General features: G+C 42.9%; 1 pseudogene; it reads left to right on the top strand.

The window, feature by feature from the left end:
* Positions 1-39,872: 39,872 nt before the first annotated feature.
* On the top strand, positions 39,873-124,505 carry LOC130681129 (epithelial discoidin domain-containing receptor 1-like; annotated as a pseudogene).
* The last annotated feature ends 19,674 nt before the right edge of the window (positions 124,506-144,179 follow it).

Here is a 144,179-nt window from a genome sequence, read left to right as displayed (position 1 = left end):
ATCTGGATTCCTTGTATTTTTTTGTTTTGTCTGATTGCCGTGGCTAGGACCTCTAGTACAATGTTAAATAACAGTGGGGAGAGTGGACATCCCTGTCTAGTTCCCGATCTCAGCGGAAATGCTTTCAGCTTCTCGCTATTCAATATAATGTTGGCTGTGGGTTTTTCATAGATGGCCTTTATTATGTTGAGGTACTTGCCCTCTATTCCCATTTTGCTGAGAGTTTTTATCATGAATGGATGTTGAACTTTGTCAAATGCTTTTTCAGCATCTATGGAGATGATCATGTGGTTTTTGTCTTTCTTTTTGTTGATGTGGTGGATGATGTTGATGGACTTTCGAATGTTGTGCCATCCTTGCATCCCTGGGATGAATCCCACTTGGTCATGGTGTACGATGGTTTTGATGTATTTTTGAATTCGGTTTGCTAAAATTTTGTTGAGTATTTTTGCGTCTACGTTCATCAGGGATATTGGTCTGTAGTTTTCTTTTTTGGTGGGGTCTTTGCCTGGTTTTGGTATTAGGGTGATGTTAGCTTCATAGAATGAGTTTGGGAGTGTCCCCTCCTCTTCTATTTCTTGGAAAACTTTAAGGAGAATGGGTATTATGTCTTCCCTGTATGTCTGATAAAATTCCGAGGTAAATCCATCTGGCCCGGGGGTTTTGTTCTTTGGTAGTTTTTTGATTACCGCTTCAATTTCGTTGCTGGTAATTGGTCTGTTTAGATTTTCTGTTTCTTTTTGGGTCAGTCTTGGAAGGTTGTATTTTTCTAGGAAGTTGTCCATTTCTCCTAGGTTTCCCAGCTTGTTAGCATATAGGTTTTCATAGTAGTCTCTAATAATTCTTTGTATTTCTGCGGGATCTGTTGTGATTTTTCCTTTCTCATTTCTGATACTGTTGATTTGTGTTTACTCTCTTTTCCTCTTAATAAGTCTGGCTAGAGGCTTATCTATTTTGTTTATTTTCTCAAAGAACCAGCTCTTGGTTTCATTGATTTTTGCTATTGTTTTATTCTTCTCAATTTTATTTATTTCTTCTCTGATCTTTATTATGTCCCTCCTTCTGCTGACCTTAGGCCTCATTTGTTCTTCTTTTTACAATTTTGATAGTTGTGACATTAGACCGTTCATTTGGGATTGCTCTTCCTTTTTTAAATATGCTTGGAGTGCTATATACTTTCCTCTTAAGACTGCTTTTGCTGCGTCCCACAGAAGTTGGGACTTAGTGTTGTTGTTGTCATTTGTTTCCATATATTGCTGGATCTCCATTTTGATTTGGTCATTGATCCATTGATTATTTAGGAGCGTGTTGTTTAGCCTCCATGTGTTTGTGAGCCTTTTTGCTTTCTTTGAACAGTTTATTTCTAGTTTAATGCCTTTGTGGTCTGAAAAGTTGGTTGGTAGGATTTCAATCTTTTGGAATTTACTGAGGCTCTTTTTGTGTCCTAGTATGTGGTCTATTCTGGAGAATGTTCCATGTGCACTTGAGAAGAACATGTATCCTGTTGCTTTTGGATGTAGAGTTCTGTAGATGTCTATTAGGTCCATCTGTTCTAGTGTGTTGTTCAGTGCCTCTGTGTCCTTACTTATTTTCTGTCTGGTGGATCTGTCCTTTGGAGTGAGTGGTGTGTTGAAGTCTCCTAGAATGAATGCATTGCATTCTATTTCCTCCTTTAGTTCTGTTAATATTTGTTTCAGGTATGTTGGTGCTCCTGTATTGGGTGCATATATATTTATAATGGTTATATCCTCTTGATGGACTGAGCCGTTTATCATTATGTAATGTCCTTCTTTGTCTTTTGTTACTTTCTTTATTTTGAAGTCTGTTTTGTCTGATACCAGAATTGCAACACCTGCTTTCTTCTCTCTGTTGTTTGCTTGAAATATCTTTTTCCATCCCTTGACTTTAAGTCTGTGCGCGTCTTTGGGTTTGAGGTGAGTCTCTTGTAAGCAGCATATGGATGGATCTTGCTTTTTTATCCATTCTATTACTCTGTGTCTTTTGATTGGTGCATTCAGTCCATTTACATTTAGTGTGATTATTGAAAGGTATGAATTTATTGCCATTGCAGGCTTTAAGTTTGTGGTTACCAAAGGTTTAGGGTTAGCTTCTTTACTGTCTTACTGTCTAACTTAACTCGCTTGTTGAGCTATTATAAACACAATCTGATGATTCTTTATTTCTCTCCCTTCTTATTCCTCCTCCTCCCTTCTTCATATGTTGGGTGTTTTGTTGTGTGCTCTTTTTAGGAGTGCTCCCATCTAGAGCAGTCCCTGTAGGATGCCCTGTAGAGGTGGTTTGTGGGAGGCAAATTCCCTCAACTTTTGCTTGTCTGGGAATTGTTTAATCCCTCCTTCATATTTAAATGATATTCGTGCTGGATACAGTAGTCTTGGTTCGAGGCCCTTCTGTTTCATTGCATTAAGTATATCATGCCATTCTCTTCTGGCCTGTAGGGTTTCTGTTGAGAAGTCTGATGATAGCCTGATGGGTTTTCCTTTGTAGGTAACCTTTTTTTTCTCTCTGGCTGCTTGTAATACTTTGTCCTTGTCTTTGATCTTTGCCATTTTAATTATTATGTGTCTTGGTGTTGCCCTCCTTGGATCCCTTGTCATGGGAGTTCTGTGTACCTCTGTGGTCTGAGAGGCCATTTCTTCCCTTAGTTTGGGGAAATTTTCAGCAATTATTTCTTCAAAGACATTTTCTATCCCCTTTTCTCTCTCTACTTCTTCTGGAATGCCTATGATTCTTATATTATTCCTTTTAGATTGATCACTCAGCTCTCTTAAAATTCTTTCATTCCTGGAGATCCTTTTATCTCTCTCTGCATCAGCTTCTCTGCGTTCCTGTTCTCTGTTTTCTAGTCCATTAATGGTCTCTTGCATCTCGTCCATTCTGTTTTGAAGTCCTTCCAGAGCTTGTTTTATTTCTGAATTCTCCTTCCTTAGTTCTTGCATATTTCTCTGCAAGTCCATCAGCATGGTTATGACTTTTGTTTTGAATTCTTTTTCAGGTAGACTGGCTAAATCTATCTCCCCAGATTCCTTCTCAGGGGAAGATGTAGCAGATGCTGAAGCTGTCTGGGTTAGTCTTGTCTGGATCATATTTTTTTGCCTTTTCATGTTGACAGGTGCTATTGACTGTCAGCTGGGAGGGCCAAAATTTTCACTTGCTACTGGCCTTTCTTTACTGGGGCAACTGCGACCCCTAGTGGCTTGTGTTGGGTAATTGCGTGTAGAGTGGGTCTTTGTGTCTTGCCTGGCGGGGAGGAAGAAATTTCCCTTTCTGTGGGCGGAATCTGTCTCAGGCTGCTTCTCTGCTTTCGCAGCGCCCGGTGGGGTGATGGATGGGGGGGCTGCTTGACTGTTTGCCTCCGTGAGGGGTCTCAGAGCTGTTGCCCAGGGGGTTAGTGCACCCGGTTTTCCCTGTAATTTCCAGCTGCTGTACTGTGACCTGGGTTGTTTCCGTCAAGCTGTTAAGTCCCTGTCCCTTTAAGACTTTCAAAAAGCCCCCGCTTTTCTTTGTCACAGGGGCATCAGCTTCAGCACCCACTCAGAGGTCTTACTCCCTGTTCCCCCAGTATCCAGGGCCCCCTGGGCACGTACTGTGTCTGCGCTCTGGCCCGGATGGCTGGGGCTGGGTGTTCGGCAGTCCTGGGCTCCGTCTCCCTCCCGCTCTGCCTATTGTTCTCCCGCCGGGAGCTGGGGGGAGGGGCGCTCGGGTCCCGCCGGGCCGGGGCTTGTATCTTACCCCTTTCACCAGTCGCTGGGTTCTCGCTGGTGTAGTTGCAGTCTGGCCACTGTCCTGCGTCTTCTGGTCTCTCTTTTAGGGCTAGTTGTGTTTGTTGTATTTTCAAAAGTATATATGTTTTTGGGAGGAGATTCCCACTGTCCTACTCACGCCGCCATGTTGGCTCCGCCTCTCTTCTTCATTTTTTCATGCTTCGAGCACATCAGTATATAAAAAAAATGCAATAGTAGGAGATAAAATGCTGAAATGTTCATACAATTCTTTAGCTGAATAACAATATATTTTTAATTTGAGAAAGCTTTTTAATGAATCTTGTTAAAATTTGTTGATACTGCCTAAGTCAAGCATTTGTCCTCTGAGATGTGTTGTAAGAGTTCAGGAGGGCCATGTTGCATGATGACCTGTGAACAAACCACACGAGTAACAGAGACCATCCCCCTGTCACCTCCCTGCACTTGGACCTGCTGCCAGAACGTCTTGCTTTCTTCTGGTGCTCTTGGCTCCTGAACTCAGGATCTATCCTTGTTGAGAAAATTCAGGAGGCTCTAATGCTGCCATTCCCCCCTCTACCCATGGAAACTTGACCTCCCTCTGTCAGGGTCTGGTAGGCTGTTTTTCAGTTGTTTCTGCTAATAGCTAAAAGATGGCTTACAGTCAAAGTTGTAACCCAGTTTTTATGACCACAAGAGAACATTTAAGGAGAATGGAATACTATTTTTTATTTAGGAGATACAACAATCCTTACATTTCTTATTGCTTGATCGATGTGTCAGACCTTTCTGGCATTCCTGTTTAGGATTAGGATTACAACAATTTTTTGAATTACCAAATCATGGTTCAATTAGGTAGTCTATGTCACATTGTCTTCTAAGCTTTTATTAAATCTGATTTGATTTCACTGCTGCCAGCATAAAAGGAACAAAAAAGGGGCTATTTATTTATTGTGTCTCAGTGCTGAAAGTTCCCTTGTTTTTATTAATATAAACTTTAAATATAGACTTTAAATATACTTTAAATAAACTTTTAATATAGACTTTAAAGCTAAACCTAAATTGGAATCACTCTTTAAAATTGCAGGCTCCTTTTTCATCAGGAAAAGGTTGGTTTGTCGACATGGATTCACTCTTGAGCACATAATCCTTTTAGTAACCTGTGAGTAAGTGTCAAACATTATGTGCTGGAACAGGGTGTCAGCTATGACTAGTTTAACAGATGCTTCTCCCTGCTGCCGACATCCATCATCTCTATAGCTGCATCTGCGCCAGAAGACTAGGGTTTCTATTTCTTTCTCTTCCAGTCACTAGATACAGTAAGCATGTTTCTATGGAGATTTTATCAATGTCAGGTTATAAACACAAAATTCCTCAGGCAGAAGAGACTTATTTATTTATTTTGCACAAATGTAAACAGAAAGAAGAGAGAGACTTCTTGCCATTCCAGCCATTGTTTTTCTGTTGCTAATCCTCAAAGTTTTACAAATCAGTTTTAAAAATTAGAGATTTAGAAGTTGAATTTATTAGTTTTAAGCTACTAGAAGAAAATAATAGGCATCAGAAAATTAGCCAACCTCACCTTGCTGTGTATACCATCTGTGTAAAATCCCAAATGAATGAAAGTCATTGTGTCATATTTGGTTACACAGCAAACTCTCTGCCTTTAAAATTGTCTCTGTATCTTGTGGGACTTGTTAAGCTGTTGGGCTTCTACTCCTTTTTTGAGACATTTTACCGCTGAGACCATTTTATCTCAGTTGGATTTGGGAACATCTTTTTCTACGGAAGGAAAACATAAGCAGTTACAGAATGAGCTCTGAATGGAGGCTTGCTTTGGTCCTCTGACCTGCAGCCTGGATTCCTGCCTTATGCCTGAATCCCTGCAGTGATTGGAATTGCTTCTCCTGGACCCAGTTCTCTCTTCTGGGGCTCCTCCATGCCCATGGCCAGATCAAACAATCCCAGTCCACCCACTTGCCCTACTCCTAGCAAACACAGCCCCTTGCCCTAGAATGGTCATGTGCCCACGCAGGTTTAAGATGATTTGGTTCTTAGATTTGGTCCCATCTCTTCAGCTAACCGTACTCACAGCTTGCCTGTCTCTTGTACTTCTAGGCTTATCTTAACCTAACATTCCTATTTCCCCACACTACAAACACCAGCTCTTGGCCTTTCTCCCATGATTAGCCCCGTCGGCTCTGACCGTATGGATGTGACTGGATTTTTGTGGATAGACGCTGTTCTGACACAGCCTGCTGCTGCTCGTGCTTGAAGCGTGATGGGATGCAGGGCTTCTGAGCAACCTGGTTGTTGGTACACTGTAATCCTTGACAAAAATTATTAGTCTTCCAAGACTTCATCTCCCTGTGACAGCATGTATCAGCCCAGTAATTGTTCTGTAGATAAAATTGATAGGAAATCTGAATAATAATTTCTGTTTTGGTTGCTGGCTATGTACCAGGTATTTTGCTAAGCACTTTATAAATATTGTTTAATCTATGTAAAGTCTTCAGCCTCATTAGAATCCTATGAGGTAGGTGTTATTTCTCACACTCTGCAGATGAGACTCAGCGAGACTGAAACACATACTAAGCCTCAGTCAGGAAACAATATTTGATCATCAGTGTGTGAGTCCAAAGGGCATGTTCTTAAATGCTCACTAAGTTCTACATGTGCAGAAGATAGTCTATATTTCAGATTTTTATTAATGGTTTACCTTCAACTCCAGTAAGACTGCATTTATAAGGTTCTAGTGTAGATTATATGCTTTGAAAAAAACCCAAATATCTGATGGTAAAGTAATAGAGTGGGTTAAAGTGATTTTCTCTACTAACTTCTTGCCTCTATCATATCCAAGATACCGGAGATGGGGACTGTGTGGAAAAGGCAATATTGGAACTATTTTGTACACTTCAAACAAAAAAAATAACTGAACTGGGTGAACATGCTCTTTATTTCAAAAATTTTCTGTCTAGATATATAAAAGCATAGAGACAGCTTATGACATTAAAATAATAATAAAGGCAATTAGAAATAAAGCCACAATGAGAAGTAGAGGCTCATGGCAGAAATCCAGCACCACAGCTAGTACTAGAAGCCAAGAGAAGAGGGAAGGCTCTGGCATTTTATAATTTGTATTGCCTCAAAAAAAGAAAGCATATGCTCCTTAGACATCTAATTAGACCAAGTTTACCTTTCTGAGTTAGAAGTCATGAAAGTTCAAGTGGTTCTCTCTTATATTGATTAAAGGAGAAGGACATCATGCTAAATATTAAAGAAAGAAAAGATGACTAACATTTGGCAAGTACCTATCTGCACATAACTTCATGTGAGGAACTTCTACATTGCTTAGATACATCCTGTCAAGAAAATCTCTGTGCATGTCTACACTAGCACTTAACTGACATTGTATTTGTTCCTCTGTTCCCCGCATTGATTCAGAGATTTCTTGATGATCTTGTCTTACCTTTCCTACCTCTGTCAAATAAATGTTCATGTCCTGGATGGAATCTTTCCTGACTACTATTTCTAAAGCAACGGTATTCCCACAACCTCACTTGCTCATTCTGCTTTATTTTCTGCATATTTCCTACCACTTATTTGAATTTATATTGAATTAGTTCTTGGTTTCCTCATTTATTTTCTGAACACTTTGCTAAAATACAAGCTCCCAGGAGGGGGACGTTGTCAGCTTGTTCAAAGATTTGTCCTTATCCCTCAAGACAATGCCTAACATACAGTATATACTCAAAATAAATTAGATCAATAAATGAATGAGTTTGTCTTATACCTAACTCCAGCGCAAACCATGGTATGTAACAGCTATTCTAAGGATGTTTGCTGAACTAAATTGGATTTCTAAAATTCTCTTGCTGGTGGTAAAACTGGGTTCAAGGTGAGTTAGCACTTTTATGAAGGTCCCATATTTACATATATATAGTGGAGGATTAGAACATGAACCCAGTTCTCTGTATGCACAGAGTCCAAGAACATTGATTTCTGGTAATGCAGATTATCAGAGGATGAGGCTTGGAGAATCTAGAGAGATGGACACTTAATCTCAAATGAGTTTTATGCAAGCGTAGAATGGAAGTCAATTCATGAGCTATTTCTTTGTGTTATTAACTGAAAGGAGATCCATAGCTTTACTAATCAAACATGCCTGGTGCAGAATTAATATTCCTTTATAAAAGTTGAAGAACTCAAAATGTACTTTCTTGCAAAGAGCCAGCCCATCGGTACATAGGAGTGGGCCATGGGTACCTTTTGAAAGGACTATATTTTTCCTTAACAGGAGCCTTGAAACCACTCCAGCTTTTGAAAAAATGTACTTTGGTATTAAATGTTTCATTGCTTCATTATACAACCTGGAAAAGGCATTTAGTCCTGAAAAAAATGTAATGGTACATATTAATAGTGGAAGTGAGTTGGACAGGAATAAGTTTTATGTGCCCTGTGAAATGCTTAGTTCTTTTGCAAAGTACTTTATCATGGTAGCCAATCAAGGTGAGTGGGCAGCAAAATGCAGCCAAAGTAGCTGAATGAATTGACCTGTTGAGTGGGGTTTTTAGTATTTTTTACCTGAATAATAATGTTTACCAAATAGACATGGTAATAATTTTTATTAAGCTGCTGCTTCTGACAGTAATTAATAACTACTGTCAGCTGCTTCTGCAAGTCTGCTCCTAGTTAGATGTAATAAAAAACATACATCAGTAGAGAATGACTCATGATTTCCTGGTATAGTGGAAATAACACATGCTATCGAGTCGGTCCAGCCTGGTTTCAAATTCTGATTATGCCACTAGGCAAGAGGAGAGATTCAGAGAGAATCTCTTTGCTTCATAAAGTTGTTCTGAAAAGGAAAGGGAGTGACACATGTGAAGTATCTACCTAGCCCGGTGCTTGCCCACAGTAGATGGGACTCAGTAAGTCTTCTATAACCTAGATACAAACTCAAAAGTATATTTGGCCCAAGCCAAAGGGCTAGTAGAGAGTTTGATCTCCATTTGCTTCTCTTCAGGAACATGAAGTGCACCCTACTTCAGAGCCCACTGCAGTGTTTCCTAAATCCTGTCTTGTTTCCTTCACATGTTCTGTGTCCCCACAGCTTCTTGGTGCCTCTCACTTAGCTCTCTTAGTGTCTCAAATAACAATTGAAAAATATATTTTTCTATGCCCAGTTCATGTCATTATTATACTTATTTTGTTCAGAATTGGGTCTGCTAAGTGCTAGCGGCAAGTAGCAGTTGCTTATAGGAATTTATGAGATACTCTCCTGCATAAGAAAGGTCAATCTAGACTTTCAGCTTTCCATGCAAAACTGGTCTACCTCTCCAGCTGTAGGGAATTCCACATGAAGATTGGAGAATGAGCTTATCCTGAGCCACCGGATATTGGGCCACCCTTCCAGCCTGCCAGATTCTTCCCAGCATCGTGACCCTGAGCTCTAGCATTCAGACTTGGTTATGGTGTGTGGCCAACGTAGCCACAGAGAGAACTGGACAGATTGCTTTGCATTGCAAACAAGTTCAGGGTTGCTTAATGAATCCTGGCTATAACTGGTTTCTGCTTCTACTTTGAAAGAAATGATTTGTCCTTTTAGTTGTGCTTTACTGCTTGCTGACAAAAAGCTTGTCGTCAAAAAGCTTGTCATTAACACAGATACGGAACGTTTCTGCCCTCTTACTGATTTGCAGCTATAAAGCCCAGCCCCTATCCACTTCTCTATACACTTGTTGAAGGGAAAATCCTCCAAAGAAATCAAGTCACAATTACTTCAGGTCAGAGAATCCTCCCAATAGGTCCTCACTTAGTCTCTGTCATTTCTCAGCATTCAGGGCTAATGCTTCTGCAGCATTTGGATTCCATGATCTACTTATGGCTTTAAGTCTCTGCTCCTGTCCCGGGTACAGTGCTGCCGGAAATCCTTTGTCTCCTGGTAGGAAATAGCCCCTGCGTGGTCCCAAAGCCTGCTTGATTGCAAACCGCGGGATGGCAGCCACGTCCCGGGTCTTCCGTTTCTGCAGGAGGACGGGCAGCATCCCTGAACCGATCTGGGAGCTCTGACATTGATGTCTTCTTTCTATCCAAACTCTGTCCACCGAAATTGAAGTTAAAATTAAGTTTCATTTTACAATTTCATTAAGTGAATTTTGAAAATTACATATAATATCACATAAATCTGGCTTTCTTCTTAAAAGATCCAGTCTTAAACAGAGGTATACTTCCTCCAAAATAGAAATTCCAAAATCTATATTATATCTACCATATGTCTCTAATGTTGAGGTTGTATTCTTAGAACCATGCATCCAATATTTGGACAGTGGGCACATTTTTTTCCCACAAAATTCCAACAACAAGATGAAGTTTCTATGTTTTAATCTGAGATACAGTTACATATATTACCTGAAAGTAAAAATCGCTTTAGGAATCCCCAGAATGGAAAAGGGGCACCCAAGAAACCCCACCTATTTTTCCCAGCTTCATTGAGATATAATTGATATGTAATATAATGTAACTATAAGGTGTACAAAGTGATGATTTCATACACATATGTATTGTGAAATGATTTCCACAACAATGTTAGTTAACACATCCATCACTTCATATATTCACCATTTTATTTTTTGGCAGTGAGAACACTCAAGCTCTACTCTCTCAGCAACTTTTCAGGGATATAATATGGTATTGTTAACTATAATCAACATGCTGTACATTAGATTTCCAGAACATATTCCTCTTATAACTGGAAGCTTGTACCCTTAGCCAGTATCTCCCCATAAACCCTATCCCTCAGTCCCTAGAAACCACCGTTCTACTCTCTGTTTCTAAAAATAGCCTTTACATAATGTAAGCAAGATCATACAGTTTTCAAAATCCCACCTTTAACAGAGTTCTATTCAAAGAAGCACAGTAACATTCTCTGAAGTCCCGTCCTTTATATTTATCTTACACCCCATCATCTGCTTCCACTAGGAAATGGTAGTATCTGACTTAGAAAAAAGAAGTGTGTGTATATATTCTAAGTCTATCACGTCAGTATTTCATACGGTTCCTCACGAACAAGATGATCCCTAAACTCCTCTGCCGTCAGAACAAGTTTGAAGTCCGTCGTCTTAAACCATTCAGTTCGCAAGTTTGCAATCACTTCATTCCTCCTGCACAGTCTCCCTCCTCTTCCATTCATCCCAGTATCTTTAAGAGGCAGGAGGTGTTTGTTATTCTCTGATAAAGGTGAGAGCGCTGTTCCCCCTCAGCCCATGTTGGACCCAAAGCGCACCTCTTTTTCTGCTCCCTCCCCAGCTCCCCTGCGTTTCCTCGGTGGGGGTCTACTTCCCCTTTCTTATCTATCCTTTTTTGTAGCCTTTCTTTTTTAGAGTTGGTCCATAGTTTCTCTTGCCAGCTTTGTTTTCTTCATTGATAGTTGCAGAACAGCTTGGAACTGGAGTGGTTTAGGATGAAAGGCTCGGTTACGCCTCAGTGACTCCCAAATCCGGCTCATGATTGGAATCTCAGCGGCAGGTGAAGGACCACCTCTCAGCAGGGCCGCTCTCCCAGAAGAGGAGGTCTGCTGTGAAGTTGAGGCACCTGTAATTTAAAGGGAAGACTCCACAGGTGATCCCAGTGGGCAAACCCTGTGCCTTTGAGTTTTAAATTCCTAGGACTACCTAGAACAGGGCCTGGAACTAGCAGATGTTCATAATGTATGTCATACTATTGACACAATTATTAATTGATTGATATTGTAGCAAATAGGAGTGATAGTTGGCAAACTATGCTGTACAGCAGTAAGTTAAGTATTCCTTAGGGGACTGTTTCCTTATTACATAAAATTGGGGGGAAATCTGGGTTCATCAGTAGTAAACAAATTTACTGAAAGCAGGACTATTCAGACTTTTAGAAGGCTAGTGTGAGAGATGAATCTTCCGGAAATACATTCGTCATCACTCTGCATCCATCCCTTCTGAGTTACTTTTGATTGTGGGAGGGAGCCTTTGAGGGGCCAGTATTATGCAGAATACAGTTGGGGAGAGTTCCTCTAGGACTGGCCAGATACTCACCGAGCTCTCCAGTGCTACACATCTGTGTGGGTTACCTGCATCAGATCTCTCCAACTCTGGCTGAATGTTAGAATTACTTGAGGGAACATTTAAAACTCACAGATGTCCGGGTCTCACCCAACACTAATGTAATCAAAATCTCTAAGGGTAAAGTCAGTAGAATTAAAGAAAAAAATCCTCAGATGATTTTAATGTGCTGATGATATTGAAAACCATTATTTAGAAACTAAGTAAATGTAAAATACGTTCTTAATTATTGGCCACCATTAATAGGTCACATTTATTGTTGATTTTGTGCTAGGTATTTTCCTCATGTATTCTCTAACTAAAATCTTCATTGTTATTTTATGAGACAGATACCATTATTATCCCCTTTTAAAGATGAGAAAACTAAGGCTGAGATAGAAAAAGTAATTTGCCTGAGGACATGGAAGTAGTAAGTTAGGGGTTTCATGTCTAAGCGCTTTGATTTAGAGTGTAGATATTTAACCATTGAAACTACACTGCTTCTCCAACCTCTTCTTTTAGCAGACTCTCTACCTGCTTAAAACGAACACATTATCTGCATTTAATATACTAAAATGCTAACAAGAATCTGTTAACTTCAGTGCCAAGTTCTTCTACCCACAAAATCAAATACTCTAGTATTTTGGCCATTGTAAAATATTTTGGTATTTTTTTAATCTCCTCATCAGAAACTTCTGTAAAAGTTTGTACACATAGAACATAACCAACATTTTTCCTCCCTTTTACTCCCCCTTTTGACAGTGGAACAGGGGACTGACTTAGGCCAAATCTTCATTCCACTAAAAAGACATTAAAGCTGATTCAGACAGTCAAAATAATTCAACCCTGCTTTCTCTTGGGTTGTATTTACTTTGTTTACTGAATTCACATCAACTAAATACGAAAAAAATCTCTTCCTCTATCATTTATGTAATATAGCAAAACTTCAATTGAATGGACCCCAAATGATGGAACTTTTAAATAATGTGGGGATTTTTTTAACATTCTATTTCTCCCTCACTCAAAAGCAACGAAAGAGTAAGCAGCTTGCAACCAGGAGCGTTCAACAGCTGTATCACTGTTGTTCCTTCTTCGGAAATTCTGTTCCACTAATTATCTATATAATTAATAGAAATAATGTTGGTTTTCTCCTAGAATCCTTTAGAAATCAACACAGAGCTGGCTGCTGTGACCTCAGAATCAAGAAGACAGATCATCTTCCATTTGGAATTTAGGACATGCAAATTTGTATTGTTATTTATTTTTCTTTCTCTTTTAAACATCCACGCTGTTGCTGCAACTAGATATTAAGTCCCTAGGGTCTGTACATTCTTTCCCTTTAGATTCTTAGCTCCTAGCAATAAACACATAAGGATGGTGGGGTGATGTTGGGAGGAATACAGAACCAGTTTCCAGTATTCGGCTTTTACAACTATAACACAGAAGCAAATTGATACTCTTCAGGCACTTTAAGATCAGGAATCAATAAAAAATATTAAATTATTATGATGTATGTTCACTATCTGCTATTTACACTGCTATTCTTATTATTTATTGAAAAATATTTAGGCCATACATTGTTATTCTTTCTCTGTGCTTACACTATGTTAATGTTATGGGCTGTTTTTTGTGCCCCTTTCCCAAATTTGTATTTGAAGTCTCCAGCACCTCAGAATGTGGCTGTATTTAAAAACAGTGTTTTTCCAAAGGCCAGTAAGTTGAAATGAGGGTGAGCCCTAGCCCAACATGACTCATGACCTTATATGAAAAGGAATTAGGATACCAGTGGCACAGAGGGAAGACCATCTAAACACAGGGAGAAGATGGCCATCTGTCCCCAAAAGCAGAGTCTTCAGAAGAAACCAACCCCAACACAATCTTGAGGTAGACCTCCAGAACTGTGTGAAATTCGGTATCTGTTGTGTAAGGCTGTGGCACCTCGCTATGGAAGCCCTAGTGAGCTAACACAGGTACTCTGGCCTGCTAGAATCTTACATGCATACTTGCTGTTCTGAGTAACATAATGTCTTAGCACTTTCTTAATATTTTTAGTGCTTTTTATTATTCAATAATTCTATTTTGTTGTCCACTTGGATTTCATAACCCCTAGATGGAAAGCAAGGTAGGTCTTTATTTCTGCTTTTCTCCTTTCTTGTAATATGCAGTTTGACCAAAAATGAGCAAAGCGAATTGCATCTGTTCTAATAACTAGTTGTGAGTTTATCTAAACATTAGTCTTTATTTGGGATCATTTAAAAACTAACTTTCTAATTTGAAAGGAAATAAAGGATTCTTCCCAAAACATACTCAACAGCAAAATGACCATTTAGGAACTGACATGATGATTTGCACTGACACCCTAAAGCTCAGATCAGTGCCTGGAGGGTCTTGATGTGCACACATCCCAGAAGCACCTCTGCTCCCTGGGTGGACATCAGACCGGGAGGCATGCCTGGCTACCTGGGATTTGAACATTAAAGATTGGGATGCTCTACACAAAGCACCTGAAAACTTTTACCAGATCCCAAACATATCTTTTTCAAAAATTGGTCTTCAAATATGTTCTTGTAAAGGAATTACATACCTGATACCAATAAATACCAAAAACTTAAAAGATCTTATTTTATTGTGTAACTGACATCTTCTGTATTTAAATATTTCTTTTTTTTGCCTCCATCATAAAGTTCCTTTTAGTTTTGCCCTCTCCTCTTTTGAAAAATGTCAATTTCTAACCCCAGGTCAGAATCTTTCTTTCTTTAACTTCACAACTTAAAAACAGGTAGAGTAATAATATTTGCTTCTAAATGATCTTTTAAGGTTACATAACATAAAGCACATCAGGCATTGTCTAGATTGATTTTCACATTCTAGGAGCTCAAAGTGTGGGTACTATTAGTAATAATAACAAAATATCTTGCACTAGATCTTATGTGAATTCACATAAAAATAGATTATCATGTGGGACAGTTATAAAACAATTTACAATATACTTGAAATATATCTTCAAAATATAGTTAAAAGATCTTTCACATAATGTAAAGAATATTTCAGATGGTGTAATGAAATGCTTTTTATGTGCAATATTTTGCTGAATCTTCAGTAAACCTAATGAATTGGTATCATTCACACCATTTTACAGATGTGAAATATGGGCCCGCATAGGTCATCCATGACCTGCCCCGCAGAACCCCACTGCTGGGAGCTCGCAGTGCCAGAGGGCAGATGCAGGCTCCTCTCCAATCCAGTGCCCTTTCCACTCAGCCACAGTTGCATTTCTGGGATAATTAACTTTGGCTATTCCTGCTTGTTAATACATCTTGCACAACATGGTGTTTCTTTTATTACTATCTTTTTTCAATAAATAACAAGCTATAGTTATATACTTGGGGTTCTCAACCTTTCCTGGCTAGGATTCATATTGGTAATTTGACACCTAATTCTCTCCCGCTTCTGAGATTTCTCTTATAACACAGGCATTGCATCACCTGCCTCTATAAGGGACATCATTAGACACAGCTCCTTGCTATGTCTCTTATAATGATGGGACTTTATTGTTCATTCCTTTATAAAGTGTCCCCTCTCTTACACTCAGATTGCACATCAAAATGCTACAGACTTCTGCACTAACGCTTGATTTTTTTACCTCATAGATACCGTCATCCTTGCATTTAAATGTAATTTTCCCCTTGATGATACAAGCTTAGAGCACATTTTGAGTTCCTCTTCTGCAAGTGGATACCACCTCTTGTATCTGGGATCCTGCCTTCATTCCTGTTCCCTTCCTCCTTTCCTCCTTCATGTTCTTTATCTTTCATTCTTACTACAAGTTGGAAAGTTTTATTTTGCTACATTGTATGCATGTTTGTAAATACCTAAAACCCTTCTGGAACAAATTGATCAAGCAACTTTGGCTTTTGTGCCTACTTAATTAACCATTTGATTTCAGGTAACCTGGTCGTTCCAAAGGAAAACCCAGAGATTCAGCTGTCTTGTTTTGTTTTGGATCACACAGCCAACTTACAGTGTGACAACCCGGGGATCTGTAAGAGGCTCAGCCCTGCTTTGGAGCAGCAGATAAGCCCACAACGTGGTTAAGGATTCCTGCGGAATGTGGTCAGCAAGTTCCTCTCTCTGAGAATGATGAGACAACAGAAAGTTTTGTTGAGGGGAAAGTATGAAGAAAAAAATAAAGCCTTTCTTATTACTCATTTGGAAAATGAGGTTAAACCAGGCATTACAATTATACCATATGGAAAGGAATGCTCTGCTGGAAACTGGGTTGACCGGAAGACTCAAGAGTCTAAGTGAAATCTCATTTGTAAGTCAAATGATTGGATAAAGATTCCGCTTAGCAAAAAAAAAAAAAAAAAAAATTCATTCCTTAACATAATGCAGCAGTCTCTTCCAAAACATTTATTTAAAATATTTCAAATAGTGCCGTGTAACTGCCTTCCCTTTCCACTGACCTCCTACCCAGCACCTTTAAATTGGGCAGCAGGAGATGCCGTAGTGAATATATTATCCTTATAATTTCACAAGTCCCTCAGCTGGAGTTCAGGATCAATTCTCACACTTTAATCCTATCTGCCAAAGAAATTTTAAACTACATAACTGGCAAATAACCTGAGCTGCAATTTATGGATTTTTTCCTCCACGGGAAACAGGTAGTCACAGCAGCTTTTTAGTACAGATCGCCTTGCGGTGCTGTGAGAGCTGAGTGATCTTACCAAGACCAACAGACTCCGCAGACAGAAACAAACAGAAAAATGAAACACAAGAGCAACATCAGAGCAGTGGCTAGGTCTGTGTCTTTAATAAAAGACAAATTTTGAACCTAGCCCTCTGACATGTTTCATTTACAGTCTAATCCTCCTGTATTCCTTTTTTTAAAAAACAATTTTTCATAGGTTATCTTCCAATTCCTCTCCCAGTTGTTTACCCTCCTGATTAGACTCTTTTCACTTTAGTAAAATCTTTATATGTAATGCGTTTAGATTGTGGTCTTCTTTGAGTTGTGTATGTATATTTGGAAAGATGGCAATGTTTAAATCTTGTTTATATTTCAAAACTCCCTAATGACTGTCCAGATTTTCCCATGTATCCAGTTGCTTAATTGACATCCACATCCAAACTTTGCAAAGGAAAGGTGGCATGTCTAACGTGACCTTTTTCTTCTTCCTTGCCCCCACCTAGTCCTATTTCCGTGTACCTGTCTCAGCGAATGCAATGGCCTGTTTTCTTTCCTGTACTGAGCACAGTCAGCCCAATATGTTCTAAGTGTCTCCGAATCCACCTTCTCCCTCCTTCCTCGGTGCTGTTATAACCGCTCCCTGGGCTAATGCTATAGGCTCCTGTGGTGATTGACGCTGTGTAACTTGATTGGATGGAGAGCCCAGAAAGATGGTGAAACATTTCTGGGTGTGTCTGTGAGAATGTTTCTGGAAGAGACTAGCGTTTGATTCAGTAGACTAAGGGGCGAGACCTCCCCTCATCCACTCCATTCAGGGCCCAAACAGACCAAAAAAAGGTGAAGGAGGGGCGAATTCTCCCCCTCTCTCTCCCTCCCTCTCACTTTGTGTTGAGCTGGGACACCTTACCATGACCCCTGCACCTCTGGGGCGTCGGGCCTCTGATTGGATGTAACATCATTGGTTCCCTGGGGTCTCGGGTCCAGTCTCAGACTGAATCACACCACTGGCTCTTCTGGTTCCCCGGCCTGCAGGCGGCAGGCTAGGGGGCTTCTCGGCCCCCTCTAACTGCAGGAACCGACTCCTATAGTAAACGTCCTCTCATGTAAATCCAGATGCCCTAGTGGTTCTGTTTCTCTGGAAAACTGACTAACAGAGCTCCCGATGCTGATCCTCTCCTAGATTTTGGCTTGCATTCCTTCCATTCATCATCCAAATGCAACCAGAAGGGTCATCCTGAAGAGCTAACGCAGCCACATCAGTCAGCTGTTTAAAACGCTCTGGTGAGGTGGTTGGTTTTTCTTTTTGTTCCTTTAGAAGAAGTTGTAAGCTCCTTACATGGCCCCAGGGATGTCCACATCTGCTCCTTCTTCAGCCTCATCCTTCAGCTTCCGATGTCCCTTCCTCTAGCCACACCAAACGTCCTGTACATTTACAATGAGTTATACTCTCTTTGGCTAGCTGTTGCTCCTTAGAAGAGAGTTCTTCTGCAGTGACCCTTCCTCTGCCAAGACTCATTTAGGTGCCCCTGCAAGGTACTTGGATATGATTTTCCTTGTTAAACTACTGGGCCACCGTATCTCAATTGTTTATCTTCTGTCTGCATCTCATTCACAAGACGGTAAGCAGTCTGTGTCCTGCTCATCTGTGAATACACAGCACCTAACATGTTCTCCAATTCATACATTTTTAATGCAATTTTCTCTCCAACTTTCTTTTCGTATACAGCAATTCACATTATAGCTTCATTGTTTAAATGATTTTAAAAGTACTTACAGATATATTAAAGATTCTACTGCAGATGAAATAGAAAATATACTAGGTGATTCCATTCTGTCAAAAATTTAAAGGTACTCTGATTATGAGGACTTTAACAAATTATTCTTCTGCCCCTTGACAAGGCTGTACTTAAAACTTTACAAAGATAAATCTGTTTAAGAACAATGTCAAGGATGTATGCTTCAGGAACAATCATTGTAAACATTAATTATGAGCAATATTTACATGAAGAGAGAATGCAGTTCATTCAAAAATTTCATTTGGTCAACCAGTAATACTGCTTAACATCACAAAATTCTCCAGTGCATTTTGCAGTTGACTCCTAAATAACTTCTTTCAAATACTGAAATATTTATGCATACATCCAGATAGCAAAGATAAAATATCAGTCACATTTTTCCAATTGGAAAACTTCAGTGTTTCTTTGAGCAACATAATAAAAATCTCAGTTTAACAAATAGTGTGAGTTTGTAGTTCATTCCTAGCTCTGTGACTTTTCCTGTTCAGTTTTTAGCTTACTTGGTTACATAACCATTGCGTTTGCTTAAAGGTCAGCCAAGAGTAAAGTTATGTCTTGCTGGAGGTGTGTCTGATCTTGCCCTGCCATTTTTCTTAAATCTTCTGCAGAGCTGGGTGAAATTGTGCCAGTATTCATAAAAGAAGATTACGTTTTAGAATCTGTATTGTATTATTCAATAAATATTCCAAGGTGTCTGCAAACAAGGATTAATGGGTATTATATTTCAGGAAACCAGAAAGGTATCAACCCAACGAATTAAATAAAACACTCCTGCATGATGCTCATTTAAACTGTAACTTAAAACAAAATGTGTGTAAACTTCCTTTTCCTTTTGTTTCATGTTCCTGTCATAAGATAATGTAAAATAAAATGAAATGAGACCAAAAAGAAAGGAGATTTTAAAAAAATCTAAATTTGACCTTCACACTGAAAAGTAATGCCTTTCTTTAGTCATCAGTGATGGTACCGGTATGCAATTAAAACATATGGAAGAAAAATGCATGTTTCAAAGCCTCGGTGGTGTGTTTCACTGGCTCACCGCACCCTGGTGCCTCTGGAAGCATCCGGGCAGTAGGGACCAGCACTCTAAAGCCTTGCAGTGGAAATTTCCCATGTAGTAGGTATTGGAATGTTTCATCATATTTAAATGCTTGGATTCTTGTTTTTGAAAAATATTCAATTTGCGCCATCAAAGGGGCGTACGTATTAGGTTGGATCTTCTTTCAACACTTACACTCAGGGGACGCACTAGTGATCTCAGATGGGCTTCTCATCTGTTGCGCAGCTCACATAAGAGCCTCGCGTAACGCTGCACCCCCACCTTTCTGTCTCTGCTCTTGCCCCGGGAAATTCTGTAAACAGGGTGGCTACTGCTGCCTAAATATCCTGTAGTAATTTAAGAGGTCTTTTCTCATATTAGCCACGTTCATTTTTTTCTTTTATTATTTTATTTTTTTAAGGAATAGCTCCTCTCCTTGAAATGTAACATAGACCTTGAGGAGAGGAAATAAATAATAAGTTAGGATCTCTTCGAAGTGTTATTCTCCTTCATTTTTCCTGTCTAGAAAAGTCATATAGTTCAAATAATCCCGGTCACATTCTAGGCTGCCGTTGAGAGGTCCAGAGAGGACTTGATTCTAATTATAATCTGTGTATTTTTATTTTTTGATCTCCAAGTGATATTTTTATTGAGACATAATTGACGTATAACATTGTATTTGTTTCAGGTACACAACATAATGATTCGATATTTGCATATGTTTCAGAATAATCACAGTAAATCTAGTGAACATCCATCTGAATTATTTTTACGGCCATTAAGGCTTGAGAAGCAAGGCTTAGATGAGTAGCTTTCATCTCGGACTCCCAGTCAGGATCACACGTGGAGTTCTGAGAACTGCCATCGCCGTGCCCTCCTCCCAGAGACTCTCGGGCAGGGCGTGAGCACCAGCGTGGTGTTCATTAAGTGCCCCAGGTGATTCCAGGTGAGGCCAGGGCCAAGGATGGGGGCTCCCGAGATGACCGTGGGAGTCGAGCCCGGCCTTTGGCTGCGGGGGAGGTAACCGGGGCGGTTCAGGCAGCCGGGCGGGTCAGCCGCAGCAGCGCGTTAGGGCGTCTCTGGACGGAGAGAGCCCCTGAGACGGAGGAGAAACCCCAAGTTTGGTCGCTTCATTGCAGCTCATTGTTCTTGAATCTCTCCAGAGACAGAAGACAAAGGTGGACTTCTCTGGGTTTCAAGTCCCATCTGCCTGTGGGTGTGGTGGTGGCCGGTGGAGGGTCTGTGCCCAAGGCTTTGAAGTCATATTCTCAAGAAGCATAGGTGACTCCTCCTCATAGTCTTACCCGAGGAGGAAACTCAGCTAAAGAAGAGGAAGAAATGGCAGGTTCTCAGGTAAAGGACATGTCCTGTGCCAGGGCTCTGCCCTCTTTCCCTCCTGAGGTGCCGCGGTTTCAGAATGTGTCAACATTTACTTCGGTGTCTCTGGTGTGCCTGCCTAACAAGTGTGATTTCAGCTACTTTTCCCCCTGCTCCTCTTTTGTCAGACAAGGTTCGTTCTTTAGAACACTTCTCCCCTGCATCCCAGAGCCTTCTCTCCATTTTCACCATGTGCCTTGAGCAACGCCCGCCTTTGATTAATGACTTGCCACCACTGAAAATGTCCCCTTTGTGGCAAATCAAGTCGGGAAGGCGCTGATATCCGAGACCCCTATGTGGGATGAAGGGGGGTACAGGCTGCTGGGGTTTCAGGGGAGAAGGAGAATATGTAGTCTTTAGGTCCCATCCGGATGCTCCATCAGTTCCATGAAGAACAGGATAAAGAAAATGCACATCTAAATAGGATGGCATTAATGGCCCAGAATAACCAGAAATTTCTGAAAAAATAAGACGAATTAGAAGGGACAGGCTCTCTGGTATGCTAAAGACAGTTTACTTATATGAATTTTTAGAGATTATGGGATATAGGTGCTCTGTGTGTCTTGATGTTTGAATAAAACTGATGTTTTTCATGATTAGATTTAGATTATGATTTATGTGTTTTTCTGGTCAATATCATTGAAGAGATTATGTGTCCTTTGGAAAACATCAGGCACATGGTACCAATTTGTCTCATCACAGCTGATGCAACTTCATTCACTTGGCTCAACTACCCTCTGCCAGATCCCTCCATTACTCTTCTTTGTACTTTTTAAAAATTACTTAAAACAAATCTAAAACTGTTGAAGGAAATGGATTCATGTTGAATGTTTTTTAAAGATACCACTTGAAACAGAGTTATTTTTGTGGTCTGAACCAGACATGTACTTGGAGCTTATTAACTGATAACAGTATCAGCACACAAGTCCCTGTATGCTTCTATGCCTAGGTCTGTCTCACACATGGTGACTTATTTTTGTTCAAAATTGAGCTCTGGTGGCAGCCAGTCGTTCCCATTCTTGGGTGCCATTATCTCAGATGACGAATCACCTTAAGTATTGTCTTGCCAATGGGTTTCAGCCCCAGGCAAGTTCGCTATGGATTCAGTGTGACCAAAGAAAATGACAGCAAAACATTCTTGGGGTGAAAGGGAGATACCCAACTTTATTTCCAGGTGGCAGGTCAGTCACTAAAATCCCATTCACTTAGAGCAAGTCTGCATGCAGCAAGCTGGTCTCTCCCCTTGTGTCTGGGCCCATCTGTCCAGATGACCATCCTCTGGGCCTCTCTGCCTGCACAGCCATCCCACACGGCCATCCCACACAGCCGAACTCTGGGCCTCTCTGCACAGTTGTCCTGCACAGCTGTCCTCTGGGCCTCTGTCCTCGGTGCTGCCACCACTCCAGCCTCTGCTCTGCTCTCCTGCAGCCTTGCAGCCCTGCCACCATGTTGCGCCCAGAGCACTGGGCAGAGCTCTTTATATAGAGTCAACAGCCATGTATTGCCCACAGGTGTGCAGTGAGCTAGTCAACCAGGGCCAGGTGAGAATCCTGGCCACCGGAACTCTCATTTTATCCACAGTATTCTCATCTTGGTCTTTGGCTTCTGTTAACCACATTTAGGACTTTCCATAAGTAGTTCTACAGACCAGGATCTCCCAAGCATGCCTCCGGAGAGTCGAAGAGATGCTTTTCACAGAATCTATTAGAGTTAACACTGAACTTGGCACTGAAGAGACAGTCTAAGAAAAGTACCTCACGTATTTAACATTTTAGCCTGTAGGTAAGAGGCAAGAAAACAAGTAACTTGAAGTTTGAGAAGGAATTCTTTTTGCCTAGACTCTGATACTTCCCCTTTCATTTCCTATCCCTTGAAAGTAAGGTTACTATTTAGGTGGCTAACAGTTTCCATTTATAGTTAACACAGGAATATTTGGAAATATCCACTTAAAATAGTAGTAGTGAGAAAATCAGAAAAATGAACTTTCTCCATGTGTATCCAGAAACTTTACTGGCAATTTCATCTGATAATTTCCCCACCAATTACTCACAGCCTAACCTATTGCAACAGAATATTAACCTTCTGAGGAAGAAACTATGTGTTATTTCTTGATGTCCTTTCTTCCCTTTTCCTATGGTGATACAATTTGTGATTTTAAATTTTGTTGAGTAGATGCCATCCAAACTCAAAAGCCATTTTCCTGTCTCTGTGATCTAAGAGTAAGTGTGGTTAGGTTCTGAATGAAAGGGTAAGCGGTATATGCAATTTCGGAGATACTTTCTTACAGGGAGGGCGTGCTCTTCCTCTGCTGCCTTCTGGCCGGCTGGGTGTGAACAACGTGGAACACCAGCTCCCTGTGTGTCTCTGGAAAAATATTGAGAATCTCTGCCCATTTCAGATCGCTTTTGAGTTCTGAGTTGCTATTGAGTCACAGGAGTTCTCTCTGTATTTTGGGTCTTAGCCCCTTATCAGATACAGGATTTGCAAATAATTCCTCCCACTTGGCAGGTTTGCCTTTTCATTTTGTTGACAAATTCATGTTTAGATACTACCCCTCCTAGTCCTGGCGCCTAACTACAATACATGCAGTGGAACAAACAACATTGTTTTTCCAGTTGTTAAATCAATGTAACAAATTGTACTTACATAAACAGATTGTAATAAAATGGAAAAGGTTATTCCGATGTAACAATTTGGACTAGAGGATTGTCTTTCTTTTCTTTCTTATTGTTATATAATTACTTCTTCATGGTCTCTTCAGTAATTAAAATTATACTCAACATAGAATTTCTTAAACATCCCACTTGGTTTAATCAACCACTTTCTCATATTTGTGAATTCTAAAAGTTCTTTCCATCAGTCTAAAACTTCTTTCACCTGCAATTGTAATTCTCTTTCTTCCATTTAATTTGTTCAACTTCTAAGAGATTGTAGTTGTGGCTAACATGATGAGACCTTCAAATAAGCATAACTTTCAGAGTTGTCATTAATCTAAAAAATCCAACCTCTGTGTCTTTGTTAATATTGTTCCCCACCTCCCCCAGGGCAGCCATCAGTCTGCTGCACGTGTTTATGAGTCTGTTTCTGTTTTTTTTTTTTTGAGAGGGCATCTCTCATATTTATTGATCAAATGGTTTTTAACAACAATATCATTCTACACACTCATTAATCCACCCCAATCCTAATTCTCATCAGTCTGCAATCTTCTGAAGCATAATGAACAAGTTCTAACATGGTGAACAAATTCTTACATAGTGAATAAGTTCTTACATGGTGAACAGTACAAGGGCAGTCATCACAGGAACTTTCGGTTTTGATCACGCATTATGAACTATAAACAATCAGGTCAAATATGAATATTCGTTTGATTTTTATACTTGATTTATATGTGAATCCCACATTTCTCCCTTATTATTATTATTATTATTTTTAATAAAATGCTGAAGTGATAGGTAGATGCAAGATAAAGGTAGAAAACATAGTTTAGTGCTGTAAGAGGGCAAATGTAGATGATCACGTGTGTGCCTGTAGATGAGGTATTAATCCAAGTTAGACAAGGGCAACAAAACATCCATGGATGCAGAAGATTTCTCTCAAAACAGGGGGGGGTGAGGTTCTAAGCCTCACCTCTGTTGATCCCCAATATCTCACCTGATGGCCCCCCTGCGACTGTGCCTGTCTTAGGTTGTTCCTTCCTTGAGGAATCTTACCCGTATCTGGCTAACCAGTCATCTTCCGGGGCCATACAGGGAAATGTAAAGTTGGCAAGTGAGAGAGAAGCAATATTGTGTGAAAAGGTTGTATTTTTACTTTTTTGCAAATTTATGCCCTGTGGCTTCTATGCCCCGCATTTATCTTGAGGTATCTTTACCACTTGGAGGAATTGTGATACTCGGTAATTTCGATATGAGGCACGAATTCTACTTAGGGGTTGTAATTATGAAGGAAGAAGAGAAGCTATAGAAGTAGCAGGCGGAAGAAAACATGGGAAGATTGATTATTTCTTTGACATATCTTCTTGTAGTGTAACAGAAGCATGTATAGGTTTTAAATTACTAATTAAATTGTGTGCACACATTAACATAATAGGAATACAGCTACATAACCAAAGCAGACCTACAATTAGCAGCCATATCCAGTGAAACCAAGAAAACCAGTTAGGCACCCTAGGCATTTGTGACAACTTATCAATGATATGATGGATATTGTATAACAGAATTTGAATATTTTGAGACAAATCAGACAAATTGAACCAACACATTCCTGGGAACTGTTCACATCCCATATGTTCTTTTAACAGTAGATAGTATATAGTCGCAAGATTTTGGAGCGCTGCAACTTGCACTTCTCCTAATTCTTGGTTGAGTTCTGACCGTATAGATCCAGTCAAATTTGATGCTTTACTGCATGCACAGGCCAGCTTAGATATCTCCTTCTTCATTCCAATGGCAAGTCCAGGAACCGGTGGGATGAATGCAGCTACAACTGCAACAGCACCAGGATCTTTGTTGAAGTTTTTTGATGATCATCTTCTGGAATGACTCTTGCAGAGAATATTGATGTTGGAAGTTCTTCATATCGTACCTTAATTCGTTTTCTGGGTAGCCAAATTAGACTTTGATCCTCTGTATAAACACAAACAAACCCTTTCCCCACACTTTGATATGCCCTTTATACCATTGCGAAGAACTTACTGGACATCACCACACAGGAACTGCTTTTTTTTTTTTAAAGAGAAAGGAATATTATCAGAAAAATGTACTTCCATAGCTGATCATCTGACACCCTTTAAATGATCAAAATTAAGGGTATTTAAAGCATGCATTAATCGGTGATTTGCAGTTAGTTTTATCCTAACAGGGAGTAATCCCCATTTTCTTTCTTTTTTTGTTATCATTAATCTACAACTACATGAAGAACATTATGTTTACTAGGCTCTCCCCTATGTCAGGTCAACCCTATAAACCATTTTACAGTCACTGTCCATCAGCATAGCAAAATGTTGTAGAATCACTACTTGTCTTCTGTGTGTTGTACAGCCCACCCCTTTCTCCCTCCACTCCCCATGCATGCTAATCTTAATACCGCCCTTCTTCTTCCCCCCCCTTATCCCTCCCTACCCACCCATCCTCCCCAGTCCCTTTCCCTTTGGTACCTGTTAGTCCATTCTTGGATTCTGTGATTCCGCTGCTGTTTTGTTCCTTCAGTTTTTCCTTTGTTCTCATACTTCACAGATGAGTGAAATCATTTGGTATTTCTCTTTCTCCGCTTGGCTTATTTCACTGAGCATAATACCCTCCAGTTCCATCCATGTTGCTGCAAATGGTAGGATTTGTTTTCTTCTTATGGCTGAGTAATATTCCATTGTGTATATGTACCACTTCTTGTTTAACCATTCATCTACTGATGGACACTTAGGTTGCTTCCAATTCTTGGCTATTGTAAATAGTGCTGCGATAAACATAGGGGTGTATCTGTCTTTTTCAAACTTGAGTGCTGCATTTTAGGGTAAATTCCTAGGAGTGGAATTCCTGGGTCAAATGGTAAGTCTATTTTGAGCATTTTGAGGAACCGCCATACTGCTTTCCACATTGGTGAACTAATTTACATTCCCACCAGCAGTGTAGGTGGGTTCCCCTTTCTCCACAACCTCGCCAACATTTGTTGTTGTTTGTCTTTTGGATGGTAGCCATCCTTACTGGTGTGAGGTGATACCTCATTGTGGTTTTAATTTCCATTTCTCTGATGACAAGCGATGTGGAGCGTCTTTTCATGTGTCTGTTGGTCATCTGTGTTTGTTTTTTGGGAGAACGGTCTGTTCAGTTCCTCTGCCCATTTTTTAATTGGATTATTTGTTTTTTTGTTTGTTGAGGTGGGTGAGCTCTTTATATATTTTGGACGTCAATCCTTTATCGGATCTGTCATTTACAAATATATTCTCCCATATTGTAGGATACCTTTTTGTTCTATTGATGGTGTCTTTTGCTGTCCAGAAGCTTTTCAGCTTAATATAGTCCCACTTGTTCATGTTTGCTGTTGTTTTCCTTGCCCGGGGAGATATGTTCAAGAAGAGGTCACTCATGTTTATGTCTAAGAGGTTTTTGCCTATGTTTTTTTCTAAGAGTTTTATGTTTTCATGACTTACATTCAGGTCTTTGATCCATTTTGAATTTACTTTTATGTATGGGGTTAGACAGTGATCCAGTTTCATTCTCTTACATGTAGCTGTCCAGTTTTGCCAGCACCATCTGTTGAAGAGACTGTCATTTCACCATTGTATATCCATGGCTCCTTTATCAAATATTAATTGACCATATATGCTTGGGTTAATGTCTGGAGTCTCTCATCTGTTCCACTGGTCTGTGGCTCTGTTCTTGTGCCAGTACCAAATTGTCTTGATTACTATGACTTTGTAGTAGAGCTTGAAGTTGAGGGGTGAGATTCCCCCCTACTTTATTCTTCTTTCTCAGGATTGCTTTGGCTAGTCGGGGTCTTTGGTGTTTCCATGTGAATTTTTGAACTATTTGTTCTAGTTCGTTGAAGAATGTTGCTGGTAATTTGATAGGGATTGCATCAAATCTGTATCTTGCTTTGGGCAGCATGGCCATTTTGATGATATTAATTCTTCCTAGCCACGAGCATGGGATGAGTTTCCATTCGTTCGTGTCCCCTTTAATTTATCTGAAGAGTTTCTTGTAGTTTTCAGGGTATAGGTCTTTCACTTCTTTGTTAGGTTTTTTCCTAGGTATTTTATTCTTTTTGGTGCAATTGTGAATGGAATTGTTTTCCTGATTTCTCTTTCTATTGGTTCATTGTTAGTGTATAGTAAAGCCACAGATTTCTGTGTGTTAATTTTGTATCCTGCAAATTTGCTATATTCCGATATCAGTTCTAGTAGTTTTGCAGTGGAGTCTTAGGGATTTTTATATACAATACCATGTCATCTGCAAATAGTGACAGTTTGAATTCTTCTTTACCAATCTGGATTCCTTGTATTTCTTTGTTTTGTCTGATTGCCGTGGCTAGGAACTCCAGTCCTATGTTAAATAACAGTCGGGAGAGTGGGCATCCCTGTCTTGTTCCCCATCTGAGAGGAAAAGCTTTCAGCTTCTCACTGTTCATTATGATGTTGGCTGTGGGTTTATCATACATGGTCTTTATTATGTTGAGGTACTTGCCCTCTATTCCCATTTTGCTGAGAGTTGTTTTTTTTTTTTAAAAATAATTATTTTTTATTGAAGGGTAGTTGACGCACAGTATTACATTACATTAGTTTCAAGTGTACAACACAGTGGTAGAACATTTATATACATAATTCTAGGTTCCAGCTATCACCCTACCAAGCTGTTACAATATCTTGACTAATTCCTTATGCTACACATTACATCCCGGTTACTTATTTATTTTACCATTGGAAGTCTGTCTTTTTTTTTTTTTTTTTTGTGAGGGCATCTCTCATATTTATTGATCAAATGGTTGTTAACGACAATAAAATTCTGTATAGGGGAGTCAGTGCTCAATGCACAATCATTAATCCACCCCAAGCCTAATTTTGGTCAGTCTCCAATCTTCTGAGGCATAACAAACAAGTTCTTACATGGAGAACAAATTCTTACATAATGAATAAGTTACATAGTGAACAGTACAAGGGCAGTCATCACAGAAACTTTCGGTTTTGCTCATGCATTATGAACTCTAAACAGTCAGTTCAAATATGAATACTCATTTGGTTTTTATACTTGATTTATATGTGGCTACCACATTTCTCTGCTGAGAGTTTTTATCATGAATGGATGTTGAATTTTGTCAAATGCTTTTTCAGCATCTATGGAGATGATCATGTGGTTTTTCTCTTTCTTTTTGTTGATGTGGTGGATAATGATGGATTTTCGAATGTTGTACCATCCTTCCATCCCTGTGATGCATCCCACTTGGTCATGGTGTATGATGCTTTTGATATATTTTTGAATTCGGATTGCTAATATTTTATTGAGTATTTTTGCATCTACATTCATCAGGGATATTGGTCTGTAATTTTCTTTTTTGGTGGGGTCTTTGCCTGGTTTTGGTATTAGGGTGATGTTGGCTTCATAGAATGAGTTTGGGAGTATTCCCTCCTCTTCTATTTTTTGGAAAACTTTAAGGAGAATGGCTATTATGTCTTCTCTGTGTGTCTGATAAAATTCCAAGGTAAATCCGTCCGGCCCGGGTGTTTTGTTCTTGGGTAGTTTTTTGATTACCGTTTCAATTTCTTTGCTCGTAATTGGTTTAACTTTTGTGTTTCTTCCTTGGTCAGTCTTGGAAGGTTGTATATTTCTAGGAAGTTGTCCATTTCTTCTAAGTTTTCCAGCTTGTTGCCATATAGGTTTTCATAGTAGTCTTTAATAATTCTTTGTATTTCTGTGGAGTCTGTCGTGATTTTTCCGTTCTCATTTCTGATTCTGTTGATTTGTGTTGATTCTCTTTCTCTTAATAAGTTTGGCTAGAGGCTTATCTATTTTGTTTATTTTCTCAAAGAACCAGCTCTTGGTTTCATTGATTTTTGCTATTGTTTTATTCTTCTCAGTTTTGTTTATTTCTTCTCTGATCTTTATTATGACCCTCCTTCTGCTGACTTTAGGCCTCATTTGTTCTTTTTTTTTTCCACACTCATTATCATTAGTTTATTACCTTTTCTTTATACGTTTCCATATTTATTCCTTCATTACACAGGTATTTATTAAGCATTTACTATGTTCCAGGCCTTGTGCTAGGAGTTCACAATCCAGCAATGTATAAGACAGGTTAAGTAACGCCTAGAGGTGATCTTAAATAATTACACAAATAATTGGAATTGTCTTAAGGGCCTAAGTTTTTACAAAGCAGAACTTAAACACACAAACACAAAAGCCAAGCAATTTCCGATAAATAAATTTTAAGGTTACGCATGAAGACTCATACAAACAATGAGATCAATTAGTATTAATTTTGGAAAGGACTCCAATACCGGAACTAGGTAGGCAGTAGACGGGAATGGAAGGTGGGGTGGCAGAGGAAGGAGTTAGCAGCCCCTTCTCGAATTACCCACTGGGGGGGGCGCCCCGTTGGCGGGTAGGCGCTAGCTAGGCCTGCCACGCGTTGGATCCCACGCCAGTGTTGGCTGGCTGGGACGCCGCGGACTCAGCTCCAGCGCCTGCGCTGGAGTCCAGACCTGCGTGGCAGCTGCAGGAGCCGGGACGGCCACAGGGGAGCGTCCCCGTGAGCGCCCGCCCTGCCGCAGCCCCGCCCCCGCCGCCGGCTCCAGCCCAGCCCAGCTCCGCTCCGTTGCGTCCCGGACCCAACGCCTGCACGCCCTGCGCTGCCGCCGCTCCAGCTCGCTGAAGGGCTCCAGCTCCCGCGCCCCTGGCACGCGCCCCAACGCCCCGAGATCGTTCCAGCGGCCCCGTGCGCCCCCCGCGCTGTGCTTGCCGCTCACCCTGTGGGTGCCCGCCCGCTCTGCACCCTGGAGCACCGGGCCGCGAGTCTCTACCAACTTCTCTGGATCCTCGCGGCCGTGGGCGTTGTCTGCAACACTTGTCCGCCCGAGGGAGGTAGGTGCGGGCCTCGGTTGGCCAGCTGGCGTCGCCGGGATCGGGCGCTGCAGGCCTGCGCGCCTCCCGTGCGCTGGGTCTGGGGCTTGGAAGTGGGGCCGGAGGCAGCGCGGAAATAGTGTGGGAGACGCTGCTTCTCTGGTTTAAACTCTTCGGTGCTCAATGGTGGTTTCTGTGAAATGGGGGAAGTCGTGTTGATTAACGGCAGTGTCGGTCAGGAAAACACTTGGTACGCAGTGGACTGGGGGAGTCAGTTTGGGGGCCTCGGCCTGGGGCGCCTCGGGGGCCCGCAGAGCGTGGGGGCGGCATTGCCTGATTGTCCCCTGCAGGGCCTGGAGCCGCACCCCCACTCCGGGCCCCTAAAAAAGAGGTCCGAATTCTCGGAAACTCGAGGACGGTGTAGACACGGCCTTGCTTCATTGTCGGCTGCGGGAGTCGGGGTGTTGGCAGGCTCGGTTGACAAGTGCGCCAAGCGGCCGGCATTAATGTGCGGTGCGGTGGCGGGGGCGTCTGTTCCTGTTTTGTTTGTTTGTTTGTTCATGTGTTTTGTTTTTTAGATTCCACATGTAAGTGAAATCATATGGTATTTGTCTTAGTCCGGCTGTCTTCATTTAGCATAATACCCTCTAGGTCCATCATGTCACAGATGGCATGTTTTCTTTCTTTTTTATGCCTGAGTAATATTGCTTTTTGCAAATTGGTACCACTGTTGTGTTTCTGAGTTTTAAAAGTAACATGTTAAGTAAATTATTTATATGCATTATTATTTTGTGGAATCATACGGCTTCGAATTTTTTTAACTTGAATATTTCAACTTTAAAAAATGTAAAAAAAAAAAAAAGAAAAGGAAATTGAATTAATTTTTGTGACTATGTAACAAAAGATCGGTGCTTGGGAAAACAAGACCAGAAGGTTAATAGCACAAAAAGCCCAGACTATGTAATGCTACTGAAAAGTTTTAGTTGAACGCTGTGGTAACCAACCTGTTCTTTGATTACAACTAATAAAGAGTTTTTAAAAGACAGAATTGCCTGGACTTCATCTTAACCTTTTGAATTAGTATCCCTGTGGACAATGTCTGGTAATCTGTATTTTTAGAAAGTTTCCAAGGGTCTGGTAGTTCGTGGTTTTGCATTGGAGACCTGTCCTCTAAAGAATACAGTACAGCATCTGTTCATTTCTTGAGAATGCTCGGACTTGTAGAGTTTCCTTAGTACACCTGAAAGTTCACATGTCCTTCCCTTTTATTAAGGATGGCTGTAAGAAATAGCAATATATAGAGCATTTCTGAATATTTTGCAAAATTATTGTTAAGGAGAGTATCGAGTGATATGCATAAGCCTGATACATGGAATGAAGATTCATGTGCTTCAGATATTTTTTTGAACCTAACTTGAAAGGTGAAGGTCTGAAAGGTGAAGGTCAGTGTGAATGAAGGCCATCACACTTAAGAGTTCTGACATTTTTATTTCAAAATTCCCATGAGATTTATGTGTGTGATAACATTGTTAATTTTTTATATATGACTATTTTAAATACATCAAAATCTTTGTACTCCTGCTTTTCCCTTCATTTACAAAAATATATTAGAGACCAGAAAAACCAATGTGGTCTGAACCCTCTCAACCTTGAATGATCCTAGCTAATAAATATCTTTAAAATTTTAAGAGAAAGTTTAAAAGAGAGCATAATGCTGATCCAAGTTTAAAAACTGGCAACAACAGGGTCTCAGCTTATGTTTTCTTTCTCCCTGATTTATACCACTGACCCAGCAAACGGTCTACAGGGCAGAGATTCCGTGAGATCAGGGAACCATGGGGTGGATATGCATCTGCTTGTGGCCTGCTTTGCTCTCCCTGAAGTTCAGTGGTCACCTGTGTTGAGTGAGCAGTTCAGTCAGAGGCCAGGGATGTGTGCCTTCTACATACTGAGCGTAATGGGGAGGCTACTGGCATGCAGGGCTCCAATTTTGAGTGGCCGCTGTGCCATAGTTGCGTACTTCTGAGCTCTTTGTTGCTTCATAGCTGGGCCCAGAATGATTCTGATGAGGCCTACCCAAGGAGGTGACTCATCATGCCATCATGTTGCCTTGTCTCTTGGCTTCTCGATCTTCACTGTTTGGGTGTTTGATCTCTGTGTGTATGTGTCCACGACAGCAGACACTTAGACTTGTTCATCAGTGACTCTCCAGTGCCTTCAACCAGGCTTGGCTCAGAATAAGTGCTCAAAAATTATTGTTTTCATAAAGGAATGAATGCAGGAGCTTCTCTGAATTGTAAAACTAAATAAACTGAAAATTTCTAACAGTTTTTTTGTTGTTTCATTTAAAAAGCCTCTTCGAGAAGACAGTTTTTTGGAACACATCAAGCTATTTATTTTCTGAAAAGTAAGCTGTAACAAGACACGTTCCTTAGTTACTTTTTTGCATTTAATTCTTGCTAGTCAATCAGTGATCGTCACTATGTATAGAACGTTATACTGGGCACTTGGAGTAATAAAATATTTAGCAGACATAGCTTATAATGAAATTTTTTTTTTGAGAGGGCATCTCATATTTATTGATCAAATGTTTTTTAACAACAATATCATTCTACACACTCATTAATCCACCCCAAGCCTAATTCTCGTCAGTCTCCAATCTTCTGAAGCATAATGAACAAGTTCTTACATGGTGAACGAGTTCTTACATAGTGAATAAATTCTTACATGGTGAACAGTACAAGGGCAGTCATCACAGAAGCTTTCAGTTTTGATCACATATTATTAACTATAAACAATCAGGTCAAATATGAATATTCGTTTGATTTTTATACTTGATTTATATGTGAATCCCACATTTCTCCCTTATTATTATTATTATTATTATTTTTTATTTTAAATAAAATGCTGAAGTGGTAGGTAGATGCAAGATAAAAGTAGAAAACATAGTTTAGTGCTGTAAGAGGGCAAATGTAGATGATCACGTGTGTGCCTGTAGACTAAGAGTTAATCCTAGCTAGACAAGGGCAGTAAAACATCCACGGATGCAGAAGATTTCTCTCAAAACAGGAGGTGTGAGGTTCTAAGCCTCACCTCTGTTGATCCCCAATTTCTCACCTGATGGCCCCCCTGCGACTGTGTCTGTCTCAGGTTGTTCCTCCCTTGAGGAATCTTACCCGTCTCTGGCTAACCAGTCATTTCCGGGGCCATACAGGGAAATGTAAAGTTGGTAAGTGAGAGAGAGGCAATATTGTTTGAAAAGGTTGGCTTTTTACTTCTTTGCAGATTTATGCCCTGTGGCTTCTATGCCCAGCATTTGTCTTGAGGTATCTTTACCACTTGGAAGAATTATGATACTCGGTAAATTCGATATGAGGCACGAATTCTATTTAAGGGTTGTAATTAGGAAGGAAGAAGAAAAGCTATAGTAGTAGCAGACGGAAGATAACATGGGAAGATTGATTATTTCTTTGACATATCTTCTTGTAGAGTAACTTAAGCATGTATAGGTTTTAAACTACTAATTAAATTGCATACACACATTAGCATAATAGGAATACAGTTACATAACCAAAGCAGACCTATAATTACCAGCCATCTCCAGTGAAACCAAGAAAACCAGTTAGGCACCTTAGGCATTTGTGAAAACTTGTCTATGATATGGTGGATATTGTCCAACTGAACTTGAACAGTGTGAGAGAAATCAGACAAATTAAAACAACCCATTCCTAGGGACTGTTCACATCCCGAATGTTCTTTTAACACTAGGTAGTCTGTAGTTCCAAGATTTTGGAGCGCTGCAACTTGCACTTCTCCTAATTCTTGGTTGAGTTCTGACCATATAGATCCAGTCAATTTTGATGTTTTACTGTATGCACAGGCCAGCTTAGATATCTGCATCTTCATTCCAATGGCAAGTCCAGGATCCGGTGGGATGAGTGTAGCTACAACTGCAACAGCACCAGGATCTTTGTTGAAGTTTTTTGATGATCATCTTCTGGAATGACTCTTGCAGAGAATATTGATGTTGGAAGTTCTTCATATAGTACCTTAATTCATTTTCTGGGTAGCCAATTAGGCTTTGATCCTCTGTATAACACAAAAAAACCCTTTCCCCACACTTTGATATGCCCTTTATACCATTGGGAAGAACTTACTGGACATCACCACACAGGAACTGCTTTTTTTTTTTTAAGAGAATGGAATATTATCAGAAAAATGTACTTCCATAGCTGATCATCTGACACCCTTTAAATGATCAAAATTAAGGATATTTAAAGCATGCATTAATCAGTGATTTGTAGTTAGTTTTACCCTAACAGGGAGTAATCCCCCTTTTCTTTCTTTTTTTCTTATCATTAATCTACACGTACATGAAGAGTATTATGTTTACTTGGCTCTCCCCTATACTAGGTCCCCCCTTTAAACCACTTTACAGTCACTGTCCATCAGCATAGCAAAATGTTGTAGAATCACTACTTGTCTTCTCTGTGTTGTACAGCCCTCCCCTTTCTCCCTCCCCTCCCCATGCATGCTAATCTTAATACCGCCCTTCTTCTTCCCCCCGCCTTATCCCTCCCTACCCACCCATCCTCCCCAGTCCCTTTCCCTTTGGTACCTGTTAGTCCATTCTTGGATTCTGTGATTCCGCTGCTGTTTTGTTTCTTCCATTTTTCCTTTGTTCTTATACTCCACAGATGAGTGAAATCATTTGGTATTTCTCTTTCTCCGCTTGGCTTATTTCACTGAGCATAATACTCTCCAGCTCCATCCATGTTGCTGCAAATGGTAGGATTTGTTTTCTTCTTATGGCTGAGTAATATTCCATTGTGTATATATACCACTTTTTCTTTATACATTCATCTACTGATGGACACTTAGGTTGCTTCCAAATCTTGGCTATTGTAAATAGTGCTGCGATAAACATAGGGGTGCATCTGTCTTTTTCAAACTTGAGTGCTGCATTCTTAGGGTAAATTCCTAGGAGTGCAATTCCTGGGTCAAATGGTAAGTCTATTCTGAGCGTTTTGAGGAACCTCCATACTGCTTTCCACATTGGTTGAACTAATTTACATTCCCACCAGCAGTGTAGGAAGGTTCCCCTTTCTCCACAACCTCGCCAACATTTGTTGTTGTTTGTCTTTTGGATGGTAGCCATCCTTACTGGTGTGAGGTGATACCTCATTGTGGTTTTTATTTGCATTTCTCTGATGACAAGCGATGTGGAGCATCTTTTCATGTGTCTGTTGGCCATCTGTATTTCTTTTTTGGGAGAACTCTCTGTTCAGTTCCTCTGCCCATTTTTTAATTGGATTATTTGTTTTTTTGTTTGTTGAAGTGGGTGAGCTCTTTATATGTTTTGGATGTCAATCCTTTATCGGATCTGTCATTTACAAATATATTCTCCCATACTGTAGGGTACCTTTTTGTTCTGTTGATGTGGTCTTTTGCTGTACAGAAGCTTTTCAGCTTAATATAGTCCCACTTGTTCATGTTTGCTGTTGTTTTCCTTGCCCGGGAAGATATGTTCAAGAAGAGGTCACTCATGTTTATGTCGAAGAGGTTTTTGCCTATGTTTTTTTCTAAGAGTTTTATGGTTTCATGACTTACATTCAGGTCTTTGATCCATTTTGAATATACTTTTGTGTATGGGGTTAGACAGTGATCCAGTTTCATTCTCTTACATGTAGCTGTCCAGTTTGACAGCACCATCTGTTGAAGAGACTCATTTCGCCATTGTATGTCCATGGCTCCTTTATCAAATATTAATTGACCATATATGTTTAGGTTAATGTCTGGAGTCTCTAATCTGTTCCACTGGTCTGTGGCTCTGTTCTTGTGCCAGTACCAAATTGTCTTGAGTACTATGGCTTTGTAGGAGAGCTTGAAGTTGAGGAGTGAGATCCCCCCTACTTTATTCTTCTTTCTCAGGATTGCTTTGGCTATTCGGGGTCTTTGGTGTTTCCATACAAATTTTTGAACTATTTGTTCTAGTTCTTTGAAGAATGTTGCTGGTAATTTGATAGGGATTGCATCAAATCTGTATATTGCTTTGGGCAGGATGGCCATTTTGACGATATTAATTCTTCCTAGCCACGAGCATGGGATGAGTTTCCATTCGTTCGTGTCCCCTTTAATTTCTCTTAAGAGTGACTTGTAGTTTTCAGGGTATATGTCTTTCACTTCTTTGTTAGGTTTTTTCCTAGGTATTTTTTTTTTTTTTTGGTGCAATTGTGAATGGAATTGTTTTCCTGATTTCTCTTTCTATTGGTTCATTGTTAGTGTATAGGAAAGCCACAGATTTCTGTGTGTTAATTTTGTATCCTGCAACTTTGCTGTATTCCGATATCAGTTCTAGTCGTTTTGGAGTGGAGTCTTTAGGGATTTTTATTACAATATCATGTCATCTGCCAATAGTAACAGTTAACTTCTTCTTTACCAATCTGGATTCCTTGTATTTCTTTGTTTTGTCTGATTTCCGTGGCTAGGACCTCCAGTCCTATGTTAAATAACAGTGGGGAGAGTGGGCATCCCTGTCTTGTCCCCGATCTCAGAGGAAAAGCTTTCAGCCTCTCACTGTTCAGTATGATGTTGGCTGTGGGTTTATCATACATGGTCTTTTTTATGTTGAGGTACTTGCCCTCTATTCCCATTTTGCTGAGAGTTTTTATCATGAATGGATGTTGAATTTTGTCAAATGCTTTTTCAGCATCTGTGGAGATGATCATGTGTTTTTTCTCTTTCTTTTTGTTGATGTGGTGGATGATGTTGATGGAAATTCGAATGTTGTACCATCCTTGCATCCCTGGGATGAATCCCACTGGGATGAATCATGGTGTATGATTCTTTTGATATACTTTTGAATTTGGTTTGCTAATATTTTATTAAGTATTTTTGCATCTACATTCATCAGGGATATTGGTCTGTAATTTTCTTTTTTGGTGGGGTCTTTGCCTGGTTTTGGTATTAGGGTGATGTTGGCTTCATAGAATGAGTTTGGGAGTATTCCCTCCTCTTCTATTTTTTGGAAAACTTTAAGGAGAATGGCTATTATGTCTTCTCTGTGTGTCTGATAAAATTCCAAGGTAAATCCGTCCGGCCCGGGTGTTTTGTTCTTGGGTAGTTTTTTGATTACCGTTTCAATTTCTTTGCTCATAATTGGTTTGTTTAACTTTTGTGTCTCTTCCTTGGTCAGTCTTGGAAGGGTTTATTTTTCTAGGAAGTTGTCTATTTCTTCTAGGTTTTCCAGCTTGTTGGCATATAGGTTTTCATAGTAGTCTTTAATAATTCTTTGTATTTCTGTGGAGTCTGTCGTGATTTTTCCGTTCTCATTTCTGATTCTGTTCATTTGTGTTGATTCTCTTTTTCTCTTAATAAGTTTGGCTAGAGGCTTATCTATTTTGTTTATTTTCTCAAAGAACCAGCTCTTGGTTTCATTGATTTTTGCTATTGTTTTATTCTTCTCAGTTTTGTTTATTTCTTCCTTGATCTTTATTATGTGCTCCTTCTGCTGACTTTAGGCCTCATTTGTTCTTCTTTTTTTTTTCACAGTCATTATCATTAGTTTATTACCTTTTCTTTATACCTTTCCATATTTATTCCTTCATTACGCAGGTATTTATTAAGCATTTACTGTGTTCCAGGCCTTGTGCTAGGAGTTCACAATCCAGCAATGTACAAGACAGGTTAAGTAACGCCTAGAGGCGATCTTAAATAATGACACAAATAATTGGAATTGTCTTAAGGGCCTAAGTTTTTACAAAGCAGAACTCAAACACACAAACACAAAAGCCAAGCAATTTCCGATAAATAAATTTTAAGGTTACGCATGGAGACTCATACAAACAATGAGATCAATTAGTAGTAATTTTGGAAAGGACTCCAATACCGGAACTAGGTAGGCAGTAGACGGGAATGGAAGGTGGGGTGGCAGAGGAAGGAGTTAGCAGCCCCTTCTCGAATTACCCACTGGGGGGGCGCCCCGTTGGCGGGTAGGCGCTAGCTAGGCCTGCCACGCGTTGGATCCCACGCCAGTGTTGGCTGGCTGGGACGCCGCGGACTCAGCTCCAGCGCCTGCGCTGGAGTCCAGACCTGCGTGGCAGCTGCAGGAGCCGGGACGGCCACAGGGGAGCGTCCCCGTGAGCGCCCGCCCTGCCGCAGCCCCGCCCCCGCCGCCGGCTCCAGCCCAGCCCAGCTCCGCTCCGTTGCGTCCCGGACCCAACGCCTGCACGCCATGCGCTGCCGCTGCTCCAGCTCGCTGAAGGGCTCCAGCTCTCGCGCCCCTGGCACGCGCCCCAACGCCCCGAGATCGTTCCAGCGGCCCCGTGCGCCCCCCGCGCTGTGCTTGCCGCTCACCCTGTGGGTGCCCGCCCGCCCTGCACCCTGGAGCACCGGGCCGCGAGCCTCTGCCAACTTCTCTGGATCCTCGCGGCCGTGGGCGGCGGCTGCAACACTTTTCCGCCCGAGGGAGGTAGGTGCGGGCCTCGGTTGGCCAGCTGGCGGGTCTGGGATCGGGCGCTGCAGGCCTACGCGCCCCAGGGCGGCCGGCGCCCCCCGTGCGCTGGGTCTGGGGCTTGGAAGTGGGGCCGGAGGCAGCGCGGAAATAGTGTGGGAGACGCTTCTTCTCTGGTTTAAACTCTTCGGTGCTCAATGGTGGTTTCTGTGAAATTGGGAAATCGTGTAGATTGACGGCAGTGTCGGTCTGGAAAACACTTGGCACGTAGTGGACTGGGAGAGTCAGTTTGGGGGCCTTGGCCTGGGGCGCCCCAGGGGCTCGCAGAGGATGGGGTCGTCATTGTCTGATTTTCCCCTCCAGGGCCCGGTGCCGCACCCCCACTCCGGGCCCCTAAACAAGAGGTCCGAATTCTCGGAAACTCGAGGACGGTGTAGACACGCCCTTGCTTCATTGTCGGTTGCGGGAGTCGGGGTGTTGGCAGGTCGGTTGACAAGTGCGCCAAGGGGCCGGCATTAATGTGCGGCGCGGGGCCGGTGGCGTCTGTTTCTGCTTTGTTTGTTTGTTCATGTGTTTTGTTTTTTAGATTTAACATGTAAGTGAAATCATATGGTATTTGTCTCTGTCCGGCTGGCTTCATTTAGCATAATACCCTCTAGGTCCATCATGTCACAGATGGCATGTTTTCTTTCTTTTTTATGCCTGAGTAATATTGCTTTTTGCAAATTGGTGCCACTGTTGTGTTTCTGAGTTTCAAAAGTAACATGTTAAGTAAATTTTTTATATGCATTATTATTTTGGGGAATCATATGGCTTCGAATTTTTTTCAATTTGAATATTTCAACTTTAAAAAATGTAAAGAAAAAAGAAAAGGAAATAATTTGAATATTTCAACTTTAAAAAATGTAAAAAAAAAAAAGAAAAAAAGAAAAGGAAATTGAATTAATTTTTGTGACTATGTAACAAAAGACCGGTGCTTGGGAAAACAAGACCAGAAGGTTAATAGAACAAAAAGCCAGCCTAAGTAATGCTACTGAAAAGTTTTAGGTGAAGGCTGTGTTAACCAACCTGTTCTTTGATTACAACTAATAAAGAGTTTTTAAAGGCAGAATTGCCTGGACTTCTTCTTAACCTTTTGAATTAGTATCCCTGTGGACAATGTCTGGTAATCTGTGTTTTTAGAAAGTTTCCAAGGGGCTTGTAGTTCGTGGTTTTGCATTGGAGACCTGTCCTCTAAAGAATACAGTACAGCATCTGTTCATTTCTTGAGAGTGCTCGGACTTGTAGAGTTTCCTTAGTACAGCTAAAACTTAACATGTCCTTCCCTTTTATTAAGGATGGCTGCAGGAAATAGCAATATATAGAGCATTTCTGAATATTTCGCAAAATTATTGTTAAGGAGAATATCAAGTGATATGCATAAGCCTGATACATGGAATGAAGATTCATGTGCTTCAGATATTTTTTCGAACCTAACTTGAAAGGTGAAGGTCAGTGTGAATGAAGGCCATCACACTTAGAGTTCTGACATTTTTATTTCAAAATTCCCATGAGATTTATGTGTGTGATAACAGGGTTAATTTTTTATATATGACTATTTTAAATACATCAAAATCTTTGTACTCCTGCTTTTCCCTTCATTTACAAAAATATATTAGAGACCAGAAAAACCAATGTGGTCTGAACCCTCTCAACCTTGAATGATCCTAGCTAATAAATATCTTTAAAATTTTAAGAGAAAGTTTAAAAGAGAGCATAATGCTGATCCAAGTTTAAAAACTGGCAACAACAGGGTCTCAGCTTATGTTTTCTTTCTCCCTGATTTATACCACTGACCCAGCAAACGGTCTACAGGGCAGAGATTCCGCGAGATCAGGGAACCATGGGGTGGATATGCATCTGCTTGTGGCCTGCTTTGCTCTCCCTGAAGTTCAGTGGTCACCTGTGTTGAGTGAGCAGTTCAGTCCGAGGCCAGGGATGTGTGCCTTCTATATACTGAGCGTAATGGGGAGGTTACTGGCATGCAGGGCTCCAATTTTGAGTGGCCGCTGTGCCATAGTTGCGTACTTCTGAGCTCTATGTTGCTTCAGAGCTGGGCCCAGAATGGTTCTGATGAAGCCTACCCAAGGAGGTGACTCATCATGCCATCATGTTGCCTTGTCTCTTGGCTTCTCGATCTTCACTGTTTGGGTGTTTGATCTCTGTGTGTATGTGTCCACGACAGCAGACACTTAGACTTGTTCATCAGTGACTCTCCAGTGCCTTCAACCAGGCTTGGCTCAGAATAAGTGCTCAAAAATTATTGTTTACATAAAGGAATGAATGCAGGAGCTTCTCTGAATTGTAAAACTAAATAAACTGAAAATTTCTAACAGTTTTTTTGTTGTTTCATTTAAAAAGCCTCTTCGAGAAGACAGTTTTTTGGAACACATCAAGCTATTTATTTTCTGAAAAGTAAGCTGTACCAAGACACGTTCCTTAGTTACTTTTTTGCATTTAATTCTTGCTAGTCAATCAGTGATCGTCACTATGTATAGAACGTTATACTGGGCACTTGGAGTAATAAAATATTTAGCAGACATAGCTTATAATGAAATTTTTTTTTTGAGAGGGCATCTCATATTTATTGATCAAATGTTTTTTAACAACAATATCATTCTACACACTCATTAATCCACCCCAAGCCTAATTCTCGTCAGTCTCCAATCTTCTGAAGCATAATGAACAAGTTCTTACATGGTGAACAGTACAAGGGCAGTCATCACAGAAACTTTCAGTTTTGATCACATATTATGAACTATAAACAATCAGGTCAAATATGAATATTCGTTTGATCTTTATACTCAATTTATATGTGAATCCCACATTTCTCCCTTATTATTATTATTATTTTTTTTTTTTTAAAATAAAATGCTGAAGTGGTAGGTAGATGCAAGATAAAAGTAGAAAACATAGTTTAGTGCTGTAAGAGGGCAAATGTAGATGATCAGGTGTGTGCCTGTAGACTAAGTGTTAATCCAAGCTAGACAAGGGCAATAAAACATCCACGGATGCAGAAGATTTCTCTCAAAACTGGGGGTGTGAGGTTCTAAGCCTCACCTCTGTTGATCCCCAATTTCTCACCTGATGGCCCCCCTGCGACTGTGCCTGTCTTAGGTTGTTCCTCCCTTGAGGAATCTTACCCATCTCTGGCTAACTAGTCATTTCCTGGGCCATACAGGGAAATGTAAAGTGGGTAAGTGAGAGAGAGGCAATATTGTTTGAAAAGGCTGGCCTTTTACTTCTTTGCAGATTTATGCCCTGTGGCTTTTATGCCCAGTATTTGTCTTGAGGTATCTTTACCAGTTGGAAGAATTATGATACTTGGTAAATTCGATATGAGGTACGAATTCTATTTAAGGGTTGTAATTAGGAAGGAAGAAGAAAAGCTATAGGGAGTAGCAGACGGAAGATAACATGGGAAGATTGATTATTTCTTTGACATATCTTCTTGTAGAGTAACTTAAGCATGTATAGGTTTTAAACTACTAATTAAATTGCATACACACATTAACATAATAGGAATACAGTTACATAACCAAAGCAGACCTATAATTACCAGCCATCTCCAGTGAAACCAAGAAAACCAGTTAGGCACCCTAGGCATTTGTGAAAACTTATCTATGATATGGTGGATATTGTCCAACTGAACTTGAACAGTGTGAGAGAAATCAGACAAATTAAAACAACCCATTCCTAGGGACTGTTCACATCCCGTATTTTCTTTTAACACTAGGTAGTCTGTAGTTCCAAGATTTTGGAGCGCTGCAACTTGCACTTCTCCTAATTCTTGGTTGAGTTCTGACCATATAGATCCATTCAAATCTGATGTTTTACTGTATGCACAGGCCAGCTTAGATATCTCCTTCTTCATTCCAATGGCAAGTCCAGGAACCGGTGGGATGAATGCAGCTACAACTGCAACAGCGCCAGGGTCTTTGTTGAAGTTTTTTGATGATCATCTTCTGGAATGACTCTTGCAGAGAATATTGATGTTGGAAGTTCTTCATATCGTACTTTAATTCGTTTTCTGGGTAGCCAAATTAGGCTTTGGTCTTCTGTATAAACACAAACAAACCCTTTCCCCACACTTTGATATGCCCTTTATACCATTGTGAAGAACTTACTGGAGATCACCACACAGGAACTGCTTTTATTTTTTTAAGAGAAAGGAATATTGTCAGAAAAATGTACTTCCAAAGCTGATCATCTGACACCCTTTAGATGATCAAAATTAAGGATATTTAAAGCATGCATTAATCGGTGATTTGCAGTTAGTTTTATCCTTACAGTGTGTAATCCCCCTTTTCTTTCTTTCTTATCATTAATCTAAATGTACATGAAGAACCTTATGTTTACTAGGCTCTCCCCTATACCTGGTCCCCCCTTTAAACCACTTTACAGTCACTGTCCATCAGCATAGCAAAATGTTTTAGAATCACTACTTGTCTTCTCTGTGTTGTACACCCCTCCCCTTTCTCCCTCCACTCCCCATGCATGCTAATCTTAATACCGCCCTTCTTCTTCCCCCCCCTTACCCTCCGTACCCACCAATCCTCCCCAGCCCCTTGCCCTTTGGTACCTGTTAGTCCATTCTTGGGTTCTGTGATTCTGCTGCTGTTTTGTTTCTTCCGTTTTTCCTTTGTTCTTATACTCCACAGATGAATGAAATCATTTGGTATTTCTGTTTCTCCGCTTGGCTTATTTCACTGAGCATAATACCCTCCAGCTCCATCCATGTTACTGCAAATGGTAGGATTTGTTTTCTTCTTATGGCTGAGTAATATTCCATTGTGTATATGTACCACTTCTTCTTTATCCATTCATCTACTGATGGACACTTAGGTTGCTTCCAATTCTTAGCTATTGTAAATAGTGCTGCGATAAACATAGGGGTGTATCTGTCTTTTTCAAACTTGAGTCCTGCATTTTAGGGTAAATTCCTAGGAGTGGAATTCCTGGGTCAAATGGTAAGTCTATTTTGAGCATTTTGAGGAACCGCCATACTGCTTTCCACATTTTTTGAACTAATTTACATTCCCACCAGCAGTATAGGAGGGTTCCCCTTTCTCCACAACCTCGCCAACATTTGTTGTTGTTTGTCTTTTGGATGGTAGCCATCCTTACTGGTGTGAGGTGATTCCTCATTGTGGTTTTAATTTGCATTTCTCTGATGACAAGCGATGTGGAGCGTCTTTTCATGTGTCTGTTGGCCATCTGTGTTTGTTTTTTGGGAGAACGGTCTGTTCAGTTCCTCTGCCCATTTTTTAATTGGATTATATGTTTTTTTGTTTGTTGAGGTGGGTGAGCTCTTTATATATTTTGGACGTCAATCCTTTATCGGATCTGTCATTTATGAATATATTCTCCCATACTGTAGGGTACCTTTTTGTTCTATTGATGTTGTCTTTTGCTGTCCAGAAGCTTTTCAGCTTAATATAGTCCCACTTGTTCATGTTTGCTGTTGTTTTCCTTGCCCGGGAAGATATGTCCAAGAAGAGGTCACTCATGTTTATGTCTAAGAGGTTTTTGCCTATGTTTTTTTCTAACACTTTTATGTTTTCATGACTTACATTCAGGTCTTTCATCCATTTTGAATTGACTTTTATGTATGGGGTTAGACAGTGATCCAGTTTCATTCTCTTACATGTAGCTGTCCAGTTTTGCCAGCACCATCTGCTGAAGAGACTGTCATTTCGCCATTGTATGTCCATGGCTCCTTTATTAAATATTAATTCGACCATTTATGTTTGGGTTAATGTCTGGATTCTCTAGTCTGTTCCATTGGTCTGTGGCTCTGCTCTTGTGCCAGTACCAAATTGTCTTGATTACTATGACTTTGTAGTAGAGCTTGAAGTTGAGGGTGAGATTCCCCCCTACTTTATTCTTCTTTCTCAGGATTGCTTTGGCTATTCGGCATCTTTGGTGTTTCCATATGAATTTTTGAACTATTTGTTCTAGTTCTTTGAAGAATGTTGCTGGTAATTTGATAGGGATTGCATCACATCTGTATATTGCTTTGGGCAGGATGGCCATTTTGACGGTATTAATTCTTCCTAGCCACGAGCATGGGATGAGTTTGCATTCGTTCGTGTCCCCTTTAGTTTTTCTTTAGAGTGACTTGTAGTTTTCAGGATATAGGTCTTTCACTTCTTTGGTCAGACTTTTTCCTAGGTATTTTATTCTTTTTGATGCAATTGTGAATGGAATTGTTTTCCTGATTTCTCTTTCTATTGGTTCATTGTTAGTGTTTAGGAAAGCCACAGATTTCTGTGTGTTAACTTTGTATCCTGCAACTTTGCTGTATTCCAATATCAGTTCTAGTAGTTTTGGAGTGGAGTCTTTAGGGATTTTTATTACAATATCATGTCATCTGCAAATAGTGACAGATTAACTTCTTCTTTACCAATCTAGATTCCTTGTATTTCTTTGGTTGTTCTCATTGCCGTGGCTAGGACCTCCAGTCCTATATTAAATAACAGTGGGGAGAGTGGGCATCCCTGTCTTGTCCCCGATCTCAGAGGAAAAGCTTTCAGCCTCTCACTGTTCATTATGATGTTGGCTGTGGGTTTATCATACATGGTCTTTATTATGTTGAGGTACTTGCCCTCTATTCCCATTTTGCTGAGAGTCTTTATCATGAATGGATGTTGAATTTTGTCAAATGCTTTTTCAGCATCTGTGGAGATGATCATGTGGTTTTTCTCTTTCTTTTTGTTGATGTGGTGGATGATGTTGATGGATTTTCAAATGTTGTAACATCCTTGCATCCCTGGGATGAATCCCACTTGGTCATGGTGTATGATTCTTTTGATATACTTTTGAATTCGGTTTGCTAATATTTTATTAAGTATTTTTACATCTACATTCATCAGGGATATTGGTCTGTAATTTTCTTTTTTGGTGGGGTCTTTGCCTGGTTTTGGTATTAGGGTGATGTTGGCTTCATAGAATGAGTTTGAGAGCATTCCCTCCTCTTCTATTTCTTGGAAAACTTTAAGGAGAATGGGTATTATGTCTTCTCTGTGTGTCTGATAAAATTCCGAGGTAAATCCTTCCGGCCCGGGGGTTTTGTTCTTGGGTAGTTCTTTGATTCCCATTTCAATTACTTTGCTCGTAATTGGTTTGTTTAACTTTTGTGTCTCTTCCTTGGTCAGTCTTGGAAGGTTGTATATTTCTAGGAAGTTGTCCATTTCTTCTTGGTTTTCCAGCTTGTTGGCATATAGGTTTTCATAGTAGTCTTTAATAATTCTTTGTATTTCTGTGGAGTCTGTCGTGATTTTTCCGTTCTCATTTCTGATTCTGTTCATTTGTGTTGATTCTCTTTTTCTCTTAATAAGTTTGGCTAGAGGCTTATCTATTTTGTTTATTTTCTCAAAGAACCAGCTCTTGGTTTCATTGATTTTTGCTATTGTTTTATTCTTCTCAGTTTTGTTTATTTCTTCTCTCCTCTTTATTATGTCCCTCCTTCTGCTGACTTTAGGCCTCATTTGTTCATTTTGTTTTTCACAGTCATTATCATTAATTTATTACCTTTTCTTTATACGTTTCCATATTTATTCCTTCATTACACAGTTATTTATTAAGCATTTACTATGTTCCAGGCCTAGGAGTTCACAATCCAGCAATATACAAGACAGGTTAAGTAACGCCTAGAGGCGATCTTAAATAATTACACAAATAATTGGAATTGTCTTAAGGGCCTAAGTTTTTACACAGCAGAAGTCAAACACACAAACACAAAGGCCAAGCAATTTCCGATAAATAAATTTTAAGTTTATGCATGGAGTCTCATACAAACAATGTGATCAATTAGTAGTAATTTTGGAAAGGACTCCAATACTGGAACTAGCAGACAGTAGACGAGAATTTAAGGTGGGGTGGCAGAGGAAGGAGTTAGCAGCCCCTTCTCGAATTACCCACTGGGGGGGCGCCCCGTTGGCGGGTAGGCGCTAGCTAGGCCTGCCACGCGTTGGATCCCACGCCAGTGTTGGCTGGCTGGGACGCCGCGGACTCAGCTCCAGCGCTCGGCTGGAGTCCAGACGTGCGTGGCAGCTGCAGGAGCCGGGACGGCCACCCGGTAGCGGCCACGTGAGCGCCCGCCCTGCCGCAGCCCCGCCCCCGCCGCCGGCTCCAGCCCAGCCCAGCTCCGCTCCGTTGCGTCCCGGACCCAACGCCTGCACGCCCTGCGCTGCTGCTGCTCCAGCTCGCTGACGGGCGCCAGCTCTCGCTTCCCTGGCACGCACTACAACGCCCCGGGATCGTTCCAGCGTCCCCGCGCACCCCCCGCGCTGTGCTTGCCGCTCCCCGGCACCCTCGGGGGACCCGCCCGCTCTGCACCCTGGAGCACCGGGCCGCGAGCGTCTGCCGACTTCTCTGGATCCTCGCGGCCGTGGGCGGCGTCTGCAACGCTTGTCCGTCCGTGGGAGGTAGGTGCGGGCCTCGGTTGGCCAGCTGGCGGGGCCAGGATCGTGCGCTGCAGGCCTGCGCGTCCCCCGTGTGCTGGGTCTGGGGCTTGGATGTGGGGCCGGAGGCAACGCGGAAATAGTGTGGGAGACGCTGCTTCTCTGGTTTAAACTCTTCGGGGCTCAATGGTGGTTTTTGTGAAATGGGGGAAGTCGTGTTGATGAACGGCAGTGTCGGTCAGGAAAACACTTGGCACGCAGTGGACTGGGAGAGTCAGTTTGGGGGCCTCGGCCTGGGGCGCCTCGGGGGCCCGCAGAGCGTGGGGGCGGCATTGCCTGATTGTCCCCTGCAGGGCCTGGAGCCGCACCCCCTCTCCGGGCCCCTAAACAAGAGGTCCGAATTCTCGGAAACTCGAGGACAGTGTAGACACGCCCTTGTTTCATTGTCGGCTGCGGGAGTCGGGGTGTTGGCAGGCTCGGTTGACAAGTGCGCCAAGCGGCCGGCATTAATGTGCGGCGCGGTGGCGGGGGCGTCTGTTCCTGTTTTGTTTGTTTGTTTGTTCATGTGTTTTGTTTTTTAGATTCCACATGTAAGTGAAATCATATGGTATTTGTCTTTGTCCCGCTGGCTTCATTTAGCATAATACCCTCTAGTTCGATCATGTCACAGATGGCATGTTTTCTTTCTTTTTTATGCCTGAGTAATATTGCTTTTTACAAATTGGTACCACTATTGTGTTTCTGAGTTTCAAAAGTAACATGTTAAGTAATTTATTTATATGCATTATTATTTTGAGGAATCATATGACTTCGAATTTTTTTTAAATTTGAATATTTCAACTTTAAAAAATGTAAAAAGAAAAAAAGGGAATTGAATTAATTTTTGTGACTCTGTAACAAAAGATCTATGCTTGGGAAAACAAGACCAGAAAGTCAATAGAACAAAAAGCCCAGCCCAGCCTAAGTAATGCTACTGAAAAGTTTTAGTTGAAGGCTGTGGTAACCAACCTGTTCTTTGATTACAACTAATAAGGAGTTTTTAAAAGACAGAATTGCCTGGACTTCATCTTAACCTTTTGAATTAGTATTCCTGTGGAAATGTCTGGTAATCTGTATTTTTAGAAAGTTTCCAAGGGGCTTGTAGTTCATGGTTTTGCATTGGAGACCTGTCCTCTAAAGAATACAGTACAGCATCTGTTCATTTCTTGAGAATGCTCGGACTTGTAGAGTTTCCTTAGTACAGCTAAAACTTAACATGTCCTTCCCTTTTATTAAGGATGGCTGTAAGAAATAGCAATATATAGAGCATTTCTGAATATTTTGCAATATTATTGTTAAGGAGAATATCGAGTGATATGTATAAGCCTGATACATGGAATGAAGATTCATGTGCTTCAGATATTTTTTCGAACCTAACTTGAAAGGTGAAGGTCAGTGTGAATGAAGGCCATCACACTTAGAGTTCTGACATTTTTATTTCAAATTTCCCATGAATTTATGTGTGTGATAACATTGTTAATTTTTTATATATGACTATTTTAAATACATCAAAATCTTTGTACTCCTGCTTTTCCCTTCATTTACAAAAATATATTAGAGACCAGAAAAACCAATGTGGTCTGAACCCTCTCAACCTTGAATGATCCTAGCTAATAAATATCTTTAAAATTTTAAGAGAAAGTTTAAAAGAGAGCATAATGCTGATCCAAGTTTAAAAACTGGTAACAACAGGGACTCAGCTTATGTTTTCTTTCTCCCTGATTTATACCACTGACCCAGCAAACAAACGGTCTACAGGGCAGAGATTCCGCGAGATCAGGGAACCATGGGGTGGATATGCATCTGCTTGTGGCCTGCTTTGCTCTCCCTGAAGTTCAGTGGTCACCTGTGTTGAGTGAGCAGTTCAGTCAGAGGCCAGGGATGTGTGCCTTCTATATACTGAGCGTAAGGGGGAGGCTACTGGCATGCAGGGCTCCAATTTTGAGTGGCCGCTGTGCCATAGTTGCGTACTTCTGAGCTCTATGTTGCTTCAGAGCTGGGCCCAGAATGGTTCTGATGAAGCCTACCCAAGGAGGTGACTCATCATGCCATCATGTTGCCTTGTCTCTTGGCTTCTCGATCTTCACTGTTTGGGTGTTTGATCTCTGTGTGTATGTGTCCACGACAGCAGACACTTAGACTTGTTCATCAGTGACTCTCCAGTGCCTTCAACCAGGCTTGGCTCAGAATAAGTGCTCAAAAATTATTGTTTACATAAAGGAATGAATGCAGGAGCTTCTCTGAATTGTAAAACTAAATAAACTGAAAATTTCTAACAGTTTTTTTGTTGTTTCATTTAAAAAGCCTCTTCAGGTAGACAGTTTATTGAAACATATCAACCTATTTATTTTCTGAAAAGGAAGCTGTACCGAGACATGTTCCTTAGTTATTTTTTGCATTTACCTCTTGCTAGTCAATCAGTGATCTTCACTGTGTATAGAACGTTATACTGAGCACTTGGAGTAATAAAATATTTAGCAGACATAGCTTATAAGGAAAATTTAAAGCCATTTAGTTAACTTCATATTTCCTGGGGGAAGTAAATTTTATAAAATGTTAGAATCTTTATAAAAATAAACTACCATACAAGTGTATATTTATAGATATTATATAGGGAGATAATTATTTCCCTAAAGTTTGAAACTGGTTAAAAATTATAATTACCCAAATCATAAGAGAATAAATAATTTTCAGTGTGAAAAATTTAATACAATGCAAAAAACAAATGCAAGGCAAACCAGGAAAGTTCCTCTTTCATCCCACCTCCTTTTTACTCATCACTTAACCTGATGCAACCACAGAAACACAGTTAACAGCTTGGAAGCATTTCATCCATTACATTTCCTAGGCACTTACATTTCCACATACATGGTGATAGTGCACATCTTTTTTCACCCAGCAGTTTGCCTTGGAGATCTTTCAAAGTTAGTACAAAATAGATTTATACCATTCTGTAAGGCTAAGTTATTTGGCATTAACAATTCATTTGGTTGAACTAGTTTCACATTATGTAGATAGGCATATATGAACAATGTTTGGTGTTTTTCTAAGCTAATTTATTTTTCAATATTTCTTCATATTTTACCTTACTGGCAAGTGCTGAGATGACCTTATTTTGAGAATATTTAGCTTTTGAGATACAAGGTGATATAAAATTTGCTTTATCTGTATTAAATGTCTTTAAATAGCAAGTGACACTTTTTAATTTATTCCCAATTTCTTAAGCTTCAAAATGAACAATAGATCCTGTTTTTCCAATGAAACAGCAGAGTGAGCCTTACGTGCTGACTCATTTCTCTTTCCTCGTTTTGTACGCCTCTACCGTTCTGTGTCTCGTGCTATTTGCAAATTGAATATTGGACAAGGGCTAAAAAGGAAAGTAGTCCTTAGGTGATCACTGACATATTTACTGGAATTCTGTAAGACTCCCAAGGTTAATTGTTAAGAGAATTTTTGTTGTTGTTGTTTGTCACTTGATTCTTTCGCCATGTCCCATTCAGCTAGTTGTTTGTTGTTTTACTAGAAAATTGAACATTTAGAATTTGGACTGTGTATGTCTTTAAAGATACGCTTTTGTGTCCAGGAAACTTCTGCTTCAACAATACATTGCTACAGTATGTGTTCAGATCAAAAAACTCAATCAAAATTTGTAATTTCTTAAAGTATATAACAAATCTAACAAAGAATGACAGTCATGCTCTTTGGCTCTGAAATAGAGTTTTCTACTCTAAAAGTACATAAGCTGGGTGTTAACCGCCAGAGAACAAAAATATACCGAGCGCTGCTATTCCAAGCGAGAGGTTGGATCAGGAAGGTCACCCATCATAGTAACACAAGGGAAGGGAATGATGAACTCTCATTTACAAAACACAAGCTTCACAATCCCACTAATCTAGATTTAGATCCAGGCTAGAAAGTATTTTATGTGAAGAAATTATTAAATTTGCCCATTAGCCTGCTTTTGATTCATAATAAGTTTCTTTAGCAGAAATGTCCTAAGAGTGAGAAAGGGATTCCTGCTCTGCCCCAGAGAGCACAGCAGCGATTAATTCCACCACCTGGAGCAAAAGAACTCAGAGCAGAAGATTGGCCTTCAACGTGACAATCCCAATTGAGAAAAACAGTTTCTCCAAATGTTCTTTAATGTATTCTTGTTTCTCATACTATATAAATTTTCTAGTCCCCATATTGTTCAAGCTTATGTGCTACCTATATTCTCTTTTATATCTAGGGTACTTTTTAACTCTTAACAAATATCAACTGGAGCCCTTCCCCTTGTTTCTAATTTACTATTACTTCATCTATTAGAAAGGGTACCTTTTAGTGATTTTGTGGTTCTATGTAAGTTTTATGTTAAGTAGCTTACTTCTGAAAGAAGAATATATATTTATAAGAACTACTCTCCTAGTCACTGAACAAAAGTTAATTTTTTATATGATTGTTTCATTTCTAACTTTAGATAGACTGTAATACTGGGAATTTAGTTTATTAGTTGTGAACAAAAACTAGAGATTATTTTGAGTGTCTCTGTATGGATGGGTGGTAGGAATCAAGAAAAGTTTCAAAAATTATTCTAGTTTTAGGTGGTGTTTAAGTCACTTGCAAACCAGCTTGTGTCCTCAGCAGTATAATAAAATTACCCTTTCTGAGATTACTGGTAAAAATTATAAGTTAAAAGCCAAAGATCATTTTTTGGTCTTCAAGCCCTTTTTCAACTTCTTTGACTTTACCGTCACATGTGCAGCCCCTCTGGTGTCTGTTTCCTACATTAACCATGATATGTGTGGTCACAAGTGACTAAAGACCCAATTCAAACTTGCTTTAGCAAAAAGAGAATATTTTGGCTCATGGAACTGGGAAGGATAGGGATATGCCCACTCTTGGGTCAAACTGAATTCCTAAACTGACAGAGTTCTTGTCGTTTCCCCATCCCTCCTGTCAGCCTCCTTTTATTTATTCCAGGCTCTTTCTTTCCTAATACAAAGGGATGCTCTCCATTGGGCAGAGAGTAAGGCTGTTCGCAGCTTGAGTCATTGAAGTTTGTGAATCTTGGGGAAAGATCATTTCTCTTTTCCAGTAACTTGCTATGAATTTCTGGGAAGGACTCTCCTCAGGACCAGCTCTGGCTACCGTGATGGCCGGGGCCAAGGCTCATGTCCGCCCCTGTGATCATAAGGCAGTTCACACTGACCAAAAGCCCCAACAGAACGCTGTGGAGTTGGGGCAGGAGAGGACGGTCCCTAAAGGATTCACCAGGGAGAAGATGGGGAGGGGTTGAGGAGTCATTTCATTGCCCCCACATCCCCTTTAGCATCTCTGATTTCTTTTTTCCTAAGTACTGCATTTGTTCTCATCTTCTTTCCCCTGCCTCTCACTTAGTCATTCTCTAGCATTCTGTTCTTGTAAAGTCTACATTATTTTCCACAAATAGTTCATCTTAACAAGTTTCGCCTAGTGTATCTTTGCAGAAGCATTGTAAGTTTCTATCTTTACACATCAGTACCATCACTTTCTACTTATTGAGTGCGAGCATAGATGTGAGCTGTGCATTTACCTATCCTCAGGAAGCTATATACTCTAAAAGAAATACAGACATACAGTATGTATGGTAAGGTTAATTTTTCTCTGATTTCTTAAATCCTAATAAAATTGTTATGAACCACATTTTACCTTTTTCCAGCCCCCCTGAGACTTAAGTATGGAATGGACATTCTTACTAACAGTTAGCTAAGAACTGTAATTAATAGAACTGTTTTTCACATATGAGAAACACCAAATGCATATACCTACCCAGAAACATCTAGGGCAGCTCACCTTTGAAAGAGAAACCTTTGCAGTGTATTCTACATTATGATCCTGTTCCATCTCTTCATTCCAGCATTCTACTGAATCCAGCAACTTGAGTCCTCACTACTTTTTGAAAGGGCACAGTAGACAGAAAAACAAATTAGGAAGATGATAAGTTTGATGTTGAACATTATTTTCAATTTTGAGTTTGAAAAACATCCATCCAGAAATTGAAAATTGGAGTCTAGGGTCCAGGATAGATTTCTGCTAGAGTTTGAAATATGGAACCATCTAATTAGTCAAATTCTCCCAAAGTTTAGCTGTGTGAATAAGCAAATAACTTAATTTCTCAGCATCCTGGTGCCCCTATCTTCCAAGTGGGCGGAGAATATATAACTATAAGGATTTTTGTGAGGATTATTAATTTCTGTAGGAAAACTTTGTTGCCCAATGCATATTAACTAGATAACCAGTGTTCTCAGTATCTTCATTGCCTTTACAGTTTGCTGGGTCTGTGTCAGCCTGATGGGAGTAAATGAAGTTGTCACAGAGTCTGATAGGAAGGGCTGCCGCGTGAGGCTCCCTTGATGACCGCATTCACTGGCTGTTGATCACTCTGTACCTCTCTTCTCATCTCCCTGGACTTTATTCTTTGTGATCCATTCCATCACTTTTATATCTTCAATCCCTCCACTGGTTAATACTGCCAAAGCATATCACTGGTATGATTTTGTTACTAATAGTATTGTGCATCACTTACATTTACTAAGTAACCACCCAGTGAGAAAATTGAGTCAGTCCTATTGAGTAGCTGACCCACGGTGCACAGAGTAAGTGACACAGTCAGAACTGGAACCAAGACAGTCTGAAGTAAAATCCCTCAGGCTTCACCACTTCCTCAAACTTCTCTTTATAGGGGAAATAGTTGTACTAACTCCTCTTTGTTCAAGTTCTGCCCATCTGATAATTATTCCCAATCTCAGATCTTCAGGAAAACATTTACTGAACCCAGTGGCCATTGATGGTCTTCTCTAAACCTCAGTGTTCACACACATCTTGCCCAAGAAGGTATGATTCAGAAAAGAGTGCTGCATATGATACTGTGATTGGTGAGAATAGTAGGATTGTCAGAGTTTGGGAAGGTGGAGAGAAAGAAAAGAATCTGTTTGCAGAGAGATGACGTGAGCCCGAGAACCACTCAGGAATGAGCGTAGACGGTCAGAGCAATGGGGAGGCCCCTCCTGGGATAGAGAAGAGTGAGGTAAAGATGAATAAGGAGAGTGAGCACAGAGGCTTAATGACAGATTGAAAGCTTTGAACTTGACCTTACAGGAAGTGGCTGAACAGAAAATTTTAGAAAAGAGGCTAATAAAAATTCAAGGTTACAAGAAGACTTAATCTGTGACTGGTATCTGTAATATATTGAAAGACAGAAAAACCAGACTAGGAAAACTACTAGAGAAGCTGGGGTAGCTATCCGCATGTAGGACGCACGCAGGCCGAGTGAGTGGAGGGTGACGTGCTGGGAAGCGCGCGCAGGAAGGCCCGCTGACTCACAGAGCACCTGGAGGAAGGCGTGAAGGAGCCTGGGGAGTCCCAGTGTAAAGTCAGGGTAAGTGGGGAATAGGCCAAACCACACGCACTGAGGCTGGGCAGATCTTTGCCCTGCTTGGAATTATTCTTCTTTTTAGTTGGAGTCAACAGCTAAGGAGCTTTGTATTATTATGTCCCTCCTGCCTTAGCTTCTTACTGAGATGTGGATCTACTTAGTAATAAGAATTGTGACTTTGTCAGTTTTTGAACTGATACCATCCTTGCCCGGAATCCTTTTTGACGACAGACTTACTATGAGGTGATCTTGGAATTACTTTACTTTGCATTCCTCCAGCCCTCACTGCTCCTCCTTGGCTGTTCAGTGAGGGAAAAGAAAATGGGGAGAAAGAATTGTGAAGTTGCACGAATTATACGATTTCACTTATTTTCAGATGTTTCATCCAGTAAAATAAGCTCTGTGTTCAGGATGCCACCCTAACTTGGGAAAGCAGGAGCCCTACTTTGATTTAGAACATCTCCCCCACTGCCCCAGGCAGAAGTAGTTGATTCTCCTTATTTTCTTCTATTATTTATTAAAGTATGGCTTTTACCACATCCTGTCTGGGTTCGGTACACGGCAGCAGCAACTACCACTGGATTTTAAGTCCTCAGGGGCAGTGTTTGCACTTGGGAGCCAGATTTTCAAGGTGGTGTTACCATTTTTTTTTTTTTAAGAAGAAAATGGAGAAAAGGAGGAAAAGGAGAAAAAGGGCTTGGTTGTAGGGAGATGTCATTGGTATAAGTATACATAGAAACAAGAAGAGAAGGCTTGAATAATAGAGGTGCACATGTTTATACATCCGACACACACATACACTCACGGTGCTGGCTATTAAAAGCCTGACAAATTATTTACTATTCAAGTTTCATTTAAAAAGTGTGTCAGTACATCCGTGGTGTTGACCAAGAGCAGTAAGACTCCCTTTTTGTTGCTCCTTTGCTAGTAGTAGACATAAGCAGTTTCCTCCTTGACAGCCTGGTGTCTTTCCATAGAATGAAGCTGATTGTGCCGTGATAAATCACTTCCTGTAGGGTTGATGACTGAGCCAAGAGGGAATGACAATAAGGTTGGAGATGAATTATTGGGGGATGAAACAGTGCTCTTTCTTAGCCACCCAGTTCCATTTGTGGATGTTTCTGAGACACCTCAATGTTTTCTTTGTATATAGATTTTATTTTGCATAGTTTCTCTCTCTTGTGACCCCTTATGAGCCCTTATGGTTAGTAACCACAATTAAGTAACTTAGTGCAGAATCATATCTTATTTATTTTGAAATTTCTTGTATCTAGCTTAATCCCCAGAATATAGCAGGTAGCTTTATGTATTTAATAAATTGAATTTAATGAATGAAAGCTTTCTATATTAAATGTTTTATGATGTACATATATTTAATTTATGTCCTATCAAAAGTTTATTTTCTGTTTCTTTTTCCTTTTTATTGTTTTTGATCAACATTTACTGACTGAGCACATTCATCCAATCCTGAAGTAAGTTTTAGGAAATCTTAAAAAATGCCTGAAAGAAATACAAGGAAACGTGGTTCCTACTCTCAAGAAACAAACTCTATTGTCACATAATGTCAACTCTACTCAATTCTTATTTGCCTACTGGGTGTCTACTTTCAAAGGCTATTTATCTAGATCTAGTTTTTCAGAATTTTATTCTCTATAAAGAGCAGAAACTTAACTATTTTTGTAGGAATTGAACTATTTGCCTCCACCCTTCATTTCTGCTTTCATTCTTCATTCATTTACTTCTATTAAAAAAAAAGAAATTAAATGAAATCTTAAGTGCTAAGATGACAAGTGAAATGATGAAAATTCAGAGGAAGCAATGGAGTGTGTGACAGTCCATAATACCTAGCTAAGGTGTGAATTAGTTAATCTAGTTAAGGTGAGAATATTTATTTTATGGGTCTATATTGCCTCCATGCCTCAAATTGTATAATGGCTTGAAAGAAAAATTGAGGTTATCTATTTTGTCATCGTTTAATAAATACTCCATAGCATTTAAGATGGTACTACTATATGAATTTTACCACTGAAAAGAACTTAGGAGCTAACTGATTCTGGTCAGGTAGTTTAACAGATGAGGGTACACTGGCACGGGTCCCAGTGACGGGCTTGCAAGGTAAAGGCAGAACTTTGGACAGAACCCCATATCCATACTCATCCAATCCAAGGATCTTTGTCATACACTATGTTTCTGGAAAGTACCGTGTAATTTATTTTACTATTCCATTTCATATACCACATATATCTTTATTGTCATAGTAATTCTAACACTACTTGTATATATAAGGCTTTGTCCACATTAACACTAGATGAGGTTACCAAAAGGAACAGCATTTCAAGGTGTTCATCTCTTTAGAAAGTATTCAGAGTGCCTATAAGGGCCAGGCACCTTGCAAGATGCAGGAAATACCTTAGCTGTAAGATAGACTTGCCTCTTCCCTCTAGGAGTTGAATGGCTTTTGCAGTGTTTCTCAAACTGTTTTTTAAAACTCTCCATTTCCATGGAAGCGCATCATGGATTAGGCCAAACACAGAAGTTTCCACAAACCAATAAAAAATTTTAAAATAACCTGTTCCCTGATACTATCTATACTGCACATGGTGCTGGGGAGTACTTCACTTGAACAAAGAATTCTAAACCTACTCCAGTGGAATCAACTAGCTTATAGAAAAGAGAATAAACTATAGTTCACATAAAAAAAGACTATATCTACATATATCCATAATAGTAGACACTATTTTTTTATTGAAGGGTAGTTGACACACAGTATTACATTACATTAGTTTCAGGTGTACAACACAGTGATTCAACATTTATATACATGATAATTCTAGGTACCAGCTATCACCATACCAAGTTGTTACAATATTTTGACTATATTCCTTATGCTATACATTACATTCCGGTTACTTATTTATTTTACAATTGGAAGTCTGTTTATATATATATATATATATATATTTTTTTTGTGAGGGCATCTCTCATATTTATTGATCAAATAGTTGTTAACAACAATAAATTTCTGTATAGGGGGGTCAATACTCAATCATTAATCCACCCCAAGCCTAATTTTCATCAGTCTCCAATCTTCTGATGCATAACGAACAAGTTCTTACATGGAGTACAAATTCTTACATAGTGAATAAGTTACATGGTGAACAGAGTAGACACTATTTTTTTTTAATGTGTCCCTATTTTCTCTGTTTTTCTTATTGAAGTATAATTGACATATATTAGTTTCAGGTGTACAACATGGCTCAGTATTTGTGTATATTGCTAAGTGATCACCACAATAATTCTAGTTACTATCCATCACCATATACAATATTTTTCTTGTGATGAGAACTTTTAAGATCTATCCTTAGCAACTTTCAAATATGCAATACAGTATTATAAACTATAGTCACCATGCTGTATATTTATATTTCCATGACTTAATAATTAGAAGTTTGTACCTTTTGATCCCCTTCACTTATCTCACCTACGCCTGATACCCACCCATGTCAGTCACCAATCCGTTCTCTGTATCTGAATTGGGTTTTTTGTTTGTTTATTTTGCTTTTTAGATTCCACATGTAGGTGAGATCATACTCTATGTGTCACCCATTCCCAGTATGACTTATTTCACTTAGCATAATACTGGCAAGGTCCATCCATGTTGTGCAATGAGAGGATTTCCTTTTTTCATGGCTAAATAATACTCATCTGTGCATGTGTATCACACTTTCTTTATCCATTCCTCCGTCAGTGGACACTTAGGTTGTTTCCATATCTTAGCTATTATAAATAATGCTGTAATCAACCTGAAGGTGTATATATATTTTTGAATTCCATTTTTGTTTTTTTGGATAAATACTGGAAGTGGAACTGCTGGATTGTATGATAGCTCTATTTTCAATTTTTTGAGCAACCTCCATACTGTTTTAAATAATGGCTGTTACCAATTACATTTCCACCAAGAGTGCACAAGGTTTCTTTTTTCTCTGCATCCTTTATTATTTTCTTGTCTTTTTGGAAATAGCCAGTCTAACAAGTGTGAGGGGATACCTCACGGTGGTTTTGCTTTGCATTTGCCTGGTGATAGTGATGCTGAGCACATTCTCGTGGACCTGATGGCCATTTGTATATCTTTGGAAAAATGTCTATTTAGATCTTCTGCCTATTTTTTAGTTAGATCATTTGTTTTTTGCTATTGAATTGAATGAGTTTTTATATATTTTGCATATTAGTCTCTAATCAGTTATAACTTGCAAATATTTTCCCCCATTTGGCAGGTTGTTTTTTCAATTTGCTGATGTTCCCTTTTTGGGCAGAAGCTTTTTAGTTTAATGTCTCATTTTTTATTTTTATTTTTGCTTTTATTGTCAAATCCAAAAAATTATCACCAGATGGATGTCAAAGAGCTTATCCACTAGGAACTTTGTTCTAGGAGGTTTATGGTTTTAAATCTAACATTAATCTTTAATCGTTTTGAGTTAATTTTTCCGCATGGCATTAGATAGTGGTAGTTTCATTCTTTTGCACGTGGCTGTCCAGTTTTCCCGCGACCGTTTACTGAAGAGTCTGTCTTTTCTCCCTCGTATATTCTTGGCTTCCTTGTCATAAATTAATTGACTGCATATGTGTGGGGTTATTTCTGGGCTATTTTCCATCGAATGGCTTGTCTGTTTTTATGCTAACACAATCCCATTTTGATTATTATAGCTTTGCAGTATAGTTTAAAATCAAAGCCTGTGATGCCTCCAGCTTTGTTCTTCTTAAGTTTGCTTGCTTTGGGTCTTTGGGGTCTTTTGTTGTTCCATACAAATTTTAGGATTCTTTGCTCTACTTCTGTGAAAAATGCCATCAGCAGTTTGATAGGGATTGTGTTGAATTGGTAGTTTGGTTAGAGCACAATGGACTTTTTAACTACTAATTCTCCCAATCCCTAAGCAGAGAATATCTTTCCATTTACTTAAGTTTGCAAACATCAGTATCATATAGTTTTCAGTATACTGTTTTTTCACCTTCTTGGTTAATTTATATATAGGTGTTTTATTCTTTCTGATGGAGTTGTAAATGGAATTGTTTTCTTAATTTCTTTTTCTAATAGATCATTATTAGTCTATGGAAATGCACCTGATGTTTTTATATGTAGATTTTTGTATCCCTGGAAATTTACTGAATTTATTGATTAGTTCTAACCACTTTTTGGTGGAGTCTTCAGGATTGTCTACATATAATCTGTTATCTGCAAATTGTGGCCCTTTTACTTATTCCTTTCTGGGTTTTGAGGCCTTTTCTTTTTTTTTTTCTTGTCTGATTTCTTGAGCTGGGACTTCTAATACTATGTTGAGTCAAGGTGGAGAGAGTCGGTATCCTTGTTAATTTCTGTCTCTACTTTTAATATTCATTCTGATGTATATTTTTGATCATTTTGATTCTAATCTGATCATCTTGTTGAAAGAAAAGCTACTTCCCTATAAGTGTAAACTTTTACACTTAAGAGAATGCTTTCCTGTGAATGTTGTGACAGTTTTGTTGTGCAGTTGATTCAGTTATTTATATTTGCTTAAATAAACATTTGCCACTAGGCATTTTCTATTAATAATAAAAGTGCCTATTCCTGAACACAGGGGTTATAGGCTGAAGCAACATTACCTAGATGATGAAGTGACTGGTACACTGTATAAACAGTTGGAATCTCCTGAGTAAATGTCTCAGATACCGTGTTCATGTTAGCACACTTACTGAACTTAGATCTGTCCCTTTGTTTTTGTGCTATTCTGAAATTTGATTTAATTGTGCTAATGGGTCATAAAATGCTCTAGTTTTCTAGAGTTCTTGAATTTCTCAGCTATGTAAAGTCATGCAACTTGGATGTACACTATCCAAGGTGTCAAAATTACACAGAAACTCACATATTTTACTGCTTTTAATTTCTCAACAACCAGTTGATCTTCAAAGATGATTCACCAGGAAACCAGAGGGTATGTTGGGTTTGTTCACATTATGAGATTAGGTCATTTCTGGATTCTTTTAGCTAAATGAAAAAATAACTATAATGCCATGTGATTTGTTAAATGGCTATAAATTTAATTTCATATACATCTTGCAGAATTAGGAGACTTTGAGAATTTATCCAAACTTCTGCATCTATTACAAGGCCTTTAAAAATAAGAGCTATGCAATGAGCACGATGAAAATATGTTCATTACAACTGAAGATGCTAATTCTTTTACCTGTTTAGGCTGCATTCTTCGGGGTATATCAGCAGGAAGGACCTTGTTTATTTAAAAAAACCCTTTTAAACTTGGTCATGTAGTCCTCTGGAAACATGGCTTTTCTATTAATTTCTACTACAAAATTTAGAAATAGCATTTAATGAACGGTAGACTAGTAAGTAATGGGGTTAAGTAAATAGCTTCTGAATATTATAACTATATTTTTCTAAAGATTTTGCTATGCATTCAGTATGATGAACTCATATAATGAAGATGTATTCTGTCAATATGCATTCACAGCATACATGGATAATGGTTCCAAAGAAACTGTTTTAAGATATGCTCTGAATATGTATGAAGAACAATAGACACAGGTTATGGGTTCAACAAATAGTAAGGGCCCAAAAGCAGAAGAAATGGCTTTATTAATCCTTATTCACTGAAAATACTTAAGAAACAAAAAAGAAACACACCATGTTATAAGTATATATATATATATATATATATATATATACACCACAATTTTAGCAAGTCTTTATGAGCCCATTGATACTGCACAGTAATGTATTTTGTTACAGGATATTAGCTAGTCCATAAACATAGAGAATGGTTTAGATTATTAATGTAACTTACATTTTAATAAGATAAAATATTTAGAAGATTTTTGCACCAGTGATCTGTTGATCAAATATCAGGCTCGGTGGATTGCTTCTCTTTTGTGGGAACTCCTAAGAGACTCCTAATCCCACAGATGACAACTATCAGTTTTGGAGAAAATACATAAAACAATTACCTGAAGGCTATGGATAAAGACAACGAAAAAAGGGTGAGGAATTTTGGAAGGGAGTCAATACTTGAATGAAGGAAATGACGTGGTTTGAGTTACCAGTTTTTGCAAGTTTTGGACTAAAGACAAAACACTGAGGTCCAGTAGAAAACTTGTGGTCTTTCTGGTTTAACAAATCAGAAGACAACTCAAGGCATTACTGCTGTAGGAAGATGACAAGTAACCCTGAAAATTAAAGAACCAGAGAAGGAGGAGCCCAAGCTCTGTGGATAAATTCTATACAAGTCTCTAAATCATGCATAAGGACCAAAAAAAAAAAAATTAACTGTGATTTGAGATGCAGTGGGTGAGGCAGACTTTTCAGTTTGAAAATCAAATCGAGTTAATTACCTGTCAAGTCAGAAATACCAACACTCTTCAAAGGAATAAAAAAGAAACCAGAGTCTCCACAACATAACACTCAACACTATCCAGGACACAATCCAAAATTACTGTTACACAAAGAACCAGGAAAACGTGACGCATTCTCAAAGAAACAGGTAATCATCAGAGGCTATAATCATTTCATTGCTAACAAATTATCACAAATTTAGCCGCATAAACTACATAGATTTATTATTTTGCAGTTCCCTTGGGGCAGGATATCAGGCTCAGCCTGGGGAAATCCTGTGCTCAAGCACTAAAAGGGTCCAGTCAAGGTGTCTTCTGGGCTGAGCTCTCACATGGAGGCTCTGCTAGGGAAGAATTTGCTTCCCAACTCACTCATGTTGTTGGCAGAGTTCATTTCTTCATATGACTAAGGACCCAGCATGTTAATGGTTGTCAACAGGAGGCCATCTTCAGATATTAATGCCTTCCAATAGTTCCTAGAGGCAACCTGCCATTCCTTGACACATGGGATTATCCACTGTGGCTTCTTACTTCATCAAGAATTGATCAAATTAAAAGAAAAATAGATAATAACTCTACAATCACAGTAGAGTATTAGGTCTGGGATTTGAGTGTACTCTACAAGACAATAAATTAGCTAATTTCTGTTTCATAGATGTTAGCTGAAAATACAAGACTTGTGAGTCAGAAAAAGAGTTTATTTTTCACCACAAGCATAAATATCAACATCCTTGCATCAGTTCCCCTTGGTGCTGAGTACCCTGAGGGGAATCAGACAGGTGTGCAGTGCAGGTGAGGAATCTACTGCTTTTATAACAAGCAGTGTGCCATATCCCTGGGGTTTGTGGGGTGGTATGTCCTCTCTTAAGGTCACCAGTGACATTAAAAGCTCTAAGAAATGGCTCAGATAAAAAGAAGTCAGAGTCCTACAGTCCTGGCACACCTAGCAAAATATGCATGAATATAAGGTCCAGTGAAAACTGTATCTCACAAAAAAATAGTAACACCACACTCAGCAATTGATACAAAAACTAGACAAAATATCAGTAAACACATAGAAGATCTGAAAAATACCATAAAAGTAATTTCACCCAATTGATATTTGCAGAACACTATACATAAATATAGTGATTATGGTCTGTTTATGAAAATAGACCATATACAGGGCAGCTAAATAAGTCTCAATATATTTGAAAGAATATAAATTTCTGACCAGAACAAAATGAAGTTAGAAATTTATAACAAGATTCCAGGGAAGCTGTTAACATCTGGAAAATAATAATACACTGTGAAATAATTTGCAGATCATAGGGAATTGTAAGGGAAAGTAGAAAAAAATTTTTGATAATATTAAAAATACAATGTATCAGAGTTGTTGGTAAAGAGCTCTAAAGCAGTGCTAAGAGGGAAATTTATAGCTTTTAGTTTTTATGTGCAAAAGGAGGAAAGTTCTAAATCAATAATCCACCTTAGGAGCCAGAAAAAGTAGAGCAAATTAAACCCAACGTACATAGAAAAATTTGAGTAGAATTGAATGGGAACCGACAAAGAATAGGGGCATTTTTAAAGCCAAAACTGATTAGTTGAAGTGATCAACAAAATTGATAAGTTCCTAGCTTGCAGGTCAAGCAAAGGATGAGAGCTAGGAGAGGGAGAAAGCGAAATCAAGAGTAAATGGTGCATTTCCTCTCCTATATATGTTAAAAGGAAAAAAAAAGGATATTAAGAATGACTTTTGCCAAAAAATTGCTTTAAATATAATTTACCAAAATTAAAACAAAAATGGAACAGCAATCTGCAACTTCGGTAAGGGCAAAGATTTCTTAGAAAGGGACAGGCAGTATTATACTTCAATACAATCACTAAATAAAATACAGGCTTGAGGACTAGATTCACGGCATTGTATTTGTTTTGTAACAATAGGGCTTTAGAGTCTTCAAGTGTGTGCGTGAGGAAAACACCAGAGAACGTCCCAGTAATGTTATGAGGCTTAAACATGTGGTAAATACTTCAACTATGGCAGGAAGCCTGGGACACGGCTCCCAGCGCTCTCTGTCTCGTGGGATTCACCCCCTCCTTTAATCTACTCCCCTTTAATGTGGTCTGCATCTACCGACTTGCTTCTAACCGATAGAATATGTTTTTGTTTTTGGTCTGGGTTTTGTATTTGTTTGCAGTTTGCTCTGGTAGCTTAGCAGTGTCACTGGGAACTGTCCCCCTGTGCTTTACCTCTTTCTCTTTATTGACTGTCTGTGAGGGGGACTGTTGCCCAGCATGTTCAACGACTCCTTTAACAATGGGCATTCGCATTATTTCTAGTTCTCGTCAACAAACACAGTGTCGGACACAAGCAACATTGTACACGTATCCTCACCCACTGGGGATATCTCCATGAAATAGATTCCCAGGAGTTGTGGTGGGTAGAAAGGTATATGTAATTTTTATTTTAATTAAAGTTGCCAGGTTACTTTTCAAAAAGAAATATTTTCTCCTATTACCACCAGCATTGTCATTGCAGAGCCCCCTGCAACAATGTATATTGTTCCTCATCTACTGTCAAATATATATACATATATATATGTATGTGTGTGTGTATATTATATGCATGGGTGTATATATAAAACATGTATATGGTATGTATATACATAAAATATGTTTTACTTACATATAGGTATTCTAGATTTTCTGTCTTGGTAAGAAGTTTCCATGGTAGATAGAGTTTCACCTGTAGATTATATATGTAATTGCCTAGTTTCCCTCTAGGATTTAGATTTTTATTTTTTACACTTAAATCCTTTTATCATATATATTATTTCTGGACCTGTTTCACCAATCTCTTGCTTTATTCCTCTCTCAATACCATATTGATTTGGCTACTGTGACTGTGTAGAGAGTTGTGATGACTGGTAAGGCAAGTCTTCCGCAGCGTTCTTTTATATCAGCTGTTTGAGGACGGGCATGCAGTTAGTCTCAGGTATTTATTCTTCCATATTAATTTTGAGATATTTTACCCCCAAATAAAGAGGAAACCAAAAATTGCAACCAGAATTCGAATTGGAATAATATTAAATGTAAAATTACATTTGAGACAAATAACATTTTATATTAAAACGTCTCATTTTGGAATGTAGGCTATCTTCCCATTCAGATCTTTTTTTATGAGATTTTATACTTTTCTTTATATAGGGCATGTGTCTTGTTAAATTTATTTCTGGAGACTTCATAATCTTTGTCAATATTGGGCAAAGCATATGATTTCATTTCCATTTCCAGTTTCTTATTGTCTATTTAGAGAATAGTACTGAATTTTAAAAACATACTTATTTTATATCCACCACATTACTATAATAGTAGTTACTGTTTTTACTAGTGCCATAATTCTAGGGATACAACGTAACTGCCACAAAAAGCTTTACCATCCCCACTGATGACCTCACCATGTTTATACTGATCATGCTTCATTTGTACTATATTTGCTAGGTTCCAGACAATATTAAATAATAGATAATAACATTATTTAATATATTTTATTAAATTGGCTTTAGTGTTAGCTAGAATAATGTTTGTTCTTGATTTCTTTAAAGACTATTGCATTTAAGCAGTTTCCTCAATTCCTTTGACTTAGTGCTTTTATTGGTGATGACTTGAGTTTTATCAAATGCTTTATTTGGCATTTTTCTCTTTAAATTATTTGACATATTTTATTAAGTTGACATTTCTCAATGTGGAATCATCCTTGCATTACAGGAATAAATATTTATTCCATATCCCATATTCCAAATGTTTATCATGCCTTATTCATTTGCTACATGCTAGATTCTATTTGGTATTGTTTTATTTTAAATTTGAATGTGTTATAAAGTTGATCTGTACTATTATTTATGTTGTTTATCAAGTTTGGACTTACTGTTACTTCAGTTTTTGCACAATAAATGGAGGACTTTTACAAGTTTTCCTTCAGTCTATAATGGTGTATTTGACATTTAATTTGTGTACTCTTTGAAAGTTAGATGGGAGTCAGTAATAAACCAGTGTAATCCCAGTGCCTTTTTCAATGGTAGATCTTAAATCATTTTTCAAGTTTCTCCAGTGGTAACTGGAATGATTGGTTTGTCCACATGTGATCATTTTGGTAGTTCATATTTTTTCTCAAATATTTTACAAACCTAGAGGAATTAAATTGCATGGAATTTTATGTTCTAGCCTCATAATTCTTTTTTGGGGGGAGTGGGTCCACCACCGGTTGTATTTTGTTTTCTCTCAGCTGTATTGAGGTATAGTTGGCATAAAATTGTAAGATATTTGCAGTGTACATTGTGTGATTTAGTGTATGTGCACACTGTGAAAGGATCCCCCCATCTAGTTAATTAACATCCATCACCTCAAATATTTACCTTTTTTTTGGGTGTGGGGAACATTTAAGTTTTACTCTCAGCAAATTTCAATGGTGTTATCAACTGTAGTCACCATGTTTTACATTAGGTCCTCAGACCTTATTCATCTTAGAGCTGAAAGTTTGTCCCCTTTTACCAGCCTCTCCCTATTTCTCCCATTGCCCAGCTCTTGGCCACCACTTTTCTACTCTTTCTCTGAGTTCAACTTTTTATTTTGTTTAAGATTTCATATATAAGTGACAGCATGTAGTGTTTGTTTTTCTCTGGCATATTGCACTTAGCGTAGTGACCTTAAGATCCATCTGTGTTGTCACAAATGGCAGGATTTCCTTCTGTGTATATATGTAAGATCACATCTTTACCCATTATCTATTCATGAACATTTAGGTTGTTTCCGTCTCCTGGCTATCGTGAAGAATGCTGCAGCGAGTATGGGGGTGCAGAATCTCTTTATAGCCTATGATCATTTCCTTTGGATCTGTGCTCAGAAGCGGGATTGCTGAATCACACGGTGGTTCTACTCATGATTCTTGCAGTGTCTCCTCTACAGGTCTTTCTTACTCTTTTCTAATTCTTAATTTCTGTGTGTGTGTGTGTATGTGTGTGTGTGTGTATGTGTCTAATTTATTCTTAATCAAGACCACATTGGGTTTGATAGATTTTTTTCAAAGATTCATCATTGGATTGTTTATCATTTCTTTCTTTTAAAAAGTTATTAGACTTAAACAAATCTGGAATTAATAGACTATCTGATAGTTTAAAATATTTGTATTCTTTTAAGTTTCTTTATATGAATATTATTTTCATATTTTTCATCTTTTTTAATTTGAATAAAGGCATTTAAGCTTACACCTTTATCTCAGAGGATAGCTTTTCCTGTCTTTTCTAAGTTTAGATTCAAATTATTCTCCATTTCTTTGTACTCCAGTGAATTTGTATCTCACTTTTGATTTTTCTTTTATCTAATGATTTTCTAAGAGTATGTTTCTTAATTTTAAGGTAGTTTGGATATTTTTGATCATTGATTACTTCTTAAATGTACATAAATTAATTACATGTCTATATACTAGGAAATTTGAAATTTTAAATCCCATGTAAAACAGCATCAAAAAAACATAAAGTTGTTGGTAGACAATTTTCTATTCATCTCTCCCATTTCTGCATATCTTAGCAGCATAGGCACTGCCTTTGTTCTGAAATATCTTTTCAAGGGTGCCTGTGTTGGAAAAAACACCAGAAGACAGATAGTGTCTCTTGCTACAGAGCAAAGGGCAGGCTTACTTACTGCTTGTTATAAAATTTTTAGGCCTCTAAGTTTGTGTAGTTATCACATGACCTTTCTTGCATCATCCTACGGGAACTGCATTTGGAGAAGCTGTACAAATTCTGATACTCTGGCAGGTGCTGTTGCTGTGAGCTATAAACTATCTTTAGTTTGTGATCCAGGAGTCTCCTGTCTTCTGCCAGCATGCACATAACTGTGGTAAGCTAAATTGTTAGCTTGCAAATAGAGTAAAATTTCAGAAACTCATAATTCATGAGAAAAATACTTGGGGATAAAGCTAACAAAATGTGCAATACCTTTACATTCAAATTACAGAAATCACTGGTATTAAAAAAGACAACTAAATGGAGAGATACATTACTATTGGTTGAGAGATTCACTATTGTTATGTTATCCATTCTTCCTGTATTAATATTATAGATTCAGTGCAATCCTTTTCAAAATTCTAGCAGGATATTTTGAAGAGATAGACAATATTCATAAATTTATGTGGAAATTCAGATGATTTAAAAGTCACACCAATTTCTAAGAGGAACACTGTTGGAAGACTTGTACCTTATGATTTCTAGACCTATGATAAACTATAGCTACAGGTATTGATAATGTGAGGAAAACCAATTGATGGAATAGCATAGAATGTCCAGAAATACACCTACATGTTTATGGTCATTTGATTTTCAACAAAACTGGAAAACGTATTGAATGTGGAAAGAAAAGTCTTTTCAACAAACTGTGTTATATATGAAAATGAAAAATTTTGAATCAAGACCCCTCTCTCACTTCATACACAAGGAATACAATTTGAGAACAATGTAGACCTAAATTTAAAACTCAGTCATAATGCTTTTCAAAGAAAACAATCGAAGACTATCTTTTTAACTTCAAAGTAGGCAAAAATGTCTTGAACAGGCCACAATACCATAGCACAAACCGTAACACTTAAAAAATATATATTTTAAAATTCAGCCTTTTAGGTCATCAAAAGACTCCATTAAAAATATGAATGGGCAAGCTACTGGGAAAAAATATTCATAGTGCATTTATCTAACAAGGGGCTTGTATCCAGAACATACACACACACACACACACATACATACATACACATATATAATATATATATTAAATATATATGTATATATACACAAATGACAAAAATTCAAGGAACTCAATATAAAAATGGTCAAGATATATGAATGGTTTATAAACAATGAAAAAACCCACAACCTCATTAGTTATCAGAGAAGTTCAAATTTATACCACAGGGAGATACCACTTTTACCTACTACAATGGCTAGTTTTCTTTTTCAATTACAGGATAAAATGTTACAAAGGATATCAAACAAGTAGACCTCTTCTATATTGCTAATGGTATAACTTCTTTGAAGAAACCTTCGGCAGTTTTTCAAAAGTTAGCTATATGCTTGGCCAAAAATCCTACTTCCAGGTATTTGCCCAAATAAAAACATGCACACGCAAAATTTGTACTCAAATGTTCATAGATTTATTAGGAATATGCAAAACTTCAAATACCCTAAATACCCATCAGCAGGTAAATGAATAAACAAATAATGGATAAACAAATCCACATAAATGAAATAGCAATACAAAGAATAAAGTACTGATACATGCACCAATGTGGATGAATATAAATATGATAATGTTATGCTAATTAATATAGACACAATAGAATGCACAATGTTTAAATCCATTGTTATAAAATATAGCTTGAGACAAAACGAATTCATATTGATAGAAATAGATACTTGTTGGTAGGGGGTTGCAGTCAGGGAGGAGGAAGGCAAGAAGAAACTTCCTGGGGTGATGGAACATTGTATAGCTTGTTTTGGGTGGTGATTAGTGATTATGTATATATATATAAATTTATAACTGAATATTGCATTATATATTAATATCTCAATTTTTTAAATATGGGAATATATGGTGCTTTGGTGAGGCAGAGGAATTCACTTATTTTACGCATAGGTATGATAGAAAAACTCAGACACAAAATTTACTTTTTGGCTGAAGGACAATTCCTGTGTTTATTTGGCTTGAGAAGCAAGGGAACAACGATCCTCTGCTCCTGGAATATCAACTTAGTACTAAGTTGATATCAGCTGAGTACTAAGGTGGTTGTCAAAGATGAAACACTCTCTTTATAGTTCTGAACGGTGTTCTACTGTACTCTGGATTTAGAAAGAAGAAGTGCTAAATGATTGTATTAGTTTTCTATTGCTGCATTACCAATAACTCCCAAAGCTTTGTGAGTGATTTGAAATAAATGGCCATCTATTATCTCTATTATGTCTGCCGGTAATGAATCTAGGCGAGGCTTAGTTTAGCTGGGTTCTCTGCTTCAGGGCCTCTCACAGGCTGAAATCAAGGTGTTATCTAACACTGTGGTTTCCTGTGAAGGCCCAACTGGGGAAGGATCTGCTTCCAAGCTCACTTGTGTGGTTTTTGGCAGGGTTCAGTTCTTTGAGGGCTGTTGGCAGAAGGTCACCCTCAGTTCCTTGTCTTAGGGCAGAGAGAGAAAGAGTGAGTGAGAACCAGCAAGACAGAGACAGAAAGCAAGCACTAGCAAGATGGAATTCTCAGGCTTTTGTAGCACAGTCATGGACGTTATATACCATCATTTTTGCCGTATCCTGCTCATTGCACACAAGTCACTCGATCTAGCCAACTCAAGGAAAAGGACTACACAGGAGGTGAGAAACACTGAAGGTCATCCTAGAATGCTGCCTGCCAAGATATTTACTGATTTGTCTAGTACAGGAGAAACTAGATGAAAGGTACTATTTTATGGGAAGTAGTATTTTCTGGTCTTCAGTTAGCATGAATTACTTTATTTAATAATATTGAAAAATATACATGCTAGACAGAAACTTTAACAATTTCTCAATATACATGCATAGTACATAGTTATAAGTGTATAATATAAACATCAACGGGAACAAAGCAATCTTTTAAAATTACAAATTATTAAATATGCATTACAATTTGTATAGTTAAGGACTCTAGCAAATATAGCTTACATGTTTTCAAATTTTAAAAAATGAGATACATACAATAGCATGCATGAATCTTAGTGTTTAAATATTTTCTGACATGTGTGCACTCATGTGACCATGACCCAGATCAACATATCAAGCACTCTCACTAACTTTTTCCCTTTCACCTATTTCACCCATTCTCTACCACCTTTCCCTGTGGCAACCACCAGTCTGTTCTCTGTGTCTATGTGTCTGTTTCTGTTTTGTTTCTTTGCTTTTTAGAGTCCACATGTAAGTGAAATCATATGTTATTTGTCTTTTCTGACTCATTTCACTTAGCATGATACCCTCTAGGTCCATCCATATTGTCATAAATTGCTAGAGTTCATTCTTTTTTATGGCTGAATAATATTCCATTGTACATATGTACTACGTCTTTTTTATCCATTCATCTGTCGATGGACATTTGGGTTGTTTCCATGTCTTGGTGATTGTATGGTGTGTGAGCATGTGTGAATAGCAGGCTTTCCTGCAGGCTCTTCACTTTAATATATAGTAAGGGGCAGTAATAGCTAATGTCATAGATAGCAAATTTGACACGTTTCCATTTATCTTTTGTAATGAATTATTCAAGGTTGAATTATGCTAACGTTTACTACTATAACTATTTGAATATGCCTGTAAATGTGAAAAGTCCTAAGGGCTGCCCAGAATGGGGTTCAGCACTAACTATCTGCCATGGGCCACGAACATGGCATTTCTACCCCAGTCTCGCATCCTCACCCTCCTCCGATTGCCTGGCAACCTGGCAATGGTCACAAGGGCCTGCGTGATTCTTCCTCAAAGAAAATTGGCATTTCCATTTGAACAAATATGAGCTTCACATTTGGGTATATACCTCTGTCTACCTGGTCGGAGAATACGTGATGTGCCATCTCTGTTCTCTAAATCACCCTAACACATCTGGGCATGTACAGGTTGTGGGTACAGAGTGTAGTGAAATAATGGCCAACGCGCTTCAGGCCGGATTTATGCTTCATGAGCTAAAATGGTTCTTAACTATTTATGTTGCCACATTAGGTAGCCATTCACTTTTAATGTGTTTCTAATAAGAAAACACTATGCAAAGATGTATTTCAGCAGAATTTTATAAGCCCTCTATGCAAGAGGTAATAACCAGCATCTTGGAAATAAACTGTCACTTTTACTTGCATTTTAAGCCAGATTAATACCTTCCTTTCATTTATAACTTGGTCCTAGACTGAAAGCAAAATCACTATCCATTTATTTCTTATTCAAAGGTTGGAAGAAAAAGGTACCAAACAAAATGATTTTGTATAAAAAGTTTCCAGGTTCTGGCAGCAAAGGTCTGGATTAAAGCCTCGGCCTGCTGTTCACCAGCTGTGACTCGGGATGCCGCTGAATGTTTGGCTCGGTAGTAAAACGGGATCATATTGATTCTAGAGCTGTAATGACATCTCACCCTTGTGATTCACACCCTGGACTTGTCTTGACACAGCTGTGTTCTGCTTTTAAAATCTTAAATCTACAGCATTTCAATCTCAGAACACAGCCTTTGGCCATTGGCGTTGATACTCTCTCCTGTCCTGCACACATGCTCTTTGTTGTTGAATAAACCTCTCTTGTCTCTTCTGTAGGTCTGTTCCCATGCAGTTCTAACAACTTGTCCACTCCTCTGGGGGCTCCACAATTCCTTAATTTAATGATTTGAAGACAACTTGTGCTATCTCCTTCACCCCTTGCTCTTCCAGAATATCCACCTTGGAGACCCCTTATCTAAAGTCAGTCCAGCCGTTAGCTTTCTTTTGCTGCATTTGGGCCGCACAGCACAGCCCAGGGAAGAGAGCAGCGCCTCACCCAGTGAGCAGCCCAGTGCTATGTCCCAGCCGACACTGTCTGTCCTGGCTCAGTTTCTTCTCCTGCTCCCTAGAAGAGTCACTCCAAACCTTCACTTCTTTCCCGTCCCACTACCCCTGCCTTCGCTGCTCTGCAGGTCACCTTTCCGCCTGCCTTTGAGAAAGTGGGGCCCTCGGAGAGCTCTCTGCAATGCCTCGCTCCCCCTCCACACCCCGCAGCCCCTGTTCTCGTCTCCTCCCACCCTGCCTCGGTGCGGGACTTTCCTCTCCTGTTCAAGGCTCATGCTCCTCCGTCGGCGAGGGCCCCCTCCTCCTCCTGTTTCTGGTGTCTCCCACCGTTTTCTCAGGATTGCCTCTTTCTTCTCAGCACACAGACATTTTCAAATGAGGTCTTAGCATCAGTTGCCAACTCTTTCCAGACAGAGCCAGCTTTTTCCTACTTCTTTGTCTCCACTTTGCCACCTTCCGTTGTTAACTTCCCACCGTACAGTCTGGCCTCCGTCCCTGCCTGGTGATCCCTCTTGCTCTCCAGGGCCTCGGAACCGCCAGAGCCAACAGGCCTGTCCAGTCCTCGTTCCCCTGGGTCTCCCTTGGCATCTGGTTCTGACTCTGCCCTCCTTCATGAAACTCGTCACAGCCTCTGCTCTGAAACGCCCTCCTTCCTTGACTTCCAGTGACATTGTGACTTTCTCTTTGCCCGCCATCTAGCTGTTTTCCCTTAGTGTCCTCTGTGAGTCCTTCTCTTTCCTGAGACCTGCTGGCCCCCTGGAGCTCAGCCCCTTCACCTGGGATGCCTGATGGCTACATCTGTCTGGATGTCTGTCTGGGCCCTGAGAACTTCGTATGTCCCAAACTGAAGTCATGTCCTTCCCCCTCCATGTTTCCCGCTGAGTAGAGTGTCTCAGTGGAGGTACCCTTATCCACCAGATGCACCCCAGAAATGTCAGCTTCTTCTGGAGTCCTTCTGTCTTAGTCTCCAACGCCCCATAAAAAGTCTGGTTGAGGCTTGTTTGTTTGTTTATTCCTTGGATCCATTCTCTTCTCTCTGTACAGACTTTGTTTCATTTTTGACTAGTTTAATAGGCTACAAATCTTGGAGGAGTTGGATGAAGTGCAGCCCCACAGCTGGGGGCAGTGGGGGGTGGGGAGGAGAGAGGAAGATGGTCATGGGGTGTCCTTTCTGGAATCCCATCTGATCCTATGACTCCGGTGTAAACCCTTCAGTGTCACACTCCTTAGTACGATAGGGAGCTCTTCTTGGCTGGGATCCTGTCTGTTTTCCAGCCTCATTTCTTGCTGTTTTCCATAAATAGTGATGCCACAGCCATACACTGATTCTGGTCCTTCCTAGTATGTTATCCAATACCTTTATTCTCAGTGCCTTAGATACGCTTCTCTTTTCCTGACCTGGTCCCTCGGTTCAATTATGACTGAATCACAGTCTTACCTTTGCTCCTATTCCTGTCCAGCCCAGTCCAAGTTGGGAATGAGTGTAAGGTAATAAAGTGAAACGAGTGGCAAGAGTAGAGTGTTAAGTGTCTGCTGCCAGAGGGACCCGGAGATCTGGCTCTGAGCATCCTAGTGGCCAAAGCACAGAGGTGAACGTCATAAGTTACAGGGGAACTTGTTTGGGCCAACTGTTATGGCCTAACAGAAGCTTCTCCCATAACACCTCATAAAGAGCAGAGTGTGGGGTGCAGGCTTACACTCTCCGGCATCCAGAAAATAGATCTCATGGTGCACCGCTTAGGCATGTTGGTTAAAATATCCTCTGATGCAGGTCAGTGGCTTCGTGCAAACCCACTTCACGAAGTGGGCGGGTGGGTAGGCGGAGGAGAGAAGCTCTCAGAGTCACCCACGGAAGTTCTGTCTTACTCTGGGGACACCCGCGCATTACCTGGATGTGGGGAGCCTCTGGGATCCATTGTTGAGGACTGATGGAATTGCCATCTGGCACATGACCTCTGGGGTCAGCTTTTACTGCCAGTAATGCTGTTCCCATCCCACCCCCACCTTTTCTTACAGGCTTTTCTTCCTAGGCTTAGCAGAACTTGATCATGTGAGGCAGTAAATCACCAAAGTCCAGAGCAAATCTCACTTGACATTTTTATCTGGACTCTTCTGGGGGCCTTTAATTAGCATGATTGCACCACGGAAGAGTGCTCCGATGGAATCTGTGTTGCTCTTGGTTGGGGTAATAGCTATTGAAGGTTCTCTAGTTTCTATTTCTGGTCATCTAGGACAGACTCTGATTAAAAGTGATTTAAACCCCTTAATATGGTATAATAAAGGGTGGTTGGCAGTGTGTTTACATGGATTTTAAAAATGCATTAGCACATGAACTTACATAGTTGTAAAAAAGTCACTCCAAGAGTCCATATGTTTGCCATTCTGGCTCCCTCAAACACAAAACATATGCCACTGTGTAGGAATCCATTGCTGGCATGGTCACTGCCCCATAGCCCGTGCAGCCAAGGTGTCCTTGGCCGTATTACCCACAGCCATGATATTCTCGGCCCTTGTTAATGGGATTTTGGGGGGTGCAGCCCAGTACATCACATCTGGGGCCTTGCAGGTCAGATGGGCTTCAAGGAGCATCAGAATATGTTGTGATTAAAGACAGAACTCTCGTTAGCATCAAGGGTCCCGACCCCCCAGTTCCTGAATACAGGTTGCAGTGAAAAACCTCCTGCTGGTGCAGAACGCACTGTAGCAGTGGTTCTGAACCAGGTACCTCTGCTCCTCAGGGGACATTTGAGACCATCTGGAAACATATTTGGTTGTCCTAATGTCTTGGAGGGTGCTACTGGCACCTAGTGGATAGAGGGATGCTTCCACACCTCCTTCAGTACACAGGACAGACCCCACAATCAAGAGTTATCTGGCCCCAAATGTCAATAGCATCAAGGCTGAGAACTCCTACACTCTAACTTTCAAAGCAGATGCCCATATTACTTGCTTAAAGCTCGTTGTGGCCTGGTGAGGGAGGAGGTGTAAAAGTTTTATCTCCATTTTACAGATTGAAAATCTGAAGCTTAGAGGGGTGATGGCCCTTCCCCTTCCCACGGGATCCGGCCATCTGATTAATCGTCCGGTTCTCATTCTGCTGCTCATCCACGTGCCTGGGCCGACAAGAGCCCTGGGGTCTCTGCAAATGTTCAGAAGGGCCGTGAGCTTTATCTAAGTGTTGATGGAACATCTCTGTGACCCCAGATTTCTCATGAAGGATGGGAACCCCAGTGTCATATCTTTCTCCTGGGTATCAAAGAGCACGTGTCTATCAGAAGTACTGTGTAATAGACTTGATCTCACTTGACACTTGGAGAAGAATAATGTCTTTACAATGGGTGGAAATGTGATTATTTGCACAGTCCAATACCAGTTCACACCTTCAAATGCTTTATTTGTGGAATGTATGACACGGTCTGTTGTGACCACAGGCAAGAGTGGTGTTTTTGGAATTGAGAGTGCATGACCTGCCGCAAAGCGTTTACATTAAAAATCATGTACCCCTCAACTCTCTGGGTGTCTGTCTGGCTGCATATCTGCAGGGGGACTACCTTCCAGAGCCTGCCAGTTTAGTGAAATAATGAACCCGAGAAGGGTCACACAGGCCGATAGCAGTACAGCTGTGTTCACATACCCATTGCCTGGGACTTGTCGTATCAGGAGATTCTGTAGCAGAGAGTTCAGTGCAAATGCCTCTCTGCCACTTCACTGCCTTGTCTATTCTTAGGACATGTGTGGCTGCCCCACTGGGCATTTCTTCCGGGCCATGGCTGGAGTTAGCATCTCATTCATGCTGACTGAGCCAGGGACTGTGCTGCACACTTTAGTTACATATCTAGCCCTTCGGACCTCAAAGCAAGCAAGATTATCTCCATGAAACATTAGAAAGCTTGAGCTGAGGGGGTGGCTTCACTTGTGTGTGATCCATACCTGGCTGAGGGCAGACCTAGAAGCGAAACTGAGGATGTGCTCATCCCGCTACTGAATGCTGCTGTCTTAAATAGACATGGCAGTTGGACTTCAGTCTTTGCTTTTCAGTTAAGAAGGATACTCTCATCCTGGTTCGCAGAAGAGAAAACAGGGCCACTAAGGCACCGAATGAGTTGACCATAGTGTAGAGCACAGAAATTACACCTCCGCCTCCTGAGGCAGCCAATGTGTTTTGGGGGCTAATAGACACAGGGAAATCCCAAAAGAATTCATCCACGCACGCGCACACACACAAAAGTTTCTGAAATAAATTGACCCAACATTAGTCTCAGTTCTTCCCTTGATCTTATCAAATCTAAAGCGGCTCTACTCTGAATGGAGCAGGACCGCAGTGCTCAGAGCTGAGAATTGCTCTGTGCCTTAAAATGCGTTGTTTGAACAGCGTCATTTAATGGCAGGAGTCTTGCCTCAGGTCTGATGAAGTCAAGTCAAGGGCATAGGATTTCTAATTCTTACTCTAACTGTCGCCGCACTTCCTGGGAGGGTTGCAGGCGTGCTGTCTTGGGTGTGTGCAGAAAGCACGCTGCCTCCCCCGCTGCTGTTTTCAGGTGCCCCGACTTTGGCCAAACGTCCTGTTATAAGTCACACTGGAGAGACCCGGAGCTGCCCAGGACCTCCCCACCCCCCCACCTTTCCCACCTCCCACATTTAATCAGATGCTGAACTTTTGATTTGCATAAGCGCCCTCTGCATTTACCTGGCATCCGCCCCCTTTGGCTCTCCTCCCATGGTCGCAGCCTCGTTACCACTGTCCTGCCTGCTTCAGTCACCCTTCCATCCAGGGGTCTGCACACTACAGCCCGTGGCCCAATCCAGCCCACCACTGCCTGGTTTTTTTTACAACTCAAGAGCTGAAAATGGTTTTTATACTTAAAAGTGATTGGGAAAATACCAAATGGAGAATCATCTTTCATAATATGAAAATGATATGAAATATACATTTCAGTGTTCATAAATAAAGTGTGTGGGAACACAGCCACGCTCATTCATCATGTATCATCGGTGGTTTCTTTCACTCGACAGGGGCGGAGCTCAGTACAGGAGCACCTCATTTTATAGCACTTTCCTTTATTGCATTTTGCAGATACTGTGTTCTTTACGAATTAAAGGTCTGTGGCAACCCAAATTGGACAAGTCTGTTGCTGCCATTTTCCCAACATCATTTGCTCATGTCATTATCTTTGTGTCACATTTTGGTGATTCTCTCAATGTTTCAAGCCCTTCCATTATTATGATATTTGTTACGGTGTCTGTGATCAGTGATTCCAACTCACTGAAAGCTCAGATGATGGGTAGCATTTTTTAGCAATGAAGTCGTTTTTTAATTAAGGCCTGTACATTTTTTTTGGACCCTAATGCTATATTGCACAGTTAATAGATTACAACGTCGTGTAAACATTATGTTTACATATGTTTTTATATGAAGTAGGAAAGCAAAACATTCATTTGACTCACTTTATTGTGATGTTTGCTTTACTGCGGTGGTCTAGAGCTGAACCTGCAGCGTCTCCAAGGTAGGCCTGTATTTAAGATGCGCATTTCACAGGGCTACCACTGCCATAGGTAGAGATTCCTCTGACGGATCTGGGCAAAGACAACTGAATCCTTCTGGAGAGGATTCACTCTTCTAGATGCCATTAAGAACATTCATGATTCATGGGAAGAGGCCAAAATAACCACATGAACAGGAATTTGGGAGAAGTTGATTTCAGCCCCCGATGGCTTTGAGGGGTTCAAGACTATTCCCACTGCAGATGGGAATAGCAAGAGAACTAGAATTAGGAGTGGAGCCTCAGGATGGTCCGGAATTGCTGCATCTAATGATGAAACTTGGAAGGCGGAGTTGTTTCTTATGGATCAGCAAAGAAGTGGTTTCCTGAGGTGGAAGCTACTCCTGGTGAGGATGCTGTGAATATTGTTGAAATGGCAACAAAGAATTTAAAATATTGCATAAATATTGCTTTTGATAAAGCAGCAGCAGAGTTTGAGAGGATTGACACCAATTTTGAAAGTAGTTCTGGGGGTAAAATGCTATCAAATAGCAGCATATGCTGCAGAGAAACTGTTTGTGAAAGGAAGAGTGACTGATGTGGCAACTTCACTGTTGCCTTAGTTTAAGAAATTGCCACAGCCACCCCAGCCTTCAGCACCCACCACCCTGATCAGTCAGCAGCCAGCAGTATGGAGGCAAGACCCTCCGCCAGCAAAAAGATGATGACTTGCCGAATAGTCAGAGGATAGCATTTTTTAACAGTAAAGTATTCTTATTTAAGGTACATATGTAGTATTTTTAGACATAATGCTATTGCACACTTAATAGTCTATATGTAGTGTACACATAACTTTTATATGCACTGGGAAACCAAAAAATTCACCTGACTGGCTTCATTGTAGTGGTCTGGAGCTAAATTCACAATATTTTTGAAGTATGCCTGTAGTTGCAACAGAGACCTTATAGCCTATAAAGCTGGAAATATTTGCTATCTGGTCCTTGACAAAAAAAGCTTGCTGGTCCCTACTTGCCCTGTCCAGTTCCACCCATCCCTCTCTTCCATTCACCTTTATCTACTCTCAGGCCACCTCGTCTTTCAAATCCTCAAGACTCAACTATCCCCCAAACTCCTGAAGTTCCTTCCAGATCTGCCCTAAACTAATTGTCTCTGTTCATTTCTTAGTGGGAACTCCTTGCACTTCCTCAGGTGTACCTTTTACCTCCCATTAAGACCATTGCTCACATGTTTTGTTTTGTTTTATTCTCTGCTGGGAATAACTTCCCTTTCCATCTTCTTAGATGGGAATCTTCTCTCCTTCAAGCCTCATTGCAAATGCAACCTGCTCCCAGGAGGTTGCATCTCACACGGTAGTTAAGTCCTAGGAATTCCCTCTTGCTCTTCTGGTAACTGCTTTTATGACTGGAGGCTCTTGGCTGTTTCAGCCGAGGCCGCAGGGCCCTATCTAGGGTAGAGGCCCTCCTGGAGGTGGTGCCTGCAGCCCCTTGCATAGACTTGTGCGTGCAGGTGTGTTGTTCCTGTAAACTTCCTTCTCCCAAGCCTTTGTTCCTTTTGTTCTCCCAAACCTATGTGACATTGTTTTGAAAGTGGGAAAAATTTCAACATTTGGAAATTGATTTTCGACATTCAGTAGAAAGACCATATTCATTAGTTGATGCATCATTTAGTCTGAATCTCTTATCCACATGTCTTCCTGTGCCATATCTATTGATCTATCTTCTGTCTGTCTTCATTTACCTATCACTCTTCATCTATCTGCCCATCAATTTATACTAGACCCTTGATTGGTGATGTCCTGCTTTTATGAGATCACTTGATTGGCACTGTCCCTTGATTGGCAGTGTCCTGTTTATACAGATACTCACAGGTACTCCCAGGATACTGGTTAGCCACCTCCTCTACTGAGCTGCTTCTCCATTTCTCCCTCACTGTTGCTTTATGTTCCAGCCAAATAATGCTCTTCACTTTTCTGGAAAAAAATTCCTGTTTTAGTTCACTAGGGCTGCGTAGCAAAGTCCAATATACTGCATGGCTTAGAAAAACAGAAATTTATTGTCTCACTCACAGTCCTGGAGGCCAGAAATTCCAGATCAAGGTGTCTGCAGGGCCATGCCCTCTCTGAAGACAGTAGGGAATGGTGTGCTCCGTGCCCCTTTCCTGGCATCGGGTACTTTGCTGACTATCTTGGATGTTCCTTATGGACACATCACCCCAGTCTCTCTCTGCCTTCATGGTCACATGGATGGCGCTCTGTGTGTATGTATGTGTGTGTGTGTGTGTGTATCTTTGTGTCCAAATTTCCTGTTTTCTTTTTTTTTTTTTGTCAAATTTTCCATTTTCATAAGGACACAGTCATATTGGATTAGGGACCACTCTAATGACTTTGTCTTAACTTAGTCATCTTCAAAGACCCTCTTTCCAAATAAGGTCACATTAACATTCTGAGGTGCTGGGGTTATCTTTTGTGGGGCACATAACCCAAACAATCTGTCACACTCGCTATACCATGTCCATGCTTTGCCACCATTTGGAATGCCCTCCATGTGCTTCTGCCTGGCGACCATCTGTACTACCTCCTTTTTTCTCTCCCCCATTGAACTCCCACAGCTCTGGGTGGGCATGTCTCTCTTCACACTCACTAGAGTATATCCCATATTATAATGATTTGCTTGATGAGCCCAGTTAACTATAAACTCCCCCTCCCCTTTTTTTTTTCTTTTTTGGCTCCTGAAAGTCGATGCTCTGGTATTTGCCCTGGATTTTAAGCTTCTCGAGGGCAATTACTGTGTCTTACTCATCTTGGTATTCCTTCCCCCATTTCCAGCTCTGAACATAGGTACCCATAAACATAAGAGGCCCTCAACACATGTCAGCAATTTGGAGATTTAGAGCACAATGAAAGCAGGGTTGAGCGTGTACATGCTGCCATCTGCCACAATGTCTGTCGTTGCAGAGTGCTGACATTTTGTGACTTGCATGACATATATCTGCTGCTCTTAATTTGGGTCTTTGGGAGACTGGGACATCTCTACTTCCCCACAGGCATGAGTTTTGTTTGTAAGTGTCTGTGTATATGCACACTTCCATCAAATTAGAAGGCCCTAAGAAAAGTCAAGAACTATTTCTCTCTACAGATGTTTGGTGGGACCCTCCTCTGTCTCCTTTTTTTTGTTTGTTTGTCTGTTTTTTGTTTTTTTTTCTTATTCATTCATAATTTTTAAATTCATTTTGTTATCATTAATCTACAATTACATGAAGAACATTATGTTTACTAGAATCCTCCCTTCACCAAGTCCCCCCCACAAACCCCATTACAGTCACTGTCCATCAGTGTAATAGGATGCTATAGAATCACTACTTGTCTTCTCTGTGTTGCACAGCCCTCCCCGTGCACTCCCCCCCACACATTATACATGCTAATCGTAAGGCCCCCTTTCTTTTTCCCCTCCCTTATCCCTCCCTTCCCACCCATCCTCCCCAGTCCCTTTCCCTTTGGTAACTGTTAGTCCATTCTTGGGTTCTGTGATTCTGCTGCTGTTTTGTTCCTTCAGTTTTTCTTTGTTCTTATGCTCCACATATGAGTGAAGTCATTTGATACTTGTCTTTCTCCGCCTGGCTTATTTCACTGAGCATAAGACCCTCTAGTTTCATCCATGTTGTTGCAAATGGTAGGATTTGTTTTCTTCTTATGGCTGAGTAATATTCCATTGTGTATATGTACCACATCTTCTTTATCCATTCATCTACTGATGGACACTTAGGTTGTTTCCATTTCTTGGCTATTGTAAATAGTGCTGCGATAAACATGGGGGTGCATCTGTCTTTTTCAAACTGGGCTGCTGCATTCTTAGGGTAAATTCCTAGAAGTGGAATTCCTGGGTCAAATGGTATTTCTATTTTGAGCTTTATGAGGAACCTCCATACTGCTTTCCACAATGGTTGAATTAATTTACATTCCTACCAGTAGTGTAGGAGGGTTCCCCTTTCTCCACAGCCTCAGCAACATTTGTTGTTGTTTGTCTTTTGGGTGGTGGCGATCCTTACTGGTGTGAGGTGATATCTCATTGTGGTTTTAATTTCCATTTCTCTGATGACTAGTGATGTGGAGCATCTTTTCTTGTGCCTGTTGGCCATCTGAATTTCATCTTTGGAGAAGTGTCTCTTCAGGTCCTCTGCCCATTTTTTAATTGGATTATTTGGTTTTTGTTTGTTGAGGTGGGTGAGCTCTTTTTTTATTTTGGATGTCAACCCTTTATCGGATCTGTCATTTATGAATATATTCTCCCATACTGTAGGGTACCTTTTTGTTCTATTGATGGTGTCCTTTGCTGTACAGAAGCTTTTCAGCTTGATATAGTCCCACTTGTTCATTTTTGCTTTTGTTTCCCTTGCCCGGGGAGATATGTTCATGAAGAAGTCACTCATGTTTATGTCCAAGAGATTTTTGACTATGTTTTTTTCTAAGAGTTTTATGGTTTCATGACTTACATTCAAGTCCTTGATCCATTTTGAATTTACTTTTGTGTATGGGGTTAGACAGTGATCCAGTTTCATTCCCTTACATGTAGCTGTCCAGTTTGGCCAGCACCATGTGTTGAAGAGACTGTCATTTCCCCACTGTATGTCCATGGCTCCTTTATCATATATTAATTGACCATAAATGTTTGGATTAATGTCTGGGGTCTCTATTCTGTTACACTGGTCTGTGGCTCTGTTCTTGTGCCAGTACCAAACTGTCTTGATTACTGTGGCTTTGTAGTAGAGCTTGAAATCGGGGAGCGAGATCCCCCCAACTTTATTCTTCCTTCTCAGAATTGCTTTGGCTATTCAGGGTCTTTGGTGTTTCCATATGAATTTTTGAACTATTTGTTCCAGTTCGTTGAAGAATGCTGTTGATAATTTGATAGGGATTGCATCAGATCTGTATATTACTTTGGGCAGGGTGGCCATTTTGATGATACTAATTCTTCCTAGCCAAGAGCATGGGATGAGTTTCAATTTGTTGGTGTCCTCTTTAATTTCTCTTAAGAGTGTCTTATAGTTTTCAGGGTATAGGTCTTTCACTTCCTTCGTTAGTTTTATTCCTAGGTATTTTATTCTTTTTGATGCAATTGTGAATGGAATTGTTTTCCTGATTTCTCTTTCTATTGGCTCATTGTTAGTGTATAGGAAAGCCAGAGATTTCTGTGTGTTAATTTTGTATTCTGCAACTTTGTTGTATTCCGATATCAGTTCTAGTAGTTTTGGGGTGGAGTCTTTAGGGATTTTTATGTACAATATCATGTCATCTGCAAATAGTGACAGTTTGACTTCTTCTTTACCAATTGGATTCCTTGTATTTCTTTGTTTTGTCTAATTGCCATTTCTAGGACTATGTTGAATAACAGTGGGGAGAGTGGGCCTCCCTGTATTGTTCCTGATCGCAGAGGAAAAGCTTTCAGCTTCTCGCTGCTCAGTATGATGTTTGCTGTGGGTTTATCATATATGGCCTTTATTATGTTGAGGTACTTGCCCTCTATGCCCATTTTGTTGAGAGTTTTTATCATGACTGGATGTTGAATTTTGTCAAATGCTTTTCCAGCATCTATGGAGATGATCATGTAGTTTTTCTCTTTCTTTTTGTTCATGTGGTGGATGATGTTGATGGATTTTTTAATGTTGTGCCATCCTTGCATCCCTGGGATGCATCCCACTTGGTCATGGTGTATGATCCTCTTGGTGTATTTTTGAATTTGGTTTGCTAATATTTTGTTAGTATTTTTGCTTCTACATTCATCAGGGATATTGGTCTGTAATTTTCTTTTTTGGTGGGGTCTTAGCCTGGTTTTGGTATTTGGGTGATGTTGGCTTCATAGAATGAGTTTGGGAGTATTCCCTCCTCTTCTATTTTTTGGAAAACTTTAAGGAGAATGGGTATTATATCTTCTCTGTATGTCTGATAAAATTCTGAGGTAAATCCATCTGGCCCGGGTGTTTTGTTCTTGGGTAGTTTTTTAATTACTGCTTCAATTTCTTTGCTGGTAATTGGTTTCTTTAGATTTTGTGTTTCTTTCTTGGTCAGTCTTGGAAGGTTGTATTTTTCTAGGAAGTTGTCCATTTCTTCCAGGTTTTACAGCTTGTTAGCATATAGGTTTTCATAGTATTCTATAATAATTCTTTGTATTTCTGTGTGGTCTATCATGATGTTTCCTTTCTCGTTTCTGATTCTGTTGATGTGTGTTGATTCTCTTTTTCTCTTAATAAGTTTGGCTAGAGGCTTATCTATTTTGTTTATTTTCTCAAAGAACCAGCTCTTGGTTTCATTGATTTTTTTCTATTGTTTTATTCTTCTCAATTTTATTTATTTCTTCTCTGATCTTTACTATGTCCCTCCTTCTTCTGACTTTAGGCCTCATTTGTTCTTCTTTTTCCAATTTTGATAATTGTGACATTAGATTATTCATTTGGGTTTGTTCTTCCTTCTTTAAATGTGCCTGGATTGCTATATACTTTCCTCTTAAGACTGCTTTCGGTGCGTCCCACAGAAGTTGGGGCTTGGTGTTGTTGTTGTCATTTGTTTCCATATATTGCTGGATCTCTATTTTAATTTGTTCATTGATCCATTGATTATTTAGGAGCATGTTGTTAAGCTCCATGTGTTTGTGGGCCTTTCTGCTTTCTTTGTACAATTTATTTCTAGTTTTATACCTTTCTCGTCTGAAAAGTTGGTTGGTAGAATTTCAGTCTTTTTGAATTTACTGAGGCTCTTTTTGTGGCCTAGTATGTGGTCTATTCTGGAGAATGTTCCATGTGCACTTGAGAAGAATGTGTATCCTGTTGCTTTTGGATGTAGAGTTCTATAGATGTCTATTAGGTCCATCTGTTCTAGTGTGTTGTTCAGTACCTCTGTGTCCTTACTTATTTTCTGTCTGGTGGATCTGTCCTTTGGTGTGAATGGTGTGTTGAAGTCTCCTAAAATGAATGCATTGCATTCTACTTCGTCCTTTAGTTCTGTTAGTATTTGTTTCAGGTATGTTGGTGCTCCTGTATTGGGTGCATATATATTTATAATGGTTATATCCTCTTGATGGACTGAGCCGTTTATCATTATGTAATGTCCTTCTTTGTCTTTTGTTACTTTCTTTGTTTTGAAGTCTATTTTGTCTGATACTAATACTGCAACACCTGCTTTTTTCTCCCTGTTGCTTGCATGAAATATCTTTTTCTGTCTCTTGACTTTTAGTCTGTGCATGTCTTTGGGTTTGAGATGAGTCTCTTGTAAGCAGCTATAGATGGGTCTTACTTTTTTATCCATTCAGTGACTCTATGTCTTTTGATTGGTGCATTCAGTCCATTTACATTTAGGGTGATTATCGATAGGTATGTACTTATTGCCATTGCAGGCTTTAGATTTGTGGTTACCAAACATTCCAGGTTACTTTCCTTACTATCTAAGAATCTAACTTAACTCACTTAGTATGATGTTACAAACACAATCTAAAGGTTCTTTTCTTTTTCTCCTCCTTTTTCTTCCTCCTCCATTCTTTATATATTAGGTATCATATTCTTTACTTTTTGTTTATCCCTTGATTGACTTTGGAATAGTTAATTTTGCATTTCCTTAGTAATTAGCTGTTCTACTATCTTTCCTGTGGTTTTATTACATCTGGTGACAGCTATTCCAACTTAGGAACACTTCCATCTATAGCAGTCCCTCCAAAATAGACTGTAGAGATGGTTTGTCGGAGGTAAATTCTCTCAGCTTTTGCTTAGCTGGAAATTGTTTAATCCCTCCTTCAAATTTAAATGATAATCTTGCCGGATAAAGTAATCTTGGTTCCACGTCCTTCTGCTTCATGGCATTAAATATATCATGCCACTCCCTTCTGGCCTGTAAGGTTTCTGCTGAGAAGTCTGATGTTAGCCTGATGGGCTTTCCTTTGTATGTGATCTTATTTCTGTCTCTGGCTGCTTTTAGCATTCTGTCCTTATCCTTGATCTTTTTCATTTTAATTACTATGTGTCTTGGTGTTGTCTTCCTTGGGTCCCTTGTGTTGGGAGATCTGTGGATCTCCATGGCCTGAGTGACTATCTCCTTCCCCAGACTGGGGAAGTTTTCAGCAACTACCTCCTCAAAGACACTTTCTATCCCTTTCTCTCTTTTCTTCTTCTTCTGGTCTCCCTATAATACGAATATTGTTCCATTTGAATTGGTCACACAGTTCTCTCAATATTCTTTCATTCTTAGAGATCCTTTTTTCTCTCTGTGTGTCAGCTTCTTTGTATTCCTCTTCTCTAGTTTCTATTTCATTTATCGACTCTTCCACCTCCATTAGCATGTTGATGATTTTTATTTTGAACTCCCTTTCAGGAAGAGTCAGGAGGTCCATATCATTTAAATCTTTCTCAGGAGTTGTAGTAATAATTTTACACTGGACAAGGTTCCTTTGGCATTTCATGTTTGTATATGGCGCCCTCTAGTGTCCAGAAGCTGTAGTCTCTGGAGCTGCTCAGTCCCTGAAGCAATGTTGGGGGTCACAGGGGAGCAGTATTGGTGCCTGGGGGGTGGAAAGAGCTGTTCCCTGCTTCCCGGCTGCTGTGCCTGTCTACACTGCCTGAGCCAGTGGGCCAAGCACATAGATATAAGCTTTTGTCCCAGAGCAGCCGGATATGGATCCCTGCTTTCCACAAGCGGCGGGAATCCCAGTCTCCCCAGGAACTGCTTGTCCCAGCTTTCCAACCCCGTAATCAGAAGAGTATGATGAAAGCACCATGAAATGTAGGTTTGTGCTCCCGGCACAGGACTCTGGAGCTAGGTATTCAGCAGTCCCAGGCCTCCACTCCCTCCCTGCTCCATTTCTCTTCCTCCCGCTGGTGAGCTGGGGTGGGGGAAGGGCTCGGGTCCCGCGGAGCCACAGCTCTGGTACGTTACCCCGTTCGGTGAGGTCTGCTCTTTTCTCCAGGTGTGTGCAGTCTGGTGTCATCCTCTTTCCTGTTGCTCTCTCAGGATTAGTTGCACCAACTATATTTTCTAATTGTATCGAGTTTTAGGAGGAAGCCTTTGTCTCTCCTCTCACGCCGCCATCTTTAATCCGAATCCTCTGTCTTCTTTTTATCTTTCCTTCATCATCATCTTCAGTATCTTCATCACTAATCATAGAAATTCAGAGCCAAGAGAGGAACTCGTAAGTTTATATTAGTTAATTGTTGAGGCTGTTGACTTAAGAATGCCCTGGCTATCTGATCCTGTTAGTGATACCCTACTGTAAGTTAATCTGCTTAAAATTGATACTACCGAGGGATTTAGACTTTATTGGTTACATTTACTGGTAGACTCTGGCCTTTGTGTTGTGCACATTGGGCCCTGAGCAATATGGCCATTACCCTGAAGAGAGTGGGGCACCTTGTGGTACCAGATGATTTGAGGATTTTGGTTCTGGGAGGGCCACATAAAGTTGAGGATAAGAGGCATTGATGCTAAGATAATTGTTTTTGTTGTTTTACTTTTCCTTACTTTGCTATTTTGAGGCTAACATAATCAATGTTTGAAGTTTATGGAAGAAGAAATGCTTTGAAAGTGCCAAGATACTATAGTAGATCCTGAAGATAATGTGGCCTATTGTTATACAGGTTCACACACACACGAGTCTTACCGCATTTCTAAAAAAATTTTTTTCTATTCTTTAAATCACAGTCTGTCAGGTGGGAAATAGAACTGTTGGACATGCTTTCTGCCCAGGTTTCAATGTAGCAGATTCTGATTCAGTAGGTTTGGAGAGGAGCCTAAGATTCCCCATTTCTAACAGGCTCTCAGGTGATGCCGTTATTGCTGGTCTGGGAACCATTCTTTGAGTAGTAAGGGTTACAGGCTGGAGAAACACCACTGGTACAGGGGGAGGAAGAGAATCCAATAGAATGAAGGGGAGTAGAAAGATAGGAAGATGAGCAGGGTGTTGCAGTATTACAGATGTCATGGGGGATGTGGGGTGGTCAAAATGCCACACTGGGGAATGATCAGGGTAACAGGGAATGATGAAATCTGTTCATGGAATAACCATGATGATCTTCAAGAGAGCAGTTTCTGGAGTGAATAGAACTTGGATTACAGTAAGTTAAGTATGAATGATCTGGGAGATAGTGGAGGTTCCAGGTGGAATTGAGTCATGCAAATTGTTGGTACCCAAGGGATGTAAGGATATGGGATGAGAGCAAATGATATAGTAAAGTGGATTAAATTGCTCCATCTCTTACTAGATTCAGAGTCAGGGAGTGTGGGCATCTGTGGGTTTGGTACATGTACACATACCAAAAGATACAGGTGACCATATATAGATTTCTGTAGGAAGGGGAACAGAATAGAGAGACGCTGGACAGATAAGAAATAATTGAAGAAGGAAGTTGGAGATAGGGTTGAAGTTTTCATTTAAATTAGTCTTAGAAATAAGGCAAATGCATTTTTTTCTCAATATTAGAAAGAAAAAAATAATCAAGCTCTGGTTAAGCTGGTACAGTGAGTTAATGCTTCGGTGCATCTCCTTTGCTCCAAACATGTTACAATGATAGAAAAGTATAAAAAGACATAGCTGGGCCCCAAAACATGATAAATAACCTGATGGATCAAAAAAAATACAGAAATAAAAGGTGATTAATAGAGCTAAATTTATTCTCAAGTCTGGAGGCAAAAAAACAAGGACAAGAATTTAGCTCCAGATGGATCTACAGAACTATATGTGCTCTGTATTATCAGGGGATCAGACTCATTGCTTGAAGCCCTCAGCTGGGGACAAGTTCCCACACTGATGAAGAGTCTGAAAAAATGTTGCTACCCCCATCTGGAAATACAAGAAATAGGAAACTCTGAACCTAAGGAAGTGGGGAGAGAGGATAAAGATGTAGCCTTTGAGAAGATAAACTGAATCAAGCTGCTCAAAGAGCTGAATACTGTTGTGCTACATCCGTAGTATTGGCAGAGGCTGCCATGCCATCATTATAGGATTGGTTCAAAACTGATGTTCTAAGAGTCTGGGTGGAAGTGGCAATAAAAACCACACACACAAAAAAACATTAGACGATGATGAGTGAGCACAAAAGGAAAAGGAAAATGGAGGAAGAAAGGAAAGGAGGGAGGATGGGAGGGAGAGAAGCCAGGAAAAAAAAACATCCTATGCAAAACGAGTTGAAATCCAAAAGCATGAAACACGTGAAAAAAAGTCTAATGATAAGGATGCTTGTTATGATGACTTACTCAACAATGTTCTGGAAAGCCTAGCCAATGCAATAAGACAAGAAAAGAAACATAAGAATTGGGAATTCAGATGACTGCCCTTGTCATGAATGATATGATCACCCTACATAGAGTATCAAAGAACTCTAAAGTTAATGATAGAGTTCAGAAAAGTTGTTGATACAAGATCAGTAAACAAAATCAGTATATTCCCTAGGCATTTCTAGAAAATGTAACTGAAAACAAATCACATTTAAAATACTAAAAATGAAATAACACCAAGAAATGAAGCAAAAAAGTATGACTCTAACAAAGGGTATGCAAGTTCTTCTGGAAACTTAGAAAACATTGTTAATATTATAAAAGATGAAAGAATAAATGGAATAGATATCTTCTTCATGGACAGGATGAACCAATATAATGAAGATGTTGATTCTCCCCCAAGTCTATAAATTAAATACAATCTCAGTAAAATCCCAGTAGGTTTTTGAAGATACTTCCTGATAAGGTTATTCTATAATTTATATGGAAGAATGAAAGACAATGAACAGCCAAGATAGTGTTTGAAAAGAAAATTTGAAAAATAGGGGAGTCTTTCCTTAATACATAAAAAGGCATTATAAAGTTATAGTAATTAAGACAGGGAGATAACTGGCCAAAGTATATATTTTTAGCACTCAGAAAACATACATGTGTAACTATATAGATATATAAATAGATGAACAGACAGAGAGTAGAGGGGTTGTGGGTATGTGGGCATTTTTGATATGTCATTATAAATCGATATTAAAGGGAATAGGTATTCAGTAAAACCACATGAGGAAAAATAAAGTTATACTTCCTACTAGTCACAAAGTAAATGATAAATTCTGGGTTAAATTTAAAGGTAGAACTGTTTATTTTAAATAAGGCTTTTATTTGAAAATAATTTTAGGTATCCAGGCAGTTAAAATGATAGCACAGAGAATTCCCTCATATACCTCGCTCAGCTTCTCCTATTGGAATTATCCTATATCAACATGATACATTTATTACACTATACATTATAGATTATAGTTTACATTATAAACTCAGTACTTATTCTGATATCACTAATTTTTCCCCAAATATCATTTTTCCGTTCCAGGATCAGCATTACATTTAATTTTCATGCCTCCTTCATGTCCTCTGGTCTAAGACAGTTTCTCAGACTTACCTTGTCCTTGATCACCTTCACAATTTTGAGGAACACTGGTCATTTTATGCAGAATGATTCCCAGTTCAGGCTTGTCGGTGGGGTCATGGGTTTTGGAAAGGAGGACCACAGGGGTGATCGCCACTCTTGTCATATCATATCAAGAGTATGTGCTTATCACATGACATCACTGATGATGCAAACCCCGATCACCTGGCTAAGAGAGTATTTGCCAGGATTCTCCACTTGAAAGTTGCCTTTCCCCCTGGCAAACTCTTTGGAAGTAACCTAATCAACACAATGCACATTCAAGGTAGGGCATGGACCTCCACCTTCCTGAGCAAGGAATCTCTACATAAATAACTTGCGATTCTCTAAGGGAGATTGTGAAGTGCAGCATTTTTAAAGGAAAGCAGAATTTCATTTGACTTTGAGGCGGGAAAGTCTTCTTAAGGTACAGATTAAATATAACAGAAAGGAAAAGATTAATGCCTTTGACTACATTAATTGAAAAACAAGTCTATATAAGATACCATACATAAAGTCAAAAGACAAGTCATAGACTGAGAGAACATAATACCAATGCATGATTCCAACAGAGTTTGCATACAGAATTAATAAACTCCTACAAAAAATATATATGTGTATATACATATATGTGTGTATGTGTATATATACACATATAATGGAAAACATGCAGATGTATATTGTGTGCATATATATATTGTAAGATACACACATAGTGAGGAAAGGGTATGAAGAGAGAGTTCACAGAACAGGAAACTCCAGTTGAGATGTTGTGCCACCTCAGCAGTAATCAGGGAAACGCACCCAAAGCTACGAGGAGCTAGTGTCTACCACACCACATACTGTTAGATATGAAGATTAAAGGGTAAGAAGTTCATCCATTTGGTGATTATAGAAATATGAGTTAGTATCATCACTTTGGGGGAACATTAAACAATACAGGGAAGGACTTATATACACTAAGGTATCGGGTTATCCTCTAAAGCCATTCTTCTTAAATATTTCTGTGCACAGAAATCGCCTCTTTGAAGAGCTTGTTACGATGCAGATGTTGCTCAGTGGGGGCTGAGGTTTCCCTTCTACTAAACTCCCCGCTGCTGCTGCTGCTGCTCCACATTCCGCACTTCGAGTGACAAGCCTCTAGAGTAGAGGGCAGAAAGGGCGGCCTGTGGACCCAGGACCAAATCTGGCTCCTGACTGTTATGTAAATAAAGTTTTATTGGAACACGTTCATTTGTTTACATGTTGTCTATGGCTGCTTTCAGACTACAGTGGCAGAATTTAGTTAGTAGGAACAGAGGCACTATGATTTGTATAAAGGTTCAAATATTCATTATCTGACCCTTTACGGGAAAAAGTTTGCCAGCTGCTGCTCTAGAGAAGCTCTCCCACCTGCACAGAAAGAGGCTTGTGAAATAATGTTCTTTGTAACTTGTTTTGGAATAATGACAAAATGGAAATAAGCATCAGTTGTTAGAACAGGCAAATAATTTGTGGCATATTCACATAGTGGACTACATCAGTTAAAATTAACGAATAAGAGCAATGTATATCAACACAGATAAATCTAGAAGATACCCCTTTTTTTAAAGTTTAAACCAAGGGAAAACAATACGATAATTTGCTTATGGATATATACCTATGTAGCAAAATGATTAAAAGATGCCCAGAAATGATAGTCGCCTATTTCAGGCCAAGGGTTACTCTTTGGTGAAGGAAAAGAGGGGGACACACTCATAAATGGACTCTCAGGGGTTCTCCACCATACTGTGATGTGTTATTTCAAAAAATGTGGAAAGAAGATATCAAAATATGAACATTGTTAATGCTGGGCAGTGGGCATGTGGTTTTGATACTCTTTACCTTCTGATATTTCATCTATTTGAAACATTTGTAAAGAGTAAAAGGAATCAAGAAAGGAAAATTTATGCTGAATATAAAGATGGGGAATTTGAAAGGCAGGGAGAGGAACGGAAATAGAGAAAAGTTGTTAATACCTGAGGCTCTCTCTCCTCCCAATTAAACAATAGGAGATGTTTGGGGATTACACACTGCCCCTTACATAGCTAATTTTGAGAATGGTAAACAGGTTTTGCCATGTGACTAATTTGACTCTGTGGCTTACGGGAGTATTTTGATATTAAGGTGTCACTTCATCCATTTCTATGCACAGTGAAAGGAATTTCCCTTCCCCCAGGGCTATCATTTCACTCCTCAAAGTCAAGGTCAGCGTGCTGTTGGGACAGTGTCAGCATGCCAAGGGTGAAGCCCCCGGGCACATCTTCCTCCATTTGGGTCCAATGGAATACCCACCTTGCAATACCCACCAGGGAAGCGTCGTCAGAGCCTATGAGATTCTTTTAGGGACAGCCTTTCACTTTCGTCGGAGAATCTCAGTGTTCCCTGTCCTTTCATCTCCCCAGGGCGTAGATGCCCTCCCACTTCCTCTGGGCACGATTCCATAAGGTAAATCACACCTGAGGTGCGCCCAGCCTCGGCCCCCTCCCTCAGAGCACCTGAATGCACCTGGAACCAGACTTGCCCCCGGGCCCAGGCATCTCATTTTGCCAGCAGTACTGAGGCGGCTTTGCAGGCAGGGGGTGCTGGGTTTGATGTTGGGCATCTCAGCTCCACACTCTTCTTCATGAAGTACATCCGGGACATTTCAGGTCCAAGGACGTTTCCGTGAACTACAGAACCCTGTGTAGCTTGTTTGCTATTATAGGGATAGGAGAACACTTTGGGTCAAATCATGCCCCGTGAACTAGAACAGCTATATTACAAAGTCCTGCTAGCTGGCACTTACAACCTGTGGTCAGCCAGCTGATGGCACAAATGCCACCTTTCCACCAACAGTAGCTTCATAAGTGGCCTCCAGCATGTTTTCTTATTGGAAACCTGGTTTCGAACACAATGGCCTCTTACCCAAACTCTCTCCCCCCTTCTGAGATGTCTGTTCCTCTCATGTAGGTTTCCAGTCACTTCTCTGTAACTCTGAACGCTGACTCGAGGGAGCACAATCTGTTATAGGGACAGTCACCAAGGCTCGGTGAGATGGCACTTCCCTAATCTCTAACGTGCAGCCCATGTTTATTGTAACACGTAAGCATAGCACACAGCTCTATGTTTGTTGTAAAGTTTTAACTCAAATGCTACGACTAACCATGTGGGTGTTGTCAATAAGTGGAGGGTCGGAGGGAGTGTGGGCACACAGCAATCTGTCTACACCGAGGGGTCACTGCCTTGCTGTAGCTGCTTGTCGCTGTCCCAGCAGAGCCAGAACACTTGCATCTCCAAGGGAAGCTGGAAAGGGGGATATTTTCAGGTTGGCAACCTCATCAGCAGGTTTATTTTTTAATTTATGCTGAAAAAGAGCCACATATGGCCTATAGGTTAAGATGACAACCTCAGAGCAACACAGGAGAAGATCTAAGGGTTTTGAGCAAGCTGATTTGGTCTGCAAGCCTGGGTGTCTGGGTCTCACCCGCCTAGGTCATTGCTATTGAATCTGAGGGCAGAAGAAAGCACTTAAATTTTAAAAAGCAGTAGCCACACCAGGAGGCCAACGTATAGAATAAAGTAAAGTAACATCCATATTCTAGGAACCTTTTTCCCCATGACCTTGAGGAGGTCACCACGGAGGGAGTAAACAGGCACGAGGTGGCTCTGTGGGAGCTTTTCTTTGCCCTGATGCATTTTCCTGCCCCTTCCTGCTCCTGTAGTGGCCTCCAGAGAGAGTTCTGGGTGAATGCTTGGCTTCCGGGGGTATTCCAGATACTTCACACTCTTGCTATGGGTGTGACTATGTTCTGAATAGTTGCTCTTCTCTCCAAACCCAATATTATTTCTCTTTCCTCCGGTTTGCTTTTCATCTCTTTTAAGCTAAACTCCCAGAAGTAATATCAAACCCAAGGAGTCAATGTGTAGATAGAGTTTGGGACGCCTTTCTTGGAGGTCCTCAGTACCTACAAAGCGTTGTTGTGAGAGTGGAGGTTGTGGCAGGCCAGTGGCAGCAGAAAGTGAGGTGGCCTGGGGCAGGCCTGGCCCGGCGTGTGCTGCGTGGTAGGCCGTGCCCGGGCACCGGGTGCTCATCTCCCTGGCTAGGGTGGCAGTTAGGCAGGAAAGAAAAGTCTAGCCTCGCAGGAGGAGCCAGACAGAAAGCCCTGCTTGGCCTGGAGAACGTCCCCACCGCTGTGGCTTTGACCTCCTTTTCAGCCTCCTTTTCCTGGATATTGATTTTCAACATAAGGAAGTCATCTTGCCGTGTTCATTTTAAGGACTTTTGAGTTATAAAGAGCTTGGTTCAATATCGGACTCTGACACAAAGTAAACTTGCTGTATATATGTTATCGGTATAATAACACATATTAGTATAATTGGTGTAACATATATATTATTGAGCCTTCGTTTTCCCACATCTAAAATGGAGTTAAGCATAACTTTTAAAGATATTGGGGGAGACTGAGTTAACTGGAGGCAGTGCCCAGCCCTGTCACTAACTTAGGTAGATCTCGGCATTCCGGAGTGATCGTGATGCGTCTGATGGTCGGATTATCATAGCTGAGCATTGCTTAAGCACCCTTCTTCAGGCCGTATCTCCGCACAGTATGGCCCATAACATTTCACCTCCTCCTACCCCATGGCGCAAGGTGGGGAGGCTGTGGCAAGAATGCCCACTGGCCAGGGTGATGCGGAGTTGTCTCTCTGGACAAGGATCTGAAGGGCTCTGTGCACCCCGTTCTCTGTTGCTAAGCTGCCCACGGCCTCAGCACCGGGACCCCCATGTATTTCAACACACTCTTGAGTATGAAGTGCTTTGCTCACAGGCTGTGCTATGTGAGTGATAAGTGTCATTATGATACAAGGATTTTAAGTTGATGAATGAATATATTGGAGGAAAATAATCCAGTAGAGGTCCATCTGGTACTGGGCCTTTTATCCAGGCCGTAACCTGAACCACTTTATGGAGTTAGGTAGTCAATTTACCATGTCAGGTAACAAAAGGAAGCAGCAGGGATGGAAGGGGAGGCCTTGAAATCCAGAGTGGGATGAAGGGTGTGAAGCTGGAAGGCACAGGGGGTGTTCTCACTGGCGGGTGCTGGAAGGTGGTGGCCCTGATCTCTCAAGACCAGAGTGCAGGGATGGGGCTGGGGTGAAACCCCAGAGAGGGGGAGATGAAGAGGGTCTGGGAGATGGTCCAAAAAACAGAGGTTTGCAGGTCTGGGCCACCTGTCCTATTGCCCAGCCACAGCAGCCGGCCCTTCTCTTGCTGCGGTGAATACTGAAGGACTTGCCTTTGAAGATACAACCTGCTTTTGGCCCAACGGGCTTGGCTGCAGAGCCTGTGATCCAGTCCTATGGGTGCTCAGCCCTCCTGCCCCCCATCGCTGCCTTCCCAGCTCTCCTCCCTTCCCCAGATGAGCCCAGAGCCTCTGGCTCGCCTCCCAGGAAACATGTACCTACACAGTCCCCCAAAGACCAGGTTCTCTCTGAACCTGAGGGTCTACAACTAACTTTGTGCCAGATGACTTTGGAGAAAGCTGTTGACAGACGGTGAAGAAGGTTAGACCTGGGGGTCCGTGGGCCACAGGTGGGCGAGGCCTTCTATGGAGGTGTATGGAGGTGTGTTTGCCCTGTCCTTCCTGCCACCCCTCCGGCCCTTTCCCAGTCAGTGTCCACGGTGGCCCTGGCCTCCCTGCCCTGCCTGCAGCAGATGCATTTCCCTTCCCGGAGGCTTTGGAGCGGTGCCTCTTACGCCATCAGGATTCAGCATTTAGAATCTTGGGAAGGCTCCACCTGGGAAAGGGTTCCAGAGAAAACAAGCTTCAGATCCCGGCTGATATGGGAAAGGGCTCATGTTCACGGACACAGCTTCAGGGACCTTGGCAGATGCTTAGGCAGGCCTGGCCCCTGCTTTTAATGGATCCGACATGGAGCCTTCCAGGGCCCACGGTGCTGCATGGCCTCCAAGGGCCATTTTGCTCTCAAGCTGTACTGACATCACTGTCACAGGAGGTGTAGTCGCGGGGTCTGCAGTGAACCAACCACAGCTTCTGTTCTTTCTACTGCTTATGCCCTAAGGCCAAGGAGATGTTAAGGGGCCTGACACCCCCTCTCAGCTCCTCCTTATCTTCCCCTATTAAGTTGTTTCCCTCTCAGAAATGAGCTGTGTTTCTTCTATGGCAGAAAACGGGCCTGAAAGAGGGTCTGGGGACCTGCAGGATCATGGCCCCAGTCCCCAGAATCGCCTTCCAGCCCCGGAAATGGCATCCAGAGTAGCAGTAACGGGATGAGGTCAGGGTGCTCTGGCCCAAGGAGGGAAGGGAGGCGAGCATGTTAGGGAAAGGGCGGGGCGGAGTTCCTGGGGGTGGGCAGTCTTCTCTGATTCCCAGGCCCAGTTCTTTAATGCCACTGTGTGATACTCAAGAGGACCACGTATGTAGATTTTGTGCATACAATAAACCAAGTAAAGCCCCTACAGGTAAAGTGAGGGCAGGAGCAGGGAACACCTGGATTTCTGTTTCTGGCATTGTGCACTTAAGAAAAACACTCCCCCATGTTTTTGTCCTTGGGGCTTCATACTGACCATTGACTTCCCCGTGTCTGCCTCTTCTGCCAGGGGTCTTTTCAAACATAGACAGTCATGGGATATTAAACTGGAAGGACAGTAGCGATCATCTAGTCCCGTCACCTCACTATGTATATGAGGAACCTGAGGTCCAGAGTGGGGAAGTGTCTTACCCGAGGTCACATGGTGAGTTACCTCCTTCGACGTCTTTGTGTGCAGTACAGACCCCTCCCTGCCACCAATTTTGATTCTTCAGCTCTTAAGACATCATGAAGTCTCCATATATCCCAGAGGACTAAGGGGTAACTAGGCTCCTGGTGTAGAATTGGTACTAAAATCCCTTCGTTCAGAGGAGTCTCCCAGGGAGCATACCTCATAGGGCCCAGGTGAGAGGTGTGAGACGGTCAAGAGAGGGAACGTGGCTTGGAGAGAAGCAGTGGTGTCACAGACCTCCTGGCAGGCTGCCCAGACCAATGGCTTCCTTCCCTTCTGCCTCCACCCAAGGGAGCCCTTGCCCCATGTTAGCAGAGGGAACCTATCATGGAAACATCTCATTTTGAAATTGAGCCTCCCTCTAAACATGATGTTATAGACAGGGAAGTGCCCTCTATCTTCACCAGTCTGACCCCACTCCCTGCGGATGGAGGACTCCTAACATCCAGGACGACTTAACTCTGTTTGGACCATAATATGTCCTGGGAATGAGGAGAGGCCCGTCTCCGTGCAGCCAACTCAGTCTCTTTCCATCATGTCCCCCCAACATCCAGCTGCTCATTATGCCCTTCACATGCCTGCACGTAGCTTGTATCAAAAGGTAGGCTTGGTCCTGTCTTGTTTGCACACATGCGTGTAAACAAACATACCCTCTTTACAGACATTATTTTGTGACATTATTGTAATCTGGGGTCGATTGAGAAACCTTGTTCTGGAGGTGTGATGGGGAACACCCCACATCTGTGGACATCCTAATTCAGTCCATGACAGTGTGGCCAGAAAGTCGCTGAGCAGTCATGGAAGGGCTCCTTACTTGGGGCAGCCCTTGGCCTGGCGGCCACAATGTCACTCCTCCAGGGTAATTCCTTTCCCCATAGCACTTGGAATTAGGAGAGGGCTGAGAGATGAGCTATCATTTCCTGAACCTTCCACTGACCTGGTGAAAAGTCAATGACAGAGAGCTTGTAGGCTTAGAAGCACAGCCCCCCCACTCCCGGGTGGGGTCAAAGGTGGACCATACAGTTCCAGCCTCTAAGATTAGCAATGGCCCCGTGGTGTCCCTGAAGAATGTCCGTTCTGAGAAAGCGTTCTCCTCTCACCCCTTTGCCCCTCAGTGACCCTCGTGGTTAAACCCCTTTCCCACCTGTCAGCTTATCAGCAGGGGCCCCCCCACTTAGATGAGGCTATTCCCACTCATCTGTGATGGTCCAAGTCCCAGCCCCCAAATATTTGCTCACTTCCCTTCCTCGGTTCAGTGGAGGCAGCAGCAAAACGGAGGGGTCCCAGTGCCTCTGGCCGTGCTTGGCTTTCGGTCAGCCCCTCCTCCTGTCCCTGCCTCTCACGCACAGTTCGCTTGGCCGTTCCCAATACACCTGTGTGCATACCTCCAGCTCTTCCCCCCTTTTGAGCCCCCTCTCTCTGTTTCCCCTCCTAGTTTGGATCCTCTTTGGGGATTTTGGTTTTTACTTTATTTTGCTTTTTTCTGTTTTTGTTTTTTTTATAGGTTTCAGAGAAATTATGTTGAATCCAATAAGCCTTCCCGGACATACATTCCAAGCCTCTTAACCATGGCTTCTATGTTGAGGATGTCAATGTTTATTTCAGCAAATGACTTCATGGCTTTTAAAAACTCCTTTTAGGCCTCCCTGTTCTGATGTCACCTTGGTAGGCGGGGCCCTCTGAGAGCGGGCGGAGAGGGGGGCGGGGAGCTCTAGGCCCTGTTGTCTTTGGATCCGGGAATGCTAAGTAGAAACTGCATGAACCACCGGTGCCCCCCGCACCCTTTCCACCACCCAGCCCGGTGTTTCCCCGTCCACCACGGGCAGGCTGCCCCTTCCCTCCAGTCAGCACTGTGCTCCTCTTCTTCTGGCCTCTGAGGCAGCCCCTGCCACCCATCTTTAGAGCCAATAAAGAGAATTAAACACCTGTGCACCAGGAGGCATCTTTTACACCCACTAGACATTCTCTGGCTTTCCAAAAACAACCCAACCAGCACGAGAAAGCTGATGAGGCCCAGCCGGGCTCTGGCTTCACTTGCCCTGCTTGGAAGCGTGGGGTCTCCCTGGCTCTCCCTCGGACACCAGGCTCTCTTAGCGACCTCATTGCCCTGCAGCCTCCAGTGGGGAAGAGCCTCTAAGCGGAGGTGGAGACGGCGCGGTGAGAGGAGGGGGGAGCCGGGCTCAAGTGTTGGCACCAGATTAGGCCTCAGAGGAAAAGAATGGAAACCAATCACTGTCTGTATTTGTTTTGGTGGAGAAAACCATCCCTTTTTTTTGGACACACATCCCCCCTACTCCCTCTTCTCTCTGGAACGGCTCACCATGAGTGTGATGTTAGAAAACTCCTTGGAGAGGAAGATTTCTCCAGGGCTGCTCCTTGGCCCCTAGAGCTGCAGTTCCGACAAGCTTTGGCTGCGGGAGGTCCTGCCTGTGAACTGACCGTGCCTCTAGGACCACAAGGGACCGAGGGAATCAGGGACCGAGGCCCTTCCTGCTCGTCCATGATCCCGGGATCTCCTCCCCCACTTTCACTTATTTTGACTCCGAGAACTTTCGGAACCAATGGAATCACCATTTCAAGGCCAAGACGAACTGAAGGGGAAGAGAAGTAAGACTTGGCCTCCTCCAGCCCCTCTCGCGGCACCAATGGAAGTGTCATCCTATTCTCTGGTCAATGTATGTGTTCACTTTGCTTGCTTTGACTCATGCCTTACTCCGGGGCCACCCTCTCCCAAAGACGGGGTTTGTGTCCCCTGTTTTCAGCTAATCCACTGGGGAGAGAGCGGGGGATGCCTTCGCCTGCTCCGACAGGACAGGCACAGCGGCAGGGCCTGAACTGCTCCCAGGTCTGCAGCCATGTTGGCCGAGTGCCCTTCGGGCTTGGCCCGCTCCCCGCAACCTATGGTGCCTCCGTCGTGGGAGGTCAGCACGGGCTGGAGCAGGGGACCTCCCACTGATGGCTCTTAGCACTGAACGGTGGTGGTTCTTAACCTGCTAAGTTTCGGAGTGGAGTCACACAACTACAGATAGCAGATTCTCTGCCTCTGGCAAATTTACATGGGAATTAAGATCCCCACTTAGGATTTTCCTTCCTGGGTCCTGTGGATGGTAGTTCTTCATGCCAGGTCCTCAGCCTGAATCTGCGGATACCTCCACGGGGTTTAAAAACAAAACCTTTTTCCAAGTTCTTGCCCCATATCTGGGTGACCTCCCAGGCAGCTGAATCCCCAGAGTGTCACATGGGGATTCAGGTTCTCTCCAGGGCCTTGAGGTGTGTGTTTCTTCAGCCCCTCCCAGCTCCCCACCATCCTGCTCCCCAGTGCTTCCCGCCAGGCTGTCCCCCATCATGTCCTGCTGACCCTTTGGGCCAGGGCCGCCTCCTGAGTGTGGCCTTAAGGAGTAAGCTTGAGGATGATGCTTTTTAATTATTGTAAATCATTACCTCATTTCCAGCCTCCGAGGCTCCACCCATCCCAGCATCTTCTATCCTGCCATTTTCCTCACCTTGTGCTATGACAACGGGGCGTTGTGTTTCCGCAGAGACTCATAGGAGTGTTCAGTGTATAGTTTCTTAATAAACACTTTATTTTCAAATGAAATGACTGGATCAGACCTCTTATTTGGCAATTTTGCAAAGAATATTAATGATACAGGAATTCCAGACTGCCCACATTTTTGTTTTCCTATTTTACGGTTACTTTTAAAGGTGTTTCTTCACTCAGACCTCAGTCTTCAAAGAAAGCTGTTTACAGTCAGTTCCACTGTTTGCTTTCATTGAGATCCCTCCAGACAGGTCAAGTCCATCTAGGGAAGTGTTTCCTCATCCTACTGAAGAAGGAATTAGAGATACAGAGAGGTTGAATGGGTCTCCCAGGGTCACACAGCGCAAGAGGCAGAGGCCAGATTCAAACCTGACACCTCCAGACATGACTCAGGCCATTGAGAACCTTGGTGGCTGTGAGACTGTGCTGTTTGAGCAGCTGTGACTTACAGAGACCCTCTCTTCTGAGCTGTTGCATAAGGGGATTTGGGAGTAGGGTTGAGGGACCCTTCATCTCTGGTGCACCAGCAAACCAGTGGGAATTTCCCTCAGATGGAGTGGAGTGGTATCTTCCCTGCGGATCTTGGGGAAGTGACCTTGTCTGGGGGAAGAGGAGCTCTGGACCTGCAGGTCAGTCTGCTGAGCATTCAGGAACACCCCCTACACACACACACACACACGTACTTGGGGAGGCCAAACTCTCACGGCCAGTCTCACGTGGGCTGCCAGAAGGGGGCAGGCAAAAGAGTCCTGGGATCCTATCAAGAGCAGAATGCTGCCCCCGGGGTTCCTGGGCCCTGACCCAGCTAGAAATGCCTTCGGTAACTCACAGTATCTCCCTGTTAGCAGGTAGGGACTCTGTATGAGGGAGCAAAAACAGGGACAGGGGCTGGGGAAGAGTTCCCGGTTGGATTTGAACCCTTCATTGGGCCCAGAAGGCTTTGATGGAGCTTGCTTACTCAGCAAGTAAAGGAGACGCAGGGAGAGTAAGTTGGGTGAGCTTAAGGTAGAAGTCCGGTGGAGGACTAACCAGGCTTGGGGTGGTATTTTGTCTACCTACCCTTACTCAGTCTCCTCTTTAAGTATGATTTGGTTTGAAACCCCCACCCCCAACCGAAATGGACTTTCCTCTTCCCTAGAGTGGCTGGCTAGGGGGTTGTCCCAGCACCTAGTGAGAGTCAGGCACTTTTTGCCCACGAGGAAGCTGAGGCTCAGAAAGATTCAATAACTAGCCTGGGTTTCACAGCCTGTGACCAGCAGAAAGCAATGCCGACAGGGGGGGCACTCCTTGATGATACACCTCTTCCCTAGAGTGGCCTGGCTAGGGGGTTCTCAGTGGTTCTGGGGTTGGAACCGGGATGCCCCAAGAGCTGGAATTGTCCTTAGGACCATGGGGATGCATGGGTGCAAGGGGAAACTTTCATTTTTATTAACAGAGATTTGAGCTTTGCTCATCCTGATGCAAAGAGCCTGTTGATGCATGAACAGAAACGCCCCTGAGAAGATGAGAGGCAAAAGCTCACAGCTCAGGAGGAGGGCGTCAGCCATGTGGAGTTCATCCATTGTATCTGAGACAAGAGGAAAGATTCGTCCACTGTATCTGGAGATAAGGAAGGAAAGGAGTTCTTGTCTGGTGGCTTCTGTTTTGCCTATAAAGTGTAAGGCAAGGCCGAGTGCTGTGAGTGTGAAGCTTTGGGGAGAGTGGAGAAGGTCTGAAATAGGGGAAGAGGCTACGGCAGATGGTGGAAGTGTGGAAAAGCTGCCAGGTGGGACGGGGATTCACGGAGAATGCAGGGCCATGTCTACTGTCCAGGACTCTGTTTTCTGTGTTTTCCTACTGGGCCCTGAAGTGCCATGGCCTTTACTCCAGTGTGAGAGCCTGTGGGGAAGGCAGAGCCTGTGGGGCTAAATGGCATCCAGAGCGCAGGACAGACCTGGGCTCAGCCCAGAAGGACGCTCGTGTGGAAGGGTTCCGTGCCCGGAGGCTCAGGGAACCAGCCAGACCCGCAGCTCCCTGGCCTTCTGGGTCTGGAGTCTCACCCACAGGATGTCACAGCGGCTTTCTTGGGCTCAGGCTTACCTTCTGGCACTGTGTCACGGGTTCTCCGCTGACACAGGCCGTGAGTCCGGTGTGCTTACCAGGCACTCTTAGGTCTCCATTTTGTGGGGAGGGTGAAGGGCGGTGGTTCTGAACCCTATTCACTGAATCTTGGAGACTGGGAACCCACCATGTAGGACAGTGGTGGAAACAGGTGCAGGGCCTTCCAGGGACATGGTCGGAGAGGACCTGAGTCTTTCATCAGGGTGATGTGGCCAGATTGGGGACTGGTTGCCAGGTTTCAAAGAATGGGTTCACCCGTGACTCATTAATAATCCTTGTTATGTGGAACTTATGAAGCGCTTACTCAGAGGCAGGCGTATTTTGCCCATGAAGAAGCCAAGGACCGAAAGAGTCAAAAACTAGCCCAGGTGTTCACAGCCTGCGACTAGCAGAACCAGTGTGGACCCGAGCTCTCCTGGACGTCAGAGTGCCCTTGGCCTCTCTGCTGCCCTGAACAGCAGCCCAGCTTCTGTTCCTGGAGGGCTGCAGTCCTGGGGGCTGCACAGTCACCATCCCCGCTGCCCCCACTCCCAGATGAAGAAGCCTCTCAGGGGTCTTGGGGCTGGATGCCATCCCTCACTTCCTTCCGGAACCACCGGAGCAGGGTGGTGTTAAAGACTCCCCAGGAACAAGTGTCTACAATGTTCTCTTCTCACCCACTCTAGCATTTAGGGACCCTTGGTACCTGAAAGTGCGGTTGGTCTTAGATCTAAGGTTAATTACTACCCGGCTTGCAGTTGGTGAGATTCCCAAGCAGACAGCAGTGGCATCTTTGATGTTGGGGAGGACTTGCTGGGTGAGACACACCTGACCTTCAGGATGGTCCGTGAGGCTGCCCATGTCTGGGCAGGTGTGAGCAGATTCAGACGGGAAGGTAATTGGAGGTAGGAATGCCTTGCCTGACTTTCCTACCCCACTTTGAACTTTCTTCACCCAAGTCTGAGACCTCCTGGTGTGTGGAAGTTCAGCCATGTGCTTCTCACCCCAGGAAAGAACAAAAAGTTCACCTCTGGGCTGCCCTGTCTCGCCCCTCCTGTGTGGGAATTCCTTTCTGTGGGCAACCTCCCAGCAGCCTCATCCTTACCTCCACCTCCCCAGTGACAGGTGTGACCTCACACAGATGTGACCGGCTGCAACACCTGTCCTGGTTCGGCCCCATTCCTGCAGGTCAAGCCCAGGAGTGCGCCATATACAAACATGGAACACCAAAGGAACCTTGTCCAGAGTAAAATTATTACTACAACTCCCAAGAAAGATTTAAATGATATGGACCTCGTGACTCTTCCTGAAAGGGAGTTCAAAATAAAAATATTCTAATGGAGGTATGGAAAGACATCCAAGAACTCAGGAATGAATTCAGGTCGGACGTGCAATCATTGAAGAGCAAGATGGAGGGTATTAAAAGCAGGTTGGATATGGTGGAGGAGACAATAAATGAAATAGAAACAAGAGAAGAGGAATACAAGGAAGCTGAGGCACAGAGAGAAAAAAGAATCTCTAAGAATGAAAGAATATTGAGAGAATTGTGTGAACAATCCAAACAGAACAATATTCACATTATAGGGGTTCCAGAAGAAGAAGAGAGAAAAGGGATAGAAAGTGTCTTTGAGGAGGTAGTTACTGAAAACTTCCCCAATCTGGGGAAGGACATAGTCTCTCAGGCCATGGAGATCCACAGATCTCCCAACACGAGGGACCCAAGAAAGATAACACCAAGACACATAGTAATTAAAATGGGAAAGATCAAGGATAAGGACAGACTGTTAAAAGCAGCCAGAGACAGAAATAAGATCACATACAAAGGAAAGCCCATCAGGCTAACATCAGACTTCTCAGCAGAAACCTTACAGGCCAGAAGGGAGTGGCATGATGTATTTAATGCCATGAAGCAGAAGGGCCTGGAACCAAGATTACTTTATCCAGCAAGATTATCATTTAAATTTGAAGGAGGGATTAAACAATTTCCAGATAAGCAAAAGCAGAGAGAATTTACCTCCCACAGACCATCTCTACAGTCTATTTTGGAGGGACTGCTATAGATGGAAGTGTTCCTAAGGATTAACAGCTGTCACCTGAGGGTAAAAAACCACAGTAATGAAAGTCAAACAGCTAATTACGAAGCAAATGCAAAATTAAATTAACTATCCCCAAAGTCGATCAAGGGATAGACAAAAAGTACAGAATTTGATACCTAATATATAAAGAATGAAGGAGGAAGAAAAAGGAGAAGAAATAGATAAGAACCTTTAGATTGTGTTTGTAACAGCATACTGAGAGAGTTAAGTTAGACTCTTAGATAGTAAGGAAAGTAACCTGTAACCTTTGGTAACCACGAATCTAAAGCCTGAAATGGCAATAAGTACATACCTATCGATAATCACCCTAAATGTAAGTGGACTGAATGCACCAATCAAAAGACATAGAGTCACTGAATGGATAAAAAAACAAGACCCATCTATATGCTGCTTACAAGAGACTCACCTCAAACCCAAAGACATGCACAGACTAAAAGTCAAGGGATGGAAAAAGATATTTCACACAAACAATAGGGAGAAAAAGGCAGGTGTTGCAGTACTACCATCAGACAAAATACTTCAAAACAAAGAAAGTAACAAGAGATAAAGAAGGACACTACATAATGATAAAGGGCTCACTTCAGCAAGAGGATATAACCATTATAAATATATATGCATCCAGCACAGGAGCACCAGCATATGTGAAACAAATACTACCAGAACTAAAGGAGGAAATAGAATGCAATGCATTAATTTTAGGAGACTTCAACACACCATTCACTCCAAAGGACAGATCCACCAGACAGGAAATAAGTAAGGACACAGAGGCACTGAACAACATACTAGAACAGATGGACCTAATAGACATCTATAGAACTCTACACCCAAAAGCAACAGGATACACGTTCTTCTCAAGTGCACATGGAACATTCTCCAGAATAGACCACATACTAGACCACAAAAAGAGCCTCAGTAAATTCAAAAACTTTGAAATTCTACCAACCAGCTTTTCAGAAAACAAAGGTATAAAATGAGAAATAAATTGTACAAAGAAAGCAAAAAGGCTCACAAACACATGGAGGCTTAACAACATGTTCCTAAATAGTCATGGATCAACAACCAAATTAAAATGGAGATCCAGCAATATATGGAAATAATTGACAACAACACAAAGCCCCAACTTCTGTGGGACGCAGCAAAAGCAGTCTTAAGAGGAAAGTATATAGCAATCCAGGCATATTTGAAGAAGGAAGAACAAACCCAAATGAATACTCTAATGTCACAATTATCAAAATTGGAAAAGAAGAACAAATGAGGCCTAAAGTCAGCAGAAGGAGGGACATAATAAAGATCAGAGAAGAAATAAAATTGAGAAGAATAAAACAATGGAAAAAATCAATGAAACCAAGAGCTGGTTCTTTGAGAAAATAAACAAAATAGATAAGCCTCTAGCCAGACTTATTAAGAGAAAAAGAGAATCAACACACATCAACAGAATCAGAAATGAAAAAGGAAACATCACAATGGACCCAACAGAAATACAAATTATTAGAGACTACTATGAAAACCTATATGCTAAGAAGATGGAAAACCATTTGGACAACTTCCTAGAAAAATACAACCTTCCAAGACTGACCAAGGAAGAAACACAAAATCTAAACAAACCAATTAGCAGCAAAGAAATTGAAGGAGTAATCAAAAAACTACCCAAAAAAAAAAACCCCGTACCAGATGGACTTACCTCAGAATTTTATCAGACATACAGAGAAGATATAATACCCATTCTCCTTAAAGATTTCCAAAAAATAGAATAGGAGGGAATACTCCCAAACTCATTCTATGAAGCCAACATCACCCTAATACCAAATCAAGGCAAAGACCCCACAAAAAGAAATTACAGACCAATATCCCTGATGAATGTAGATGCAAAAATACTCGACAAGATATTAGCAAACTGAATTCAAAAATACATCAAAAGGATCATACACCATGACCAAGGGGGATTCATCCCAGGGATGCAAGGATGGTACAACATCTGAAAATCCATCAACATCATCCACCACATAAACAAAAAGAAGGACAAAAACCACATGATCATCTCCATAGATGCTGAAAAAGCATTCGACAAAATTCAACATCCATTCATGATAAAAACTCTCAACAAAATGTGTATAGAGGGCAGGTACCTCAACATAATAAAGGGCATATATGATAAACCCACAGCCAGCATCATACTGAACAAAGAAAAGCTGAAAGCTTTTCCTCTAAGATTGGGAACAAGACAGGGATGCCCACTCTCTCCACTGTTATTCAACATAGTACTGGAGGTCCTAGCCATGGCAATTAGACAAAACAAAGAAATACAAGGAATCCAATTGGTAAAGAAAAAGTCAAACTGTCACTATTTGCAGATGACATGATATTGCACATAAAAACCCTAAAGACTCCACTCCAAAACTACTAGATCTGATATCAGAATACAGCAAAGTTGCAGGATACAAAATAAACACACAGAAATCTGTCACTTTCCTATACACTAACAATGAACTAATAGAAACAGAAATCAGGAAAACAATTCCGGTCACAATTGCATCTAAAAGAATAAAATACCTAGCAATAACCCTTACCAAGGAAGTGAACGACCTATACCCTGAAAATTACAAGACACTCTTAAGAGAAATTAAAGAGGACACTAACAAATGGAAACTCATCCCATGCTCCTGGCTGGGAAGAATTAATATCATCAAAATGGCCATCCTGCCCAAAGCAATATACAGATTTGATCCAATCCCTATCAAATTACCAACAACATTCTTCAACGAACTAGAACAAATTGTTCAAAAATTCATATGGAAACACCAAAGACCCCGAATAGCCAAAGCAATCCTGAGAAGGAAGAATAAAGTTGGGGGGATCTCGCTCCCCAACTTGAAGCTCTACTACAAAGCCACAGTAATCAAGACAGTTTGGTACTGGCACAGGAACAGAGCCACAGACCAGTGGAACAGAATAGAGTCCCCAGATATTAACCCAAACATTTATGGTCAATTAATATATGATAAAGAAGCCATGGACATACAGTGGGGAAATGACAGTCTCTTCAACAGATGGTACTGACAAAACTGGACAGCTACATGTAAGAGAATGAAACTGGATCACTGTCTAACCCCATACACAAACGTAAATTCAGAATGGATCAAGGACTTGAATGTAAGTCATGAAACCATAAAACTCTTAGAAAAAAGCATAGGCAAAAATCTCTTGGACATAAACACGAGCGACTTCTTTGTGAACATTTCTCCCCAGGCAAGGGAAACAAAAGCAAAAATGAACAAGTGGGACTATATCAAGCTGAAAAGCTTCTTTACAGCAAAGGACACCATCAATAGAACAAAAAAGTACCCTACAGTATGGGAGAATATATTCATAAATGACAGATCCGATAAAGGGTTGACATCCAAAATATATAAAGAGCTCATGTACCTCAACAAACAAAAAGCAAATAACCCAATTAAAAAATGGGCAGAGGAGCTCAACAGACAGTTCTCCAAAGAAGAATTTCAGATGGCCAACAGACACATGAAAAGGTGCTCCATGTTGCTTGTCATCAGAGAAATGCAAATTAAAAGCACAATGAGATATCACCTCACACCAGTAAGGATGGCCACCATCCAAAAGACAAACAACAACAAATGTTGGCGAGGTTGTGGTGAAAGGGGAACCCTCCTACACTGCTGGTGAGAATGCAAATTAGTTCAACCATTGTGGAAAGCAGTATGGAGGTTCCTCAAGAAGATCAAAATAGAAATACCATTTGACCCAGGAATTCCACTTCTAGGAATTTACCCTAAGAATGCAGCACTCCAGTTTGAAAAAGACAGGTGCACCCCTATGTTTATCACAACACTATTTACAATAGCCAAGAAATGGAAGCAACCTAAATGTCCATCAGTAGATGAATGGATAAAGAAGATGTGGTACATATACACAAGGGAGTATTACTCAGCCATAAGAAAAAAACAGATCCTACCATTTGCAACAACATGGATGGAGCTAGAGGGTATTATGCTCAGTGAAATAAGCCAGGCGGAGAAAGACAAGTACCGAATGATTTCACTCATATGTGGAGTATAAGAACAAAGAAAAACTGAAGGAACAAAACATCAAGAGAATCACAGAACCTAAGAATGGAGTAACGGTTACCAAAGGGAAAGGGACTGGGGAGGATGGGTGGAAAGGAAGGGATAAGGGCAGGGAAAAAGGAAGGGGGCCTTATGATTAGCATGTATAATGTGGGGGGGCACGGGGAGGGATGTGCAACACAGAGAAGACAAGTAGTGATTCTACAGCATCTTACTATGCTGATGGACAGTGACTGTAATGGGGTTTGATGGGGGGTACTTGGTGATGGGGGGAGTCTAGTAACCATAATGTTCTTCATGTAATTGTAGATTAATGATAATAAAGTGAATTTTTAAAAAAACCCCACAGTAGGAGCTCTGGGAATGTTTTTCTTTTCCATTTAAATACATTCCATTTCATGTGTAATTAAATGTGTGGGATTGAACTAATGTTTTCTTCTGAGCATTCTTGGCAGCCTGAGACCCTAGGGTCTGGCTAGTGCAAAGAAAACACACGCTTCTCAGAGACCCTCCCCCACCTTCTCTTCCCATTCCCTCCTCCCCCCTTTCCTGCCAAGAATCTTCCTCCTCCTTCATGCACACAGTCACCCTTAGGCCTTACCTTGTAACTCAAGAGCCCCCGAGGCTGTTGGACCCTTTGTTCTTCTGGGAGTGTTGGGGCTTTGGTTGTCTGTCCTCATCTCCAGAAGCCACCTCAATGCTCATCTTGAACTCAGGTGGCGATGACGAATGGTGGCAAGAACGGAGTACCCTGGCAATGACTCTCTCCCTGTCCTTTTCGATGCCATTGGTCTCCACCAAGTGCTGTGGACAGTTCAGAAGGCAGCATTTCTCCCTGGTGTAGGGGGTCACAGAAGCAAAGGGGGCTGGCACATGCTGCTCATGCAGACCTTCAGAGTCCAACGAGACACCTCTAACAGCTGGGTGATCTTGGACAAATTCTCCTGAGCTTCAGCCACACACTGCAGAAACGAGTTGTAAAGATGAGTCAGATAGTGCATGCAGAGTGCTTAGCATGGGGCCTGCCACAGGGTGAGGACTCAATTGAGGAGAGTTATTTTTATTATTAATAAGGGCTCCAGGGGATAATAAGCTGAAAGAGATAGGCACAGAGTGAGACAGGGTTGATGGGGGAAGATCTGAAAGGTCTCAGCAATGAGGCTGGCCCCAATTAGGGACTGGGGGTTATCATTACAATGGGCCAGAGAAGAAGGGAAGGTGGGGTGGTCAAGAGAACACACCAGGGCTCAGCTTTAAGAGCACCTGGCCAGCCCTTCGTGGTGCTGGGAGGGCCTGCTTCTGAGTCCCTTAGGTCCAGAGAAAGGTGATCTCAGCACTGCACACGTGGAGTACTTTTAGGACAATAATTAGGCAAAGCACCAAGGTGGCCAATGAGCTTTGGGGACAGCATCTGGGTCTGAATGAAGGAACACTCTGGCTTTGGGGGGCTGACTTTGCTGCCTGACATACAGCACAGTCAAGATCACCATTATTTATAACCACCAACGTGGGAAATCTGGTTTCTCTCTGCTGATCAACAGCAATCTGTGTAGGTGGCTGTCTCAGCTTCTGATGTCTTTATCCCACTGTCTGACCAACCTCCTCCCAGTAACTATTTTCGCCTCTGAAGGAGGGGGTAGGACAGGCTTGGGCAGGCTGCCAGTGACCCCAGAGTCAGGATCGGCTCCCCTGCTCTCACCCCAGCAACCTTATACCATTTTATTTCAGGAGAATATCACCATCCTTCATCAAGTTCCTCTCCAAGCCACTACTTTGTTCGAGGGTAGATTGAGCAATTAGTTAACACCTCGCAGAAAGGAAGGAGACACACTTTGTTACATGTCCACTATGGTTCAGATATTTCCTATTACCTCTACTGTCTAAAATTTTAAGTCAGTCCTCTTCCCATTAACTCTGCCAAGTAGACAGACACTTCCTTGCTCTACAGTTAAGGGAGCAGTGCCCGAGGGGGGACCAGGCAGGGTTGGGGTGCAGACACAGACCTGTTTCCTTTCCCGAGTCCTCACAGCACCTGGTGGGCTTTCTGCGTCCCCTTCGTCCCTGGTCAGAAGGGCCGAGCAGTTCACGGTTGCTGCACACCTGTTTTCCCAGGAAATGGAGGTGCAGATAACAGTGGTACCTGCATCTCGGGCCACCTCCGTCTACCCCCTGGTCCTGGACGGGTCCCAGAAGGTGTGGCAGGAAACCTCTTCCTCCCGGGAGGAGGCAGCCCAGGCGAACAGAGGCCGGAGGAGGGGGAACGGCAGCGAGCCCGCTAAGCTCTCAGGGGTCTGAGGGCCTCGGGACAGGGCCTGCGGGTGACCTCCTTAGATTAAGCCGGGTCAAGGTTGCTCCAGGCCTGGGGAAGACCTCCCGGAAGTGAATCCCACACATGCAGAACGATGATCTTGGTCCTCAGTACGGAGGGAAATGTGCGGAGCAGTGACTGAAATGCAGGAATCCTCCTGTGTTTGTCCGACGACCCTCTTGTCCTGTGGGAAGAGAAGCTATTCGACGGCTTTCCCTGGTGGAACCTAGTCGGTGGCTCTCTCAACACGCGGAGTCAGGGAAGAGCGCGGCCAGGAGGTGCCGGGAGCCCTTTTCACCTCCCCGTGACCCTTCCCCCCCCACACCAGCCCCCTGCTGTCCACTCAGACCCTCACTGCTGGAGATTGGGAAACCTTCCCACGGCCCCGGCTGTGTGTCCCCCTCTCTCCCCCTCCCCTGCCAGTGTCCCGGCATCTAAGACGTGTGGCCCGGACTCGGCAGGGCCAGCCAGCCAGGCAGTAAAAGGAGACTGATGCCCTCCCCTCCCAGGGACATCTACCACTTCTTGGCACGCGGGTGAAATGGCCTCACCAGAGGCAGCCCTGAGCAGCGCTCTGTGAGCTAAAAACAGCAGAAAAAGAGGCCCAAATAGACATGTGAACGTCAGAAATGGAAATGGTTCACTGTGGCCCTTCCCCAGGGTCCGAGCAGCACCCTTTCCTCCCACAGCCTCCCACCCAAACCCTTCTCCCCAGGGCCTCTGGGAAGGGGGGCAACCCCTGGCCTTTCCCTCGGGAAGATGAGCAGGGAAAGAAGCTGGGCAGGAGTAGGAGAAAGGAGAAGTCGGGGAGTCGCGCTTCTGTGGACAGGGTTCTCCTGGTGGCCACAGAGCAGCAGAGGCTGGTGGGAAGGCAACCGTGGGTAAGGGAAAAACACAGGGGCTCGGGAGCCACAGAAAGAGGGGGGTTCTTCCTTGGCCGTGTCTTGGCTCTGAGAACTTTGGAAAGTTACCCTCTGCCTCTGTTTTCTCATCTGTGAAAGGGGTTCAGTTATGCTTACTGTCATGGTTATCATGAGAACAGAATGTCGAGCGAATACTAGGACTGGGCCCAGATTTATTCCCTTTTCCCTACTTCCTCCGACTTAGGATCAGGGAAGGCAGCTGCTCGCATGGTGCTCTGGTCCAGAGCCTGGGTGGCACACAGGGTTGTCCGCACGGAAGGGATTTGCCTTCTGAGCTGGGCCCGTATCCAGCCTCTCTGCTGAAACGGCTCTGTTGCCTTGTGGGACTTCTCCCCGTGTCTGGGAGAAAGTTCTCTCTTGGGAGCAGGGGAACGAGGGCAGGATTCCTGATGGAGTTGGGGGCTGTTTTTATCTTCCATTCCTTCTGCTGGCCCTTCCTGAATCTCACCACCCCGTTCCAGCTCAGGTACTGGTTTCAGACGACTCCCTGAAGACAAAGGGAGTGAGCCCAGGCGGTTCTCTACTGAGCCACTGCATGTTCTGTGTGTCTGAAAAAGATCTGTTTGCAGATTTGGGGAAAACACTGTGGTCCGTGGGAGGCTTCCTCTCCGGGTTTGCAGAGAGCAGACGGATTTCCAGCAACACCGTCACCTGCCCGTTGCTACATCCAAGGCCCACGGAGGTCATAGCCCCCCCTCCTGCAGTGGGAGTTTTGCAGCTGCCGCCAGGTGCTCAACTCCTGGGATGTAGAGGGAAGGCTGAGAAACAGCTCCCTGTCCTCTGCTCCCTCTTGGCTGCCTGAATCTTCCAGCGCCTGAGATTCTTGCCGCCAGGGAGGAGATGGAGGTTTCTGAGACGTGCCTTAGCACCACTGGAGAACCAGAGCTCTGCAGAGCTTCTCCGTTCTCTGCTCTCACTGTAGCTGAGAGTGGGGAGCTCTCAAGGAAGCTGGTGAGCTCGCCCAGGCTGGAGTTGGGCTTAGGGGTCCAGGAACTTTCATGCTATGGCTTTCCCTTTGCAGAGGCATGTCCAGAACACAGGAAGGCAAAAGAGGCATGGTCTCCACCATGTGGATGAGCACGTGAGGCTCTGAGAGGGGGTCTGACTCAGCCTAAGCCACACAGCTGGGAACGGGGGAGAGGGGATCCTGGAGGGGAGCCATGATTGCAGGCCCCCCTCCTGGGCTTCCAGCTGGGAGGCACGACTGAACTGTTCATGGACTTGGGGCTTGCTGAGGCCAAGCTGTAAAGGGGAATGTCTCATCCGCTTCCTAATTCCTCACCCCAACAGGGGCGTCCTGTTTCATGGTTCTCAAAAGAGGTGGCCAGGCCGGCAGCTTCGCCATCACCTGGGATCTTGTGAGGAGGGCAAATCTCAGGCCCCATCCTGCCTCCTGAATGGGCATCTCTGGGGAAAGGGCCCAGCGATCTGGGCGAGCCCTCCAGGAGATTCTGACGTGGCTTGGGTTTGAGAACCATTGTCCTCTTGCCATGCTGAGGGAGGCTGGAGTTGGGATGGGGTCTGGGGCCGAAGGGGGCTTATCCCCAACGATTTGGCTGCACTGACATGTCCTGGTGCTCTGGATTCTAATTCTGTCTCAGCTACCAGTTAGGGACACCTGACTTGGCCTTTATTTTCCTTTCTTGTAAAATAATATCGATAATGAAGAAAACACCTCGACACACCAGCATGATAGAGGAGGCGAGCATTTGCAACCCTTTACATACAATAGCTCATGGAGCGCATAAACTGGACTGTTTAATCCTCCCCCACCCATTTTCAGACGAGGAAACCAAGCTGAGATGTTTGGGGAGGTGCGCAGACCCGAACGGCTGGGGGTTCCAGGTCCTGCCGCAAGAGCCCCGACTGCCCATTCCTGACCAGCCCCTGCACGTCCGGAGGCCTTGAAAGCTGCCACCATCAGCCCGTCTCCACTCCGAGGCTGGGCCGGGACGCTCCCCTGGCAGGGCCCGGGCGTCGCCCATAGTCACCTGGGAATGACTGCACAGTAATGAGCATGTGGCTCCCTCCAGCGGTCCTAACCTCCCGTTTCCTCTCAGTGGGAGACCCTTTAGCCTTCCCCTCCCAGGCCGACAAACACTCTTCCACAGAGGCCAGGAAAGAGCATCACAGGGTGTGAAGAAGGAAGCAGGTTGGAATGCCCCTGTTGCAAAGGCTGGCGCAGCAAAGGCTTCGTGTGCTGCAGCCCCGTGGCCTTGAGGAGCGGCCGCCAGCCGCTGCGAGCCGGCAGGTCTGTCTTGCTGGGAGGAGGGAATGGTGGTCTGCAAGGCTTCCTCCCACAAGGCTCTGCTGCCAGGTCATCTGGGACATGGGGGGGTGGATCCCAAGAACCCCTGATAGAAAAAAAAAAAGACGTGTGTACTCAGAAGGGAATCCCCACGCCAGCCAAAACACTCGCAAAGCCTTGTAGCCACGCCCCTCTGTCCCTGTCACATGTCTCGTCGTTCAGGGGGACAGTCTGCCTGGCCCATCTTCAGCTTTCACTTTCTGACAAGGTCATCTGAGACAATCCCCTCTCCTGGCTCTGCGGTGTATCTTCATCATGTCGATACGGGTATTTAATGGGCTTCCGCCTGCTGAACGATTAATGGAAGGGTCAGTGAGTAATCTCTGGCTTGCCCCTTTTGTCACCAGCCCAGGGCTGGGGCAGCAACTTTGTAGCATTCTTTCCAAATAGGTGGGAGAGCTGAGGTCACATCTTTGCTTTCTCCTGGCAGACAGACTCTAATTAGGTTGCTAAATTAGCCGAGGCAATGGCAACCCTTCTCTTTGCAGAGACCCTTGTTCTGGGGAGGTCTCGGGACCTCGCCTGCTTGAGCTCATTGTTCTTTCTCTCAGAGGGAAGGGATTTCTCAAGTAGAGGCTTCTCCCAGATAATTTTAGCTGCCGTTCAGTAGTCTCTACCAGGAAGCAGACACTTAAGGATCGCTACAGCCGTTACGCTACAGCAAGAGCCAGTGTGTGTCCCTGTGTGTGTGTGTGTCTTTCGTTTGTCGCAGGCACTGAGAGCTTGTTAGAAATGCAGATTCTCAGATGCACTGGCTCGGAGTCTGTACGAGGCCCACAGGATTCTGTGACCAGAGACGGGCTGTAATCTGTCTCGTGCAGCTGCAGCTGATGATGCTAGCTAGAATCCTGAGTGTCAGCGGCTGTTGATTGCGTTTTCCTGCCGAAGCAGCTATGTTTTGGGGAGGCTCGGGGCTGGGCAGGGGCAGAGCTGAGAGGATCCTGGGTTGGACTCTCGGACCACTGGGTGATGGCTGGTTTCGTGTCCCCCTGGGGTGCTGAGTTCCGTCACCCTGCCGTGGACTCAGGAGCAGATCTCCCTGCGCTAGACGCCGGTGCCCTCCTGACCTCCTGGGCCTCTAATGGGGACAAGTGCCTGGGACTGACTGGGCCACTCTCCTCTCTGTCCCCTCCGACAGATGTGCAGCACATGACGGGGCGGGACATCGTGTTGAAACGAGAACTGGGCGAGGGAGCCTTTGGGAAGGTCTTCCTAGCAGAGCGCTACAAACTCAGCCCGACCAAGGACAGATGCTCGTGGCCGTGAAGGTAAACCCCAGGGGCATGTGGGCCCAGGCAGGGAGAGGGCTGGCTGGGGCCGGGAGCCGGAAGAAGGGGCTCACTCCACTGGATGAGATGATGCAAACTGCCTCTATCAGAGGTCAGGGGCGCTGCTCCAAGGCCGTGAACTTTCCTTTGGACCCAAACCGACTTCCTTTGGCTTCAGAGGTTAAGAGCCGTGGCAGGGAGGGGGTGGGCCTGAGGGGCAGCTGGGGAAGCGAGGTATATACCATGAGAGGCCCTGGTTCTCTCCTGGAGGCCCTGGGCACTGTGGGCCCCCCACCGGCCCTCCTTCCTCCTCAGGGACTTTGTGAGATGTATTGGCCGTGCCTAGAGAGTCACTCGACCGTCTCTCAGGAATGGAGTTGGATGGTGGGGGGGGGTCAAGGGGCCCTAGGAGCCACCGCTCAAGGGCAGCAGACATCTCTGGGGATTGGAGGTGGGGTGGGGGTCAGGGATTGAGCACAGGGGGAACAGCCAGTGAGGCTGGGAAAGATTTTTAGATAACCCCCATGGGATCCAAGTTCAGCCCCCAGGGGGAGGCATGCCTGAGGGTAACTGCCTCCTGGCAGCTACCGATAGGTCTCTTACCCACAAGGCTTTTTGTTGCCAGGCCAGCTGTGCAGATCTGCAGCTGGGGGCAGTGGGAAGGGGCTTTGTTCCTAGTCCCCCGCCTGACACTTCCTCCAGCAGAGAGCAGCTTCTACCGTAAATCAGTGTTGGACATGGTTGGCACAAGCCAGAGGCCAGGAGCCTTGCTGACACACCCACAGGTCCCGGGAGCCGTGCTCTGGGCCATGGGCTGGTCTCCCTGTGTGCAGCAAGCAGGCCTCTGAGGTCAGCAGGGGTTACTGTTCCCCATGAAGACGCTCACCCAGGCCTGGCCAGGCCTTAGTACCAAGAGCCGCAACCAAACCACCTTCACAATGGCAGCTTTACGCTGTGAGACTTCCGGGTGTCTGGATACAGTTGCCTCCATCCACAGAGGGCAGCTGACCTCCACAGATGTGGGCTGTGCAGGCTATGGGCATAGCACAGGCATCAGAGAGCCTGGGTGGGAGGCCCAGCCCACCTCTGATTAGCTGTGTGACTTTGAGCAAGAAGCTCAACCTTTTGGGGCCTCAGGCTCCTTCTCTGTATAATAGGAAATGTAATATCTCCTCCTGAAAACTTCCATGATTCAATTACATAACATGGGAAATCCTTAGTGCCCTGCTTGGGACACAGTAAGTGCTCAATACAGAGTGGTTGGTATTTCTTGTTATCACTGTTCTTCACGTTGACATGACTGAATGTGCGCAGACATGTGGCATGCTGCCTGCCAAGCTCATGTTGACCATCTAATATAGGAGCTGCTAAACTTTTTGTCTAAAAGGGCCAGATAGTAAGTATCTTAGGCTCTGAGGGACATATGCTCTCTCTTTTAACTACTTAACTCTCTGCCCATATAGGTGGGAAAGCAACGCACACAATATGTAAACTGGTGCTGGCTGTTTTCCAATAAATTTTTTCTTTTTACAAAAATAGGTGTTGTCTGCTGACCTTTACTTTAGAAAATCCGTAAGGAGCTAGAGTATTGCCCCCATGAAAGGCTAATGATTATTATTAGTACACGTCCTGACAATGAACTTGCTCCATCAGTGTCCATAGATGCGGGACAGTCAGATGGACCAGGGATGTGGAAACGTCTTTGAGTTTGTCCCTAAACTGAGAATCTACACTTTCATGAAATTTTTCATTTAAAGGGTGACAGTGATCCACTGGGTGTTCCAGCATCTATCTGGGGATGGGCGAATGCCCTGAACATTTTTGCTCTTTGAGCAGGAAATGAAATGATGGCCTAAAACCCTGGGAAATGTTTTCCTCTGAGTGGTCTGGCGTTTGGGGCAGTACCCAGATTGGGGAATGTGGAAAATGTGTTTCTGTTTTCATCCTTTTAAAAGGCTGTGCTTCTCCCCTCAGGTCTGGGAAACTTGAGGAGATGAGCGTTCTGGGATTGCACGCCGCCCGCCACCCGGTGGGGCTGCCTCTGCAGGGGACACTCATCTCCGGAGAACAGCAGAGAAATGGCACGTCCTGCTTCATGTCCTCTTTGGATTGTACTGCTTTTTGCAGGCTCCTTCCTCTTCAATTTGTTCTCATGTTGACATAAGGTAATTGTGGACTTTCAGAAAACATATCCATGAATAACCCAAGATTAGGTTTTCTAAAAGTTGCGTTTGTAAATCAACCGGCAAGAATTTTTTGCCCAGCTGTTGCTATGGTGGAAACAAAAAGTAGAAATCCCAGCCTGTTCTGAAGGCGCTTACAGTCTGTTGGGGAGACAAGAGAATACTCATGAAAGGAATGGAGAATGGGACAAGACAGAGGGTAGCTTGTGTATATCCGCAGTGTAACGGTGACATTAAAATCATGTGATTTGTGATATTTTTAAATAGGTGATGGCCACTTTTAAAAAGTCATTTGACAAACAATATGACAGCTCCAAAGAGCTCAAAAGAGTCTCTTCTGATAGCCAAATCACTGATAGGAATGTGAGACAGGTGTCCAGTGTAATTAATCATCAGAAGAAATGCGAATGGAACCATGAGGTACCACGATACACCAACCAGAATGGCTAAATAGCACTGACAGTGCTTAGTGCTGCCAAGGATATGGAGCAACTTCAACTCTCATAGTTTGCTGGTGGGAATGCAAAGAGGAATAATTGTTTCGAAAAATAGTTTGGTATTCTAGAACATTAGCCTTCTGTGTGACCCAGCATTTCTACTTCTAGGCTCTATCCTATCTACCTGTCTGTCTGTTTATCTATCTATCATCTATTTACCTACCAAGAGATATGTCTAAGAATGTTCATAAAGCATTATGCATAACAGTCTAGAGCTGGAAGCAGCCAGTGTCCATCAATAGCAACATAGATATGTAATATGGTACATTCATACCATGGGAAACTATTCAACAAGGAAAATCAGTGAACTAGAGCTACTTGCGACAACATGGAAGAATTTCAAAAACACAATGTTGAATGAAAAAGGATAAATATGGAAATATATATAATGCTCTATGTATGATTCCACTTATTTAAATTAAAAAAAAAAACAAAAAACAAGCCCTAGTGTTAGGTCTTCATGTTTAGTTTGTAAAAACTTTTTAAAAGAGCAAGAACCTGAATTCCATAAGTCAGGATAGTGGTTGGCTTTGGGATGAGAGAGAGCATGACAGAGGAGCGGGGCATGGGTTGGGGGGGATTTCTGGAGGGTTAGCAATATTTTATTTTCTACTTAAATTGAGGATACACTGGTGTTAGCTTTGTGAAAAATCATAGTGTGTGCTAAAACTTTTTTCTCTCAAAGATTGATCACATTCTTAAAAACACACCTAATTTATTCATCCCATAAGTATTTATTGAGCACTTACTATGTGACTGGTGCTGTATAAGATACTGGGATGGAGGAGGAAAGGAGACCTGTAGGCCCTGTGGCTCATGTCTCAGAGTCATAGAATTTAGGGCCCTGAAGGGACATTTAAGGAGGGAGGAGAGAATGTTGCCGATGATGACAGCATCTAACAGAACAGCCATTAGGGCGCTCACTACGCATCAGGCCTTGCCGTAAGTGCTGACTGCCGATTAATTTCATTCTCACAGAAATCCTAAGAGCCAGGCACCATCACTATCCCCATTTTACAGAAGAGGATGCGGAGGCATGGAGAGAGGTTAAGCATTTTGCCCAAGGTCCCAGAGCAAATCAGTGGTGGAGCAACATTCAAATCCAGCAATGCCTTTCCTTCTAGGACGATAGCACGTGGTGCTCACCGTGCTTTGTCTGTTTTTCCTGTCTCTGTGCTGGGTTCTGGATGAATCTCAACATTTTTCCATGTCGTGAATTCCTCTTGTGGTTTTATCTAGTGTCAAGTTTTGTCCTGTCTGTGGAGGTTTCTGTTTTAACTTCAATAACCACATAATTTATTTCCAAGATACTAATTGGTTTTTAGTTTTATTGTTAATTTTATTTCTCCCTGTTTGGGCTGTATACCTTCTTGGTTATTGGAAACAATTATTTCTTCCTTCTCATCAAACATTTATTTTATTTTAATATCTCTATCAGCCTAGTCCTATAAAATTAGTTTTAGCTGAAGGAAATTCCTGTTCTGGTTATTGATAATTTTAATCATTTGTATTTAGTCCTATGTATTTTTTCAATATGTCAGAACTTCAAGTTTCACGTTCTTTTGGGTTTGGAGAGCTGTTTTGGGAGTTCATTTTTTCCATTTCCAATTACTTTAATTTGGAGCAGGAATTTAAAACATTTGTGAAAAAATCTAAGTGCAGAATCTCAGAGTTTTATTATTTTCCCATTTAAAAAAATAGGTTTTCCTCCTATTCATAACACTTTATTTACCACTGACTTTTCACAGGTCTTTCTAAAGTATTCATCCTCAGTTTCCATCAAAACAGCCCCCTCTGTGCACTTATATTTCATTGGTTTCCCTGACATAGCATCACTTTAAGTGATGACATTATCAGATCTAATGGTCATAGTGAATTTGGAAGCAATCACAGCTGAACCTTGGTAAGCTCCTCCCTGGGACAGAAGGGTCTCTCTGAGTATTCACTTAGCAGTGAAAGTTCAGGGTCGAATGAACACCGGTCAGTATGTTCCTCAGAGATCATGGACAGTACCAGTTAATTTGGCCAGCCATGTGGATTTAGCTCAGGTGAGAGTGTTTCTGGTCAACAGAACAGCACGTGCAAAGGGCCTGAGGCAGATAAAAGCTTGAAGGGTACAAAGGATAGAAAGACTAGTGAGACTGAAGTGTAATGAATGAAGGCAGGTAGAGGAGGTAGAGGGAGAGGGGGATACTCAACATTCAGAGCCCATGACTGTATTAAGGAGTTTGGATTTTATCCTGAAAACAGCAGAAAACCAGTGGCCAGTTTTAAGCTTAAAGACAAGTGGGAAAAGATTACCTGTGCATGTGATAATTACCCATCTTCCTTCTTCATAAGTTGTTCAAGATACTCAAGCAGGAGAAGTGGCAGTGGATTTTGAGAGACTAAGAGAAAGGTCTTAGTGTGATTGCATACTTAAGTGTTGATTCGTGTGTGTGTTTGAACATTTACAAATGTGTGTTTTCCACACATATAAATGGGTTTCCATATATTAATGAACTCTGAAACCCAACAGCCTTTAAAATATATTCCCCTAATAAAAAAAAGGACAATGGAAGGCAATAGACCTCCTAGGCTGGGCAAGGTGAGATATTAAGTGGCTTGGAAGGAGTTGGGAGCTGTTGAGAAATTTGAATGTTCATGCATCTAGACTGCTTCCCTCCCATCCGATTACACAGCTCTCTGAAACCCAGGGCTGGGGTGGACACGAGGTCTGATGCACATAAGGTAAGATCAGAAAGGGTGATGTCTCCAAACTTTGAGGGACGAAGAAGGACGCAGGAGGGGCCAATTCTAGAGCTCTTCTTTGTGCTGTGAACACTGTGCGTAGGGCATAGCCAGGAGCCTCCCTGGCTCCCGTGACCCGTTAGCAAGACCCTGCAGCTGTGAGAAGCAATGGTTCTGTCCCATTCCACTGGCTGGTGACCCTCTTTGAGTTCTCCAGCTCTGCAGAAGGTGTTGGGGGTAGACCTTATAGAGAGGGACAGGAGAGTCTCTGAGCTGATTTTCCTCCACACTATTCTGCTCTGGTCCTGATGGCATCAATCCCTGGGGATGGTGGCCACCCACCTGTCCCTTTGCCAGTTACACGGGGGCCCCAGGTTTGACCCATGAGCTGGAAAACCCAGCCAAAGGCAGAGAGAGAACTAGGAGAAGGCACATGGGAAGCCTGGGAGATGGCAGTTGCTTCGTGCCTCATCTTTCAGATGAAGAGCATCTATTTGCCTCTTGTTGGAGGGCAACAGCCTTGGGGATGCTGGCTGGCACTGGTCAGGAACTGAGAATGGAAATATCCAATGGCGGCTGCTGGCTTCCAGACTATGGTAGAGGATGATTTACAGAGATGGAGAGAGGCCATTTGGCTGGCCCCAAATCTGATCTACTTTCCCTCTCATAAATCCAGTGCTCACATAAATCTTGGTATTCTCCTATCCCACCCATACTGGGTTCCTTTTTTGTTTTTTTCTCATATTCCTCATGAAAATAAATACATCACTGGCAGTCATCCTATAGCCATGGCCCAGCCCCTGCAGCTGAGGAGCAGGGCCACAAAGAGGCTGCCTCTCTCCATGACTCGCTGCCTTCCTCCGCCCATAGCAAGAAGGCTTCTCACATGTCTTTGTTCTGGCAGTAGGTGGACACACAGAAGCGTTTCCTTTATTATTGGGCAGCGTCCTGGGAAGCTCTTCTCTGCTGGCCGCCTGCTGTCCTTGTCTTTCCTGACCCTCTCCTCTGCCCTTCCACATCTTTTAACTTTGGTACACACCATTCTCTTTGGCGACCTGCCTAGGGACTAATTGTTCTGATAAATCCATTCAAGCAGGTATGTTGGACAGGAAAGGGTTCGGGCTCCAGACTAAACTATTGCTTCTCATAGGATCTTCAGCAAATGGCTTGTCCATTTTGGGACTCAGTTTTTCCAACCTATAAAATGGGAAAGCTACATTAGATAGCTTCCAACATTTTTGTCAATGGTAGACTCCTGTCATCAAACACTTTTTTGGTGAAAACTTCGAATTTTGTAAAGAATGAAAGGTGGTAGTGGTTGAGATTGAAGGAGGGCTGGATCTCTGGGTGAGAGACCGAGACTCTAGAAGCATTGCCATTGAACTTTGACCCCCAAGAGATTGCTGAGGTCCAGTTTAACTCTAAGCTTTTGTCATTTAAGGTGTGCATGTGTGCCGATACCTGGGCAGGGCTACCTCAGTTTCTCCAACTCCAGAAATGGGCAGATGGAAGCAGATGATAGCTAGGGCCCTTTTATGCTAAGAGTCCATCATGTCTAATGTATGCTAATGACTGATAGAGGTTTGATGGGCCTCCTAGATCCAGTTTTTGCATCTTCACATTTCTGCAGCCCTGTAAGTGAGGCAGCCCTGTGGATTTCAGCTGATGGGGGTTGCTGGGGCAAGAGAAAGGTCTCTAGCTAGAGAGATGCAGCCCGATCTACAGGCGAAGTCAGTCTGCTTAAATAACCAGAAAAGGCCTCATGCCTGTCAGAGAGAATGTGAACCAATTTCCCATCAGTCTAGATTTGCACAAACCTGGAAACGGTGTGCAAACGTCCCTCTCTCTCCTTCAATCCCTGGTATCGTGTCTATAGAGGTAACTAAGCTGGTCAGTGGAGCAGGTCAGTGTTTGGCCCCACTTGCCTTCTGGCCTCGAGGGGAGGGTGGGAAGGCTGGAGATAGGTCGGCACCCACCTGCCCAGGCTGTGCCTCCCACAGAAATGGACCCCCCCCCCCAGTCCATTCTCTTTCATGGCCAGCATCTCCGTATCCCCGTGGCAGCGCCCTATCCAACATCCCTTGGAGGTGCTCAGTCTTCTGCTTTGGTCTCACCATCTCTTCTGCTGCAGGAAAACCATATTCACAACTGACGGCTTCCTGACCGTTGCTCTGCCGTTTATCTTCCTGGGACAAGTGGCCCGGTCTGGTGCTTCCGCCTCATACCAGGTCTTCCACTCCCACAGGGGCTGAGCTGTGGCATTTTAGTGGCCACCAGACACCCACGGTTTCCGTCCTGCTCTTGGGCTTTGTGGGATGCTAAGGCTTCTGCCCGTGAGCTGCCGCTCCCACGGCTGCTGGCCTGCCCACCCCCTGCACTCCCTTGAACCCCCTACTCACAGGACACACGTGCCTTCCAGAAGCCAGAGCGTTCGCATTTCTCTGCAAAGATACACTCCTTCACAGGCTAAAATCAAAGAAGAGAAAGGGGCGGGAGGTGTTTTTATGTCGTCTGCCTGATTTCTGGTAGGCTATGGGCTGAGGCTAACACAGAAGTTAAAGCACTTGGGGCAGTGGTTTCCCCACTCTTTCTTGCAGCTGAGGGACCATTTCTTCAAGGAAACCTTAGGGGAGGGGGCCTTTGTCAGGCCTCCCACCTCCCAGCTCCCTTTCCCCGGCCATTTTCACTGCTCTCCCAGGAAGCCTAGGGCTCTGAGATGAACATGGTTTGAATCTCTGGCCGGTAGTCAGGACGTGGGCGTTAGAAGGTCAGTTTCTGTTTCCTCAGGGATGAAAATGTCAAAGTAGGAAAGAATCAGGCTTGGCTGTTGTGATGTAGCCTCATGGTCTCTCAACCCTGATTCAAATCTTACTTGTTGGGAACCAGCAGTATCTTCCTTACAGCACCAGGTTTCTTCCCCTGGAGAACAGAAATGGACAGAAAATGGACAGCCATCTGCCTTCTGGTGGGTAAGAACCACGTCCTGCCCTGTCTCCAGGCCCTGAAGGATCCCACCCTGGCTGCCCGGAAGGACTTCCAGAGGGAGGCTGAGCTGCTCACCAACCTGCAGCACGAGCATATCGTCAAGTTCTATGGCGTGTGTGGCGATGGGGACCCCCTCATCATGGTGTTTGAGTACATGAAGCACGGGGACCTGCACAAGTTCCTCAGGTAAGCAAAGGCTGCAGTCTCCCCCTGCTCCCCAGCCCCACCGAGCCCCTGGGGGGTCTCGCTGGAGCCGGAGGGCACACTGCCCCTGGAACACATCAGCCTGGGGACGAGGGACGAGAAGCAACCATTTGTTCTTCTGCATCATCCCCTGAGCAGCTGGATTCAGGGCTTCGCCCCTGATTTCTGGGGTGAATAAGCTGAGGATGCTATGACAGCAGCCTGTGCCCTTCCTCCTGGACCAAGGGGGACGGGGAAGAAGAGGGGGTGTGCGATGGGGTCACGGAGGGGGCTCAGCGGACCCGCCTGCCCCCACCTGCCCCCTCTCGCTGCACGACCGTGGCTTCCCAGGCACGGCGAGCAGCTTCCCATTTGGTGCCCAGTGTTTCTGTGTCACAAGGTGAGGCTAATACCGTACACGCCTCCTGGAAACCTTCCTGCCACGGACTTTCTGCAGATGACTAAGAAGGCACAATGTTCCCAGCTTATCAGGGGATAGTGAGACTTTTAAAAAAAAGAAGACAGATTTTTTCAGATAAATTTAGAACCATGCTGTCCAGCACGGTAGCCACATATGGATATTGGAATTTAAATTGACATTACTTAAAGTTAAGTAAAATTTAAAAATTCAGTTTCTTGTTCATGCCAGCTACATTTCAAGCACTCACAAGTACACACTATCCGCCGTGGCTACCATGCTGGCTGTGCCGTAGAGATTATTTCCATTGACAGAAAATTCTACTGGATAACACGGTCCTGGAAAGATTGCATTTGTTGCAAGAAGGGATTCCCCAAGCCTGGAGCAAGGTTGTCTGGATTTTGAGATGCCCTTGATGTTCCAGTAAGAGACAAACCCCAGCCAGAAGTCCTGGGTGGATGTGGGGGTGCCTGCCAGAGAAGACAGCATCTTGCCATCGAGCAGGGTTAGCACATCTCTGCCTCCCACATCTCCCACCTCCAAGTAGTGCCATGAAGTCAGGGGGGCAGCCACGTGCCAGGATTCAGAGTCTAGAGTGATCAGGCCCTCTACACTTAAAGTGTGGTCTTTCCTGCCTTCTGAATCCCCTTGAATTCCACGGCTGAGACCGAGATCTTCAGAATTCAAATGTAGGCTGTTAACACTCCAGCACATTCACCCAAAATTGATGAGCATTTCCTTGAAGTGGGACACCCAACTGGGCGCTGTGCTTTTGAGGAGGAAATGGAAAGGGTTGGTAGCAGATAATGACCTCTGCTTTTGAGCTAGGTTACCAAAAATGGCCCTAAAGGAATTGAAAGTATCTCTAGGAAGTTCTAAAATTCCTGAACTCTGCTCCCCAGTGACATTTATTCCTTTCCTAGAAAACTCCATGCTTATCACAAGACAGATTCAGACTCACATTCTGACTTTGTCAGGTTGTAGTGACACAACCTGAAGCAAGATCTTAAACATTAACTCTCTCCTTAGAAAATAAGACTACTAATAACTGCTTCACAGGTTTGATGTTATGCATATTAAATGACTGTATTTGTATAATACCTGGACGAGTTTTCCACGTAGTTAGGTGTTCAGTCAACGGTAGGTAGCTACTACCATTAACATTATTGTATCAGAACTGTGAACCAGATAGTTTTTAATACAGGCACTGCCTTTGCTCAGTATTCAGGATCTTTCTCTCCCTGTCGTCCACTCCCCTGGGCTGTGCTGTATTTTCTACTAGGGCTTCTCTGTGGATTCAGCAGTGCCTTCAGCCCCAGGGGCCACAGCTGGGTGCCTCTCTGTGACACTCATGCCCAATATAAAGGAAGAGGAAGAGGCAGGGAGAAGATCCTTTCCACGGTCATATCTCCTGGCTGGTGGTTTTGAGGGGCGTGCTCCAAGTATTCTCCTGGTCCACTGGGGTGCAGGTTTGCCTGCTGATCCCCCTTCCCTGTGAGCTGATGCAGGAGCTCTCTCAGAGGGCTGAGGGACACAGGCCCACAGGAGATAATAAAATGAGTGTGTTCGTATAATACGGTGCATTTCAGTGGAAATTGAGGAAGCAGTAAAACAGGCCAAGGCCTTGCTGTGCCCCAGGGCTCCTTGGCTCACACCAGCATAAATAACGGCCGTGGGTGTGGTTACAGCTCACTGGGCTTTCAGAAGAAAAGAGTGAATTCTAAAAGCGACTGGCATGACAGGATGAGGTGGTTGGATGACAAATCCAGGCCCTTGATTTGGGTTGGAGTGGGTGCTAGCCTCCCCAGGCCTGTGCGTCCTGGTTACTGGATTTCTCCATCTGGGCCCGCCCCCAACAGAAGTTACGCAGCCCCAGGCAGAATGACGGGAGAGGCTGGGAGTGGGACGACAGAGTCTGGCTGTCCAGAGATGTGCCAGTGACGTGGGGGCAGGGCCAGGAACCTACTTAACAAGCCCTCTGTGATGCTCCTTACAGTGAAAAGCTCTCCTCTAAAGCCACGTGGCTGGTTTCAGTCTGCTTTCTGATTTACTCATATGGCCACTCTGGGACTTCTGTGACCTTGGCCAGGTGATTGGATCATTTTGTAACCGTTTCCTCGTCTTAAAATTGGGGTGGGAGGACTAAGTGAATCGATATATTTAAGATCCTGAGAGCAGTGCTTGGAACATGGTACGGGCTCTGTAAGAGTTAGTTGTTTCATGAATTATTCTACAATAGACACCTAGAACTTGGGAAACCCCTGGATAGCAGTAAAATATTTAAAGGAGTAGGTTTAATTCCCCGATCCCATATCTGCACCATCTTCGTGGGGATTTTACTGTAGCATTTTACCCGTATCCACACTCATAATTTTGGGTAGTAGAAATAGGCCACAGGAGGCTGAGAAGGGAGATTTCATCGGTGTCTGTGACTCTGTGATGCGTTCCACAGAAGAAGGACTCGTGAAGGCTGTTCCTACTGATCTCCTGAGTTCTCTGCCCCCACCCCTTCCCCCCTCACCCCTCACAGGGCCCATGGACCAGAAGCTATGATCCTCATGAACAGGCAGCCATGCCAGGAGAAAGGCGAACTGGGCCTCTCCCAGATGCTCCACATCACCAGTCAGATTGCGTCGGGCAGCACTTCGTGCACCAGGACCTGGCCAGCAGGAACTGCCTGGTCGGAGCCAATCTGCTGGTGAAGATCAGAGACTTCAGCATGTCCAGAGAGGTCTACAGCACTGATTACTACAGGGTAAGGTGGCTTTTCCTGCTGCAGGACTCAGCGGCTGAGCTAGCACCGTGCTTACGTGTCTGCGTCATGTCCGTTAGCCCTGTCACTCTGGATCACGCACATGCACACCCACACCCAGGTTTTCCTGTGGCCACCACTGTATTTTGACTTACCTTCTTATTATTCTCTCGATAGTTCACTCCTTCCTTCCTCCTGGACATTTAACTTAACCATATCCTTACACTGCACTGACATGTGCCTTGTGTTCTCACTTGCATTAATATTCATTCTCCATGCAAACAGACTCATATATATATGTGTGCACCCAAGGGCACACATAGACAAGCTTAGCTTCATTCTACATTTTAACATCTTCCAACTTGGTCCCCCGTCCAGCCTCACCCACACCACTTTTTATTCTCTGAAGTTACCTGGTTGACTTGTCTTGTCTTTAAAGGTGGATCTTGATAAGAAGGCAGAACCCAAAGTAAAAGGGCTAAATGTCCAACTAATGTATTGCTGACCAGAACTACCCCAATGATTCAGGAAAGAAGAAGCAAGAGAGGATGGTCCTGTTGCCAGCTTTGGAGGGAGGTGCAGGCTGGCCTTAGAAAAAGCCTTCTGATCACAAGAAGGTAACGTCACATTCAGTTTCACTCCCACACAGTTGTTGACTTTTTTCATAACAGGTGTCTTATTTTGCACCCAAAATTATTTTTTCCTTAGTCTTTGGGAATCTCCGTGTCATGGATCACTGAGTAGTTCTGACAGTCTTATTATTGCCAGGGAAAGGACCAGTGGGAATTTATCCCCGAAAGGGGAAATGTAGGTACATCCTGAGATACAGAGATGAGATAATTTCTGCAAACTGATTGGGAGGCAGATGTCTGAAAAATATGGGAGATTAACTTTGGGGACCTTAAATGTGTGAGGCATTTGGATAGGGCATATAAGGAGAGGGTGGGGTGATGCTTTGGAGGTCGAGAGGCATGGTAGCTGTTTGTCTCATCTTTGTAGGGAATGAATGATCATAATGTGGGTTAGGATCCAGGTATGACTGTCCTGTTAGCCCGAGCGTGGTGGACCAGGAGGCTGGGCATTTGGAGCTGACATCTACAGATCAGTCATATCTGGGTGCTCCTGATGGCTTTGCCTGATGACATGACCCAGACTTTAAAACTGGCCACTCAAGACACTTCACTTTAGCTATGGCCTGAAGAAAAGTGGCATGTTTGAGAATGGCCCTTTGTGATTTTCTCATAGTGGCACAACTCAAGGACGACAGATGGTAGACCATCATGAGAGGGTAAGAAGCCAAGTAGACCAAACAGTGGGGAAGGTGAATGTCTCCAGTGAACTGGGCAGTTTCTTGAACCACCCAAGCTGTCCAAGACCCCCAGATCTGGAGAAGGGAGTGCAATGCAGCCATAGCCACAGACTGATGGCCAGGGCAGACCTGCCAGGAAATGTCAAAAGAGTCTCTCTTTAGCATCCAGACCAATTTTTTTCAGTCATTTCCAAGAAAGGCAGTGGTGTGGTTACTAAGGGGCCACAGATCATAGATTTCTTGAGTCTAGCTGGAACCGGCACCGTTTAATTGCCTTTGCACTCTTGTGTAATGGGGTTTACTGACCTATCTGGCTGAGCTCAAATTTATGTTGGTGTTGATAAAAGCAGGGGATGCATCATTCATTGTTTGTTCCATGTGAGGATGTTTAGATATACCAATCTGGCCTCTCCTGGCTTCACCAGGGTCTGACCAGACTGTGCACAAACTCAGTTTTCAAACTTGCTTCAGGGAGTGCACTTAAGATTTCTTGATTCTGATTTAAAAGATAAAAAAACAAAAATGATCACATCTCCAAGCAATACTGTTACTGCTTTAACGACTGCGAACTGTTGCTCTGGACTCCTGGAGAGCTGTAAGGAGTCAATCCATCTCGTGTGTGTGGGCTCCAGGGCAGATTGGAATTTAAGGAAGGGAGAGTGAGGTGGGAAGACATCCACATTCCAGGTGATCTGCAGTTCCTTTTTTATGAGTTCTATACCAGGTGTAAGCTGCGGCCATCTGGCTTGAAGACGTATGTCTTTGGTCCCAAGGAAGCATGAATTTAAGAAAGGATGGCTATTGCAATAAAAACACCATTGTGCACCATGGTGCCCACTGGAGAACTGCGTTTCCCACCGATGGTGGGTAGGCATCATACTGTCCATATTCAAAGAGCAGCTTGGGCCATATCTTTATGTTCAGTTGCTCACAGCGTCCTAATGTATACACAACTCCCCCCGCCCCTCACCGTCTGCAAGACAAAAGACAGAAGTAGATTTGCCAGAGGTCACATCAGTAATGAACCCTAAAGTCTTGTTTTCTGTATGGGAAGACATCGGAATTCTGTATTTGGATGTAATCTTGTTCACATCCTAATACCACCATTAGCAACCATGGGACCTTAATACATTTTTCCTAATGTTTATTTAACTTCCCCATTTTAAAATTGAGGGCAAATATGGTCTCTCAATGGAGTTTTTTTTTTTTTAATAATTATTTTTTTATTGAAGGGTAGTTGACGCACAGTATTACATTACATTAGTTTCAAGTGTACAACACAGTGGTAGAACATTTATATACATAATTCGAGGTTCCAGCTATCACCCTACCAAGCTGTTACATTATCTTGACTATATCAATGGATTTATTTTGATGTTAAGCAAGTTAATTTGTGTAAAGAGCCTAGAATACAGCATTTACAGACAAGCTATTGTTTATATTGTCCTCCTTAATTCTGGTCACACCCAAGGCAGGAGAATCCCCTGAATAATCTTATTTCCAGATGCAATTCTTGGGTCAGAGATAGGGATCTCCTAATCACTGGGAAATAAACTGAAATCAGGCAGCTGCCCCAAAGTAGAGGACCTTTAAACGGACCACCTCTGGAAAATCTTCTTCCCAAGGTTTGACCTTAGATAGGAATACTGGGTCATCAGTACTTGCCAGTTATGGTCAGTGTTTATATAGTCCTGCTCTAGATTCTTAGAGTGGAGTGCAGGCGATTTGTGAACGATTTTTTTGTTTGGTACACTGGCTGAGGCTCAGGGGAAATGAGTGATTTCTTAGACAGGAAGAGCACTGAAGGATTCTCCCTGCAAGCTGACACCAAAACAGGGACGTTTGCATCTCTCTGCTGTTGTAGGTTACTGAAGACTGCTGGGCTTGGGAGTTTGCTGGTTCCTGGTGCCTAACACAGCTCAATGCAGATAATTTAGGCACGCATGCATATGTGTGTGTGTGTGTGTGTGTGTGTCTGCACTCCCCTGCCTGATGCAGATTCCAGGGCGTGTCTACAAGAGCCAGGGAAGAGACAGAGATAAACTCCTCCTTATATTCCTTCTTTATCATTTTTAATTTCTTAAAGAGGTGCCATCTGCCTCTTGCCTAAGTGATATGCAAATGATCTGCAAAGATGAACTGCCTAATTTCCTGTTACACATTTAGATAAAGAAAACAAACATCTCGGCAGCTGAGTGTCACAGTGGTTTGTTCTCTATTCTCAAGAGAGATGACAGATACCTTCTCCTCCTCTGGGTCACTGACTCCATGCTTCTGAGATCACCTTCACACTGGCTTTGACAAGTGGGGCTTTGGTGCCATCATGCTGTTCCCAGAACATGACACAACAATAAGAGATTAGAGGGGAAATCTGGAATTAAAGTGTTGAGACCCAAAAGAGGAAGAGGTTGAGATTCCAGAATAAAATATTAATGTTTTCAGATCTTTCATTTGGAGGGGAGGTGATGTGCTCAGACACAGGAAGAATGGGATTGCAGAAGGGTCAGTGTTCTGATCCTATTGATCCAGGGCTGGGGGTGTGTCTCCCTGTTTGCACTGTTCTCTCTGTGCCTGGCACAGTGCCTATGACTTGGTAGACACCCAATAAAAATACGAATGAATGAATGGAGTCATAATGGGAATTGGGAGTTAGGCAGGAAGTGGATTAGGGCAAACCACGAGGAACCTGGCAGGCAAACACATGCCCACCTAGGAGAGGTGAATCCTTGGAGATGATGTGGAACTCCGTTATCTAAGTAAGTTGAAGCACTGTCTGGAGACAATGTTTAGGGGAGGCAGTTGAGTGATGGTCTGAGTCAGGGATGATTCACTTGAAGTCAGAGTGGAGTCTTGGTGGGGATGGAGTCCAGGGGATGTGAAGGAAAGGATGCCATGATCCAGGCGACACACCTGTGGGGGACCTAAGGCAGTGTGGAAGCTGATGGCGAGGCCCTGGGTTCTAAGCTGGAGATTGTGGGTCAGGGTTCCTGGAAACCCCTGACAGGAATGACAGTAGTAACCCTAGGATGTGGGAATGATTTAGAACAAGCTGATCTGACTGGCAGTATATTTGATTTTATGGATGTCATGCGCGTTCGTGGCAGTGATGGAAAGACAAACTCTGTTACCTACACTGCCCGGGGTTGAATACCAGCTCCTAAAATTAGTGGCTATGTGGCCTTGGGCAAGTTATTTAGCCTTTCTGTGCCTCCAACTGTAAAATAGGGTTCATAGCCCCTATCATATGCATTTGCTGTAAGGATGAAGAGTGAATAAATATAAGGCTCTTAAGATAATGAATGCTTGATAAACATTAATTACTGTTAATTTTATTGGAGCTAAAATACAGATGTCTTCCCCAATTCCAAAATGGACATTCTGAAGAACGCTTACTAAGTGTACTAGCAAAAGTAGGCCGACTGCTATAGCAAGTAGATGCAAAATCTGTAATGTTTCCAACACAGATAGGTCACAGAGCAGTGTGAACAGGGGCACTTGGGGGAGAAGCCTTCCTCCACGTGGTCACACGGGCTGACGGAGCTCTACCCTCTTCTTTGTGTGGCGCCCATGGTCACTGTAGCCATCCATCCTCATTCCGACCAGCTGGAAGGGGAAAGGGACGGGAAAGCGCACATGTGGGTAATGGGCCAGATCTGGAGGGGGGCCTGGCTCTTCCCCTCATGCTAAGAACCCAGCCACGTGCGTGATTTCACTGCTTGTGAGGAAGGCTGAGACATGGAGTGTCCCCAGGCCGAAGAGGAGAAACTGGCTCATAATGAGCAGCTGGCAGCCTCTGCCATAGTATGGGTGAAGAAAAACTCCTCTCTTTCCACCATTCTATTCCAATGGTATATCAGCCCATGGCTGGTGATTTATCAGGGAGTTGGGACAAGATACCCTTACTTTCTACTGCTACCCCACCCTGGTCATGGAGCTGGTTATCCTGAGATGCCCCTTCTGTCTCCTGCTTGCAAGCTCCGAGTGTCCCATTGCATTTGTAAGCCATGGGGGAGCTTGGCTCCACCTGCCATCCTGGTGCTTTGGTTCATCCCCCTGGAAAGCAAAATGGGCATCCCCACCAGGAAACACCTCCAGTGGGTTGGCAGGGGAAGGGGAAGGGAATCAAAGGGAGTCTAAGGTAATAGAAAAGAGAATACATCCGGGCAAAAAACAGGAAAGATATACACACTGAGAAGCTTCTAATCTAAATCCACGGTGGTGGAGGAGGTCTCCAGAAAATATTCCAAATTCTAGCTGACGATGCTCAGGGCTCTTTGAAGCAGGGTTGTGATCTTGACTGAAAGCCCAGGTTCTCAGCCACTGGAGGGTCCTAGGGTGGGCTTCAGGAACTCTAAGACTTCCTGAAATTGTCTGAGCAATGTTTCATGTTGGGTACTTTGATGTGGTTTTGATTTTGGAGGGCTGAGAGCTTTCAAGAGAATCCCAAAGATATCTAGAGCCCATGGGCTTACTGGAAATGGGTGTCCTTGCATGTAAGTGCTGAGAGAATAAGACAGAGACCCAGGGACTGAGAGCTGAGGAGGGACCCCTCTGATTAAATCAGGACCTGAGGTTAAACCAGGACTGAGACGTGATCACATGGTCTCTAAAGCTCCTCCCCATTTTATGACCAGCAGATGATTACTGAGTCACCTAACCTGAGAGCCTGGGGCTCCTCAAAGTCTTGTTGACTGATTAATTAGTCCTCAAGTGGGGAGAGGGCCTTTGATGGAATTCAAGTGGCCGGCAGAGTGTTGAGGAGAGCCACTGCCTCTGAGAGCCAGTGATGGCAGTGTAAGCCAACTGACTTTTAGGACCACGGGGTGTTGCCAACGGCTCTTACTCTTTGTTGGGGTTTTGGGAGGCCCACCCAGTAACTGGCATCCCTCTTCCCAGCTCCAATTCTGAGTTCTGAGCCACCGAGACAAGAGAAGTCTGGCAGATGGAGATCATAATGTGCACGTGAGCAGTTCAGATGACAGCCTCCCTGGGCAGCAGCCCTGAGCTTCCTCACACTCACTCCCGGAACTAGACTTCCCCACCCAGCCACGGCAGCCTGGGGACAGCCCAAGCTCTGCCCTGCTAGGGTGGAATACTTGCTGCTCATTTCTGCCCTCTGCGGGCAGGCAGATGCCCACCAGAAGGGGGAAGGTGGGTGACTGAATGGGGCCCCACCAATCAGCGTTGTTCCCCCCGGGGGGTAGGATTCGGGCCTGAGAGCTCTTTGAATTGTTACTCCACTAGGTGTCCCTCCAGGTGGAGGCCTGAAACAGTGCAAGGAAGGTGGGTCCCTCAGAATTCTCTTTGTCCCCGTGCGGGCCCGTGGCTGCCAGCCCCCCGCAGAGTCTTCAGTTCCTTCCTCTGAGGCCCGGCTGAACTGCCCAAGAAAGGAAGAACAGTGGGGCACACCTGTCCCTGAGGGATGCTGACTGTGTTTAGAGAGGGCTTAGCCAGACTCGTCCTGTGGTTTCAGCCAGTAGACGGACGTCTGGTGAAGAAAGCGGAGTAGACTAAGCACTATGGCAGGAAAAGTGGCCTGGCTTACAGAAGGTGGCAGGGTCATGCAGCTGCCCAGTGGCCAGCGCCCACTTACTGGTCCTGATTGTTCCCTTGCTATTTTTGGAATACCCTAATAATTTGTCATCCATATCCCTATTTATCTGGAGGAGAACAATGGGGGAAGGTTTGTATTCCATTCCTGAGTAACTTGATTTTCCCATTTCTTATTTTTCATAAATACATTTTTATTTTGTATTAATTTTAGATGTAAGTTAAAGTTGCAAAGATAGTATAGGATGTTCCCATTTACCCTTTACCCAGTTTTCCCTACTGATGACCATGGTGCACTTGTGAAAACTAAAAAAATAATGTTGGTGCAAATTGTTAATTAAACTACAGGCTTTGGATTTTATCAGGTTTTCTACTAATATCCTTTTATTTTTTTGCCCCCCAAATCCACTCCAGGATACCACATAGCATTTTACTGTATTGTTTTTGAAGAGCAGTAGGACGTGTATGGTTGAATCATGGGTGAGGAGAGCCATCGCTCCATGGTATAGTCCCCTCTTTGGTCTCCAGCACCCCAGAGAAACCCTTGATCTGCCTCCAACCTCCACAGTTCTCTGCGTTCTGGGAAGGTGGAGTATGAGAAGCCTCTAAGGTACCCCATTTTGTGAGCAACTTGTAACTCCAAACTCTGATAGGAACCCTTCAGATCTATGCAGTCATCAGCTGCCATCGTTAGACAGCAAGCAGATCAGGCTAGGTTAGGAGGCCAGAGGAAAGCTTGGGGTCTCCTTAGATTCCCAGTCCCTAAACTCTGTTCTTTTCTCCAGCTTTGGGAAAGGGGGCCCTGTACACTAAGAGATGCAGACACAAAGTAGACATCCAGGCATGCTCAGAGCTTCAATTGCCCGAATGTCTACTATGGGACTTGGTGCTATAGTAGGCATATCTTGTTTCAGTTTTGAAAAACAATTTAAAGTTCTTAAGCTGCACAGAGTGCGGAGGGCATGAACATAGAGGAAGGAATAGAGGGTAGATTTTACGCTAATGAAAGGCATTGCAACTTGGTTTACTTGATGAAAGCCAAAGTATTTGCACACTGATCTCTACAAAATAGCAGACATCTTGGAATCCAAGTCTGTTGAGGGACAGGACTGCTACTTAGGACACCTTGGTCCTGATGCCAGCTCTGTGTCCATCTTGGCAGTGAGAGCTTCACTTTCATCTGTGGAATCTGGAGTTTGGATTCTGGTCCTGTGGTTTCTGTGAGGTGTTGCCTTCTGTGGGAAAAAGTTCTGGGTATAATGATAAGTAAGCAGGAGGCTTGGTTTCCTTAGAAAGGAGGGGGACAGAGCCGAAGGTAGGAGAATAAAGCCAAGGTTGTCTCAAGAGGTCTCTACCATCGATTTGCCCCAGAGCACAGCTGCTCAACACCCCAGACCCCTCCTCCCCTCCTGACAAGGTAAGGGAGTAGCCTCCAGTTCTGAGAGAGGCTCTTCTTCCCTTCATACCTGGGTCTAGTTTAGTGACTGAAATTTGTTTTCTGCTCTTCCCTCTTTTTCTTCTTTGAGATATTTAGGGTAGTTGGACACACATCATCCTGGAGCAGAAAAATTACTGGACACACTTTCTTGTGGCATGGGATCCATGTGTCTGTTGTCATGGCCTGAGTGTGTCATATGTCAAGTGGGCACTTCCCCACCTGAATGAACCCAGTTTTCTAAGGAACCCAAGAATGCATACCCGCCCATCTCTGCATGCCCAAGCCACGCAGGAGAGCCTAGGATGAGCTCTTTTCCCTCCTCTCTGCGTGGATTTTCAGCTGTCACCGAGGCCGTGGGTGGATGCGGTTGCCCTGAAGCTGTCCGTGAGCCAGGGCGTTCTAAATATGCTGGGACTTTGATGAAGTGAAAACACAACATAGTTTAACAGCCTTGAAATTGCAGGATGTGGTTTCCCTTCTTGCCGTGGCTGTCCCAAATCTTGCAATTCAAGAGAGTTAAGACTGGCCTTTTGGGAGGAACCTAATACTTTCTCCTGCGGGAGATGCCTCTTAATTATGTGGCATCTCCGGTCCTTCTAAGTTCAGGGAGATTGGTTGTGTGTTCCCAGGGCCAGTCCTTTGGGTTCTCACCTGGAGATTTATCCAGAGATAAGAACTCTGCCCATTAAATGGTAATTCATCCTTGAACTCATCGTTCCCTTAGCATTTTGCTCCCTGTTGATCTGAAAATAGATCAGAGCAAGACCCCAGAACAGCATGATGGAAGTTGTCTGGAATGAGGTGGGGCTCAGGTCTTCAGGTGAAGGGGCTGTGGGGGTCAGAGGGAAGATGACAGAGAAGGGAAGACAGTTGTTCTGGCTGCCATCAGCTGGGACTGCTCTTTAGGAAAGCTGCCCTCAGCTTTGTGATGGGATGCTGCACTCTTTGTTCTGAATCTTATCTTCAAAGCTGCCCAAGTCCATTTGCTTCTGCAATTCTTTTGGGACAAATGACTTAAGAGAAATCCATATGTCCAGAAGGATTGTGACAGGGTCTCCTGTCTGCGTGTGCTGGAGGGGTTAGCATGAATTCCAGTCGCTCTTTTGCCCGAGTCTGCTGGGCTGGTGCCTACCTCTCCTGAGCATTAGCTAGTTCCTCTGAATTTTGCTGCCTCCTTCCGTCCTGGCACTTGTGGCTAAAACTAATGGAAAGTAGATGTCCAATGTGACCTCTGGCTAAAGGCACTGGGCTGAGGAAGGCTGGTATCTCGGCAAAGTCAGCTTTCAGTTCAGGTGCTGGTGTCCGAACCACGTGTTTTAAACTGTCTCCTTAGGATGCTTTATGGCAAAGCCCTGCCATGTGGGTGCTGTCATGCAGAGCACAGAGGCAGAAAAGGGCACCTGGTAGGTGAGACAAGGCGTAATGCAGTTCCGCACCAGCTGGACAACCTGTTTCTATCTGGGCCTCAGGGATCTCTCTGAGTTTTTCTTCCTATGTTCATTTCTAGAAATAGATATTTTATTCCTTGAAATAGAGACTAACTTTAAAGTAGAATTTTCCAGTGTTATATCAAGATTCTCTCAATTACAAGTGACAGAAAACCTATCCCAATGGATCTTAAGCAAAAAGGCAATGTATTGTCTTAATAATCATAAAAACCAGATTTAGGACTTATTTCTGGTGTGGCTGAATTCTAAGACCTGAGTAAGTCACCAGGCTTGACCCATGCCGCCTTCTCTCTCCCTCCCTTCTCCTCATCTCCACTCAGCCTTCCTACGGCTCCTCCATCCCTGTCTGCCTTCCTCTTTTCCTGCCGAAGACAATCGTCTTAGGGAATCGGATGTTCATAGGAAATAAATTTCTAAACAATTGAGGCTAATGAATTTTGAAAATCATGGTGATAAATGCAGCCATAGTTGAACAGATTATCTGGGACCTAGATGTTCAGTAACAGAGACTCGTCTTCATTGAAGATGCCTTGTGTCAGGAGCCCGGCTGCCCAGGCATTAAATAGTTAGTGTCATTGCTACAGAAGTCAGGCCAGGCATTATGCCCAGAGAAGCTACAAAGGGAAAGACTGAGGAGGGAAGGCCCGTGCCTGGCTGCTGCTTCCAGTCTGTCTATTAGGAGCCCACCATGTTTTCTCGCATCATTTTTCTGAATGCTCTCTGGGCTGAGGCAGGCTCCCACCTTGGCTTTACCATCGGCAGATTTAGATATTTCTGAACAGAAATCTCTCTTCAGCTTTACTGGGTGTTATTATAGAAATCAAACTCTAGGATTTCTATCGCATTGTTCAGCTTCTGCCAACCCAGCCCGCCAGTGTGTATGCCTTCACTCGTTTCCCCGAGGGAGTCTTCCGTCAGCTTGGGTGTGCAGAGGAACTCTGACTTGGTGGGACAAAAAACACTGGTTTGGGAATCAGAAGAGTTTAGGCGTGAACTTTGGATCTTTCACTGTTCAGCCCTTTGCACTCACGTAAGTCGCTTTGCTCCTCCATCCTCTCCTCCCCCCCGCCCCACTGTCCGCCCTTTCTCCATCTATGCAATGCTTTCCATGATAGTAAGTTCCAGAGCCCCGGCATATTGGGAGGGCTGAATGAAGCCATCCATTCTAACTCACTTAGCACAGATCCTGGCAGAGTATAAACACTCGGTAAGTCCTTCTCTTTCCCTGGGACAAGCCTTCCACTATAGTCCCAACCTTGGAATGCAGAGAACATCCCTTTCTACCTCTGTAGTGGGGAAGACCAAAGGTTTAAGTAAACGAAGGTGAGGGCTCCACCCTTGGGGATTACCTACCCCACATTTAGCCTGGCTTCACCTCCTGGGGACCTACTAAGTGACCCAGAGATACTTCCTCCCCATTTCATGAGCCTGGAAGCAAGAAGCCAACTTGGCCTCTCCCTCCTTCTATGCTTTGGAGGTATGAGTGTGCATAACAGACTGGGAATGCCTTTGAAAAAAACCGTCCAACTGCAATTAATGGCTTAGCATTTAAGACTTTCTCCTGGGTTCATCCTCAGAGCTGTCTTACCCCTAACTTTTGACCTGAAAAGAGAAGCCAAGAGGTAAGGCTTGTTTATAAAGGGAAGAGGGGCAGCCCCCAGCTGCAGGCCTCTGATGATGGCCTGGGATGCCAGATGCTGTGTGGAGGGACAGCCCCTCCATCCCTTTCATTGGACACTGCCCTTGGCTCACAGCCTTCACTGCAGAGAGGCACCCTGGGACCTGGTTGCAGAGCAGGGAGCTGTGTAGAACTAGTAGGTCCCAGAACTCTAACCTTCTCACGGCACTGGGAGGGGCATCCAGAGGTCATGCGGTCTCTGCTTCACTGAGGCACAATGTTTGGGAACTAGGGGATACCTACAGGTCAACCAGCCCCACCCTTTTCCTCACCTACTGATGTCACAGATGAGGACCTAGTGTGCCCAGGGATGAGCAGGTGGTATGATGGAGCTGCTTCCGAGAGCTGGCTCTCTGCTCTTGTCTTGCGTACCGCAAGCGCACACACCCAGCTCCGGAAGTCAGGCTGCCGATATGGCCGCTGCTGCTGAGATGAGCTTGTGTTCAGTGCTCTTGGTCTATTGAGTAAGAGAAGGAGAGGTTGCTGTGGACAATCTCATGTGGTTTCTGAGTGGAGAAGAATCTTTGCAGTCATCTGGCCCAGCTCTGTCATGATTGCAGATGTGAACATCGAGACCCAAAGGAAGCACCAGGACTCAAAGCCACAGGGTGACACTGTCAAAGTGCAGCAAGAGCGCAGGGGACCTGAGCCTCAGTCCGGTGCTCCTCCCACCGGATTCCACAGCTCCTTTGGCATCAGATCTGCCCCTGGACTGCTTCCCTCCTAGGATGCCGGTGGGACTCTGGTCACTGTCAGGACTGTGTGGCTGGCTTCATCAATACCCCTTTCCTGGAATTTCTTAGGGAAAGTGCCAACTGGGAGCTCATCATGCATAAAAACAGTAGTGGCACTAATGCCTGTTGGTCAATCACTGTGCAGGACACAGAGGCTTCAGCTGCTCTTAACACCCATCTGCACACTTCCCTAAGAACTGAATCCTATTATTTTTTTCTAAGTTGAACCCCCACCTTTAAATGATGATGGAGGGTTTTATGTTTGTGGTTCACTGCTTCATGTTTGTGGTTCTGCCAGAGATCTGGCAAGGGATCTATGAGCTCCATCCTCTCAGGCATCATGCCTTCCTTTAGAATGAAAGGGTCTTGTTTCACGACTCAAAGCAGAATCCCACTTTCCACTGGGGGAAGAGGTGCATTCGGTTCTCCAGGAAGCTGTGGTCGTTGACCTTCCGCTTGCTCTAGCTGGAGCTGCCCTAGCAGCTAGTCCGTGGATGGATTGGAAGGTCAGCTCAGGCTCAGAGAAGCCAGATAAGGCAGCTTCTAGTCTAAGGAACAGCAAGTTTTTTATGTCATGATGCTCTTCCCACCTCCCTTTGCCTGGGGATGTAGCCATCGCTGGTAGGTTTCTGCCGGGGTATGGACCGCTTACTGAAGTAATTAAAATATGCAAAGTGTTCCCTGTCTCCCATTTTGTGCTTCTTCCTCAGCTACTTCTGGCATTTTCACTTGGCGGTTAATGAAATAAAAGGGGGGCCCAAAGGCCTGAGTCTCCCTCTAGCAGAATGACTAACTCAGAGTGGTTTGGAAGGAGCAGGTTTTACCTTTAGCTACAGCCACGCCTTTGTGGCTGGTCTGCTCGATCTGTATCTAAGCAGTGGAACTGGAGGACTGTGTGGGCTTCCTTAAGGGTCCAGGCAGGTGGGGGGGGTGCAGGAAGGAGGCTGGGGTCTGGTGTACTTACTAGCAGAGCACAAAACCAGAAGACACTTCTCTTTCCTCAGGGCAGGCCTTCATTGAAAGCACATAGCCAAGGACACTTGAAATTTACTTCTTAATTCAGTTTAAATCTTCACCACCCACCAATCTCCCCATCTCCCTGCACATGTAGATGTTTAAAACCCATTCCCTCACATTACCTAAATCCTGGACCTAGGGGGTGCTTCTTGCCAATATTTCTGGGAGATCAATGCAACCAGCATTACTGTAGCGATTATTGCTATGTGACGTGCTAACCTGTATTGAGGCTTGTCACATGCCAGGTACCCTACTAATTACTTGATGTGGATTATTTTATTTAATCCTCTAGGCCATTTTAGGAGGTAAATACCAGTTGGTGCTTAACAAATGGGTAACTGAGGCCTAAGAGGTTAAGTGATTTCCAGAGGTGACATGGCTATGAATTTGCGACTGTGCGCTCCACTCTGATACACAGCCTCTGCCCTAAGGTCTGCTTAAGGGTGGGCTGCCCTCTGTTCCCATTCTGGGGACCTGTCTCTGCACCCACTGATTTCTCCAATGGGCTAGCTTGCCTTATCCAGCAGCACTGTGCAGAGTATGGAGATACAGAGTCTGCCAGAGGCATCATTCCCTGCCTCAGTTTACCCCTGTGCTGGCCCAGATGAACAGCTATCTGCCTCCTTCCAACCCCTGGCCCCAGGAGATGAGAGACATGTGAATCACATCATACTCGGAGAGTTCGCACGGTGAGGGATACGGGTAGGCCACAGCTGGAAGAGCCTCTTTCAGAGATAGTTCAGAAGCAGCCTCTGATGATGGCTGGTGTCACACCAGTGCAGAAACCCCTGGCATTGTGGGAAAGGCTGCTCCACGCCACCGCTGTCAGGCTGGTTCATGCTGCTGGCTGTGCTCTGTCAACATTCGCTAATAAGTCATCACAAGTTCTCTCTGGGAGAAATGAAGACCAAGAGCACCCCATGGAGGCTATTTGAAGCCGTCTGCTTGTAGGGTAGTCAGTGTGGGGCCCCAGCTGTTGTTGGACAGGAAGAGTCTCCCACTGACGCAAGCATGCAGTCTGCGTACAGATTTTACACGTGGCCAGTCAAGGGTGCAAGGCTGTTGGGAACTTGGAATTAGAAAAAAAAAAGCTTTGAATTAAGAAGGCCACCTACTCTAGCTTCTCCTCCAAAACCTGAGAGGTGGGCACCCAGCCTGAGCTTACTTAGCGATGGGGCCTCACTGGTTCGCAAGGGATAATATTCCATCATTTATAAGAAAAGCTCTTTCTCACACGGTACCATTGGTGCATATCCGCTGTCCATTCACCACTGTGCTTGGAAGGAAAGCCAGGGTCATAAGATGATACAGTAAAACTAGAATCATGATTAAAGAATCAAGTGCTGTCATCGTAAAGCTGATGGGCTATTCAGTCAATAGAAAGTATTACTGTTATTGTTACTAATGTTTGAGAAGATGGCTGGAGGAGACAATTTATTGCTCAGTTTGCCTTATGAGGAAAAAGACCCTGTCTCATTCTTTGCTTTTTTTAAGTTGAAATCATCTTGTTTTTACTTTGTTTTTTCCTGCCATGAGACTTCACTCAGGACACGCAGCCGCTGGACGCAGGCCATAGGAGGAGAGCACCGTATTCTAACCAGGCCAGTGCTGTCCGCTGGGTATCTAAACCCTGTTCTTGCAAACAGCCAAGTATTCCAGGCAAGCAGGTTGAGGGCCATGCTGATCCCGAAATCCCTGTTAAGCAGCCCCCAGAGCTTGTAGGTGGGGTGGTCTTGAACCCACAGAATTATAACGGGAAGGATGTACAGTGTGGCCATGGATTACCTTCCACTGTGGCCCCTACCTACCCCGGACTTGCTGACATTCCATCCTGAGCGGTTTTCCTTATCCATAAAATGGGAAAATGTTGCCTTAGTGTTGTAAGGGTCGCCGGATAGTATGTCCAAATCTCTGGAAAAATTGGGAATTACAGTACAATAAACATAAACATTGAGAAATTAGCATCTTCCAAGGAAGATTTAGATTAAAAATAATATGTATGTGCAGTGCATTGAAAACCTGCCATGTCTTTCATTTAATATCTTACTTAATTCCTGTACATGTTCTGGGTACATGTATTACTAATCCTGTCTTACAAAGATGCTGAGTCTTCCAGAGGTGAAGGAAATTCCCTAGTAAATGGTATTGGCTAAGTTACACATTATCTCCTGTTTCCTCATCTGTACCCATATTTTCAAAATCCCTTACACTTTTGATGTTTGTTGGGGGCATCTAACTATATAGTAAAGCCGGACTTCGAATGGGATCACCATATTTTTGCTAAATAAATCTGAATTTAAATTGAAACCTATCAGGGCCTGAGCCATACAAGGTAAATTAAATGTCTGGATTTATCACTACAAGGTTTTATTCTCCTGCCTGCCTTTACCCATTAATATTTAGCAAGCATTCAAGGTCTGGAAAGATCAGTCTGGAACCAGTGTGATCCGTGGATCTGAGCTGAGCTGAGACCTCCAGCTCTGTTCAGTGAATTGAGTTCTTTTAACAGTATCCTTAAAAGTATCCTTTTCCATGAAAAGATTTGAGTGCAGCCAGGAGGCTCCAAGTATTTGGAAAGGAAAATGAGGGCCAAGTTATTTTTCAACCCACATCTCTGGACTTGCAGTGTCTGTTCTATAAAAAAATATATTGTTTGGGGGCAGGGAAGGACAGTGAGGTCTCAGAATGAGCACCAGAATTTAGACAGGATTTAAAAAGGGAAAACAAAAGGGAAGTTATAAAAGGTATGTGTTCCTGGGGCTTCCATCTGAGAAGCTGCTCCTGGCAGGTGCTGCTCTAGGTAAGAGAATCACAATGGGCCTGTTTATCCTTCACGCTCACACAGCCAAACAGTGTGGCTCCTACACTCCTTGTATTTTTGGAAGACTCCGAGGGTTTTTCCTGATCCCAGGGCTAGAGGCTCAGCCTGAAACAGCCATTCCACTGAGATTCTGCTAAATGGATGCCTTTTTTGCATCAGCTGTCACAAAGCCCTGCTCAGAGCGAGCAATGGTATAACGATGTCTTTGTGAGTTTCCTTTGCACCTTCCTCCCCAAGAATTCCAAGCACCTACTAGACCTGGGGCTGAGATCTTCAGTTTGTGTCTATAACAAGATGGATAAGAGCTTGCCCACTTAATTGGGAAGAAGAGGAGGGGCAAAAAGTGGCAAACAATTCTGCCATATTAAGTCAGAAGTCTGGTGTCACTGTAGAAAAATCTCAATCTCTTGTGTGAAGGTTTCCTCCATGCAATTTCCACAGGAGGAGAGAAGCCACAAACAGACGTATATTTGTGACTACACACACACATATTGTAGGCCCAAATCAAAAGGCTATTCAAACCAATGCCTCCCTAAGGTGTGCACCCACACAAGTGTCAGAACCGAGTTCTGCCAGGTTACCCTCAGTCTGTACACATAGGGGTGGCAAGAAGG

This window comes from Manis pentadactyla, chromosome 15 (genome assembly GCF_030020395.1).
Source record: "Manis pentadactyla isolate mManPen7 chromosome 15, mManPen7.hap1, whole genome shotgun sequence".
NCBI lineage: Eukaryota > Metazoa > Chordata > Mammalia > Pholidota > Manidae > Manis > Manis pentadactyla.
This window is presented reverse-complemented; position numbering and strand designations above follow the sequence as displayed.